This window comes from Phodopus roborovskii, unplaced genomic scaffold, assembly GCF_943737965.1.
Source record: "Phodopus roborovskii unplaced genomic scaffold, PHOROB, whole genome shotgun sequence".
Classification (NCBI taxonomy): Eukaryota; Metazoa; Chordata; class Mammalia; order Rodentia; family Cricetidae; genus Phodopus; species Phodopus roborovskii.
In genome coordinates, this window is record NW_026126636.1 from 14,076,442 (window position 1) to 14,216,630 (window position 140,189).

A 140,189-nucleotide genomic window follows, 5' to 3' on the forward strand; every position below is an offset into this window, starting at 1 on the left:
CAACATGTAGCTGAGTGTGACCTTGTATTTCTGATCCTCCTCCCTCCCCCTTGGATAGATCGCTGGGATTGCAGGCACGTCCCATGCCTGATGCTTCCTGCCACATGAAGTGCCGGGGATCTAACCCAGAACTCTGTGCACTCTAGGCAAGCGTTCTTCCAACTGGACAATATGACATTCTCAAGTCCCTCAAGTGGCTTCTCTCCGTGCCAGAGACATTAGGGTGTCAAGGGCATCCCGCCCTGCCGCCTGCGTCACCCTGAAGGCTCTCCCCGCGGCAGACCCTCTACCGGCTCCCTCCCTCATATCTGGAGGGGCCTGAAAGTAAAGTCCAGGCCACCTCACCTTCATGAAGGCCCGAGCCACCTCAACAGCTGCAAACGTGCAAATACAAGGTCAGACTGCAGCCACAACAGGAGCGGTTTACATTTCGTGGCTTAGTTTCCAGGAACACCTGCTATTGCAAGGAGGGGGGATGGTGGGATGGGGCGGGATGGAGGCGTTTTCCAGAACCCTTTACAATCTGCAGATGAACTCTTCCTGGCTTCCAAGACCAATCCACTCCCAGAAAGAGAAAGCTGACCAGGTTTTACAGCTTCTTCCTGTGTTATCGTTCCAGCGTTTTATCCTTGCCGAAGCCGGCCCTCCTCAAAGGCTTCTCATTTCCTTATTGAGGAGAAATGGCAAGTGCCAGACAGACAAGTGCTCAGGGTTGGTTCAGCCTGGAGCGGTTCGTTTTGTGTAGCCAGCCCGGGGATGGAACTCGGGTTGTTGGGGTTAGTGTCGAATGCCAGTCCCCAGTTCAATCTTTTATTTATTAACATTTAAAAAGGTTTATTTTTTTTTATTGAGCTATACATTTCCCCCCACTCTCTCCTCCCCTCTCCCTTTCCAAACTCCTTCCCACCCCCCATGCTCCCAATTTACTCAGGACATCTTTTTCCCCTTCCTGGGCGAATCCCTGTAAGTCTCTCTTAGGGTCCTCTTTGTTTCCTACGTTCTCTGGGGTTGTGGCCTATAGTCTGGTTGTCCTTTGCTTTATGTCTAATATCCACTTATGAGTTGTTTATTATTATTATTATTATTTTGGTTTTTTGAGACAGGGTTTCTCTGTATTGCTTTAGAGACTGTCCTGGCACTCACTCTGTAGACCAGGCTGGCCTTGAACTCACAGAGATCCACCTGCCTCTGCCTCCCGAGTGCTGGGACTAAAGGCGCCGTCACTGCCCAGCATTAAAGGGGAAGGAGGTGCACAACACAGTGTATACATGTCAGGAACAACTTGTGAGAGTCAGCTCTCTCCTTTTGCCATGTGGAGACTGAGCTAAGGCCATCAGGCTTGGTGGCAGGCACCTTTATCCAGTGAGCCATCTTTCTGCACGCCAGTGCGATCTGTCAGAGAAGAAAAAGAACTGTGTAGCCAGTGAGACCCCACCCAGTCCTTCTTACTGTCCGTTTTGAGCCTGAGTGGAAAGATCCCTCTGGGTCAGGGTTAACATGCAGATTCTGGGGGCTGTAGAAAAGGCTCAGAAGTTAGGCGTATTTGCTGCTTTTCCAGAGGATCTACATTCTGTTTCCAGGATCATGTTGGGGGTGGGGCTCACACAACCACCTGTTAACTCCAGCTCAAAGGGACTGGTGTCCTCTTCTAGCCTCTGTGGCCACATACAAAATGCCAGGAGGGCGCTCACACATAAATAAAAACAACGAAATATATATATTTAAATACAGGCCTGACTGGGTCAGTCTACGAGGGAATTCGGGACTCCACATTTCTCATGGGCTTTTGGGTGATATAGCTCATCCTAGGCCCTCACCTTGAGATAGGGACTCACACTCCCTCATGTGAAGAAGGAAAGATTAAAAAAAAAAATGTGTTTGCGGTTCCTGATGAGAGCTGAAAAATGGTTGCTAACTTTAGTAGTGATCATTTGCAAACCGCGCGCGCGTGTGCGTGTGCGTGTGTGTTGGTGGTGGGGTGGACCAGGGACCCTTACAGGGATCTTACTTCAGCAGCTGCAGCCCCCTCTGCTACTGACAGCCGTTCCCATCACTCTCTGGGAGAGGGCATCCCCCTGGAAGGGTGAAGGTTTGTGAAGGGCTCTCTGGTGGGGGCTGCCACTCAGACATCTATACCCAGGAATTCCCGTGAGCAGCATTCCACCTCAGAGGCAACCTGCCTGTTGCTTAACGTGGAGCCAGGTGACAGAAACCCAGGGAGGTGAAAGTAACTAAAGGCCGATATGGGTTTTTCCTGGGAGTTTGGAGACATGGCTTCGGAGAGAAGAATGAGAGAAGCCAGTAGGGTTTCCAGGAAGCCTTAGGGGCACCGGGGGTTTTTGGCTTGGGAAGGGCTGGGCCTTTCCCTGTCTGCTTCTTCTCCATACTCCCTGCCTTCTGTAGACAGGCTCTTCCTACAGGCTGAGCGACAAGGCTGCTCCCAGCTCCAGAGCTTGTCAACCTCAGTGACCTCAGGAGCCATACATAGACTTTCAACTCAGTTCCAGAGAATGCCAGGGAAGGCCACCGATTGGCCGCTTTGGGTCAGGTGACAGTTCCACACCCACCAGTTTTCGGTCTTTTCTCTGCTTAAATGTCACTTTCCTCTCATCCCGTCTTACTCAGTTTCATGGTTTTGATTGATTTCAAACACTTTATTAAAGTATGTCTATATATGTGTGCCCGTATGTGTGGGTTTGCGCATGTGAGTATAGGTACCTGCAGAGGCCGGAAGACTCAGATCTCCTCGAGCCGGAGTACAGGTGGTTGAGAGTTCAACCATATGTGGGTGCTGGGAACCAAACATGGGGAGCTCTGGAAGAGTAGCGAGCACTCTTAACCTCTGAGCCATCCTTCCAACCCCAGGATGTTATTTTTTGATCATGTACCCATCTTGGATTGGGGCTGGGACATGGCACCCATTCGCACACCGAGGTCTCTCTGGCTTTACCACCGCTTTCTCTCTCACGTGTAACATCTAGCAAAAACCAAAAAGAATGCCAGGCCGGTATATTTGTTTCCTAAGCGCCTGCCTTGACCTGGCAGTGACCTGTGGCATTTCTGCTCCATCTTACTTACTGGTGAGAACCAAGCACATGGTCACACTTAGATGCCTAGAGGAGAAGTGTAACCCTCGGGTGTGAAGAGACACTCCAGAAATAATCAGATGTAGTGGAAAGGAGGAGCCAGCCTTGGCAGCCACTGGGCCTCGTGTGGGAAACTGGCTGCTCTTCCAGAGGACTTGGGTCCAGTTCCCGGCACCCCACATGGCAGCTCACAAATGACTGTAAACAAATGCCTGTGATTCCAGTTCCAGGGGACCCTACACACATGGCAAAAACACCAATGCATATAAAATAAGACTAAATAAAAAAGGATTGATTGCCAAACTGGAGAGGTGGCTCGGTAGTTAAGAACACTTGGTCCAGCCAGGCGGTGGTGGTGCACACCTTTAACCCCAGCACTCCGGAGGCAGAGGCAGGTAGATCTCTGTGAGTTTGAGGCCAGCCTGGTCTACAGAGTGAGTTCCAGGACAGGTTCCAAAGCTACAGAGCAACCCTGCCTGGAAAAAAAAAAAAAAAAAAAAAAAAAAAAAAACAAAAAACCAAACCAAAACAACAAAAAGAACACTTGGTCCTCTTGCAGGGGACCTGGGTTTGGATCCCAGCATCCATGTTGGGCACGTTGTACTTGTAACTCCAGCTCCAAGGGAATCTAACGCCTCTGGCCTCTGAAGGCACCTGCACTCATGTGTACACACTGGCACACACATCGCTGCACACATACACACAGTTAAAAAAATGGAAACTTAAAAAGGATGGATGGCTGATTTGAGAAGCTCTAGAGCCACCTAGGAGACCCAAGCATACTGTGAAGGATTGTCTGGATTAGTTAATTGACACAGGACAATGCACTGTGGGTAGCAATAGTCCCCTGGCTGGAGTTTCTGGAGAGCTGAGCTCCAGCGGCTGTATCTGTCTATTTCCTGACTGTGGCTGCAATGACACGATGAACTGGATCTTTAAACCTCGACTTCACGTAAACCCTCCCTCCCTTAAGTGGCTTTGGTTTGGTATTCTGTTGCCACCAGTAACCATTACAGGAGCATCCTAGGATTGAAATTGGGAAGTGTCAAAAAGCACAAAACTCATGGCTCATGGAACTCAGGGACTTAGAAGATTCAGTTGCTAGGGCCAGGAAAAGGGCTCAGCTGGTGGCGTGTGCTTGCGGCCAAGCTTGACAACCTGGGTTAGACTCCACTCCCAGGACCCACATGATAGAAGAGGAGAACCAACTGACTCCTGCAAGTTGTTCTCTGACCTTATATGCACACTGTGGAATGTGCATGCAAGTGTGTGTGTGTGTGTGTGTGTGTGTGCGTGCGCGCACACACACACACACACACACACACACACACACACACACACACGGAAAAAGGAACAGGAACTAATCAGATACAATAAGTCACTTGAGGGATGGTTGGTTGAAGTTAGGGAGAGCCGGGCAGTGGCAGAATTGCACCCTTACTAGAGTAAAAGGAGATACGGTGTAGAGAGGTAAGAGACAGCCTGAGGTAGCCAGGGCTTTGCTCTTTGAAGTTGTTATTGGAGGGGGGCACAAAGCTGTTCCTCTCAGGGTTTCATGCTATCCTGCCCTCCGAGGCTCACCATGGGGGAAATATTTAACTTTCGTGTGACTCGGTTTAACATTCTGAGAATTCCTCTGCGTGGCCGAGGACTCGGGATGGGATGATAACTAACCGTGTTCACTGCTGCCAGCTTGCCTTTTATTTCTGTTAGCTTTGAGCCGGGGAGGAATAGTTAGTTATATTTACAGACCTCTGTTTACTCTTTAGCTTTGAGGCCATTTTAAAGCCCCCATGTCAGTTCACCTTTAGCCTTTCAATCAGTTACGAGTAGCTTGTGATCTTTATCACAAGCTGAAAGGTCCCAGCTGGTTTATCTTTAATCTAGCCATGGAAATCCAGCGCTTGAACATGGGTTTCAGGCACCTTGGAGATTTTTTCCATGATAGGGCTCAGCATGGGCCTCCTCCTGAATTTCCTTCTTCTCTACCCACCCTAACAGCCCGGCAGCGAGGGTTTGGGTGGTGCTACTGGCGCACATCTTGCTAAGGGACAGTTATGCTTTCCGTTCTCAGGTGTCATGTATCTTTTTGCCTTTAGGCGTTGTTTCTTTAGGCTGAACAGGATTTTCTCTGGTTCGGGAGGGGTTGTTTGAAAGACTTCCATCCCTCCCTCACTTAGTCCAAACACAGGCAGCACCGACGTCTGCTTTCGTGAAGCCAGTCACGGACCACGGATTATGAATGACATTCGTCTCAGAGACGCTAACATTGGCGTTTATGCTTCGAACTATGCCTTGAAAGCAGAAGCTGCAGAGGGGGTTCTTCCATTCCGTTTCTTCGTCACCATTATCCTCGAAGACCGTGATGGATCTCCCGCCTACGAGGCGGCGGCAGCCTTTCAGCCACAGGCTGAACACACTTAGAGGCACACTCTGCAGGTTCGAGCCCAGGCCCCCCGCCATTCTTGCTGTGCCACTTTAATAAGGTCACGCGAACTCTGGTCCTCTGCAAAACGCGGGGAGAGGAGGGGGGGGGAGCCGATCTCCAGATGAGGCCGTCCCCAAAGTGCAACCCTGAGTCCCGGTGTCTGGGGCCTGAGCTCTCCGGCGCCCCGGCGCCGAACGGGTTACGGCGATAGAGACGCCAGGAGGACCGGAGTGGCGGGAGCGTCCCCGCGGGCGGCTCTCCGCGCAGGCGCGAGTGGCGGCGAGGCTGGGGTTGGGGGCCCGCCCCGACGCCACCCGGAAGTGTGCGCCTAACGGGCCGAGCGCGGCCTTCGGCCTGGGAGGGGGCGGGGCCGGGGCCCCGTGGGAGCGCGGCGCCATAGAGCGGGGCGGAGGACCCGCGTCCTAGACGCATCCGGAAGTGGCGTCCCGAGGCGCCTCTCGGTGACCATAGAGCCGGGCGGGGGGACGGGGGGCGGGGGGTGAAGGGGCGGCGGCGGCGGCGGCCAGCAGGGGTCGCGGAGCTCGCCTGCCTAGAGCGGCGAGGAAGCGGCGGCGGCCCGGGCGGGGGAGGAGGAGAGGCCGAGGCCGAGGCGCGAGCGGAAGCGGCCGGGAAGGTCACTTCCGGCCTGGGCGCCCGTCCCCCTGACCCCAAGGGTCTGAGTCGCCGCCGCCGCCGCCAGCATCCGCGAGGCGGGCGACAGGAGGAAGAGTGCAGCGCGGTGGCCCCGGAGCCGAGGAGGTGAGGGCGGCCGCGGGCTCTGGGGTGGGAGGCCGGGGGGGGGGCGTGCGCCGAGGGGCCCGGGGGGCGCGCGTCGGGGCGGCCGGGCTTGGGACGGGGGCGGGCGGGCGGGCGGGCGGGCGCGGAGGCGCGCGTGCGCGGCGGTGGGGGGTGGGCGTGCGCGCGCCCGGGGGAGCGAGCTCGCGCGCGCGCCCGTGGGGGCCGCTGTGTGCGCGCGTGCGCGCGCGGGGAGGAGGAGGAGGAGGAGATGGTGGGGGGCGCTGGTGCCGCGCGTGCGAGTGCGCGACTCCGGCGGCTGCGCCCGCCCGCCGGGCACCTCCGCTGCGCGGGCCCGCCCCGGTCCGCACTCGCCGCGCCCGCCATGGGCTTGGGGTTCGGGTTGGGGTGGAAGAGGTGAGGCCTGATGGGGGAAGGGTCCCCGCCGCCGCCGCCGCCGCCTGGACCCGGCTGGCCGGAAACGGCGGCCCGGGGACCGTCCAGGCCTCGGTCCTCCCGTGTCCCCTCCTTCCCCATTCCAAGTCGGCCTGGTCCGTGGCCGCCCCGGGCGCCACGCGCTGCTTGCTGGTCCGTGGTCCGGCGGGTGACTACGGGGGTGCAGGCGGCGGGAGGCCCGCTCATCTGTTTAACCCCGCGCGTGCTGGCGGGCAGCAGGAAACGGGTCCCGGGACGGGAAGCGCCAGGCCAAGGTCAGCGCCGCGTGGGCCGTGCCTGGACAGTTAGGTCGCCTTCCTCCCTCCCCGAGGCGGACCCGGGGCTGTGTTCCGCGCCGAGCCCCGCCCCTCAACAGCCCTCCCCACCTCCACCCCCACCCCCAGCCTGCATCAGAGCAGGTCACTGGGTGACCCCCCCCCCCAAATCCCAGCACCCGCAGAGGTCAGTCGGGAAAGGGATCCGCAGATGCAAAAGCGAGTGTTCAGAGAGCGAACCGAAGCCTGTGTTAGTGCTACGCCGCGCCGGTGTTGGGCTCCAGGGTAGGAAGATGGACAAGGAACGAAGTAGGGTTGGAAAGCAGACGCTGAGACCTGACCCGGAACAGTTCAGGGGAATTGCTCAGCGCGTTATTAAAAAGGCAACGATCTGGTTTTGGTTTGTTTTCTTTTTCCCCCTCCTCTGTGTAGTTTGTGGTTTAGGCTCCCATGTTGGTCATTGTTAAGGTTCTAGTTGAGATCGGACCTCAGCTCTGCTGAAAGAAAGCTCAGTGGGCCCTAAGCCTCTTGGGTCGAGTGCAGCCAACCTTCCCTGCCTGCCCTTCTGGGGTTCCTGTGTGCTGTGCTGCCGCGGCCCACAGAACTTTCACATCTGATTCCGGATTTGCCTATCTCATATACCCTCCATCTGAGCTTGGGTGGGAAGGGCATATCTTCTGGCTAGGCCCGTGGTGAAGTTCAAGACTGAGTTGCAGCCACTGGGAATATTCCTCACGTAGAGCTCTCTAGCTCAAATCCTACATGAGCTTCCCAAGTTCTGCCACCATAGATAAGAAACTTCTCTTCCCATGGGGACACAATGGAGGTGATAGGAGTATCCTCCCCAGTGCAAGGAAAAGTTATCCAGGGGGTCTGTCCCTGAAGCCATCGTTCCTGAGTCTGGGCTCTTTTACAGTTAGTTCTGTGACCTTGGATGTGTCACTTCCCCTTTCCCAAGCTGTTTCCTCCTCTGTTTCTTAAGTGGGAAACATGGTTATAGTTCCCTGAGCAAGCCTAGTCTGTGAAGAGGACAGACACAGCCAGCCCCTAGCACATGGTATTGCTCTGGTGGGGTCACCTCGTGGGCCGGAGAGACATTCCCAAGGTTTCCATGGGCCAGGCCTGCTGGTGGGTGGCACTCGTCCACTTGACAAGGATCTTGTAATTCCTTTATGGAGTTGTTCAGGCCAAGGGAGAGGTGTGCCAAAGTGGCCGTGGGAGCTCTGGGGCCTGCGGGGAAGGGGCTGTGATGTCAGTGCAGGGGAGCTCTGGGGCCTGCAGGGAAGGGGCTGTGATGTCAGTGCAGGGGAGCTCTGGGGCCTGCAGGGAAGGGGCTGTGATGTCAGTGCAGTGGCATTAGCTGGTAGGTCTTGGACAAGGAGACCCTGGGGAGATGGTATGATGCCCAGCTCAAGGCCACCAACAACTATGTAGTCACTGATGGGCACCAATACCACTTGTGGGGGAGGGATGCCCAGATACACTTCACAAGCTTTCCAAAACCATGTTTGCATCCTCTGACTGACTAGGTCTGTATCCGGTGTTGGGCCTCCATATTCAGGAGAGAGTGCAAATTTGATGACTTGCTCTGAGAGCTTGGCAGTTACCTGGTGCTAAGTTCTCTGAGGCCCTGAGACAGAGGTGGTCACCTTGGTTTTGTCAAGAAAGGGCAGATCCTTGCTTGTGCTGGTGCTCAAGAGCCCTAGGCCCTAAAGTAGCTTCAGAATATAGTCTCTGTAAGGAGGCCAGAACTGTTGGAACAGTTCTTTTGGGTAAGGCTGGGTCTGGGATTACAGGCCTTTTCTTAGGTGCTGGCCATTGGGTTGGGGTTCCTGCTTCCCCATTCTGTGTGTAAACGGTCATACAGGCTTGCTAGTTGGAAGACTTTGGGACCTGATCTCTCACTGTAGGTGACCTGTAGCATAGTGGGGTAAACAGGTGACTTGTACTGGTGGCTGGGATGGGTGGTGAGAATTGAGACCGACGGGGGAGTCTGTCTGTCTCCACGCAGGAGTGCCTGCCCTGAAGTGGATAGTGCTGGGGTCTAGACATAGATACTCTCAGCCTCGGGGCCAGGCCGCTCAGAGCATTGCCTTGTGCCTGTGCAGGGTCAGTTGGTCAGGCCTGAGTATAGTTCCTGCCTCCTTTGAGGACTCAGCCTGCTGGACACTCCCTGTGATGTTAGGGGGTGGGAAACTCGTAGGAGGAGCTTTAGGGTTCAGCTAGGAATCTCCCAGAGGACTAGGGACTCAGCCGCAGGAACAGGCATTAATTGGGAGCAGTGCCAGTGTCCTGAGAGGAAGTGTGGCCGACCCAGATTTGACCCGAAGTTTGCTCTGTGGCTGTATGACATTATTAGCCACAGAGTTGTCTAGATCTTGTCTTTCTCTTCCATGAAACAGGTACAGCGGTTGAGTGTGCAGTGAATGCTTCCTTGCCTTGTCTGTGGGCATAAAGTGACTGTAGGTTTCTTGTTCAGTACCGGGCGTGTGTCATGGGCTGAGGAGATGAGGCACCTTTCCTCAGTCACATGGTTGGTCAGCGGTGGGGTAGCTTCTGACCCTGGCTGCTTGCCTGTAGGGATTGTCCTCTGGCCTCTCCCTGGCAGTTCAGGGGATCAGGATCCGAGCTTACGTGCTTAAAGCGCCGTGCACCCACGTCTGGGGGTTTAATCTGCACGTGGTGAATGTGATCTGCTCCTCTTGGCTGAGGAGGACAGCTGCAGCAGAGGGAAGGCTTCCCTAGGGAGAAGACTGTTGATGCTGGGCCTTGGCACTTGGTCATGCATGTTGCCTCAGCTGATCTAGGGAGGTGTAAGGCCAGGTAGTATCTGTACACCTACAGAACAGCCCAGCCCACAGGGTGGGTCTGAGATGCCTCATGAGTTTTTTTGACAGTCTATAATGCAAGATGGAGTTTTTAGGGTTTTAGGTTCACACAAAGTTGAGCAGGAGGCCGTTTCCTTATGCCCCTCCCACCAGTCCCAGGTTCCCCACGATGGTAACCCTCTTCCACCCCATCCCGGGTTCGCCTGCTGCTGTGGATAAACCTGAAAGACAGACGACGTGATTGCCCAGCTTGCACAGAAGATTCCTGAAGAGGGTTTGCTGTTGGCAGTTTTCACTTACAGGCTGGTGGTTAAGGGTGAGGTGCTCAGGAGTGACCCTGAAGATCTGCAGGCTCACTGAGACTGAGCACAGCTCACTGCTGGCTTGGCTTCTGCTTGTGACTGTGCTTGTCTAGGGAGGAGCAGGGTGCCCCTCAGGGACTACTCCAGCTGCCGGCCAGCTGTGTCACAGGTTTAAAGGGGATTGACAATCTAGAAGGCTCTTCTGGGATAGGTGGGGCCAGATCTTTCTCTGTCCTGACTATGTTTACTTCTCTTCCTTGACCATCAGGCCCTGCCAGCCCCGGTTGACAGTGTCTGTGCTCTGCTGAAGAGACTTGAGCCCACAGGAAGTGGATGTACTAGACCAGTTAGGAGGCAGAGGTGTCTCATCAGCTAAAACCCTGGAGGAAGTTCTGCCTGGCTCCATGCCATGTCTTAATACACCCTCAGATCTGGATGAGGGGCAGACAATGTTCTCAGATTGTGACTACCAAAACTGACCGGATGAGACAGAGTTGTCCGCAGGAGCTCACCCGTGAGCTCACCCCAGTGGTGACAGACAGTGGGAGGCATCCCCGGGATGGTCAGGCCTTGTCCCTAGGGCTAAAGAGATGAGGGCTTCGCTTTGGTCTGTGTTGGATTCAGGCCTTGGTTAGAGAGGAAGCTGAAGAACCTGGAATGAGGGGAGGGGCCGCCCACAGATAAGGGAAGCAGAGAGGTCACTACAGAACACCCTGGTGAAGGGTGGCTAGGACAGTGGGCTGACGGCTGTCTGCAGCATACTCTGGGATGGGAGGCACCTGGCTCACTTAGAGAGTGCCCGCAGGGAGCAGAAGCAGAAAGGTGACTGAAATAGGACAAAGCTGGCATGTGATAGGAGTGGGACCTGGGCACGGGGGGGGGGGGGCAGCTGGAGGATCTGGGGCAGGGTTCTCCAGACCAGACCTGGGGTTGACAGTGGGGTTGGGGCTCTGGAGGAGGATGGGAGTTTGCAGAGCCTGGGCCAGACTAGGGTCCTGTGGGGGCTGGGGTAGATTTCCATTTTGTGGCTAGTGCAGTGGTCTGTGTGATGGGGCTGTTTGAGTCGGGGCAGTGTTTCTTCCCTTTCCATGAGATGCACACGGCTCTCCCACGTGAAGCCCAGAATGTGGGGACCCTTTCCATAAGGTGCACACAGCTCTCCCACAGGAAGCCCACAGTTGCTGGCTTTCAGCTGCTCACTGCTTTGTGTGCATCAACACAAGGCATTTTGGAAAATTTCCTTGTTACAGTAAGAAGCTAACTCCTCGTGGTGACCTGTTATGCATCGTAATGTAAACATCTGATACGCAGGATATCTGATTTGCGGCCCCTGTGAAAAGGGTGGCTTGACTTCCAAGGGGTCAGGCCATAAGGGTTGAGAGCCGCTATTGTATGGGTTTGCTTATTTTAGGCGTCTTGTGTAGAGTTGAGCAGTATGTGCTTTCCTGAATTTGGTTTGCTTGACAAGCAGAGAGCCTTGGAGGTCAGCTTTGTTGTGCCTGTCAGTGCCTCAGTCTGATGGTGGCTAAGTGCCATGCTTCTTTTAATGGCCGTTTGTATTGGCTCTTTTTCTGTTCCGTTTTTTGAGAGGTTTTCTCTGTGTAGCTTTGGAGGCTGTCCTGAAAGTTGCTCTGTAGACCAGGCTGGCCTCAAACTCACAGAGATCCACCTGCCTCTGCCTCCCGAGTGCTGGGACTAAAGGCATGCGCCATCACCACCTGGCTGTATTGCCTTTTTGGCTTTTGTGAGGATATTCCCAGAACATTGACATCTAGAGATCCATGTAGCAGGAATTTTTCCCATGCACTGCTAGGGTGTAGACTGTTGTGGAATTGCTGGGCTGATGGTGATTGTTTGCTCAACCTTGAGGGCCTGCCAGGTGTTTTCCCAAGCAGGTGCACGGGTGCCCTCTCACCAGGCAAGCCTGGCATCCTCAGCAGCACCCCACAGTGGCCTGTGGGGTGGTGTGAAGTAGAGCCTCTTTGTGGCTGTGCTTGGATTTCCCCAGGGAAGCACATCCAGTGGCCCACTGACCATCTGGCTATCTTTGGAGAAAAGGGTAGTCAGACCCTTTGTGTAGTGCTGTGTGTGTGCAATGTGTGCAGATGCTTATGAGTGTGAGTACATGTAGAGGTTGACTTCAGTCACTTCCGTATCTATCTATCCATCCATCCATCCATCCATCCATCCATAACAGGGTTTCTCTATAGTCTTGGCTGTCCTGTCTTGGAACTAGCTCTCTAGACCAGGCTGCTCTCCAACTCAGAGATCCTCTTGTCTCTGCCTCCTAAGTGTTGGGATTAAAGGCTTATTTTGAAAGATTCATTTATTTAATGTGTATGTTCCTGTTTATATGTGCCATGTACATGCAAGTACTTGAGGCCATAAGAGCATTGGATCTTCTGAAGTTACCGGCAGTTGTGAACTGCCATGTGGGTGCTAAGAGCCAAACTCTGTAATCAGAGTAGCCAGGCTCCTGCTCACTGTCGTCTCTTCAGCCTCTCTACCTTGTTTGTTGAGGTGGTGGTCAGACTGAGCCTGGAGCCCACCCTTTTGGGTATCTGAGTGAGTTGGCATTGCAAGTTGCCCTTCCCAGATAGGCCTGGCTCTGCTTCCTGCAGCCGGGGTTACAGGTGTGGACTCTGGCATGTGCACTTACGCGGTCCTCACACTTGTGCAGCCTGGAGCCGGGGTTACAGGTGTGGACTCTGGCATGTGCACTTACGTGTCCTCACACTTGTCTGCTTCCTGCAGCCGGGGTTTCAGGTGTGGACTCTGGGCATGTGCACTTACGTGGTCCTCACACTTGTGCAGCCCGGAGCCATCTGCCTCAGCTTGTGTTGTATTTAGGTTGTTTGAACGGAGTAACTGGAATAGAGAGGGGTCTGGAGAGGCTGCATCCAGAACTGGGGTGCCAGTGAGGGGAGGTCCCCGGAAGCAGGCCCTGGGGTGGGTGGGTGGGTGGGGAGAGTAGAGGGAAAGAACAGGAGGCAGTGGTTTGGTTGGGCTTTTGAGAAAGGGGGAAATGATAGTGATGTTGGTATCCTTGCTGGTGACCCACGGATTCAGGGTGGGGATGCTTGAGACTCAGAAGTAGATGGGGGCACTTGGGTGACAGAATAGTCAGGGTGTATTTGCTAATGAAATAAGAGGACAGGTGGTTTGGAGATGACTGGCGGGTAAGGAGGGAGGTGCGTTGGGAAGAGGGAAGAAGCGTTTGAGAGAGAGGATGAGGGGCAGGAGGGGCTGCTACTGCACCCAGCCCCAGCAGGCAGCAGTCAAGGAGGAGATTGGCAGCAGAAGAAAGCAAGAGGATAATTGGTGGGCAGGCATCCAGAGTGGGTGGGTGGGGCCTAATAACAACAATAATAACAATAATTTGTCTGGGCTTAATAGCCCTGTCAGATCCATGTGCTAATTGGATTGCTTAAGGGCCCTGCTGGGAGTGGTGGGGGCTGAGGGGGTGCTCTTTCTTCTACCTCTGCAAGGTGGAGGTCAGAGCAGGCGAGCACCTGTGAGAGGCTGGAGGTGATGGCTGGGAAGGGAGAGGAGGAGAGGCCAGGGCGGACTGCACTTCCAGGGCTCCTGGTCAGAAGCTTCATGATGCTTGGGGTTTTCTTTTTTATTTCTTGGGAGGTGCTGGCTGGAGTCTGAACCTAGAGGATCAAACCTAGGGCCTCCGTCACACGCCAGGTGTAAGGCCTGTCACTCAGCAGCCTTGCATATCTTGAGTTTTCTTGTGTTCAGGTTGGGGCTCTTCTCCAGGGAGCTGGGTTTGTGGCTACTAAGATTCCCCTGGTTCCTCTGTGCCTCCCCTGCAGACCCAACATCCTACTCCCCAGCCTGTGAGATCTCAGGTGGGCTCCGCGGCTTAAGAGCTAGTTCAAGAGGGCCAGTCGCTGTCTTCATGAATGCTTGGAGGGGAAGAGGACTGGGTACCCTTCTTAAACCCTTTGTAAGAACCTGATTCATCTGCTCCAAGCTTGGTGCCATTGGGGGCTTCGCATAGCTCTGTAACACACCTGTCCTGCAAAGATACAGCCGAATCCTACTTTCTCAGGGTCACAGCATGTAGTTGTGGCAACATTTGGTTGGGTTGAGCTCCCAGGCTGGGATTTGCCAGGTGAAGAGAGGTGTGAGCCCCGGTCTGGTACCAGGCCTGCTTTCAGCTTGTTTTCCTGGGTCTGCACGAGCATGGTGTGCTGCTCTGGACAGATGCCTCCTAGACCACCCGGCAGGTCTGCTACCTAGAGGGCTCAGGAGTAAGAGGGCTGGGCAGGCAGGCAGGCAGGCACCTTTGAAGCTTGCTGAAGATCCCTCTTCCCCACAGATGAACTCTATGGAGATCTCTCTTCCCCACAGATAAACTCCAGCTCCTGTGTTGTGTGGCCTACTGCACCTGTCTGCCTTCCCTCCCACCTTGCCAGCAGGGTCCTGGGGCAAAACAAAAGACTGCACCAAGCAGGAGGGTCAGAGTGCCCTGCCTTCCTTCTTTACTCTAAATCTTTCCGGGCCTTTTGTGTGGGTGTGGAGGCCATGTGTTGATCGATGGCAAGTCTTTCCCAGTTGTTTCTTATTTTTAAAACTCTTTGAGCCTGGAGCTCCTCATCTTGCTGTACTGCCTGGCCTTGAGCAAGCCTCAGGAGTCCTTGTGTGTCCCCTTCTCCGGCACAGGGGGCACAGGGGGCCCTGCCATGTCCAGCTTTTACATGGGGCTGGAGCTTGAACTCCAGTCTTCATGCCTGTGTGGCAGGCCTCTACGGATTGAGCTGTCTGCCTCCTCAACCCTTTCCAGGGCAATTAATGTTTCGTTTCACCCATGGGACAGGAGCCAGCCCATCCTGTACCGCTCCTAGGCTCACCAGCGCTGTGGACTTGTGTGCTCCCTTGGTTCAGGGGAACTTGCTCACAGAACTTGGCTTCACAGACAAAGCTGCACATGGCCTGGAGCATGAGCGAGGCTGCGTCCTGCTGGCTGTGCTCCAACCCATGGCGCACCTGGGGCTCCCACAGTCCTTGGCTTTGCAAGCTAAGCTGTCCTTATTTTTGTATCTCTTGCTGTTTAACAGCAGGAGCCAACCAAACTCTTCCTATAGTTAGCCGGATATTAAATATTGTAGGCTTTTTGGATCTCAGTGCAAACCAAAACTGTCATTCATATAGGTGGCTAGGAACATACGATGTGACCATTTGAAGAGACACCATGGTGTCAGTGTCAGTAGGAGGACCTGGGCTCGCTGAGCAAAGCTTTTCCAGCCAGCACAGGTTAGCCTCTGCATCCTCGCCTCCCTGCCTACTCTCTTTGGGCTTTTGTCCCTTTGAGGGTTGTCTCCCTGCCTGGTTAGAATAGTAAGGCTTCCTGGCTTTCAGGAAGTAGCGGCTGTCCTCTGACTGCTGCAGACATTTTGCAGGGGTGAGGTGAGTAGAAAGCAGGCAGGCTTGCCCTGCCTCCCCTCCTTCCTGCAGGAAGTTGGCTGGAGCTGGGAATTCCCGGCTGCTGGCCTGAGCTCTGGGTGTCTTGTTTAAGTGAGCACAGTATGTCACTGGGCAGTAGCCATTTGCAGGGCAACCCTGTCTTTCCACCTCTTTGACCCCTGGCAGTGTTTGGGCAGTGCCCGTAGCTCCTCTCTTTTCTTTCCCTTAGGTGCTTGTAACTGTTTTTCCAATCATGGAGCATGCTCACTGTTTAGTCTTCATCGTATTAAAGTCACTTGTGCTGAAGGCATGCAGTTTTAAAGCACACAGTCGGGCGAGTTAATGTGTGCGGGGTGCAGCAGTCACTGCTGTCCAGTCCGAAGTGTTTTCTTCCCTCGTCAGGGAGCCCACACCTGGGCCACTTACACTCCAGTCCCAGCACTGCAGTCACTCGGCTGCTGCCCCCCATTCTCCCCCTCCCCATCTCCCCCTCCCCAACGGTTCCGCTGTGTAGCCCTGGCTGTCCTAGAACATGCTCTGTAGACCAGGCTGGCCTCAAACTTGAGATCCGCCTGCCTCTGCCTCCCGAGTGCTGGGGTTAAAGGCGTGCGCCACCGCCCAGCCCTAGTCTACCTCTTGTCTGTGGACTCGTCTAGAGACTTCCCCATGGAATCTGTGCTGTGTGGCCCTCCACTTAGTGACCTTGGTAGTTCATGAACACAGAATCCTATATTCCTGGGCTTATTGACCCCGAATTTGTTGATCTGGGGCAGTTGACACAAACCTGTTCCTGGTGATCTGGACTTTGGCCTTGGGCTTTGGGCGTAGTGACCTTTGGCATTTCATGCAACCATGTGGCCCTGGGCTGAATGGGCCCCTGACCTTGGAAGGCCCACGAACTTGGAGTCATAGGCTCAGGCCTGTTCCTTTCCCCAGTATTTGCCTTCTGCTTTGTAGCCGTCACACACAGCACTGCATGCCTGCTCACTTATGCTGTTGCACAGGTGTGTGTTTTCTTCTCTTGCGTGCGTGTATGCCAGGAAATGCAACTGTAGGGTTACCGGCATGCTGTTTGAGAAATGTGTTGTTTTCCAAAGCACTTTGCCAGTGTGCTTGCGAGGTCTCCTGGAGTTGCTGCTTGCTAGTTTCACTGTGAGACAAGATCTCCTGTAACCCAGGATACATCTGTAGCTGAGGCTGGCCTGGAACTTGGATCTCCCGCCTCCCCCTCTCAGGTACTGCTGCTAACACATGTGCACCCCACACCGAGTCCCTTTTTGGTGTCCATGATGTGCCACCCGGGCCTTGCAGGGTTAGGTCTGGTGGAGGGAGGCAGCTTTGTCCCTGTTAGAGTTTCCTATTATGTCCGAGAAATAAGCTGCCCTAGAGCAGATTAAGTAGAAGAAAGTCCAGGTGCCTTCTTGTGTGTGGGCGTCATGTGAAAGCCAGGCCCTGTGGGGCTTCTGTGCTGGTGACGGTCGGCAGCTGATGCTTGTGGAATGTGGATGGGGAGGCTTGTTTGTGCAGAAGTCCCTTGGCCTTGGCTCCTGTCCTTGATAAGGTGGTTTACTCCCCTGGGACACAGAGGGCATGCCTCAAGAGGAAGCTGTGCCCTGGCTTTCTGGAAGAAAATGGAGAGTCACTGTTGTCCTCACAGACCTTGGGCTGAAATTGTCCCCTGACTGGAGGTGTGTTCAGTGGGTGTCCGCCTTCACACCTGCCTGTTCTGATGTATAGTCAGAGGAGGGAAGAGACTCACTCACTTCTGTGAGCAGGGGGACCTATGGTGTTACAGCACCTCCCCTGTGACCCCCACTTCCACGCATGCGCACGCTGTCTGTGGAGCAGGTGCCTGTGGTTTGTGGCGTTCTGTCCATCCATGGGCTGATGGGTCCTCCCAGGTGTCCCAGCTAAAGCCTTGCTGTTCTTTCGAGAAGCATCTTCTGCGTTTTGGGTTTTCCTCTCCCAATGGCTTGTGGAGGGGGTCACCACCTGGGGCTCCTGTAAGCATGTGCACCCAGCTCTTGGGCCACAGCATGGCCACCTTGTGCTTGCTTATTGAGGGACTGCTGAGACCTGGCTCTAGTACCTGGGGCCCACTTGGGTCTTCTTGTCTGTTCGTGTGGTTCTCCATTGAGTTTTGTCTTTTAAGCCTTTCCTTGGCCCAGTTTCATTCACCTGTGTATTCATTGTCCTCTCGGGCACTAGGGCTGCGTGGTGCTGCTGTGGGTGGAGTTCCCGTGGGTACTGCTGTTTAGGCGTGGACACTGGGGACAGATTCACTTGGTGAGACGTGAAGAAGCACAAGGGTTGAGCAGGAGAAAGGCCAGGTGGGGTGGACAGGACTTCCGTGCGAGGGGACAGCTGCCATGGCGGCTATCACTTGCTTGGAGGCTCTCAGGAGCTGGGAAGAACACAGCTGAGGGGTCCCAGGTGGCTGTGCTGCTGGGGGACCTGTGGTTCAGGGTTGCTTGTGGAGCGGGCTTGTTCAGACCTGCCTGCAGTCGGGTAAGTTTGGGCAGCCCGTCAGCCCAGTGTTTGATATGGAGGCGCAGGCTCTCCGCCTCTGAAACCTCTTGTTGCTCTCACCTCCTGCCCCTGCCTTCGGCGCCCAGTTGTACGGGAGCATCATTGCCACAGTCTTACCAGGTGTCAGATTTTCATGGTCATGCATCCCCTTGCACCTCTGTTCTCCATCTTGCCCAAGAGGAAACTGAGTCACGGAGGTGGAGTTGCTCTGCTTCAATGCAGCAGGGCGGAGCTGGGCAGGGGTCTGGGGAGGTGGTGTGGTCTGTGTGGCTAATGCAGGGATGGGGGTTAAACAATCGAACCTCCTGAGTTAGGGGTACTACAGCTTTGGCCACTCCTCAGGCCAGACTCCTGCCTGCTGGGTGACGGTGCCTGCCATGGTGAGTCCTCTGCTCTGTTCAGTACCTGTAATTGCTGTTTTCCTGTGTTCTCTCTTCCTGCAGGGACCCAGGCATGGAGCTGCGGGAAGAAGCTTGGTCTCCGGGGCCGCTGGATTCTGAGGACCAGCAGATGGCTAGTCATGAGAACCCAGGTGAGGTGGCCTCAGAGGTTCCTCAGCCAGCCCCACTGCCTTTCCGCCAGGCCAGGGAAGCATCTTTTGTGACTCCGGGGGGCCTGCATTCCTGTCCCTTGTCCTCCAAGAGCCCCGCGCCCGCAGCTTAGAATGAGAGGCCGATGGTGCTCTGCTCCCCAAGGGTCCTTTTAACAGGACATCCTGATCCTTGGAGCCACGTTTTGCCTCATGTCTCCAGCTGGTGGCTGTTGAGCACCCCGTTTGTGCCCTATGCCCTGTTCTGGTTCCAGGAGCACTGTGAGTGCTCCTTTGCAGGTACTCCTCACATCAGGGGTGGACCCCCAAACCCAAGGCCCGGAAGTTGTAATGAATGAGTGAAGGGCTAGCAAGGGGATCTGTAGTCACGTGGTGAGCTCTGGGAAGGGTGGGCTGGATTAAATATGAAATCACTCACTTGAGTATTGGCACATGTGTTTTGTTTGTTAATAAAGTATCATTGGGTGGAACCAAACACCCGTGGGTTACATGGTACTTAGGTTTGTCTGGTAAGACCCATCCAGGCCCACCAATACCGTCACCCTCTCCCTGGTGACTGATACCTGTGCGATGACAAGAAAGCTCATGAGGAGGCACAGTGAGGGGTGTGTGTGTCCCCCGGGGTAGATGGAGTTAGTCCTCCATTTTAATAAACTGCTGCTTACAACCCCTTGCTTCAGTGTCCTTAGACTCTGCTGTCACGGCCCCAGGTCGCTTGTCCCGTCACCTCCACCTGCACACAGCCACGTGTCCGTCTGTGTGGGGTTACAATAAACGTTTGGCACAACCCTGACCAGATGAAGTACGTGCTGGCTGTCCTAGTGTTCTTTCTGCTGCTGTGATAAAATACCCCAACATGAATTACTCAGGGGACAGAGGGCGTATTCGAACTTTTAATTCCAGGTCACGGCCCATCGTGCTGTGAAGTCATAGGGGCAGGAGCTTGAGACAGCCAAGGCAGAGAGAAATAAATGCGTGCTTGCTTGCCTGCGCCCCGTCATCAGTGTAAGATTCCCTGGTCAGTGGCGCCCTCACCATGGGCTGGCTCTTCCCATGTCAGCTAACTGACAACAATCCCCTACAGACATGCCCACAGGACAGCACGGGGAGACAAGCCTTTATTAAGACTCTTCCAGCCTTTTCTGGATTATCAGGTTGACAGTTAAAGCTGGCCAGCTCGCTGACATCCCCTTCCCTGGGCTCTGCCTTGTTCCAGTGCTGGCCAGCGTGCGTATCAGAAACTTGACTAGCATCTGATGGTGGTCCTCAGCCCTGGCTCTGGTGTTGCCATATTCTGCTGAGTGGTTGCTCAGAGAGTAAGGCATTCCAGAGAATTAGATTGCAGGGTTTTAGAATTTCCTTTTTTCTTTTTTGACTCTTGCATATTTCTGGGAAGCCTGTCCAACCCAGAGAGGCTAGTGCTATTGCAGTGGATCCTGCCATCATTGCCGGCCTCCGTGGGTCATCTGGCTGTGTGCACAGAGCCTTGGAAGGTCAGGCTGCCTGTTGAGCCATTTTATTTTTGAAAGGATATGGGTGGGGGCTTGGGGAGATGGAATTGGGACGTAGGTTCAGCAGCTTGCCTAGGGGTGAGGCACAGAGGTGAGCTGGGTCTCCCTAGGGCTGAAGTAGTTTCACAGTCAGTTCTGATTACTTCAGAGATGGGCAGTGGTCAGGGCCAGAGAGATCCTTTCAGACTGTCTTGGTCCTTAGCTCAGCAACAGGATATCCAGAAAGAGAAGTAGAGTAGTCCCAGTTGGAAAGGACTTTGAGCTGGTGTGGTGGTCTCCCACTGGGTGATGGACGAGGCTCTGTCCTTCCTGTGGAACAGAGTACTTGTCCTGTCGGGCACCTGGGTCAGCCAGGAGGGCTTACTGCAAAACTGTGGAATGGCCCAAGAATGTTCCCAGGTCCCTGTGTAGGAATACAGCAATACATAGCCAACCCCCAAGCCCTTAGATCATACTGCCATGCCTACTAGCTCTAGCAGACGTTAGATGGGTAGGGGTGGGTTAGGGGAAAGAAGCAGGAGATGGCCAGGTTGCTTAGGTGTGCTGACAGTACTACATACACAAGCCACGTGATCGTAGAACTCTTACATGGGGCAAACTCAGCAAAGATTAGGAGTCAAAACCCAAACCATCCCAGAATGAAAAGACTAGAAGGAACTCAAATGAATAAGTTCCCAAAATATTGAGGGTCAAAAGCTAGAGATGACAGCAGTTAAGAGCTGGAGACACCTGTAACTCCAGCCCCAGAGGGTCTGATATTGGACTCCAGGCACCTGTACCCACAACACAGCCCCCTCAATAATACACACAAAATTATTTTTAAAAGCTGAAAACAGGATAATTGTAAGATGACAATGAATTATTTGTTTTTGGTTTTCCAAGACAGGGTTTCTCTTTAATGCTGCCTGTCTTGGAACTCTGTAGACCAAGCTGGCCTCAAGCTCAGACCCGCCTGCCTCTGCCTCCCGAGCACTGGGATTAAAGGCATGCACCACCATCTCCCAGCAAAAATGAGACTTGTAAAAGATTAAATTGGAGTTTAAGAATATTGAAGTTAGGCAGAGGCAGTGATATATGCTCAGATGGAATCTGTGACATATCCAAAGTAAAGGAATGGAACATAGGTAAAATTATAATTCATGGGCTGCAGAGGTGGCCCAGTGGCTAAGAGCACTTGGTGCTGTTGCTGAGGACCTGGGTTCTCTTCCCAGCACGCACATGGCAGCTCACAGTTGCCTGTAACTCCAGCTTCAGGGAATGCAGTACCTTCTTCTGGTCTCTCCATTACCCGTCCTCTTGTGGCATGCATTTACACAGTCGACATGCACACACAAACACAGATACATCCTAAAAACTAATTCAGTGGAAAGCTCCGAAATCGAGCTCTGTTAAGAGAACAAGTCATGAACACTGAGAGCAGCTATAAAGAGCTGGGGACCGTGGACTGGAGAGATGGTTCAGCGGTTAAGAGCACTGGCTGCTCTTCCACAGGACCCGGGTTCAATTCCAGCATTCACATGGCAACGCACAACTGTCTATAACCCTAAGATCTGACACTCGCACAGGGACGCACACAGGCAAAGCACCAACGCACATGAAAGCCAAGGGCCAGGATGGGCCGCAGTGGTAGCACGCTTGTTTTGCTTGCCCAGGGCTCTGCTTTTGATCCCATCTGTTGCAAAACCAAAAATCTAGCTTCCTGGCAGAAAGAATGAGTGGCTTATAAGGAAGAGTACAGGCGACTCTTAGACTCCTGCCAGAAGCATGTCAGCCCAGCAAAAGCATAGCTAGCAATCGTCGGGAGACGGGTGAGCCAAGGATTTGAAGGGTGCCAACAATGAACGACAGCCCAGTTGAGCCCCCCTCACCCGTGTGCCTCCCCTGTAAGTATGATGGTGATGGAGCTGTGGACCAATCCCGGTGACCAGAGAGAGGCAGAGGCTGAAGGTGGCAGTGAGCAGGGGCTGGCTTCAAGCACAGGACCGCTGGCCACCTAAGACACCTGCCTGTGAAAACGGAAAGCATCTCCTTGGGCGTTTAGCGTGGCTGCCCCCAGAAGGCAGCATGGGTCTGTGTGCTGATTCCGTTGTCACCCACGGCAACGCTGGGAGCTGTCCCAAGCAGGAGGTACTAAATAGTTTAAATAAAACTTTGAGTTGCTGAGAGTACATATGGCAGTTGCCAGTGTGCATTTATGAGTTTTTCTTTGAAAACAAACCCCAAACAGGCATGCCCTGCTTTTGCTCCCGAGTGCTGCTTTGGAGAGCTAACCGAGGTGGCTCTGGGGTAAGCAGCATGTGAAACAATGGGATGCTGTTGAGGGCACCTGGACCCAGCGCGAAGGACCACAGGCTCCAGGAGGCTCTCACTCTCTAGGGATGGGCAGTTTTAGCCTGAGTGAATTCAACATAAACTTGGTTTTTGCTGTGATCCTGGGGATCCAGTCTAGATTCTTGATGTTTTAGATAATGTTCCTGCCGCAGAGCTACATTCCCAGCCCTGTTCCTTCTTTTAATTGGACACAAGGTCTTATACTAAGTCGCCCGGATTGACCTTGGCCTCATAGCCCAGACAGGCCTTAGCCTACCAGGTGGCTGACCAGCCTGTAGTCCTGGTATTTGGCATGCTATTGGATAGGGAGAGTCATTTGGTCACTTTGGGGAAGAATAGAGAACCTACCTACACTTGGAAACTGGGCAGATGTCCTTAAGCAGTCACCTTAAGTGAGCCGAGCGCCACAGCTTGCCTCTGCTGTGTTGTTTTGAGCCCATTACAGCTGCTATCCCACAAACAGAATAGCTGCCCCTGCCATGTACGGTTGGTCCATGATCTGAGCCTTGTCCCAAGGCAATGCCAGGAGCCTTTCTTTCTCCCGGGAGAGGGCATGAGCTCATCTGGAGACTCTTTGGCAAGGCTGGGCCACAAAGGTGTGGACTATCAGTCCGCTGGTCCAGAGGTGGCTTGTGTAGCCAGCAGAGCCACATGGCCTTGCTGCTTTGTAATATTTTTAAATTTGATTGTGTGTGTGTGAGTGTCTGTATGCATGCATGTCTGTATGCCACGTGCTTGCGTGGTGCCTGTGAAGGTCAAGAGGATGTCAGTCCCTGGAACTGGAGTCACAGATGGTTTTGAGGCACCGTGTGAGTGCTGGGAATCGAACCTGAATTCTCTCTCTGCAAGGGCAGAAAGTGCTCTCAACACCCGAGCCAGCCCTGCTTTTCCTGAGACAATACAACTAGAGCAGCTGACTTCCTAAGCCGACCCTTCAGGCCCCTGCTGAGTTCCCACAGTACCACTTCCAAGCTGCCGCTGTGCAGCCCAGTCATCGCCTAAAAACACAGCTCCACCTTTAAGTAATTAGCCTTCCAGTCCCTAACAGTCTGCTTTTTTTCAAAGCAGGCACACTTAACTGAATGACCAGACCACTTGGCAAAAGGCGGAGCCTATGGAAGGAACACACCTGCCCAGAGTTCTCCTTGCCTGTTACTGCCTTAGCCAGTTCTTCCCACATTGCCCTTTAGCCAGTGATGGCCCTGAGTGGCGGTGGGTTCATTTCTACCCCATGCAGGGCTCTGTCCTGAGCTCTCAGACTTCTTGCTGAGTTCATTCAGACTCCATGCCATGACTTAATTCAAAGATGCCCATACACCGGCATTCCGAATCTTTTAACCTTAATGTTTTAATTGCATTTTGTGTGTGCATGGGAGGGGGTCGGGGCAAGCAGGCCACCGTGCACAGGTGGATGCCAGAGGAAAATTTGAGGGAGTTGGGGGTACAGTGATTGAATTCCGATTGTCGGGCATTCACTTGCTGAGCCATCTCCCAGGCCCCATTATGACACCTGAATACATAAGTGTCACTGTTTGCTTGTACGCACTTCCCCCCAAACCCTTGGCGCTGGCCCCTTCCCCCCTTAAATAGTCCCTCCAGCTTTCTTCTCTGTGTCCCAATACTCTTTCTCTTCCTGCTTACCTGCCCCTTGTAGACCTCTTCCTCCCCCAGTGTCCCACCCTCATCTCCCCCGCACGTGCGCACGCGCCCGTGAGTGTGTATACACGTGTCTGCCCACGCTGTGTGCCCATCCACTAGTATGCACAGGCCAGGGGCAGATGTAGATAGTTTTAGTGTATTGATCTTCACACAGACTCCAAAGCTGCTTGCTACTGCTAGGTTGCCTTGCCAGGCTTTTATATGGGTGCTGGGGATTTGAACTTGGAACCTCTTTCTTTCACAGCAAGTACTTCTACCCAGTGAGCCACACACCACCCAGCCCCATACACATGTTTACATCTAGCTTCTTTAATTTGAGGAAACTGGCTTGTTTCACTTAATAATCTCCAGTTCCATATATTTTCCTGTAAATTTCATTCTTTACCACAGAATACAATCGAATGGTATATATGCATGACATTTTCCTTATCCATTCTTCTGGGGAAGGGCTTCTAGGCTGGCTTCGATTTTTGTTTTTCAAGACAGGGGTTCTCTGTGTAACAGCTGTGGCTGTCCTGGAACTCCCTTTGTAGACCAGGCTGGCCTGTAGATCCGCCTGCCTCTGCCTCCGAAGTGCTGGGACTAAAGGCGTGTGTCGCCACCACCCAGCTTGGCTTCATTTCTTGACTACTGAGATTCGTATCTCTGCTTTACCCTCTTTGTGTTTGGGTTTCCAGTCTAATTGCCTTGAGCATGGAGAACCACCTGGCTGGGCTTGTGGCAATACAGCTGAAGCTGGGGAATAAAATGAAGCCTGGAGGTCTAGGGCTTCGGTGTAAGGGTCCCCTGGGCTGCTGTAAGATTGGGACTGCTGCATGTGTATTGGGCCAGTGACCATGGTGTGGCTGTTCTGTACCAAGTGGCCATGGCAGATCTTGGCTTGTCCAGTTTCTGGTTCCATCGCCGTGGACTGATACTTAAGTCCCTAGTACCTGGGACGAGGACCACTTCCTCACAGGAAGAAGTGTAGCCAGGACACAGAGCCCTGCAAGGTTCTTGTTCTTGATCAGAGAGTTTTCAGGTACTGAGGGGACTTGACGGACAGTTGCATTAATGTTAGAGGGAGAGAGATTGCTGTGAGCACACGGGAAGGTATTGGGGGAAAGGAAAGGGAGACAGGAATCACACTTCAATACAAGTTCTGCATTTTTAAATAGTGCTTGGGAGACAGGAGGAAGGCCAGGGCCCAGGGCCGTGGTCCTTGTAGTTGCTGGGGGTGCGCACAGGCCTCCTCCCAGGGTGGTGTAGGCATTGGGTGAAACAGCAGCTCTGCATCCATTGGGACCCAGGGAGGAGGAAGTGTTGAATCTTTGTATTTGTTTTGACCTTTCGGTCAGCTAAGAGTTGCTGTGTGTGTCCTGGAACTCAGGGTCCAGAAGGCTCCCTTGTCCTTCAGCTTTGGGCCCTGACAGAATGGCCTTGTTTACTCTCACCTGTCCCCAATTTGCTTGTGGGGCCAGTTTCAAGCCTCTGACCATAGCGTCAGCTTTGACCGGCCCCATATCAGCTGCCATGGCCTGTGAGCTTTACAGTCTGCTGAGTTTACTTTGGATCTGGCCCTTGAGGGCCAGCCCCTGAACATGAGCTTCAGGCTGATGGGATGGTTCTGGTCTTAACATTTGACAAAGGCCTCCTTTCGAATCCTACACACCACACCACACACCACACCACACACCACACCACACACCACAACACACACACACACACACACACACACACACATTCATACACTACCCCCCCCACACACAGAGATACACACACACAGACACATACTTACTCATACACAGACACACACACACACACACCCCTATGAGGCCCAGCTGTAGAGGTCCGCAGGCCGCATCTTATAATGAGGCTCCTGGAGCACATGAATATGGATTGTGTCTCTACCAAAGAGACGTACATTTTCTAACCTTGCCTTACTGTCTAGCCATGTGGCTGTGGGCTTTCACAAGGGATAAATGGGCCACTCACCACATTCGTCTCAGAAAGCTGACCTTGATAGTCATGTGTCCCATGGCAAAGGCCCCTTCCCACCCACCCAGCTCCCGTTATAAAGGAGCAGGTTGCACTGCAGCTGCCGGATGTGGGTTTGACAGGGCTCAAATGGGCCACAGTTACTCATTTGCCAGCGATAAATAAGATAGCGCATTTGAGCTGAGAGAGGAAGAGAGCGTCGTCCAGAGCGTCGTCCAGTGGGCAGTGAGAGCCTGGCTTTGAGAGGACACTTCAGGGTCCCACCCGAGTTGGTTGGCAGGGTGTACTGGTCTGGTGAGGCCCTGGCGTGTGATTCTGGGCCTGGGTTCTGTTGTAAAATGGGGAGGCTAGGCCCCTGGAGAACAGGAAAGTAGCCAGGCCTCAAGAGCAGGACAGGTCGGGCCTGGACAGGAGGCAGGCTTCCAGGGCAGGCTGGGTGCACCGGTAGAAAGACCCAGGGCTACCCTCCTGAGAGGTGGGTGTGGTTTTCAGTTTTCCAGAACAAGGCCCCTACACTGTCCTTGGTAGGCAGAGAAGAGAAGGGGGGTAGGGGTAATAAGAGGCCAGCTGTGCAGATAGTCAGGCTAGTGCATCTCCCAGGCTGGTCCCATCCCATTTGTCCAAATCGTTCCCGTTTCTATTTCCCACCCCACAGCTAGGGTTGCCCAAATGTGAGGCCATTACCTAGTCTGGAAGCCTTCTGAGACCTATCTTTCCAGCGGCGTTATGTCTGGCCTTTCCATCTCATCTCCGTTGGTTTTCAGGTGCCATTTGTGCTGGGTCCTCTCTTAGCATCCTTACGCTTGACCCTCCCTCTGTAGCTTTGGTTGGTAGACCTTTGTGGGGACCCCAGTAGCCTTAGGCATTGGCCATCCGGTCCACAGAAAGGCTAGCAGAAGCAAAGTCCCCTCTGAGGGAAGGGGAACAGGTCTTCGGGTTATGAACACAAAAATACTTAGGAAATACCCGGAGTGATCAGTGCCCTACGGGATAAGGGGTGCGGTCTGCGAGCTGGCACAACCCAGCTGTCCTTGGGTTGGAGGAACCCTGAAAGAATGAGCGGCTCGGGCCGCTCGCTAAACTGGAATCCATCGTGACCCGCACGTGGACAGTCGCTGTGGGCCTGCCACCTCTGACTTGCCTCCTCCTTCCCTCTTGCCTTGCAGTGGACATCCTCATCATGGATGACGACGACGTCCCCAGCTGGCCTCCGACCAAGCTGTCCCCACCCCAGCCCGCGCCTCCACCTGGGCCCCCGCCCCGGCCTCGGCCACCTGCACCCTACATCTGCAACGAGTGTGGCAAGAGCTTCAGCCACTGGTCAAAGCTGACGCGGCACCAGCGCACGCACACAGGCGAGCGGCCCAACGCCTGCAGCGACTGCGGCAAGACCTTCTCGCAGAGCTCGCACCTGGTGCAGCATCGGCGCATCCACACGGGCGAGAAGCCCTATGCCTGCTCCGAGTGCGGCAAGCGCTTCAGCTGGAGCTCCAACCTCATGCAGCACCAGCGCATCCACACGGGCGAGAAGCCCTACACCTGCCCCGACTGTGGCCGCAGCTTCACACAGAGCAAGAGCCTGGCCAAGCACCGGCGCTCGCACAGTGGCCTCAAGCCCTTCGTGTGCCCGCGTTGTGGCCGCGGCTTCAGTCAGCCCAAGAGCCTGGCGCGCCACCTCCGGCTGCACCCAGAGCTGTCAGGGCCCGGTGTGGCCGCCAAGGTGCTGGCGGCCAGCGTGCGGCGCGCCAAGGCTCCCGAGGAGGCGGCGGCGGCGGACGGCGAGATCGCCATCCCAGTGGGCGATGGCGAGGGAATCATCGTGGTGGGCGCACCGGGGGACGGTGCTGCAGCAGCCGCAGCTCTGGCCGGGGCAGGGCAGCGGGCAACGGGGCCACGGTCCCGGAGGGCGCCGGCGCCCAAGCCATACGTGTGCATGGAGTGCGGGAAGGGTTTTGGGCACGGGGCAGGGCTGCTGGCCCACCAGCGCGCACAGCACGGGGATGGGCTGGGGGCAGCCGGTGGCGAGGAGCCCGCACACATCTGCGTGGAGTGTGGCGAGGGCTTCGTGCAGGGTGCTGCACTGCGGAGACACAAGAAGGTCCACGCGGTTGGGGCTCCGTCGGTCTGCAGCAGCTGCGGACAGAGTTTCTATTGGGCTGGCGGAGAGGATGACGGCGAGGACCAGTCGGCCGGTGCACGGTGTGCCGAGTGTCGTGGTGGGGAGGCCCGGTAGGAAAGGGGGTGCCCGAGGGGTGGGCAGGGCCCCTCGGGCTCAGTGGGGACCATCAGCAAGCAAGACCACGAGGCTCGGAGAACTGGACCGAGAAGAGCAGTGGCCTCCTTCCTCAGTCCTCAGTGGTCCACGCTGCCCTGGGTGTGAGGGGGACCCGTGGCCATTGGAGCAGGTTCTCAGGACTGCCTCTCTGCTGACCCGCACCGGCCCTGTGTAGGTTCCCAGCCTGGGAGCCAGAGACAGTGTGTGAGAGAACTGTGTAGACCAATCGGCACAAGACCCTCAGTGGAGAGGCCATCCCCACTGCAGTGTGGGCCTCGGTGTCCTAAGGAATGGAGGGAATCCTGGCCTTGAGCATCAAGAGGGTCTTCCTTCCCGTCTAGAATTTTCTTTTAATCATACCTTTTGATCCCTCCCATTCATTGATTTTTCTGCCCCTTGGGTCCTTGTCCATTTTCTAGCCCAACTCGTTCCTCTCCCTCCTGGATTTGCAGTAGCAAAGGAGTGAAGAAGTAGCCTCCTGCTCCCAGCACGGTCTCATTGAGAGGACAGGGTCCTGTGTGTTCCCTGTCCTGACGGTGGAAGGGATGTGGAGGGCAATAAACGGCACCATTCAATTGTCCCAGTACTGCCTTGTTCTTGGGCTTGGGGTGGAGACGGGAAAGCGGTTAAATGGAAACCTTCCCACTTTGGTGAACACAAGTGGCCACGCTGGGCCCGGAGTGTCCTCACCCAGTTCCAGGAAACAGGCCTGCTAGCCGAGGAGCTCCCCGCTGACCTGGTGCAGGGTCCCTGAAGGAGGTCTGCTCTGCTGGGAAAGAGGTTCGGGCGCTGACATCTCCACGGATGGGCGCCGCTCCCAGAGGTCCTGCCTGTGTTGTGACTCACAAGCGGTGGCCACTGTTAGCCACATATCTGCATCTTCTGAGCCGGCTGTATCGTGGTGGCTGCTACTGTACAGTGGTGGGGATCTTGAAGGAGGAAGATGAACTAGGAGCAGATAGTGCCTCTGGGCCCAGCACCTGGATGAGGACAGGATGGATGGTGGCAGTTACCGCGTTTTATTGTGGTGCCGCTCAGTGCCTGTGCAACGCACCCCCCCCCCCCCACAACACTGTGGCTGCTGGATCAGAAGGGCCCTTCAGTGTGATGAGGTGTAGCCTCAGTTCAATGTCTCCTGTCCCCGGGACTTAGCCAGGGAGTACTTTCGGGCTAGTCTGGGAAGTGAGGGATGAACTGTAGCTTTTTTCCCAAGCATCCTAAGTAGTAGTGAGGCTTCTTGTTACCCGGTGTTGTGAAGACGTGTGAGTTCTGAGTGTGCCCATCTATCTGTGTGTATCTGTCCTGTCCCATCTGAAGGATGAGAAGGTCAAAAGTGAAGGTCACAGTGGGCAACTGGTAGACTAGAGCATGGCCGTCCTCTGGATGATGTATCCGTAGTTGAGGGTCAGGGAAACATTCAGGTGGCTTCTGCCGGCTTGGTGGGTCTCACTAGAATAGCATGTGTGGTAGTAGGTACTGTCCCAAAGGAGAGGTGGAGTTGTGTGGAGTGGTCCCAGGTTAGTAAAGATGGAAGAAATGTTGCTTAAAAACCCTTCAGTTCTTTCTGTGAAATGCTCACCTGGGACGTTGCTGGAGGCCAGAGACGAGGAGGGGAGATGCCATGTGCTTGTAGAGGTAAGCCCAAGCCTACGGCCAGGACACGAAGGAGCTGAAGGTCAGTTTCCACTCTGAATCTTATGGGCTGTGTTACTCTGGGCAGGTGAGCCAACCTCTCCAGTCCTTGATTGGCTCTTTCCTCTGTAGAAGGAAGTACTCGCCACTCCCTCATGATCTAAGCTAGATGCGTGGTCGGTCATGGGACTCTGCACCCCTCCCAAGCAGGAGCTGATGCCATGGTGAGGAGCTGGCGCTTTAATCCCGGCTCCTTGCTATCCATTTGGGCCTCAGGTACTTAATGTATCTCGGTTAATAAGAGAATTCACTGAGCCAGTGTGTCTATGCACTTAGGCCAGGGCTGTCTCATCCCCCCCCCCCCCCGCCCCGCCAGACCAACCCCAGTCTTGTGAGGCCCTGCATTGGGCGAAGAAAGGTGTGTCTCCCCTTGGGAGTCACCACCTAGTCCTCAGCCTGAGGTGCAGTTGTGCCGGTGGACAGGTGGGCAGACGGGAGGACAAACGAGGCTGGTCAGCCTTGTCAAGTTTGGGAACACAGGTGCTGACAGAGGAAGCGGCATCTACCATTTGGTGTTTGCTTTTGTGGGAGCCATGCCGTTCAGTAGTAGCTCTGCAGCCGTGATGCTATGCATTTCCCTAAGAAAAAATTTGCTTTTACATTTTTTTGCATGTGTATGCCTGTGCATGTGTGTGCACATGTGTGTGCCTGTGCATGTGTGTTATGTATGTGTTGCGTGTGCATGCATGCATATGCGTGTATGTACATGTGGGGGGGGCAAGTGAGAAGAGTCTGTGTTCTTCCCACCACACGAGTCCCAGGGACTGGAGCCTGCGACAGCCGGGCCGCCAGCGCCTTCACCCACTGAACCATCTACGCTGCCAGCCCTACAGCTCTACCTTCCATCTGGAGCTGCTCTTGCTGTCACATCCAGCATGTATACAGCCTGACCCCGACCCCTGTGCAAAGCAGAATACTCCCCCCACCCCCGATCCACAGCCCCAAACCCACACTCTCCCGAGTCGAGTCCTACCTGCTTGTATTTACTAAGCATGTGCTGCACACGAGGGGCTCAGCTGAGTTCCAGGATCACGGTGGTGACCCTGACAGCCACAGTCTGTGCCCTCCTGAAGCTTGTCCTCTGGGGTGAAGAGGGACGCACCAGCAAGGTGTGTTACAGTTGCTTAGAGAGCAGCCCGGCCCGAGGGAGTGTAGGAAAGACAGACATGAGAGAAAGGAAAGCCTCCTCGGCCTCCACCCATCCCGGAGTGCGGTGTGCATCCAGGAACATTCATGATGTACCTCTTTCCCAGTGTTCCTGGAGGGTGGCTTGAGGGAGGGAATATTGGTGTGTGGAGAAAGCTGGGTTCTGCACTCAAGTAACTTGGGGACATGCCAGATGCCCTGCCTCTGTGCTTGCGCTTCTCAGAAGACTTGAATACACACCCCTTCCCTGCCCAGACCTGTTCCCAGCTAGCGGTGAAGCCACAGTCTCTGCTGAGCAGGCTGTAAGGGGTGGGATGCTGCCGTCCAAGCGATGAAGGGGACCACAGGAGGAGGAGGAGGAGGAGCAGGAACAACTTGTTTGGGCATGAAACCTTCCATTCATACACACAGCATCTTGGGGCTGGTATGTTAATTCCACCACTATGTGATGCCTGAGCCCTGCCTGTCAGCACCATGGACAGGGCCCCAGCGCAGTCCACGGGAATCCTGGTCTCTTACCGACCATATGCCCCACTAGGAGAGCAGTCTCCCATTTTCCAGCAAAGGAAACAGAGGGCAGTGGAGGCCAAATGCTATGCCTGGGTTCTCCCAGGGGATGAAGGGCAGAAATTAATCATTTAGAATCTGAGTCACGAGTCATTTCTCTACTTCCCCCATGTGGGTTCTGGAGATCAAACTCGTTTCATCGGTCCTGGAGGTAGGCGCCTGCACTTGCTGAGCCATCAGTTTATTGGGCTGATGGGAGCTATGCTGGGGAATTTGGGCCTCCTTTACCAGCTTCTAGAGTCCTTATTCCATGCATCATCCTGGAACAATACTTAGTACAAAATAGTGCTTTTGAAAAAATTAGCACACAAAATTTATATGTGTGTGTGTGTGTGTGTGTGTGAGAGAGAGAGAGAGAGAGAGAGAGAGAGGGTCCATGTGGTGTCAGAGTGCAGGCTAACCTGGAGCCTGCTGTGTGCTTGAAGATAACCATCAACTGATTCTCTTAGCTCCTACCTCCCATTGCTGAGACAGCTGGGGAAAAATGTGTTTCTGGGGCCAGAGAGATGGCTCCGTGGTTAAAAGCCCTTCTTGCTCTTGCGGAGGACCTGGGCTCAGTTCCCAGCACCCACAGCAAGCAGCTCACAACTGCTTGTAACTCCAGCTCCAGGGTGTCAGATCCCCTACTGTGGTCTCTGCAGGCACCCAGACTCATGTGTGCACATATGTGAGCACACATACACTCACATGCGCACAGCACACACATGCATACTAATGACTTAAAAAATGTCTCACTATGACAAATATATTTGTACTTTGCTCATATCTGCCCCTCCCCTTGCCTCTCCTGTTAGTTCCTATGGTCCTATACATAGTCCCCTTCTGCTTCTACGCCATACAATCAGAAACACATCTGGTTTCTGCAGGTGGGAAAATGCACACTAGGGGGTTTAAAGAACTGCCCTTCCAGGGCCAGTGAGATGACTCAGTGGGTGACAGTTCCTGCCATGCAAGCCTGACCACCTGATTTTACTCCCTGGCGTTCACAAGGCGGAAGGAGAGAACTGATTCCTAAAAGGGGTCCCTTGACCTCTGCATGTGAGCCGCAGCATCATGCATGTGTCTATGCCCATGCCTATACACTCACACGCAGACATAACATTCCTAGTACTGTGAGCATGCCGTGCACACCATGCTTCATTTACACACCTGCCCCCAGCTAGCACCCATCCTCTGCTGTAATAGATTACCCTGTCCTCAGTATATGAACCATATATCTATCTCCCTTTTACCCCTTTGCCAACCTTCCCCCATTAATGGGGACACAACCGAGGGCCTTATGCACACACAGCAAGCACTCTGCACTGAGCTAGACCCCCAGCTCCCGTTGGTTTCCATCAACTGCACTCTGAGGGCACCCGCAAGCAGTCATGGTGGCTGCATACCCCGTATCTGTCTGTCCAGATGCTCAAGGTGACCAACAGTGTTGTGACTGACACTTCCCTAGCCTGAGGGGAACTACTACGCCCCCTTTTAATCCACCCAATCTCCTCACAGATCTCGTCACATTGACCAAATGTCTGGGTGTTACATACTGCAAACTTCCCCAGGCTGTGAGAGCCATTTTTGCACAGAAGACCAAATATGGCTAATGCTAATGGTTATCACCACAGAAATACTGCTTACTTCTGGAAAAACTTAAGACCAGCGTGGTCTACAGAGCGAGTCCCAGGACAGCCAGGGCTACACAGAGAAACCCTGTCTCAACACCCCCTGCCAAATGTGTGTGAATAGATGTGCTCACATTGCAGTGCACGTGTGTGGGTCAGAAGACAAGCTGGGGACTCAGATTCCTAAGACTCACGTGAGAGAGTGAGAACTAACTCAGGTTGCCTGTCTTGGTGACAAGTGCCTGTACCCACTGGACCTTCAAGACAGGGCATAGTGATTTAGTTCTGCTGTTCTAGAACTTACTATGTAGACTGGGCTCTCTCAAACCTGACTCCTTCCCCCCAAATAGTAGGGTCAAAGGCATGCGCTCTATGCCTGGCAACTTTTTTTTTTTTTTTAAATATAAGGAACAAGCCCAGAACATTCTCAGTCTGCTTGAATAGTGGGGCTACAAATAAAGCCATCTGAGGCACACAGAAGGTGGAGAATGATCCCTGGACACCCCAGAGATGACAATGGTGCTCAGAAGTAGATTTGCGGGTCTGAGTGATGGCTCTCCTACCCATGCCTCAACTTCCTTATCTGTAAGATGAGGAGAGGCACTTGTGTCTAAGGTGCTGGGAAGGTCTGTGGAGATATGAAGTGTATTCTATGCATCCCAGGAGACCAGCAGGGAAATGGTCTAGGCAGTCGTTCTCTACTGTGGGTCACAACCCCTTCACGATCGCATATCAAGTATTTCCAGTTTATGACGGTAGCAAAACTGCAGTTAAGTAGCAGCAACAAAACAGATTTATGGCCGGTGCACTGTATTAAAGGGTTACAGCGTCAGGAAGGTTGGACGTCACTGGTTTAGGAGAAGACTACTTCACTTTCCATATGTGGTATGCGCATGTCTGTGGGCACACTCGCCTGAGTGTGAATGAGCACATCGAGCCCCGAGGTTGATTTTTAGGAAATTATGATCCACTGCCCTCCCATCTTATTGAGACAGGCTCTCTCAGCCAAGCCTAGAGCACATGGATGTAGCCAGCTTTGCTAGGCAGCTTGCTCTGGGGGCCCCCTTGTCTCTGATTCTGGAGGCTGAGAAGGCTACCATGCCTAGCTTCGCAGATGCATGCCAAGAACTGGGTTCAGTGTTCTCCCTGGACATAACCCAAGGGCTAGAAGAGGGCACCAGATCTCGTTACAGATGTTTGTGAGCCACCACGGGTTGGTGGGAATTGAACCCAGGACCTCTGGAAGAGCAGCCAGTGCTCTTAAACTCTGAGCCATCTCTCCAGCCACCCCCCCCCCACACAGATGAAGAGTATTAATAGGCAGGGTGAAGGGAAGAGAAACAGGGATTACAGGCTTCCACTACTTACTAACCGCTATGCATGGGTTACGTGGTGCCGGGGATGAGACAGAGCTTCCTGCGTGCTAGGGGTAAGTGCTCTACCACTGAGCTTCATCCCAGCTCTTTTATGGTCAGGATATCTGCTCTATATTCTGGTAACAAAGAGCTACCTCACTTGGAGTGTGGGTGTGATGCGCCATCCTCCTCTTGAACCACTGGCCAGAAAAAAAAAAAAAAAAAAAAAAATCAACCCTTCCTCCCTTCAGTTGGTTTTGTCAGAACCGTTTTCTTCATCTCTCGGCACTGGAACTGCAAGCGTGTGCCCCACACACCCGGCTTTTTAAATATAGGTTCTGTGCCTCAAGTTCAGGTCCTCACGCTAGCACGCTAAGCCCTTTACCAACTGAGCCAGCTCCCCATCCCCACTGATCAACACAGCCACCTGATGCTTTTCCAAATGCTGAGTGTTTATTTTATTCCCGACACACCCTCGGAGGTGGGGCAAATGTTTCGGCAGGTAGGGAGGCGCCGGGGCCCCGAGGGCAGGGAGGGGGACTGGTGCCTTCAGTTTTTCCACCAGTTACGGTCATCTTCATCAAGGGAGTACCAGTTCCCATCAATCACCATGTGGGGCTTGACGAACTGAACTTTCTCCAGCTGCTTTCTCACCTGGGCATAATACTGCTGCTTCCACAGGCTGGGGAGAGAGGAAACGGTCTTGCTGGGGCCCATCTCTGACTGTTCTCCCCTCTTCCTCCTCAGATGGCCTGGAAGCCAAACCAAGGACTACAAATCTTTTTGAGGACTCTCAGTGAGAGTCGTGCATTTGCCATAGGTTAAAAGGGGGGGGGGGATAGGGGCTCCCAAGGCCTCCACTCCTAATGGAAGAGGGAATCACTTTTCTTTGGGGATGTAGCCACTGGTGGTTGCTCACTGCACCCCCCCCCAACCAGGATAACTCCACAGCAGTGGGAAGCAGTTTATTATTATTACTACTTTGGTTTTTTTGAGACTGGGTTTCTCTGTGGAGCCTTTGCTGTCCTGGAACTCACTCTGTAGACCAGGCTGTCCTCAACCTCACAGAGATCCACCTGCCTCTACCTCCCCAGTGCTGGGATTAAAGGTGTGTGCCACCACCGCCCAGCTGCAGTTGTTAATTTAAAAACTAAGACAAGCCTGGCATTGTGGCACATGCCTTTAATTCCAGCAGGTAGATTTCTGTGAGTTTGAGGCCAACCTGCTTCTAGGACAGCCAGGACTACACAGTGAGACCTTGTCTCAAACAAACAAAAACAAGGACACCCCAGCCGTCCTGGGGACTCCTACACCAGAGGTTAACCCTCCGGCCTCTGCATGTACAGACACACATAGGCATGTGAACTCCAGATGCACGTACATTCCTATACACAGGAACCCAGACATGCAAAAGTAAGTCGTAAATGCAAAGGAAATCTACCCTGTGCTGTCTTGTCCCAGGTTTGAGGCACAGTGACGGACTCGGTCAAGGCAAAGGCCTCACACCCCCCAGCTGAGGAGAGGGCTATTCTATACATTTAAATAGCTGCAGAGAAATCCCACTTTGTCCATGAAAGATCAGTTGGTGAAACCCCAAGTCTGACTATGTGGGAGTGGAGTGGTAGTGGTGTATGCATGTGGATGCATTGCATGTGTGTGTGTGTATGTGTCTTCATGTGTGTGTGAATGTGTGCTTTGTGTGTGCATGTGTATTGTGTGTTGGGTGTGAGTTGTATGAGTGTATCGTGTTTTGTGTGTGCATTGTGTCTTGTATGTATTACACAATGCACGCGTGCACACACACGCACACGCACGTAGAGGTCAGAGGTCAGCATCATTGCCTTTTGACTTTCTCTGTCACTCTTCACCCTGAGACAAACTCCCGAAACCCAGAGCTTGGGGACTGGCTGATCATGAATTCCAGGGTCTTCTGGTCTCTGTCTCCCTAGCACTAGGACAGCAGGTGTGTGTCCCACATCTGGCTTTCACATGGGTTCTAGAGAGTAGAAGTCTTAAACCCTCAGGCTTTACACACAGCCTTGTCCCCAGACTGCACCAAATGCCAAGGTCCTGCTCACCACTGGGTCCCCTCAAAGCCGTGCCTCGTGGCTCATTGCTGCAATTGGCTTTTTAATTTTCCTCCCACAGACATGGTTTCTCTGTGTAGCTCTGGCAATTCTGGAACTTGCTTTGTAGACCAGGTTGGCTCTGGAACTCAAGAGATCCGCCTGCCTCTGCTTACTGAGTGCTGGGATTAAAAGGTGTGCGCCACCAACACCCAGCCTGGAGGCAGGTTCTTACCCAGAATGTTATGAGGTAGGCTAGCCTGGCCTCAAATTTACAGCAATCTTCCTGCCTCTAGTTCCTCAGAGCCAGGACTACAAGCTCTATATCAACTTGCTCAGAACTTCAGCCAAACTGCTTTCTTGGATTATAAGTACGCTTGGGTAGGCAAAATGGCTCAGCGGATAAAGGACACTCAGCTGCAAGCCTGACAACCTGAATTTTGTCCCCAGGACCTACATGATGGAAAGAGAAAACTGGCTTTTTTTTTGGCAAGGTCTCTGACCTCCACATGAGCACTCCACACACGCGCACAAATAAACACTATTTAAAAATAAAAAAAGGAAGTGCGAGGTTGGAAAGATGGCTCAGAAGTTAAGAGCACTGGCTGCTCTTTCAGATTATCCTGAATTCAATTCCCAGCATCCGCATGGTGACTCCCGAGTGTCTATAATGAGATCTGGCGCCCTCTTCTGGCCCACAGTGCAAGTGCAGGCGTACAGCAGGCAGAACAGTGGATACATAATAAATTAAAAATAAGCAAACACTGAGTACGGGCTCAACTAAAAACAGACATGAACATGTCTGCATGCATGTATGTACACTATGTACATGTGCCCACAGTGGCCAGAAGAGAGCACTGGCCCATCAACACGAGTTTTAGGCTATTGTGGGCCGCCATGTCGGTTCTAGAACAGAACCCAGTTCCTCTGCAAGAGCAGCCAGTGCTTTCAAGTGTCAATCCATCTTTCCAGCCCCATTTTACTTTTGTCCCACTCCATTTAATCATAGTTGCTTGCACAAGTCAGGGTGTTATTTATCAGAACATGGCAACTCAGTGTCTAATGTTCAACACGTATGGCCAACTTGTCTCTTTTCGATTGAGTCTCTGTGGCTCGTGCCATCCTGAAACTCATTACGTCGTCAAAGATGGCCCCATATGTGTGGTAATCATCTTTGTTTTAGCTTTAGGGGTCAAGGTTATGGGTATGGGTCGCGACTATCTCTTAACCATTTTTGGGGTACATAAGCGGCATTATGCAAATGTATACTGAGGTGCAAACACTTCCGATATGCCATCCTCAGAAATTTCCCACCATCCCAAACTGAAAAATCTGTAGACATGATATGTGAACTCCAAATTTTCGTCTCCCCTTTAAATTATTTTGGCAGTGCTAGGTATGGAACCCGGGGCTTTTCAGGTGTTGAGAACGATGTCTACCGCCGAGTTACACCCCTCAGTCTCTTCCTTCAGCAACCTCTAGTCTTTCTGTCTCGAGTCAACATCTAGGAACCTCACATGAATGTTACACAGTATTTGTCTTTTGTGACTGACGAATGACTTCCCTTAAGGGAAAGTCCTTGTATCTAACCCAGTCGGGAGCGTGCATCAAAACTCCCTTTCTTGAAGAATGACACTATAAACCTGAGTGGACAAATTGTCTTGACTTTGTTCTTTTGAGACAGGGTCTCACTGTGTAATCTTGGCTGTACTGGAACTCTTGCCAACCGTCCTCAACCTGTGGGTCCCAACCCTTTTAGGATCCCATATCAGATATCCCGCGGAATGTCAGATGTTCACGTTATGATTCACAACAGCAGCAAAATTACACTTATGAAGCATCAGTGAAATAATTTTATGATTGCGGGACCACCTTAACACGAGGGACTGTATTTAATGGCCACAGCATGAGGAAGGTTGGGAACTCTTTAGATAAAAAGAGTTGCCGAGCCATGGATCTCAACTACTGTTCAGTTGTAGCGGCTTCTCCAAGTAACTTGTCAGTCACCTGAATGTCTCAGGGGATGATCGGTAGGGACTTACCCAATTATCCACAGATTAGAGGTAGGATGCAGGAATGCAGAACACAGCTTCAACATCCCCAATGTACTGAAGTCGTTCTTTAGCAGGTTTAGGCTGGTGAGGCTCGAGTTCCAAGAAAGGGCCAATGACAGCTCCTCACAGCAGTTAGAAGTCAACCCGCATGCCTCCAACCTACCCAGAGGTCCAAGGGAGAACTGGTCAGTTATGGGCCCTCCATTCAGCCCATAAGAGTTTCAACCCAGTCGGATGGTAGTGACGAATGCCTTTAATCCCAGCACTCAGGAGGCAGAGACAGGTGGATCTGAGTTTGAGGCTAGCCTGGCCTACAATGCTAGTTCCAAGACAGCCAGGGCCACACAGAGAAACCCTGTCTAGAAATCCCCCCCCCCAAAAAAACAAAGTGGTATTGCACCAGAGACTCAAACGACTGGGAAATGCATACAGAGGCAGGATGTTCAGACATGCACGTGACACCCAAGAAGCTGCATGGATACTGCTCTAGTGGGAGGGTCCTTAACCATGTCCAGATGGTCAGAGCTTAGCAGAGACTATGTATGACATATGAGATGAAGCCGAAAGCTTCATATGGTAAAGGGTTAGTGTTCTAGAAAAATGGGTAAGACTGGAGGTTTGAATTTTAAATGAGTTAAGTCAGACTTTGTTTTTCTATATTGGGTTTTCTCTGTAGCTTGGGAGCCTGTCCTGGAACTCGCTTTGTAGACCAGGCTAGCCTCGAACTCAGATCTGCCTGCCTCTGCCTTCCGAGTGCTGGATTAAAGGTGTGTACCGCCACCATCTGGCTTAAGTCAGACTTGGAAAGACAAATATTACATGTTTTCTCTTGTTCCTGGGGCCCAGATTGTAAGTAGATAAAGTCATATGCACCACTCAAGTAGAAGTGAGGTTGTCTAGGGACTGAAGAACATGAATGGGATGGGACCGGGAGAGGCGTGAGAGGGGAGATTCAGAGGTATGCCCTGGGGACTTGGTCAAAGTACATTATATATTTGCGTGAAAATGTCCCTGTGAAGGCCTGGCGGTGGTGGCACACACCTTTAATCCCAGCACTTGGGAGGCAGAGGCAGGAGGATCTCTGTGAGTTCGAGGCCAGCCTGGTCTACAGAGGAAGTTCCAGAACTGGCTCCAAAGCAATACAGAAAAACCCGTCTCGAAAAACCAAAAAAAAAAAAAGTGTCCCTGTGAAAGCCAGTACTATGTAGGATGAATATACAGCAATAAAAACCTTAGGGCTGTATTCCAAGAAGAGCAGCATGCCAGGGAATACCATTGACAAGAGACACAGCTCAGTGGTTAAAAGCCTCTGCTGCGCTTGCCGAGGACTGGGGTCTGGTTCCCAGCAGTCTCATTAGGTGGCTGACAACAGCCTGTAACTCTGGCTCCAGGAGATCTGAAGCTTTCCTTCTGGCTTTGGTGGGCACAAACATGCTTGTGAGGCAAAGAAAGACAAACCGGCACACACGCATGCATGTGCACATACGGTAAATTTTAAATATGAAGATTGGGCAACCGCGGAGCTACCCACTCCTGTAAATCCTCACACTCAAAAAGCTGAGTCAGGAAGAGCCTCAGATCCAGGCCACTTGGGCCGCACAGAAGAGAGTGCACCTCTAAGGAGAGAAAATGAAGCGGTAACGCAGGGTGCTCCGGTATTTAAAAAGTTACACCGATTTGTTTTGTGTTTGCATGCCTGCTCTTGGTACACATGCAGAGATCAAAGGACAATGTACTGCAGCTGGCAATCTCCTTCTACCATTTGAACCCCAGAGATGAGCTCGGGTTGCTGGGTAGCTTTACCCATATTCTAGGTTAAAAAAATTTAACTTCTATTTTTAGTTATTTGTTATCATATGTGTCTGTGGGTGTTTGAGTGTGCGTGTGCACCCACGTGTGTTACGACCTCACAGATCCTCACAATTTAGCCCAGTCTGATCCTCCCACTTCATCCTATTGGATGCCAGGCGGGAGCCGCCACATCTGGGTAGCACGGGGCTCTAACAGGCTTCCCAGGTGGGTGAGATACTAAGTCTTAAGGACCACTGCTGACTTAAGGACCACTGACTGCTTTGGGTTTCTTCTTCCTGCTAGAGCCTATCTGCTGCACCGCTGAGGTCACAGTAGTCTGTATCGCCACCGCCTAGTACCCAGCATCATGCCTACCGCAGAGAGGCAGCTCAATGAGTATCTGAAGGTTCTGCATGGATACACCCCGACACCCAGACCCATGACTCCCCTGAGGTCGCTGAGGTCACACCACCACCCTGATGCCATGCTCAGGCCCCTCCCACCATCTCCTCTGAGCTCAGCCCCTCAGAGAGGTGACCCCAGGAAATTACCCGAGCCTCCTCAGGGAGTTGCTGCTTCGCTTCAGTCCCTTGCACAGGGCTATGACTCCGCCGTCACCCAGGGCGTTGCTACCCAGGTCCAAGCTCTTCAAGTGTTGGTTCTTAGTGATCATAGAGGCCAGATCTGCACAGCAGTCCTCCGTGAGCTGGCAGTCCACCAGTCTGCAAGAGACACAGGACATCCATGGCTCCAGTGGGGAAGGACTATGGGGGGGGGATAACATCCGGAAGCATTCAGAGTAGCTGCTTTATTGTCTCCCACGAGATTGATTGCCTTGGGGTCACAGCAGGATGGTCACGAGGGGTGATCCTGAGTTTGATCCCCTGGAACCACATGGTCGAAGGTGAGAACTGACCCCTGCAAGTTGTCTTCTGACCTCCATGTGGGCATTGTTGCCCATAAACCCCCTCACTCATATATATATATGTGTGTGTATATATATGTGTGTGTGTGTGTGTGTGTGTGTATATAATTTAAAGAGACATGGTCTTTATTCTGTGATACATGTGTTGGTATGTATAGGTGGGTATGGGTATATTCACACCATGCATGACAGTGTGGAGTCCAGAGATGGACATCAGGTATTCTCTCTCTCTCTCTCTTGTTTTTTGAGACAGGGTTTCTCTGTGCAACATTCCTGGCTGTCCTGTAACTTGCTTTCAGTAGATCAGGCTGGCCTTGAACTCTCAGATCTGACAGCCTCTACCTCCCAAGACTGGGACTACCACTGCCTGGCCACGCCTCTATTTCTCTATGCCTCACACTTGTCATTCTTAGAGAGACTTGCTGTCCAGTGAGCCCCTGGGACCTGCTTGACTGCCTCCTCCTAGGTGTTGGGGTTGCAGGCAGGTGCAGGGACTTCTACATGAATTCTGCACATCTGAACGCAGGTCCCCATGTTTGCTGAGCAGGCGCTATATCCACAAAGTGTCTCTCCATCCCGACGGCCTTCCTATCTCTCCTCATGAATGGTGTGGAGTGGGTGGGGCGTTACTCTGGGAGAGAGATACCATGAACGGAAGGGGAAAATGCAGTGGGTATGGATGACTTGACGCACCTTTGGAAGAGTAACAATGTAACAGGCTGGGGGCGTGGCTCAGTGGTAGAGCCCCTGCCTAGAGTTCTCTATTGAGGGGCTGGAGGTGTGGCTCAGCGGCTCCATTCCTGGAGCACTAAAAACAAACGGAACCCAAACCAACAAAACAACAAACAACAAACAACAAGCAAAACCAACCAACCAAGCAACCAACCAAAAGCCAAACCAAATAATCTCTGCAGAAATGATCAGACTTTCAGGGATCAAGGGTGGCCCTGATGACATAATCCTGCCTCAGGGCTCTGTTCGGCCATTCCCTCCTCCATCTGACTGTCCACACACCGCTTCCCTCAGCAAGTGTGAGTCCCAGAAAGCCGAGCACTCAGCCCTAGAATCAGATTGGATTCTTGTGTCTCCTCGCCCGTTTGTCTCTCCCGCCTTCCAGAAACCTGGGTGGTAGAGATGACCTGCAGCCACCGCCGTCTACTCACTCCAGCTCTTGGAGGTGACAAGTGGGCTGCTTTATGGCGTCACACAGGAGCCTCATCCCGCCATCCTCCACGGGGTTCATGGTCAGGCTCAGGTGTGTCAGCTTCCTGTTGCTGAAGAGCATCAGTGCCAGGAAGCCATAGGCATCTCCTTTGAGGTTGCACTGGTTCAGTCTGCGGGGACACAAATGGGAAGACAGGGTGGGCACTGCGCACACACATAGCACACATGGCCTCGGGTGAGCGAATCCTCTCTGCCTCAGTTTACTCTTCTGTAGTATGGGGGCGCATATTTACACCGACCATTGCTCTCAGCCTCAAGCAGTAAAGAACTTGGCAGTAGGGAGCTGGAGAGATGGCTCAGAGGTTAAGAGCACTGGCTACTGTTCCGGAGGACCCGGGTTCAATTCCCAGCACCCACATGTCAGCTCACAACCCTCTGCAAGTTAAGTTCCAGCGAATGGAATAACTTCATGCAGGCAAAACCCTAATTCGAACAAAAGGACTTGGCAATTATTAGGATAATTATCAACACTGGGACACAGTGAAAGACAGTAGAACCCTGTAGAACCCTGACCAGGCAGCCAGAATGGCTGAGCAGGTAAAAGTGTTTGTGGTCAAGCCCGAGAACTTCAACCTGAGTTCATTCTCTGGGAACCACATGGTGGAAGAAGGCAACCGACTGCTACTTTTCCTACCACCCATATGCATGCAGAGGGTTTGTGTGTGTGTGTGTGTGTGTGTGTGTGTGTGTGTGTGTGTGTGTGTGTGTGAGAGAGAGAGAGAGAGAGAGAGAGAGAGAGGGTCCGGACCTCCCATGGCCTACCTCTTGACTCCTCTCTCCTACATCTCCCAGAATCCTATTAGTAACCCGTGAAATCAACACCAATGGCAGTGACGGGTCCCCTCTGACATGTGCACAGTCACAGGAGGTATTTCCATCTCCAGCCCTACGTTCTGTACCTGGCGGTACAGAACTGAACAAAATCGTCTTTTCGGTGTGTATTTAGGGTCACGTGTGTTGAGTTTTTGAGCTTTCTGGTGGCGACTCAGTTGTTAAAAAATGGCCTAGGCTGGACTGCAGGCTACTTCTGAGTCGGTAGAGAGCTTGCCTGCCTAGCATGCGTGAAGACTCCAAGTTTGATATAGCATTTACATTAAAAAACAAACACGAGGGGCTGGAGAGATGGGTCGAAGGGGAAAGTGTTGGCCCCGCAAGCTCAGGGACCTGAGTTCGGAACCCAGCTATGCACATAAATACAGGGGGTTTGGCTTGGCGACTCTCAGGGGACGGGAAACTGAGGCAGGAGATCCACTGAGCTGGCTGGCTAGCTCGTCTAGCTGAATTAGCAAGCTAGACCCTGCCTTCTTATAGTAGCCGGAGAGTTGATTGATCAAAGACACCGACGCAACCCTTGCCCTCCACTTGCGTGTGTACACATCTGTGCGCACACACACCTATGTGGGCACGTGCATACACACCCACACACACCCACACACCTATGTGGGAACGTGCACACGCGCGCGTGCACACACACACACATACACACACCCACACACACCTATGTGGGCACGTGCACACACACCCCAAAGATTACATGTAGATGAAGTCTTGAGGGCTGACGAGATGACAATGATATCTTAGGCAGCCAAGCCTAAGGATTTGAGTTCAATCCCAGGGACCCCGAGTTTCCTGTGTGGGTTGAGGCACTCATCCACACCCCCATAAAAATACATATTGATGTAATAAAAGCCTAGAATCATCTTACACACACACACACACACACACACACACACGTGTAGCAATAAGGAAATGGTATTTGTAACCACGAGGGCCCTAGGACCAGAGCCCTAAACATGCCGGGTGTGATGAGCCGAATAGAACATGTCCTATGGCTCTTGTTTGAACACTTGTCCCCAGTTGGGGGGGTCACTCTTTAGGGACACTGTGCAACCATTAAGAGTTAGAGCCTTGTTGGAGGAAGCATGTGACTGGCGGTGGGCTGTGCGCCTCACCTCACTTCCCGTCCTTTCCGCTTCCCGTGTGTGTAAAAACGTGCTCACGCCATCTTGTTTGTCCTCACTGTTGCCAAGTCTTCCCCTCCCCCACCATGCTGGACTCTGTCCCTCTGGAGCCATCAGCTAAACTAAACCCCTTTCTTCTTTTAAGTTGCTTTTTCGTCGGGGCGTGATCGTCCAGCAAACGGAAAAGGAGGTGTTCCTCGCACACACCATCGGCCTGGTCGACACCCGCACCATCCCCTTTTAGAACTGATAACCCATGGGGCCTAAAGGCTGTTGATGTCTCCCCCCCCCCCAGAGAACTGAGCCAGACTCACATCAGTCGCTGCAGTGCACAATCCGAGTCTCTCATGAACTGACACAGGTGTCTCACTTCTTCAGTCCGCAGGCTGTTGTTTGACAGGCACAGGTGCGTCAAGGTCCGATTGTAGAGAAGGGTCGAGGCCAGAACGTGGCAGCTGACAGGTGTGAGGTCACAGCTGTCCAGTCTGCAAAGAGCGAGCCACCAGTGAGGCCGGTTCTCATGTCCCCCTCCCCCACACTTGCGCACCTGCGGCTACCACAGCACTACTCACGACAGCTGAACCATGGAACTCAGGGATCCGCCCGCCTCTGCCTCCCCAAGTGCTGGGTTCAAAGGCGTGCGCCACCACTGCCTGGCCAGACTCAACACTTTTAAAAAGCACATTTTACTTATTATGTCCATGCATGGGGGCACAGAGTGTTAGCCAGAGCGCAACGGAAAGGAATTGGTTTACTCTTACCGCCTGGCTTCGAGGACCTAGGCTAAGATCACCATGGCTTGGTGGCAATCTCACCAGCCAGTCCAAGTTGTATGCAGATACATATAACTGTGTATGCATGAAAGTCATGAAAATAGAAATGAAGGTGTCCAGGACAATAAACGGGAACGGTGCGTTGAGGTATGGGCGAGGAAGGGAATATGGGTGTATGAGTATAAATGTGCTGAACAGACAGTAGACACATGTATGGTCTGGAGGGATGGCTCAATGGTTAAGAGAGCTTGCTGCTCTTCCAGAGGACCCGAGTTCAGGCCCTGGAACTATACTGGATGGCTCCCAACCACCTACAACTCCAGTTCCTCTGTCCCACTGTACAGATACCTACAGAATCAAGTACATCTAGAATATTCATGTACAAAACTCTGTCTTCATGTGTGAGGGCACATGTGTGCCGGGCTTGCATGTGGAAGTCCCGAGGGCAACTTGGTGACTGTCCATTCTCTCTTCTGCTGTGTGAATGGGGGAGGGGAGGGCTGGATTCAGGTTGCTAGGGACGGCAGTAAGCATCGATTACCTGCTGAGCCATGTCTTGCTGGCCTAGGTTTGGTCTTTGTTAATTCCCCCTCTCTCTGAACAATATAAATCCAAGGCAGGGGAGAAGTCCTTTGTGTGACAATAGATTTGACTGTGCAAGCTATGTGAATACATTTTGACATAACATTTGACAATGTGTAATCCATTTACTTCATACTTAGCCATAAAAAGGAAAGCTGCCAGAATCGAAAACAAAAGCTCTGTAGTCCCCCAAACTAACTGCATTAACATACCTAGAGTTCTTACGACGCCATAGATCAGATATTCAATATCACTAATTGGAGGGGAATGGGGTCTCTGCTCTGGGGGGGGAGCAGAGACCCCAATGGTGGATTGGACCAATGTCCAGCAACTATGTTGACATCACATGTGATTTCTTTTTTGCTTAGAGCCTGTGAGATTTTTATTTACGTGTCTATGTGTGTGGGTGCAGTGCCTGCAGAGGCCAGGAGAGGGCGATGGAGACCCTGAAGTTGGAGTTACAGGTGGTTGGTTGTGTACAATCTAATACGAGTGCTGGGAACCAAATCCAGGTCCTGTACGAGAGCAGCAAGTACTCTAAACTTCGGAGCCATCTTTCTAGCCTTGCCTCCGGCCTTTAAAGGGTGACACACTGTTTGGTCCTTGGTGCTGGCAGTCCTTTGAAGTCAACTAGAGCTGTGACAGGTGCCAGCACACAGTTCTGGGCAGCAGCCATGGACGCGTGTGATGTTCTGTTTTGCCAGCTGAGGATAGTTCTTCCAGGAATGAGTAACTTACCCTAAAACTGCCTCAGTGGTCATTCCAACAAGATCCGGACACTCTCATTACGATTTGAATAAGGGATTCCATAATTACTACCTTGTCCCTGTCCTCTCTAATGACAATTTGACCAGTTAACAACCCACCTTCTTTGGATCATTCACATAAGGGACACGGGACCACCCTACCCCAGGTTTCCATGTACGAGTCCGTCTACAAAACAACACTCTTCGACGGGTCCCTCAGTTGGCGCCTTTGTCTCCACAGGAGGCCAGGGCTGTCTGATTGGCATTTGGGATGGCATTCCGTTAGGACACCCTGCCTCTTTTTGGCGTGTGTTGTGTGCATGTATGCACATGTGGGAGTCTGTGGATGCACACGCGTGTGCGGATGGAAATATCTGTGCATGCATGCTTGCCGGGGCCCGAGGGTGACGCTGAGCACCTTGCTCGACCCCTCTCCGACTTAGATACGGAAGGAGAGTCTCTCACTGAGCCCGCCACAGCATACCAATTTGGCTAGCCCGGCAAGCCGGCTTGCTCTGCAGATCCCGTCTCTGCGTCTTTAGTGCCTATCTGGATATGGTAATACATGGCGGCTCTGGGGATCCAAACTCTGGTCCTCATGCTTGTCCTACATGCGCTTTACCCCAGGGTCCACCCGCCTAACACGTCTTCCTATTTCCTTGGTGTGTGTGTGTGTGTGTGTGTGTGTGTGTGTGTGTCTCATTATGGTGTTCAGGACCACCTAGACTTGCCATGACCCTTCTGTCTTAGCCTCCTGGGTGCTAGGATTACATCCTATATAACTACACCATGTGCCGACCCTGTTTGTGCTGTTTTGGGCTTGGCCAGGTAAGGAGGAAGTCGTTAGTCACTGGCTGAGTTGGTTATATCTAACCTCGGAGTCAAGTGTGAAGTAACCCACTTTCTTCATGTGGGGGTCGTGTTCCAAAGGAGCTCTGTCAGCACAGAGGTCCTGGGCCGACTCCCATTGGTCTCCCTTTCCACAGGAGGGGCTATGATCGAACGAACGGGCTTTCTCTGATGCCCCAAAGCCAGGGCTTTTCCATGAGGCCATGGGGCCCCACCCCATGCACATCTCAGACTCAGCACAGTCACAGAGTGGGAGGAAGCAAGACTCACATCAGCCTTTGCAGGACACACTTGGTGCTATTCAGGGAGTCACAGAGCCACCTCATGCTGTTTTCTACCACCCTGTTTCCCGCCAGGCTGAGACACTTTAGGCTGCTGGTTGAGAGAAGGAGGTTGGAGAGCATCACGTAACAGTCTGGGGTCAACCCGCAGGAGTCCAATCTGCAGAGACAGACAGCCAGAGACATTTTCTTCCCATCCCTCCTGGGTAACCCAGGGTGACGCACACGCTCGACTCAGCTCCTTGGGAACTGGAGGTGTGAGTACACCCAATAGTTTCCCCTTTCCTTTTAGTAGCCGGCCCACACTTTTAACCAGCACACCACACCCCCAAAGATACAACAGTTTGTCTATTGTTTGCTAAGTGACAGAAAAGTGCTGGGCTGGTGAGGATACTCAGGGATCGGGGGGCTTGCCACCAAGACTGAGACCGGTGTTTGATCCCAGGACCCACACAATGGGAAGAGAACCCATTCCCATGGGTTGTTCTGACCACACACACACACACACACGCGCGCGGACACACACGCGCACACGGACACACACATACACACGGACACACGCTCATGCATGCACTCACACACACGCAGTGGCATAAGCGTGTCAATGCACATGTGCACACACAAAGCTAGTCAACAAAATCCAACACAAAAGGATAAAGTTAACACCTCCTCAGCATGACTTGACAGACAGATGGCCCGCATCGGCTCTCACCGAGCAAGTTCGCTGTCTGACATACCCAAAGAAACTTCCCAAGGTTGCACGTGATGGCTTCTTTTCTTCTTGAGACAAGGCCTCACATAGCCCAGGTTGGCCTCAACATCGTTAAGTAAATAAATAGCCAAGGATGATCCCAAGCTCCGGCTTCTGCGGCCTTGAGCTCGGCTTTCAGGTTCAAGCACTATGCTTGGCTTTGTGCTGTGATGGGGGCACTCAAAGCGATACTTCCTAGACATTCTAGACATCTGCAGATGCCCCCTACACCACTCTGCCTGAAGACAGGCGCTTTCGAGGCAAACCAGGTCAGCCTCTGAAACTCACCATTTCCCCCCCCCCCCCCCCGACTCAGCCATCCAGGTACACACTGCCCTCCCCCGCATGCAATATTGCTTTCAATCTTTTTTATTTACTCAAGTGTGCATGAGGTCAGGGGACAACTCCTAGGGGTCATTTCTCTCTCTCCTGGGTCCTGGGGATCGAATTCAGGTCACCGGCTTTAGTGGCATCTCACCGGGTCATCTCACCGGTCAGGTCCCGTTTCGTAATCTTTACAAACACTGAATGTTCCACTGGGGTGCAGCATTTATGCCTCAAAAATCTACGATCTTTATGCTCCATTTGCCGGCACATGGCTCTCCCACTACCAATGACAGTGTAAGCCACATCAGCATGGCCACCTTCCTCCAGGACTTTGCCTTCTCCCTAATCCTCTTAATTTTTTTTTTTTGTGCAACTTTCTAGAAATTATTCCGGATTCTCAAGTACAAGCCACACAGTGATAATCATAACCGAGGCTCACCTCAGAGTTTCCAGGGAACAGTTTGGGTGTCTCAATGCTTCACAGGCTAACTTGATGTCTTCTTCCTTCATGAGAGTGTTCCCCAGGTGGAGGTATTTTAAGTTCCGATTGCTAATGAGGGTCATCCAGAGATACCGAAGACCGGAGGCTATCTCTGCATTCTTAAACCTGCGGAGAGGGGGAGGGGGGAGGGGGAGAGGGGGAGGGGGAGAGAGACAGGGAGGAGGAACAGAGTCACATCCCAATTCTTTCTCTTGTGTTGTGGGAGGTTTGTACACTGTGTGTGTGAAGATATATTACTGTGCTTGGTTTAATAAAGAGTTGAATGGCCACCAGCTAGTGTAGGAACCAATTCTTTGCTTCATTGATTCTTTTTATTGTTTTTATTGATGATGATGTTTCTATTTTATTGATTTCATCCCCGAGTTTCATTCTTTCCTTCAATTCATTCCTCCAGGTCCTTCTCCTCTGCCACCAAACTGCCTCTTCTAAAAGGGGATTACATATCAAGTTTCTTTCCCAAACTGATACTCTTGATAGATTTAGCAATTAGCTGTTCACAGATTCGTGCAATATCCACTAGCTCAAAGGCATCGGAGTGATTAGAGAGAGCTATGTAAATCGTGCGCCTTGACCTGTTTCCTCATAAGTCTTATTACCCAATGTCCTCTCTTATAGTCTTCCCTTACTAACCAACTCCTACACATCCCTCACAACCCACAGCAATTAAGGCTGCCTCAAACCTATGCACCCTCTTTAAGAGGTCTTCCAGCCCGCACCCGTCCTGTTCATGCATCTTTTACAGCGTTTATGCTCTCAGGACACATCTCCCCTCAGGTTTTATAGAGGAACCCTATCCTGCCAGGAGGGGTCACGGGCAGGAATTGCTCATAGCAGAGCGGGTGGCACTTACGTCACAGTCTGTACTTTACAGGCCGTGTTCCTCAGTTTCAGGCACAGTATCTTCATGGCCCATTCGTTCAGGATGCTGCTGCCCAAGTCCAGCTGCTTCAGTTTTGGGTGGGTGCCCAGGACAGAGCAGAATTCCTCCCACCGCTCTATGATGGGGGGCTTACCCTGCATCCTGGGTCAGCCAGGGAGGGGAAAAAAAAGGGTGGGGGGGGAGGGGATTGAACAGGCGGATCTGAACACCAGTGACTACCACAGCAGGGCAGCTGAGAAAAGAAAGCAAGCTCAGCCGCCTGGTGTGCGCTACAGGACGTCCAGTTTCGTCCCCCCCCCCCCCAAACACTTCAACATCCCCTGCGGGTATGCTAGCCTGATCAGGAGCCTTCAGCCCTCCCAGTCCCATGCTGACTTAAATTCTAGCGCCCCCAGTGGTAAAATGGCGCAGCTGTATCATTAAAAAATGATAAGCTTTTTATTTTTTAAAATTATGAGTGTGTGTCTCCGTGCATGCGTGGGAGCGCGTGTCTATGTGTGGGTAGCACATGTGTGTGCATGTGCCCGTGCGGGCCAGAAGGGATCATCAGATCTCTCTGGAGCTGGAATTAAGAGGCAATTATGAGCCACCCAATATGATGCCAGGCACCAAACTCAGGTCCTGTGGAGGAGCAGCAAGTGCTCTTGATTGCCGAGCCATCTCTCTGGCCCGGGTATTTTCTAAACTGTGGGGATAATATGATCATTCCATCTCCCGAAGAACAGCAACAACCTCAGAGCCCTCTCTCCAGCCTAGATGCTTTCGTCCATTAATCCATCCATCAATCTATCAGACTTTGGAAACACACCCCAAAGAAACTGCCAACCACCCGGAAATCTCAGTAGGAGAAGGCAAAGTCCGCCGGGGCCTGGCGCCAGCTGGAACGGAAGAGATTCCACACAGAGCAAACCATCTTGCTGCAGAGACTGGAGGCAAGACCATGAGTCAGTGGTGGGCAGGGGTCTCGCCTCCGTGAGAACTACTTAGATATAATGTCCCTGGACCATAATCCCCTGTATTTCACCCTGACTTCAGGAGCCAAAAGATGGGCCATCGGGAGAGGGCTCAATCCAGACCTACTGACCTTTGATATTTGTCCCCTTTTCCAATGTGGCCACTGTGAAAAAATCTCCCTTTTATGCGTTTTATTATTAGTATGGCTGTTCTGGTTGTCTTACTGGTGGAACCTAGCTTGACAGCTCTACCTCCTGAGCGCTGGGCTTGCAGGTGGGTACCACACCCCACCCAGTCTATGCAGTGCTGGGGATTGAACCCCTGGCTTCATTCATGCTAGGCAAGCAGTCTCCAGAGATGTAGCTACCAGCTGAGCTATATTCCCAGTGTGCAATTCAGTGCTTTAAAAGGGATTACCCAGGAGACATGGGTCAGGTCCCATTAGTAAGTGAATCATCCTTTAGAAGCAGTCTGGTACCCTGAATATTTCTGAACACCACCTCCAAGCCCAACACAACACCACACAAAATTTACTAATTGGCTTCGGAGGAAGCTCACGCCATACTCACTGCTGGGGGACAACAGGGCACAGCTCAGTGTTCATTTCCGCCGAGAAGATGTCTCTGACATCCACCCGGAGCGTCTTCAGGTTCTGACAGTGCTGGAGACAGTAGGAAGATACTACTAAGTCCATCCTCTGGTTAATCACAATCACCACTTCTTGGAAGCTCTTCAGAGACGAGCAGACGAAGTCTTCATCCTGAGACTCAAAGAGATAGTGGAAGGCATCCAGGACATCCGTCGGGCTGGTGGCATTGACCTGCCGACCTAGCACAAAGACCCAGCGCTGCAGCATCTGCTTCACAACAGGGGACAGGCGGCATCCGAGCAGAACCTCTAGGGTCCTCATCGTGTCCTTGTTCACGAGGCCGAATAAGAAACGCTTCATCCCGATGAGGTGACTGTTGAAGTCGGTTCGCTTCATCTCCGTGAGGCTCCTCAGGTTTTTAATGAAGGAAAAGCCCTGATTGCATTTCCCCAGCTCTTCCAAAACATAATGCAAGGCTGCACAGAAGTCCCGCAGGCTGAGGTGAAAGAAAGTGTAGCTCCGCTCGGCGCCGTGGTTGACCTGGAGGATGCCCATGTGGAAGAGGGCGGAGACCTCCGACTCCTTCAGGCCGTACATCTGCAGGTCGTCATCGGAGAACACAGACTTCTTGCCCCACACTCCCTCGGCCGCCATCCGGCACAAACCCATCAGGGTGCCTCGCTCTTCCTGGCTGAGGCAGCCACGGAAATGTTTTCTCGTGGTGAGCTGGTGGAACACCAAGGTGGTGTACAAACTGGTGAGAGTCTGGCAGACTGAGGCGTCTCTCTCTCCCAGCTTCTCCTGTATCTTCAAGGCTTCGTAGACCAGCGAGCAGACGGAGGGGACTTGACAGTGGTCAATGAGCTGGTGGTTATCTATCACGGAACGGATGATTTGCTTTCTCCGATGGTCATCAGAGATGTTCTCGAGGACTAGCTGAGTCCTCCTTGTTGCAGACAGCCCTTCAACCAGTATGTAGAGGGGGGACAGCACCATGGACTTGAGCTTTTCTAGGCCAGTGTCTCTGGTGGTGATCAGGAGAAAGGACTGGGGTAGGAGGGCCTTCTTCAGGAGGCTGTACAGCAGGACGTATATGGGCTGTTCATCCTCCCAATCTCCAGAGAGCCTCACATCCTCCTGCAGGTCAGCAGATTCCAGACTGTCAAAGTCATCCATGACAAACAAGAGCCTTTCGGGTTTGGACATGATCTCTGCCATTGGAACCTGGGAGTCTGGCCACTCCCAGGAAATCAACTGTGCCAAACTACTCTTCTGGGTCCATTTTATTTCTCGGAGAGAGAAGAAGAAGGCATAGGAAATGTCTTGGTAGACTTTATTCTTTGCCCAGCCCAGGACGACGCTTTTGGCCAAAGCCGACTTTCCAACTCCTGGCTTTCCATGTAAGACAACAGTGTGAGGGCGGAAGGCTCGCTTGTGAGGCTTAAAAGCCTCAGACAGCACTCGCATCTCTGGGTCGTCGTAGCACGCTTCCACACTTGTGCCCAGTTTCGATATCATGTGGGCCTTATAGACGTGCAGGCCACCTGGATGGTTTGAAGTCAGGTAAGAGAGCCAAAGGAAAACAGGATTTCAACAAAATCGCATTTTTTTAGTTGAAACCAACATTCATATCTGCAGGGATGAGTCCAACAGTGGCTGAAGCCATCTCAAAATAGAGGGGAGAAGCCATCTCAAAATAGAGGGGAGAAGCCATCTCAAAATAGAGGGGAGAAGCCATCTCAAAATAGAGGGGAGGGTTCTAAATCAGCATGGAGTAAAGAAGTGAATGGGAGTTTAAGGTGATGAATATACTCCTTGTCTCTAATTGTTCACTATTATCTGTACAATGAATCAGATTATGCCTCGCTCTCTTGCTGCAAGTCAGCCGGCTATGTCCCTGTCTTGAGACAAGACTCTCCTATTTGCTATTTGCGGTGACTTTGAACGTCTGGTCCTCCTGTCTCTGTGTCCCAACTGCTGGGATTACAGGTGTGTACATGTCCCCAGTCTCATCATGGGGACTGAACCCCATGGCTTTATGCATCCTACACAAGCACTCTACCAACTTCGTTACATCCATCCATCGTCTGGCTTATTCTGAGCAATGCCTTTCCTGGGTGATGGGATTGCAGGTACGCCAAGCCTCGCAATGGAATATCACAAGTCAGCACAAGGAATGAAAAAAAAAAGTACATCGGAGTTTTGCTCATTCAGTAAGAATGGATGGAACTGGCAATTGCCATGTTAGGTGAGATGCATGCGCCAGACCCAGAAAGACAATGCTTATCTTTTTCCTTTGTGTGTGTGTGCGTGTGCGTGCGTGCACGCGTGTGTGGTAAAACTGGAAAAGAGACCTTGAGAAGGGAAGAAGAGAGAAGAAGAAGGAGTGTAACAGTACACGTGACATGGCAGGGAAATGTGCACTGTTGGGGGAAGAGGACCAGAACCAAGGCCATGAAAAACAATGTGCCTGGGGATGTGGCTCAGCCGACCCAACGCTTGCCTAGCATGCGTGAAGCCACGGGTTCAATTCCTAGCTGTGGCCCCATAACACACCTGTAATTCCATCACTCCAGAGGTGGAGGCAGGAGGATTAAAATGTACAAGATCATCCTCAACGACACATAGAGTTTGAGGTCAGCCTGGAATGGGCAAGGCCCTGCCCCCTTGAGGGCCTATAGGCAGTTAATGGTGGTTGGGGCAAAGAGATCATCTTTCAATGCTGTATCTCTCACCCATGCTCTTTGGTGTTTAGAGACAGGGTTTCTCTGTAACTGCCATGGCTGTCCTGGAACTCGCTCTGTAGACCCGCCCGCCTGCCTCAGGAGTGCTGGGATTAAAGGTGTGCACCACCACTTCTTGCCACCCCCCCTTTTTAAAAGATTATTATGTATACACCATTCTGTCTGCATGCCAGAAGAGAGCACCAGATCTCACTGTAGATGGGTTGTGAGCCACCATGTGGTTGCTGGGAATTGAACTCTGGACCCTTGAAAAGCAGCCAGTGCTCTTAAACTCTGAGCCATCTCTCCAGCCCTCACCTAAGCTCTTGTATGCAACCCTGATCAAACACATTGGGTGGCTAACAGTCAAAGCAGAAGAAGGGCTAGGCGTATGAAAATATCATAGCAAAACCCATGACGTGTAACACATGGGAAAACCACTAAGGTAAAAACAATACAACAAAAATCCACCACTTCGTATGCAAATTCAAAACCAAATAAGACTTCTAATCTTGCCCAGTGTAGATTATTATTCTAAGCTGTGTTTACAATAACTCCAATAAGATTGTGCTTGTACCCCAGTTTGCAGGAATTATGGTTTATTTTGAACTTTTAATAAATGGCCACCCAACATAAATTGCCTTGAACTTGAATCACCCGGCTCTGTTCATGATGTTCACCCCGACACTCACAAGGCGGGTTCAGGGGGACGCGCCCGTGACACCAGGACCCCACCTCCTATCTGAATGCCATGTGCTGCTCTTGCGCAGCTTCTTTAGAGGTTGGCACAAATACATACTTTCTTCTCCTTGCTCACACGTCTCTGCGGCTGCATCTTTTTCCTCAGCTTGCAAGGCTTCTGTAAAAGAGGACAAAACCATCCAACATGATTATGCTTGTTGTTCAAAACGGATCATCATCTGTGTCTGCTGCCCCACCCGGGCTTAGGGCACACAGAGGAAGACGGGGCAGGAAGAAGGCAAGAGCTGGAGGGCGGGGAGAACTGAGAAATGCTGCGCCCTGCGCATGCGTGAAGTGCCGCGCCCTGCACATGACACTGATGCTGTATACATAAAGTCGTGCAGTTGCGGTCATCTGCACAAGACAGACAGTAAAAATCTCATCACATGTCAGCTAGGGGTGTCTGGAAGCTCTACTGATAGCCTAGGAAGTATCTGCATTTGGAGTCACTTTTGTTTGGGGGTGTGTCCTCTGGTTGCTTGTCCATGCTGTGTGTGTGTACACGCGTGGGCAGGTCTGTGTGCACATTCAAGTGCATGCATGAGGACCCGACATTGACTTTTGGTGTTTTTCTTAATCACTCTCATCCTTAATTGTTTTTTAAAATGTATCCAATCATCCATCTGCTGGTTTTTCAAGACATGGTTTCTCTGTATTGCTTTGGAGTCTGTTCTGGAACTTGCTCTGTAGACCAGGCTGGCCTAGAACTCACAGAGATCTATCTACCTCTACCTCTCAAGTGCTGGGATTAAAGGCATGCACCACCACCACCTGGTGAAGATATATTTATATTTTATGACTATTTGACCTGTATGCTATGCCTGTGTACTTTGTGCATGCTCTGCCTGCCGAGGCCAAATGAGGTCAGATCCCTTGGAATTGGAGTTACAGATGCTTACAAGCTGACATGGGGGTACTGAAGACTGAATCTGGGTTCTCTGGAGGTTGGCCAGTGCTCTGAAATGCTGAGCCCTCTCTCTGGTCCCTAATCATATTTTTGAAGAGTTTCTCATTAAATCTGATTCTCAGCAATGTGACTAGGCTGGCCGGCCAGCAAGCACCATGGACCCTCCTGTGTCTGCCTCCTCAGTGCTGGGATTACAGACACATACCCCTCCACCTGGCCTTTTAATATGGGTCCTGAGAATTGAACTCGGGTCCTTGCAGCAAACATTTTAGTGACTGAGCAATTTACCTCAAGACTCAACCTTATTAATATAGCTAGCTATACACTCAAACACAGATCAATGCAACTGAATGCAATCCATATCAAGAGCCCAGATGACCTCCAAGCAATTGTCAAAATGATTGCAAAGCTCATGGTAGAATCAACGGGACCAAGCATGGTCCCCAAATTTTGCAATTTAATGTAGAGTATCACATGTCTTGAAAGAAACAGCATTGAAGTCAGTGGCAGTTGAGGTATAAGGACAAGCACATAGGTTAGTTAAGTAGAACTGAGGAGCCCAAAATCACCCTCCCATACCTCTATCTAGACAGTTTAGTAGAATTGTGTGCACATGCATGTGGTATGTGGTTAAGGGAAGGTTATGTGTGTGCGTGCCCACGTGGGTGTCAGAGGTCAACCTTAGCTTTCTTTCCTCCTGAAACACTACCCTTTTAAAAAAAGAGGTCTTCAGTTGTTAATTGCATGTCTGCATGGGTACATGTGAGCGCTTGGGCCTGCAGAGACCAGAGGTGTTGAACCTCTTGGAGCTGGAGTTGCCAGTGGCTATGTGTTCCCTGATGTGTGCTGGGAAGCAAGCTCCAATCCTGTGTGCACACACACAAGAACTCAGGGGTCTACCCATGTAGTGGTGCACACCTTTAATCCCAGCACTTAGGAGGCAGAGACAAGTGGATCTCTGTGAGTTCAAGGCTAGCCTGGTCTACAGAGCTAGTTTCGGAACTGGCAGGACTACACAGAGAAACCCTGTCTTGACAAAACAAAAAACAAAAGAATTCAGGGGTCTAATCCTTTAGGTAAAACTATAGTAAACCATGTGGCTTTAAGTGTATCTGTGTTTCTACCCCACCCTGCCTGCAAACCTGGTGCCTGTTCCTCATCTGGCCCTTGGTCACTCTGGATTGGTTCTCTGTCTTCTTCCGGGTTACTCATTGAGCCTTCTGCAACAGAGAGGAAGAAAGGACGCTGCTAACAAGTCACACTCTAATTGCCGGGGATAAGAACATCCCATATCCAAACCACTGATGGGAATTAAAGCAAGCCTTGGCTCAGTTTATGCCCGGAGGAGTCTGTGTTAGGGTACCGTGGTGCCCTTCTCCCTCAGAAGCACAGTAAAGCAGCTGAGATAGTCAGGTAAGGACTATCCAATCTGGGGAGTCTAGGCAGGGGCTCTACCATTAAGCAACTCTTCATCGCCTCACTGGGGGATTCTAGGCAGGTGTAATACCAATGAGCCACACTCCAGCCCCTCACTGGGGGATTCTAGGCAGGGGCAATACCAATGAGCCACACCCAAGCCCCTCACTGGGGGATTCTCCACACACATGAACATTAACTCTGAGCTACATCCCAAGCTCTTTACTGGTGGAATCTAAACAAGCATTTCACAACTAAGCCACCTCTAACACCTTACTGATGAATTTTGGGCAAGTGTTCTACTCCCAGTGCTTGCCCTCCCCCCACTTTGAGGCAATATATAATTAAATATATAATTAATATAACTATATTACACATTTGAACTTTAAACTTGTGGTCCCCCTGCCCCAGCTTCGTCAGCTGGGATTATAAGCTTGAACCACTAAATCCTACAATTCCTACATTTTCTACAATCAGTTTATCTGCCCAGTTATGAAATTGTTTATTCTAAGTTTTAAGTCTGTAGCTGAGGAGAATTCATCTGATAAAATAATCTTTCTCATATCCCGAGGTAACCATGTAACCTAATCCAAGTTCAGTGATCACTATGGAAAAATCATCCAAGCAGCGTTCTCAACAACCAAACACCAGCCACTTTCTACACGATTCCCAGAAACCTTTGCAATGGTCTGCATACTGTCTCTAGGAGCTATGATTCTGAGAGATGGAACCCAAGATCCAGGATGGGAAGATGTGCAGATTCCTTTCAGTAATGTCAACTCTGGAGCCCATCCTGTCAACTTCAACCAATCTGTCCAAGGAGAGAAGATTCTACCTACTTCTCATCCCATATTTCCAGTTCAGGTGGGGCACTATGCAATTTTCTACCTGATGAAGATGCAATGAATTGCATTTCTGTGTGGTTCAGACTCACACAGAAGAGGTGGACCCAAAAGAATATCGGTGCTCCATTCCTATTAATATTTGTGACTGACAGCCAGTGATGGTGGCACATGCCTTTAATCCCAGTATGCTCTACTTGGGAGGCACAGGTGGATTTCTGTGAGTTTGAGTAGAGAAAGTTCCAGCACAGCCAGGCCAACACAGAGAAGCTCTGTTTAAAAAACAAAATAGATTTGGGGTGATCCAGGAATGGTAGTGCATACGTTTAATCCAAGACCCTGTAGTCCTGGAGGCAGAGGCAGGCAGATCTTTGAGTTCAAGGCCAGCCTGGTCTACAAGGCAAGTTTAAGACTTGGGGTGAGTCTTTCCCCCACCCCCTCCCTTAGCCTTTCCCCAGGTCTTATTTTTTTGCATTCTTGGCTTTCTTAGAGAGAATGACAACTTTCATCTCTTCAAAGACACAAACGGTTATGCCCTAGGAGACAGGTCATAGGGTAATACTCAAGAGAGAGGCTATGTGTTCCACATTGGTGGCATTATTCATGTCTAATCTTGGGAGCTCACATGTTATCAAGCCTGAGTCTTTTTCTTTCAGTAACTGCCTAAATATCCTGAGTTCTTTCTCATCTAGCTTCCTCAGAGATCACTGTTGTGTGTAGTTGTAGTAGAGGGTGGGTGATATGCTTTTCATCATAGGGCTCAGGCTTTGGTGGACAGTAGATTCCTTTGGTAACACAGTGTGCAATGTGGGAGGCTGGGCAGGCTCAGCAGAGGATCTTGAAAACTCCCAACTCAAATGACTGAACTCAGTCATATGAACAACCTTCTCCCATTCTTGGACACACCAAGCCAAACCCACCTCACAGCGACAGTTCTCTGCAGCTCTCACCCTTAGGCACCTGTGTGTCACTAGGATATAGAATCTGGGACACTTCAGCAGACGGATCCTCAGTTTCCTAAACAACATCCAGCGCAGACTACCATTTAACGTTCTGCCCTCTGAATGCTCTTGGTTGGAGAACTATACTCAAAAAAGTAACAAATATGATTCCAGGACCACTTTTTAGATCTGTTCCACTTGGTGCCCATTAATAACATGTAAAGTTTTGGCATTAAAAGTTAACTCTAATAAGGGGATTGATATGTAAAATAAGATTGCTTCTAAATTAAAAAAAAAAAAGTTAACTCTAGGGCTGGAGAGATGGCTCAGCAGTGAAAGGCTAGGCTCATAACCAAAAAGTAACTTTAGCCAGGCAGTGGTGGTACATGCCTTTAATCCTAGTACTTGGCAAGCAGAGGCAGACAGATCTCTATGAAGACCAGACTTGGCCTTGAGTTCACAGAGAGTTCCAGACCATCTAGGGCTGGGATATACTGAGGAACTCTGTCTCAAGAATGAAATAAGAATACAAAGGAACTCAAAGGCTAGCAAAATGACTCAGTGGATAATGATGCTTGTTGCTGTCACTGATGACCCAAGTTCGATTCATGGGACTTACTTATACAGTGGACAGAGACCTGATGCCTGGAAGTTGTCCTCTGACCTCCACACACATGCATATATAGAATAAAAATAAAACACTGAAAGTTATGTCCAACACGTGACCTAGATGTAGATAAGAAAACCCTAGTAAGATCAGCAATAAGACCATGGCTCAGAGGGTAAAGGCCATTTGTCACAGAAGCCTGGTGACTCGAGTTCGATCCCTGGAATCCATGTAAAAAGGCATGGAAGGACAGAGTCTATTCCACAAAAGTGTTCTGATCTTCACATATGCAACATGGCATGTGTACATACGCAGAAAAAATTAAAAATGCCAATCAAGGGGCAGTTTAAAACAGGCTAAGGATCTGAATAGAAATCCCTTCAAAGTAGTTACACAGATGGGCGGCCGTGAACACACGCAAATCCTGGTTATGTTGCCAGCCACCATGGGACACATTTGGTTCCTCATCAGGCACTAGCCCAATCTGTTTGATGGCTAAACAGTCTTACATTTCTTCTTATGAGTCTGCAATGTGGCCTTTGATGGCAGAACAATTTGGCAATCCTAAGATATGCCCTATTTTTGGGGCTAGAGAGATGGCTCAGCAGGTATGATCATTGGTTGCTCTTCCAAAGACCTGGGTTCAATTCCCAGCACCCACATGGCGGCTCACATCTGTTTGTAACTCAGGTTCTAGTGGACCTGACACCCCGATATAGACATAGAGGCAAAACACCAATGCACATAAAAAAATATCTCTTTTGGTTTTTGTCTGATACCTATAAAATTGGTTGTTTTGGCTAATCTGGTTTCCTACAACCCTTGTTTTGTGGCATAAACTAAACAATTGAAGAGATCTCATATAGAGAGTTTAAAGACTCAAGGGAAGATTGAAATTGCCCCCCCAGTCCCCTCTCACCCTAATCAGGATGGCAGTCACCCAGAAAAAGAATGACTAATGAAGATCCAGGGGAAGGGAGTCCTTATTCACTGCTGGTGGAAGCATAAATTGATGCAGCTACCTCAGAAATCTGTGTGAAGGTTCCTCCAAATATGCATATGCTGTATGATGTGTCACCATGACAGTAACTAAAGCCATCCCCAAGGCTGCGCCTCCTCTTTGGGAAATAGAAACCACAGCCCCGCCTCTTCTAGGCCATCATGAGCACCAAGTGAATTCATTCAAGTGGCCAACAGGAGGCCTGCTGCGAGGCGTCACAGACTATTTATCTTGAGACAGAATCTTTGTAATTTTAGCTGACCTAGAACTTGCTATGTAGACCAGACTGACCTTGAATTCAGATCTGCTGGTCTCTGCCTCCCAATCCAAGCATTGGGATTGAAGGTATACACTACCATGACTGGCTCATCACTTGGCTCTTGAATGATACTTGCTACTTAGAGATGACACCTGCTTCTTTCCTCAAAAACAATAAAAATGAGTTAATGATCCACTTAAGTTTGCAGGTATGAAGGGTGAGGTATGGGCCTTAAAACAACTACCTGGGTAACTTGGAAACAACCTAGATGTCCCTCAGCTGAAGAATGGATAAAGGAATGTGGTACATTTACACAATGAGTACTATTCAGCAGTAAACAAACTACTATTTGGGGCTGGAGAGATGGGTCAGAGATTAAAAGCACTGACCACCCTTCCAGAGGACACAGGTTCAATTCCCAGGATCCACATAGCAGCTAACAACTTTCTGTAACTCCAAGATCTGACAACTTCAAACAGACATACATGCAGACAAAACACCAATGGACATAAACTAAAATGAAATTTACTTAAAAAACAAACTACTTAGTATCTGAAATGCATGATGCAGGAGATAATAGAGTGCCTTTTTTTTTTAAAAAATAAGATTATGATATCACCAAAAAGGCCAAGAAATTTTGTGTTAGTGCTAGAGATGATTGGAGTCAGAGCCTCATGCATGCTAAGTACATAAAACCACATACAACTAGTAGGGATTGAAGCCAAGCCTCATGTGTGCTGTGCATATACAAGCACTAGAGATTGAAGCCAGGATGTCATGGCTATGCACACACTACCTACCGCCAGAAACCAAGGCATCATGCGTGACATGCACACACTACCAGAGACTGAAGCCAGGGTCCCATACATGCTAAGTACACTGAAGTCAGAGCCTCTTGCATGCTTTCTCTATACAACCGCTAGGGGTCATCAATGTCTGGGAAGCACAGAGATCGACAGAACCTGGAAAACATGAGCAGACAGCCGACAGTTTTGAGGAGCAGGAGTCATTTCGAGAGTCTTAAAGCTGGCCTGGAAGTTACAGAGATCCACCTGCCTCCACCTCCCTAATCTGGGGTTAAAGGAGTGTACCACCACTGTTGGGTTCAAATTTCTCCAACGGTAGGAACAGGACAAGCAAAACCAGAGGTTCTCAACCTGTGGCTCAGGAGCTCTCTTAGGGTCAAATGACCCTATCGCAGGGGTTACATATCACATGTCCTGAATGTCATATATTTCCATTACAATTCATAACAGTAGCAAAATTACAGTTCTGAAGTTGCAATCAAAACAGTTTTGTGGTTGGGAGTCACCACAGCAAGAGGAGTTAGCTGTATTAAAGGGTGCATCCTTAGGAGGGTTGAGAAACGCTGGCCAAAATGAATCCAATTCTCTCCCTCTTCATTCTAAAAATAACAATAAAATAATTAAAGGGCACTAATATGTAAAGCTCCCTTGGGTGGGGAAGGGGTGGGGGTCAGAAGGGCAGAGGCCGGTGGGGTGGCTCAGCAGGTAAAGGGTGCTTTTCACCAAGTCAGACGAACCGACTCTCATGGTGGAGAGAGAGGCCTTGGCAGTGTTGGTGCATGCCTTAATGCTGGTAGCTAGTACTGGGGAGGCAAGAGATTTCATACAGAGTAAGTTCCAGGATAGTCAGGAATGTTACACAGAGAAACCCTGTCTGCAAAAACAAACAAAAACAAGACAAAACAAAACAAAAAACCAAAAAAAAAAAAAAAAAAAAAAACTCCATAAGAAAACAAACAAAAAACAAACCAAATCACATAGAACTACAAACACCTGGACTAACCAACCAACTAAAGAGGCTCAATGACCTGGACTGGTAAACTTGAGACATAGGATGAAGAATACTTTTCATAGTCCTACTAATCCATAAAGGCACCCGGCTAGATCAATTTAGTACAATAAGCAGAAGATTGAGCAACTCAAACGACTGTAACTTCCAAGTGTCTTTAAAGTCATCATGGACAGAATTAAGGATTGTGGGGATGTGTATTTTTTGACACCAAGCCGAGAGTGTCTTCAGTGCTGTAATAAACATGGCTGTTGTGGTCCCTGGGAAGAGCATCCCCTACTTGAGTAGACAGGTACCACCCGGTTATAGGATTGGGCAATACAGATAACTTCTAAGTGCCAGCATCAGGACACCCAGCCTCATTAAAGCAGCAAAGACCATTTAGGACTTGATCAATGACACATGGGTTCGTTTAAGCCATTGGGAGGCTCTGCACCCTTGGAAGACACCCAGCTGTCAATCAGCAGAAACACCACGCCCAGCTGGGCAGCTTGCCTCTGGCCAGGATGCTCAGCACCTGCTAAGGGGCCTGGAAAATAGGATGGGCCAAGGATAGGGAGAGCCCTTGACACCCTTACGTCTGCTGCTTTCAAAGATGCACACTGAAAGGTGATCCCAACCTAACCATCATTTAAATAGAAGCTAACAGAAACAAATGCCCTTCACCGCGGCTTCTCCATAGCCAATGAGGGACACTCCTCCAAAGAACCGATAACCACCGAACATTGAAGTTTATGTGTTTGTCAAATGCTTGCTGAAGGTAGTAGTTCACACCTGTGATCCCAGGAACTTGGGGGTGGTGGGTTGATGGGGATGGCGGGTGGGTGCTCTGAGTTTTACAGTAAGATCTTTTCTTTAAAAGCCAAAACAAACCGATGAAATCAAAACAAAGACAAATGAAAACACAACAAACCCCTAGGAGGCTAGAAGACGTAGGCTTTTTCTAGGTATCTCTCTATAGGAAGAATGTTGACAAGGTTATTAAGAAAAAAAAAAAAAAGCTGGGTGTGGTGGCGCTCGCCTTTAATCTCCGCACTTGGGAGGCAGAGACAGGTGGATCTCTTCGAGTTCCACAGCCAGGTTAATCTACATAGAGACACACCAATCTCAAAAAAAATATTAGCATAGTTGAAATGGTTATATTTTTATTAAAAAATATGAAAACCAAAAAAGCTAAATAGGAACAACAAATCTCCCAACCATTGGGTGAATTCAGTCTGTGAAGTCTAAGCATTAAGCATTATATTCACTATATATATATATATATATATATATATACATATATATATATACATACATACATACATATATATATGTATCACCCCCTGCATTCCCTCTGAAGGGCCGAAGAAACAGGAGATCCTCGGGGAAATGCTTTAGCAGGGTGGAAGGCAAAGAATTCTACTTGTTAGAATGGTAGGACAGCAAAGTCTTCTCCCAGGAAGGGACTCTTTGCTGGCTTTTTGTTTGTTGTTTGCTTTTATTTTTTGCAGGAGAAGGATTTTCCAGTACCCCACTTAATTTCACATAAGCAAAATTTCACATTAGTAAAAAATAAAATTTTGCCCTTCATCCAGGGTTCACAACTTATGCGCTGAGAAGTCAAGTGATTTATATGACTTTATATCTTGGGTTAAAGAACATTCCAGATTTCTTAGTAGGTAAGGCTGGACGTCATCAACCACCCGGCCTCTCCTACCAGGACACACAGTTAAGAAAACAGATTCAGCTGAGACTCTTTTCTGGAAATCTGGGGAGGGATAGTGGTGGAGCGTGGAGGACTTCAAGCTGCCGAGGCGGCTTTCTGCAGAGTGAAAAGTCTAAAACCAAACCAAACCAAAACCAAAAACACCAAAAACCAAACAGCAGCAGCAGCAACAACAGCTTCTCTTTACCTTGCATTTCCACAACCATTCCTGCCTTCCCAGGCACACTCGTCCCCAAGTGGCAGGGATAATTTGATAGAAGCGGTGAAAGCTGCAGGGCTCAGCCGGTAAGGGTGCCTACGACCATGCCCGAGGACCTAAGCTTGACCCTCAGAACTCACATCGTGAGAGGGGAGAAGCGTGTCTCGCATGCTGTCCCCTGACCTCCACATGCGTGCATGCACATGGAAAATAAAGAATGCAGGGCTTCAAACCTCGTTTAGATTGGTTAACTCCCCACTTGCATGTTTTCTCACTTGGCAACCGCAACAGTCCTCCAGTTCATAGAGCACCCTCCCGGACCATAAGTCACAGTAACTCGTGAGCCCCCCAGTTAACCCAGCAACATCCCACACTCGCACAAAATGTGGCCCGGACATCATCTTGCTCCCAGCCAGCTGCATCCAGGTCTGGGAAGAGACAGAGCCCTCCCTAAGCGACCCCACCATCCAGGATTTTATGGAAAACAAACTTGGGGGGGATATTCTCTCCCCTCAGACAGCGGCGGGGTGGTGGTGGTGGGGGAGTGGGTCGTGCAAGTTAGCTGGCCTCAGAGAGGCAATGGCAACCCACAGACCCGGTTGGAATTAAGGTAGAAGTCACCCAGGAGCTTACCTTCAAGCACAGAGCCTACTTCCTGCAAACTGGCAACCACTGCAGGAGAGAAGCTCCACACCCGGGTGGGGTGGTGACAGCCTTTGAGGCGTCTCAGGCCAGCAGGTGCTTAATGCCCATTGGCTGCAAATTCTGACTGGCCTTTCCTGAGTAGACCCGGAACAGCTGTGCTGGAGGGCGAACATTTGCACCCTCCCACCTCTCACCCAGCAGCTGCTCAGGAGAAGGTTCATTTACCTCACCCACCCCACCCCACCCCTATTAGATTGGACTTTTATTATTTTTAAGATTTTAAAAAAATTATGTGTATGCATGGAGGCCAGAAGACGGCGTGGGATCCCTTGGGGTTGTAATAATTTGGGTGCTGAGGGGCCAAGCTTAAGTCCTCCTCTGCTAGACCCATGGCTCACGGCTCGTAACCACGGATCTATTTGTCCAGATGGAGACTCATTCTTACGAGCGAGCTGCAGAACCTGGGATATTCATAAACCCCACCTGGTGTTTCTGAGCAGCATATTTTCGGGGTCCTCGCCTTATTAAAAAACTGTAGCCTGGGAGTAGTGCTTAGCATTTATATTTTTAAAAAAATTTACTAGAAGCTGACATAATCCCGTGTATGTATGAAGAACAAAATGACATTAAGTATATTCGTCATGAGATGACTAATTAAGCTAAATATCATTTTTGAATACATATGTTCTGGGGGTGAATTTGACATTTATCTTTAGTAATTTTTGAAATCCTTTTTGGGTTGGCAGGGGTTTCAAGAAAAGGTTTCTCTGTGTAATCCCGGCTGTCCTGGAACTCACTTGGTAGACCTGGATTGTCTTGAATACAGGGACCTGCCTGCTTCTGCCTCCTGAGTCCTGGGATGTGTATGTTTGTGTATGTGTGCATACGTCTGTGTGTGTGTGTGTGTGTGTGTGTGTGTGTGTATACTTGAATATGCATGTACAGACCAGTGGTCAACTTTGGGTGTCATTCACCAGGTGCTGTTTATTTTATTTTATTCTTTTTTTCTTTTTTGAGACAGGGTTTCTCTGTATTGCTTTGAAGCCTGTCCTGGAACTAGCTCTGTAGACCAGGCTTGTCTTGAACTTACAGAGATCCGCCTGCCTCTGCCTCCTGAGTGCGGGGACTAAAGATGTGCACCACTAATGCCCAGCTGTTTATTTTTTTAAAGAATTTATTTACTTTTTATTTTATGTGTATGACTGTATTCTGCCTGCATGTATGTCTGTACTGTGTGTGTGTGTGTGTGTGCGCACACGTGCACGTGCAAGAGCATGGTTCTCAGGGAGGTCAGAAGAGGGCAGCAAATCCCCTGAAATTGGAGTCATGGGTTGCTGTGATCTGCCACATGGGTGATGGATCTGAAACCCTCTGCAAGAACAGTACAGTGAGTACTCTTAACCACTGAGCCATACTTCCATCCCCCAGTTTCTTTTAATGACAGCATCTCTGGCTGGTTTGGAGGACACAACCCCCTCCTTTTTAATTTGTGGGTTATGGGGCTTGAACTTGGGTCCTCTGGCTTGCACAGCGAGCACTATACAGGTTGACCCATTTCTAGGGACCCTACAATAGACTGTTCTTAGTTTTTAAAAATTTACATTTGATTAGCATGTTTTTGTTTGTGCACATGTATGTGAGTGTGTGCATGCATGCAGGTGAGTATGTATGTCAGAGGACAGTTTGTGGGATTTGATTCTCTCCTTCTACCATGTGAGACCCAGGGATTGAACTCAGGCCATCAGGTTTGACAGCAAGCACCTTTACCCATTAAGCCGTCTTGCCAGTCTGAATTATACCTGGATATGGTTGCTTCCTTGTGTAGCAGACCCCCTACTTGCTTGAAACATTCACCCTCTCCCTTCAAATTCCTTTCTCCCCAGCCTCTGCTAACTACACTTTGCTCTGAGTCCAACTGTCTTGGTGACATGCAGTGTTTGTCTTTCTGTACCTATCGTACATTGAGTATCACGTTTTCTATTAACAGTTCATCCATGTTGCTGCAAATAACAGGATTCCTTCCTTTGTAATGGCGGGTACTATTCTGGTATGCGCACGTACCGCGGTTTATTTATCCACCTGCCTGCTGGTGGATACTTAGGATAATGCCTCTTGTCTATTGTGACTAATGCTTCACTATTAGCATACAAGATATTGTAGTATATCATTACATCATGAAAACGTTTAATGTTTATTTATGTGTATATGTATGTGCCTGCACTAGCGTGTGCATACTATGTGAATGCAGGTGCCTATGGAAGCCGGAAGACGGTGTCAAACAAACACCAGAACTGGAGATAAAAGCGGTAGTGAGACTCCCAACTTGCACCCGGTCAAGAGTGGGAAATGCCCTTTACCCCTGAGTCACTACTCTGGCCCTCCCCATCCTTACCGAGCACAGTGCATTTTAGTAGATTCTCTCCTTCCCCTTTGCCACCCCACCCTGTTGTGAGAGGCCAATTATCTTGACTTAATCATTCCACACCGAATTTATAGAACATCACGATCGTGCTGTGCACACTGACCATAACGACATCTGATGTCTCTAATATGCTAATAGCAGTTTGACCGCAACACAGCAAATGAACTAAAAACAAACAAAAACCAATAAAAATAAGGAAAAAAACCCCACTTAAATTATTTAGCTAAAATTGTAAAAGCTTTCTGTATGTCCTTATGTGTTGTGCAGGGTCATGGGATGAGTGTATTGTGTGTTCTGGTTTGAGAAGGGGCTGGGGTTCCTGGAACCCACATAGGGTGTCTCACAATCACCTGGAACTCCAGCTCCCGGGGGAACGGGCCGCCACCTTCTGGCTTCTGTAGGCATTCGTGTATACAAACCCACACACTGACTACAAACTAGATTGATTTATAACAAGGAAGCCAGTTGGGCTGAGTGGTAGCATGCTAGCCTAGCATCCATGAAGCCTCAGGTTTGATCCCCAGCATCTCATAAAACCAGGCAAGGTAGGGCAGACCTGTAATCCCAGCACTTGGTTGATGGAAGGAAGGAGATCAGAAGTTGTTCAAGGCCAGCCTGGTCTAAGTGGACTCCTTTGACATGTTATTATTCATCCATTGGTTGGTTATGTGTGTGTGCATGCCATGCGTGCACATGGAGGTCAGAGGTCAACTTGATGGGAGTCATTTCTCTCCTTCCACTACGTGAATCCTGGGGATGGAACTCAGCTCATCAGGTGGTAAGCCCTTTGACCCACTGAGCCATCTTGCTGGCCCAGACACCTCTACTAAAAAAGCATAATTGCTAGTAGATCAGTGTCTATCCTGGTCATCACCAGAGAGGATTCCTCTGTCAGCTGATGAAGAGACCTTTGCCAAACATTAAGGAGAGAGAGAGACAGACAGAGAGAGAGACAGAGAGCGCCCAAATTGGAGATCTCCATGGGATCCCTGATGGAAGAGCTCAGGGGACCCCTTGGGATTGTAGGAGCCAGAGGGGTCAAGGACACCAGGAGAACATGGCCAATCAATTAAGCAGGGCTCATAGGGGCTCACAGAGACTGAAGCAGCAGTCTCTGAGCCTGCATGGATCTGTGCTAGGTCCTTTGCATATATGCTATGGTTGTTAGCTTGCTGATTTTTGCAGGACTCCTAACAGTAGGATGTGGGGTGTCTCTGACTCTTTTGCCTACTCTTGGGATCCTTTTCTTCCTACTCAATGGCCTCATCCAGTCTCAGTAAGTGTATGCGCCTACTCTTGCTATAACTTGTTCTGCCAGGTCAGGTTGCTCCTCCTGGGAGGCCTGCTCTTTTCTGAAGGGAGAGCAAGGGAGGGGGACTGAGGAGTAGAAGGAGAGGAAGCTGCAGTTAGGATGAGAGGAGAATTGGGAAAAAAAATGAAGGAAGAAAAATAACCGTACATCATTTTACTGTGGCCGTTCACGATCCAGGATCAACCCCTGGTGCCTGTCCCGGGATATATGGTACTAGATCTTATCTGTACATGTTCTTTATCTGTACACCAGTATGTAGGAAGGGTCCTCAAAGACTAGAAGTTACTCCATGATACAGCTGCACTACTTCTCAGCACATACCCACACCTGTGACCTTGGGCCTCAGGAGGCTGAGAGGCAGGAAGATGACGAGTTTGAGGCCAGGAGGCACTTTAACCTTCACTCCCCTGGCCCCACCTGCCCAGGCCCCTCCGCAGCCCCTCGATGGAGTTCAGCTGCCCTCAGTGGCGTGGATGCACAGGTGGATCCCACACAGTTATGCCTCACGTTCGTAGAAGCCCTCAGCCTCTGTGACTCTTATGTCCTGCGTCTCTCTGCGTGACACGGCTCTGCCTGTCTGTGTCTTCTGCTTTTTTTTGTCTTTCTCCCTATGTGTCTATGTCTCTGCCTCATGTGTGTCTTTGTCTCCTCATGTCTTCCCATTTTTTTTGTTGTTCTATATGTCTCTTTATCTCTGTCAGTCTCTATATGTCTCTGCCTGTGTAGCTCTGTATCTGTCTCTCTGTCCTTCTTAAACACAAAAGGTGTCACTTCCCTTGGGAATTTCCTATGGCAACCAGCTTTTAAACAAGGACCAGGTTCCTTCCTTCTGAGTGGTGCATGTTGCTGGGCAACCGGTTGAGGGACACTTGTCCATGCTGCATCACTGTAGAATTTAATTTAGTTCTCCCAGCACCCCAGGAGGCGAAACAGAGATTTCCCAACCCTCCTAACCCCTTGGTCCCAATTTAGCATCTGATTATAGTGACAGTCCCTAACTCAGAGGGGGCTGTGGAGGCCATGCCCGCACCAAGCTCCTGAACAAACTGGCCTGCTCCACACAAAGAAGGGCCTGCACATCAGCAGCTGCTTCCCATTTAAATTAGAAACAATTCATCCGGAGGGTCTTTGGATGTTTGCCTCCATGGCATCTTAAAGCATTAAGAGTTCCAGTCTTGTACGATCTTCAGACGGCCATCCTCTATCTCTGGGCCCTTTAGTCTTGTGTACACGTCCACCTTTTCATTAGACTTCTTCTTCCTGGGGAGGGCACAGAACAAGGCTTGGTATCTTACATTTAAGATTCCTTTGCAGTGACTACAGCCAGGATTTCTGCATCTTCTTAGAATCCCCCATGACAGCACCCCTTACCAGCAGGAAGTAGTTTGGAAAGAACGACGCCCAAATTCCCAAATATTGTCTATAAATGTTTGTTTTCATTTAAATGGACTTGGTTATAAAAAAAATTAAATAAATAAATAAAAAAAGATTCCTTTGCAGAGGGAGCAGGAGGAGAGCAGGGAAGGGGGACTGGGATTGGAATGTAAAAAAATAAGTTAATAAAGAAAATGTTAAAAGAAAATAAAAGGTTCCTTTGCAATCCCAGAAAAGCCAGGAAAACTCTAGTACAGAAAGTTGCCACGTAGGAGACCAACCTGAAGCTAGGACTTTAAACAAAGAGCAACCTGGCTCTGTCTTGACCATTGTAGTGATGCAAGCCTTTAAGCCTAGCACCCCCAGGAGGAAGGGGCTGGAGGATCTCTATGAATCTGAGGCCAGTCTGGTCTACATTAAGAAGCTATGTCAACAAACAAACAGTTCTGGGCCTGGAGTCCTGCGCTGTGACTCACCTGCTTGGGATACATAGTAAGCAGTCCCCATTCCTTCCCCCCATAGCCCTGGTGAAGCAGGGCTGACCTGAGTGGCCAGCAGAATAAAGCAGGTGTGTGGGGTATACATTGGAAGGGAGAAAGGTCTGTCGACACCTTCTGGCTCGTTGCCTACGTGTGTCCTATGAGGAAGTCTGTCTCTTTTCTAACTCCATATCTGTGTGTCTCTCTATGAATGGCTCTGCAGCTTTGGTCTCTGTATGTCTGTCTGCAAATGACGCTGTGTCTCTGTGTCTCTGCCTGTCCCCTATCTCTGTGCCACCCATTAGGTGTCTCTGTCTCCCTCTGTCTTTTTCTGTGTGTTGTATTTTATGTGTCTCTGTTCAGCTCTCTGCAGCTCTCTTCATTTCTGTGCATCTCTTTCTGTCTGTGTGTGCCCTTGTGAGTCTACACACGTGTCTCTCTCTGTCCCCATTTTTCTAGATGCATCTACACAGCCTCTGTATGCCTCGTCTCCATGTGGATGTCTCTCTGTGGATGAGACTTTTTCCCATGTATCTCTGTGTCCCTGTCTCCATGTTTGTCTCCCTGTGCATGTTTCTGTCTCTTCCCCATCCGTGCATCTTCCTCCACACATCTGTGCATCCTATCTCCACTTGCCTCCTTCTGTGTCTCTCTAGATGTCTGTCTTTCTATGTCTGCCTCCACATTTCTCTGTTAAACATGTTTTTCTCTTTGTCTCTTTGGTTCTGCGACTTTTGCATCTTTGTGTTTCTCTGCCTCGGTGTTTCTCCCTTGGTCTGTCTGTCTGTCTGTCTGCATGTCTCTCTGTGTCCACATGTCTGTCTCTCTATGTTCCTGGGCATCTCCCTTGTCATGCATTCTGGAAGGAACTTGCTAATGTCACGATGACACCTGCGCCCATAGCCACCCCTGGATGACAACATGCCAGTGTGCAGTGTCTCACATGCACATCCCCCCAAATATTCCTGAAATCTCATGGATGAAGAACCAACCCAAATTCTAAAAGCAGATGAGGTTATTCACAGTCACACGACTGGTGAGCAACATAAATAAAAATAATAATAAAAGTCTACAACTTGAGCCAGGCGTTGGTGGTGCACGCCTTTAATCCCAGCACTCGGGAGGCTGAGGCAGGTGGATCTCTGTGAGTTCGAGCCCAGCCTGGTCTGCAGAGTGAGTTTCAGGACAGCCTCCAAAGCTCAGAGAAACCCTGTCTCGAAAAACCTAGGGAAAAAAAAGCCTACAACTTGGAGAGGAATAAAGGGGAAGTGCATGTTGGTATTTGCCATATAACCCTGGCACTCAGGTGCCTGAGGCAGGGGGATGATGAGTTTGAAGCCAGCCAGGGCTAGATAGAAACAAAAGGGTCAAAAGCGTAAAATAAAATGAAGAAAGTAGAAAGGCAAGGATGGGAGGCAAAAACACAGCCATCAGGGTGACTCAGGTCCCTCTCCCGTCAGACCAGAGGCCGGTCCGAAAGGCACACGGAGGGGACTCCCGTGGTAACCCTCACTCCGCACAGGGAGCTTTGAGTTGTGTTTGTGCACAGGAAGCCTCCCAAGGTCTAAAGATACAGACCTTTAGAGTCAGTCGTCTAGAGAGCTCACTAGAGAACCGGAGAGAAGCAGGAGGTCCGAGGCTCTGCCTTCTTCAGCTGGCAGTGGGCACCTGCCTGTCTTGGAGCTCTCAGTTCATCCTAGGATTGGGAATTGGCCTCATGCCTGACCTGACATCAGAACAGGGTGACACACGGAACCCCTGGGTGTACGGGGACTCAGGGAGGCAGCTATATAGATCCCTGAGGGTATACCTCCCTGGGGATCCCGGCCACAGGTGAATTAAATGGATGGCATTAAACACTATTTTGTGACAAATTGGTATACCAGCTCTTTGCATTTTAAGGTTAAAAAAAAAAAAAAAAACCAAAACACTAAAGCTCTTCTCAGATGCTACAGACTCTCCAGTACTCTTCTTAGGAGACAAGGTTCTCATAGAACTTACAGAATGACATTTTCCATATTCCTATGGTACAAGAATGCCAGGCTCAAGGTCAGTATGCCATCGAGTCTGATGACATTCTTGCTCAGGTCCAAGTGCATCAGCTTCTTGTGGCTACGGAGCATGGATGCCATCGCATGGCAAGAGCTGGAGGTGAAGCTGCACTCTTCCAGCCTGCGGGACGGAAACAGACAGGGGAGAAAGAAATGTACATGCCCTGCTGCCTGAGGATTCAGCTCTCAGAGTGCACAGCCCCAGATCACACTACAGCCGAGCCACGATGCAAGTCCCTGGCAAGCTTCAGGCTCAGCGAGAGTTCTTGCCTACAGGGCTGGAGAGTTCGTTCAGTGGTTAAAAGCTCCAGAGAAAAATTGCTGTGTGTTGGAAATAATATGCCAGCATGTAAAAGGGGTGCTTATAGCTGCTTGCTACAGTCCCTTCTGAAGGGAGGAGGGGCTCACAAAGTCAGGTAAGAAACTGAAACTTGCAAGGCCCAGAAAGTCCCCCAAACTTACAAGACTCACAAGGTCCCTCCCTCTGCTTGTTATAAACAAATAACTGCTGAGGAGACTCTCCAGTGGGGTTGTCTACGAGTTGTGCATGCTGCTCTAGAAAAGAGTCTTTTAGGCGTGGTCTGCAATACTGGATAGCCGCCAGAAAGTATGTTGCTAACCACTTCAAGGTAAAACCAGACTCCTGAGTGGAAGGAACAATCTAGGAGGGCACCCTGAGAGAATGTAAAGTAGAAGTACACTGGCCTCACACGAGAAAATGAAGGAGACTCACTCTAGAATTAACACGTTGCAGTCCGCATTTGCCAGAGCATCACAGAGCAGGATGACCCCATTGTCCCCTAGCTTATTACAACTCAGGTCCAGACTTCTGAGGCTTTTATTGTTCTTGAGAGCTGATGCCATATATTCACAGCAAGCTGAAGTCAAAAAACACTGCCTTAGCCTGTAAGGAAACAACAGCCGGAACACGCTTGGACAGTAGTCACTGCTTCCATGTTTTTTGGCAAATATGATGCCTTTATTAACCTCTTAGAGAACATGGTAGGGGGAGAAAGGAAGGTCTGAAGATGGGGAGGAAATCTGTGGAAATGTAGAGAGACACAGAGACAGAGATGGAGACAGAGAGACAGACAGACAGGCACACACACATACACAGAGAGAGAGGAGAAGGAGGAGGAGGGGGAGGGGGGAGGGGAAGGCATTTGAGGGAGAGGGGGAGGCATTCTGGTCCACAGCATCAGTGTGACAGCAAGAGGACATTATCCCTAAGGCAGGAAGCCGGGTCTCACAGATCATTCTGCTCCGAGAGGCATAGCATTACTCAGAGCATAGGAGAGGGGGAGTTGAGCTCAACAGCTAGCATAGCAGGGAGTGTGAAGGTACCTGGAACCTGCAGCAGCTAGTCACATCCACAGACAAGGGCAGCGGCGGGGGGTGAGGGGGTGGGGGGAGGTAGAGAGATATGCATGTGTGTATTCAGCTTACTTTCTCAGAGAGGGAGGGAGGGAGAGGAAGGGAGAGAGGGAGGGAGAGAGGGAGAGAGGGAGAGAGAGAGGGAGAGAGAGGTGCATGCTTGTATCCAGCCCACTCTGCTTGCTTTCACAGTCCAGGACTGAAGCCAAGGGAATGGTGACGCCCACCTTCAGCCCGAGTCTCCCACACCAGTGAACACATTTGAGGCAATATCCCACAGACACGCTCCAAGGTGCACTCTCTGATCTAGAAAGTCACTCACTGAGAGTCTCTTCTCAGCTGCCTCCATTTTATAAAAAACTAAACTATCACGATGCTTATCCTATTGCACGAGAGAGTCTGTAATATAATCTCCCTGTCTTCCCCTCCCCACAGAGGCTCCAGGAAGAAAACACTTTTAGACTTACACCAGTCTCTGCAAAGGACACATTAAATATGCCAAAGCATTCCAGATGGGCTTCGACCCTGCATCCTTCAAGCTGTTCTCTGCCAGGCTCAGGTGGGTCAGCATCTTATTGTGCCTGAGAGAGAAGGCAATCCCTTCACAGTAGACCTCACTGAGGCCACAGTTCTCCAGCCTGTGAAGAGAAACACACAGACAAGGGACAGCTTGTATGCATGCATGCAAGTATATATGTATACATGTACACACACACACACATACACACACTAGAAATTTATTTATTTATTTGCATCCTGGCCAAAGTTTCCCCTCCCTGATGGGAGATGTAATTCTGTAAATATGTTTCTCTTATTGGTTAATGAATAAAGCACTGTTGGCCAATAGGAAAGGAAGATAGGAGGGACTAGGAGACAAGGAGGATTCAGGAAGTGGTAAGGAGAAGTCAAGATGGAAGACGGAGAGAGCAGAACGCCAGCGGCCTCTCTCTCCAGTAAGATGAGACCACATGGAAACACTTAGATGAATAGAAATGGGTTAATAATTAAGACAGAGCTAGCCGATAAGAAACTAGTACCTGGCCAACAGCATTATATCTAATACAGAGTCTCAGTGTGTTAATTGGGGCTGGCAAAAGATGCACATCCATGCAACAAAGACATCTGTACAGATATGTTCATAGCAGCATTATTTGTAATAGCCAGAACCTTAAAACAACCTAGACGCCCCTCAACTGAAGAATGGATAAAGAAGATGTGGCACATCTACACAATGGAATACTACTCAGCAGAAAAAACAATGAAACCTTGAAATCTGAAGGCAAATGGATGGAAATAGAAAAAAAAAAACCATCCCGACTGAGGTAACTCAGTCACAAAAAATGAACATGGTATGTACTCACTCACATGTGGATTTTAGACATACAGCAAAGGATCACCAGCAGACAGTCCACACTGTCAGAAAAGCTAGGAAACAAGGAGGACCCTAAGACCACCCCCCCCACAAGATCTCCAGAGCAAATTGGGAGCATGGGGGGAGGGGAGAGGGAGTTAGGAGAAAGAGAAGGGGAGAAAAGGAGGGGAGAGGAGGACATGAGGGAGCAGGAAGATTGGGTCAGGAAAGAATAGAGGAGAGCAAGAAAAGAAATACTATAATAGAGGAAGCCATTATAGGTTTAAAGAGAAACCTGGCACTTGGGAAATGTGCAGAGATCCACAAGGATGGCCCTAACAAACAATCAAACAATAGTGGGGAGGCTACCTTAAATGCCCTTCCCTGATAATGAGATTGATGACTAACTTATCCACCATCATAGAGCCTTCATCTAGTAGCTGATGGAAATAGAAGCAGACACCTACAGCTAAGCACTGAGTCAAACTCCTGCCATCCAGTTGCATAGAGGGAGGAGTGATGAGCAAAGGGGTCAAGACCAGGCTGGGGAAACCCACAGAGACAGCTGACCTGAACAAGAGGGAGCTCATGGACTCCCAGACTGATAGCTGGGAAACCAGCATTGGACCAACCCAGACCCCCTGAACATGGGTGTCAGTTAGAAGGCCTGGGCAGTCTAAGGGACCTCTGACAGTGGAACCAGGATGTATCCCTGGTGCATGAAAGGACTTTGGGAGCACATTCCCCATGGAGGGATACTTCCTTAGCCTAGAGACATGGGGGGAGGGCCTATGTCCTACCTTAAATGACTTGACAGATTTTGATGATCCCTCATGCGAGGCCTCACCCTCTCTGGGGAGTGGATGGGGGATGGGATGGAGTAGTCTGTGGGGGTAGGAGAGGGAACTGGGGTCGATATGTAAAATAAGAACAAATATTAAATAATAATAATAAAAAGACTACCTCCCCATGTATTAAGGCTGGGCAAGTGAGCCAGTATGAAGAGGAGTAGGATCCTAAAAGCATGTAATTTGGAGACAGCCCCTGTTCCCACTGTTAGGAATCCCATAAGAGGATAAGCTACACAACTGTCACATATATCCAGAGGGCCTAGGTCAGTCCCATAAGGCTCTCTGGTTGTGTGTCCAGTCTCTGTTGAGTACCTATGAGCCAAGGTTAGTTGATTCAGTGAGTTTTCTTGTGGTGTCCTTGACCCTTCTGGCTCCTACACTTGACAATGGGATAGGGTTAGTTGCTTCCTTCCTTCTTTCCTTCCTTCCTTCCTTCCTTCCTTCCTTCCTTCCTTCCTTCCTCTCTCTCTCTTTTGAGACAGGGTTTCTCTGTGTAGCTTTGGAGTCTGTCCTGGAACTTACTATGTAGACCAGGCTGGCCTCAAACTCACAGGTATCCACCTGCCTCTGTCTCCTGAGTGCTGGGATTAAAGGGTGTGTACCACCATTGCCCAGCTGCGTCCTTCCATTTTTAACTACTGGAATTTTGCCTCTTTGTGGAGGTAGCTTCTGATGTACTCTTTGTAAGCATTTGCTTAGTTTTATTTCATGCATATAAGTGTTTGCCTGCATGTGTGTCTATGTGCACCCCCTGGAACTGGAGTTATACATGGTTGTGAATCATCATGTAGGTCTGGGAACCAGGCTTGGGTCTTCTGGAAGAGCAGCCAGTGCTCTTGGCTGCTGAGCCCTCTCTCTGATTCCATCCTGACCCCATTATTCTGTCACCTTACCCTCTCTCTTACAAAGCTTGAAAGCCCTAAGAACTGGTGATAGAGCCATAAGAAGCTTTCTGCTTCTAGAAGGAGAGAGCAGGTTAAAGTGCTCCTCCCTCAGTATAACTAGCACACACACACACACACACACACACACCACAGACACTATACATCATACAGACAAGCACACACACACAAACACACATACAAATACAAACATACAAGCACACAAACACAGCCAACACACACACACACACACACACACACACACACACTCCAAGTTGTAGAAATGAATTATAACTGTCTCTTGTTGCTGGGTGGTGGTGGTGCATGCCTTTAATCTCCCAGTACTCAGGAGTCAGAAGCAGACAGATCTCTGTAAGTTCTAGGCCAGCCTGGTCTACAGAGTGAGTTCTAGGATAGGCTCCAAAGCTACACAGAAACCCTGTCATGAAGAGAGAGAGAGAGAGAGAGAGAGAGAGAGAGAGAGAAGAGTTAGAAGGACACCTCAAGTACATAAATAGGTATGGATATTAGGGATACCATAATGAACAGGAAGATTTTTGGGTCAATGAGATGGTTGGAAGGCAAGGCTCTTCTTGCTGCCAAACTTGCGCTGAGTTAGATTTTTGAACCAGTATTGTGTTGTGAGAGAACCAATTCTTTCAAGTTGTCCTCTGACCGCCACATATGTACCATGACATTCACAGGCATGAGCACACACATATACACATATAAATAAATAATTAAAAAATAAGATCATTTGGGGGAAACCCAAAAAGTATCAATTAAAAAAACACACGTAGTGTCATTTGCTGTTCAGCAGGTTGGCAAAACCCAAAAATCAGAGTCAGTTGAGAATTTCAAGTCCTGGGAACTCTGCTATGTATTACAGATAGGACTAGAGATAGGTATAGACAGCCTGAAAGACTGAAGACGAGCCCTACTCAACTCTGAAATTCTGCTCCTAAAATATCCATTTAAAGTGATGCATGTGTGAGTGGACTGTATATGTACACATACACAAGTACACGTATCATTAAAAATAAACTATTGACCATAAGAGGAAGCAGAGCAGATGGCACCGGCTGTGTAAAATGTAAGGCGATGAGAACTTGCATATCACCCTGCTTGAGGATTAAGTGTGTAACAATACTGCCGTGGAGTTAAAGGAATCCAGTCTGTTCAGCTGCATTCAAGAGGGTTGATATGAACAGCCAGGGGGAGAACACAGTAACAATAGTGTTCTGCTTTGTTCATTGGGTGGTGGACACATGGAGCTCATTGTCATGATACAGACTAGGGTATTAGGTATAAGTGTATACCTATCTTAGGGTTCCATTGCTGTGGAGAGACACCATGACCATGGCAACATTTACAAAGGAAAACATTTAACTGGGGCTAGCTTATAGTTCAGAGGTTTAGTCTATTATCACCGTAATGGCGGTGTGCAGGCAGACTTGGTGCTGGGGAAGGAGCTGAGAGCTCTACATCTTGACCTACAGGCAACCAGAAGTGAATTGAGCTTCAGAGACTTCAGTATCCAACCCCCAATGACATATCTCCTCGGACAAAGCCACACCTATTCCAACAAAGGCCACTTTCTAAAAGTGGGCCTGTGGGGACTAGTTTATTCAAACCACCACAATACCCTTAAAATTTGTTTAAAATTTTAAATCGTGCATGTGTGTCTGCTCGGGAGCATGCGCACATGAGTGCAGATGACCACACAGGCCAGAAAAGAATGTTGGATCTCCTGGAGATGGAATTGAAGGATGCTTTCAGCTACATGGGTAGCTGGGTGTTGATCTTGGGGCTTCTGTTAAGAGTAGCAAGTACTCTTAACTGCTGAGCCCTAATCCTAGGTAGATTTCCATTGCTTTGATAAAATCCTAAGACCAGAAGCAACTTGGGAAGGGAAGGACTTATTCCACCTTATAACTTAGAGCTCGACATCCAGGCAAGTCAGGTCAGGAATTCAAAGCAGATACCATGGGTGCTGCTTACTGGCTTGCTCCCTATGGCTTGCTCAGTCTGCTTTCTCATAGCCCCCAGGCCCACCTGTTCAGGGGTGAGCACAGTAGAATGGGCCCACTCCAATCAATCAATCAATCAATCAATCAATCAATCAATCAATCAATCAATCAATCACTAATCAGGAAAATATCCTGGAGACTTGCCTATGGGCCAGTCTGATGAAGGTATCTTCTCCATTAAGATTTCCTCTTCCAGGGCCTGGAGAGAGGTGGCTCAGCCATTAAGGGCATTGGCTGCTCTTCCAGAGGTCCTGAGTTCAATTCCCAGCAACCACATGGTAGCTTACAACCATCTATAATAAGACATGGTGCCCTCTTCTGGCTTGTAGGCATACATGCAGGTGGAACATTATATACACAATAAATACATCTTTTAAAAAAAGACAAGAAAACCCCAAAAACAAAAAAGGAAAAGAAAATTCCTTCATCCAGAGGAGCATTAATATTGAGCAAAGGGGACAAGACCATGTTGGGAAAACCCACAGAAGCAGCTGACCCAAGCAAGTGGGAGCTCACTGACTCCAGACTGACAGCTGGGGAACTTGCATAGGACCAAACTAGGCCCTCTTGAATGTGGGTGACTATTTATGGGGCCACTGGCAGTAGGACCTGCTATTTATTCCTCCCTAGTGCATGAGCTGACTTTTTGGAGCCCATTCCCTGTGGAGAGATACCTTGCTCAGCCTAGATACCGAGGGCCTTGGTCCTATCTTAAGTGATATGACAGACTGTTAACTCCCCAATGGGAGGTTCACCCTCTCGGAAGAGTGGATGGCAGGTAGGATGGGAGGGACAGGGAGGGAGGGAGAGGAACTGGGATTGGTATATAAAATAAAATATATAAATAATTAAAAAACTTCAAAAGAGGGAAATCAAGAGATCCCCTCTCCCCAGAGATGTTTGTGTCGAGTAGACGAAAGCAACCGGCACAGATAGATGTTATACATCTTGTGTCCCCTCACCGCGGTCACCCTTTCTCACTTTTCCTGGATGCTCATTTACACAGCTCTACAATCGCATCAGCCGTGTAAGACCCACGCTCTTAAATACGCGTGCCTTCTCCCATTATGGTGAAGGGTTTCCTCATGGGAGTCCTGAAGCCACCAAACGGTAAGGACAGGAAGAGAAGCCAACTTACGCCAGCTCCCTGACGTGACTCATTATCAGGTGGTTTATACCGGGCACATATAGGCGGCTTTTTCTCAGAAGCAGCGTCCTCAGCGGTGTACGCCTTTGACAATCTCTAGGGGTGGCCTTATGGTATTCCAACCTAGAGACATACATGGCAAGCCTTACTCCTGGGGTAAATGGTGCCCACAGAGGCCCTCCATTTTACCTCATATTCTATTTTTTTTTAAATAAGGATAATTGCAGGAGTTACTTCTAGCTTCTCAGCCATAAAGTTGAGGAGACACCAACCAATCAACCAACCAACCGACCAACCAACCAACCAAGCTTCCTGGAAGAGAACTCTCTAACGTGTTGAGTTGCCAGGAAGTTGTGCAGTGAGGTTTAAGCTGCCAGCTCTTGTGAGTCATCCCCTCTACCCTCCCCCTCCCCCGCCCCGGCCATGCTAGGGTGGCTTTCAGTGGTACAACTGGTTTTGAGTAGTCTATGCTCCTGTAAATAGCCCTTCACCTATACAACTCATTGGTCTCTAAGTTGGACTTTGGAGGTATCATTACTTCGGTGTGTTGTCAGTCCTGTATCTGGGGCGGGTGGATATTTGTTCCCATCTCTCCAGGAATAGTGTCGCAAAGCAGCGGGGTCAAGGAGGAAATGTACCCAAAGCATATTATATTCTATGTGAACATGTCCCTATTAAATCGAATCCATCACCTTGTACAATAAATACATGCCAGTAAGAGCTTAGAAAAAGAAACTGGAGGCTGGAGAGATGACACAGCACTGGCTGATCTCGCAAAGGACCTTCGTTCAGTTCCGAGCACCCACATGGTCCCTCACAACCATCTGTAACTGCAGTTCTAGGAAATCTGGCGCCCTCTTCTGGCCTCTATGGGCACTGCTGGCATGTGGTGCATATACATATATGTAGATAAAAATCCATACACACAAAATAAACAAATCTGAACATTAAAAAAAAATTCCTAAAAATATGCAAAACCCAAAAAGAACAACAAAGCGAACACATGATCTAACAATTCCGTTTCTGGGCGTTATCCAACGAAATTGTCATCAGTTTATACTGTTAAAGTTGAATAAAACTAACAGTAGCTGGGTGTAAGGAACCCTGGCTGGCACAGAGCACCTGACGCAACTGTTCATTCTGCAGAGACCACCCCCGCCCAAGTGCTGTCAGTAATTCCAGCCTCTGCCTTCACCTGACAGACTGCAGGGGACAGTGTCCATCTCAGTGTGATACACGGGATTTTGTGGCCTTACCTCCTAGTCTTATGCATTCTATTCTCAGATGTCAAAGATGCTGGTTTTCATTCAAAACATGGAATGAGTCCTCCTGCAACATTATGACTCACATGCCTCAAAGTAGAGGATGAAACAGCATCCCATTACCAAAGGCTTCAGTGATCTCTCTCTCTCTCTCTCTCTCTCTCTCTCTCTCTCTCTGTGTGTGTGTGTGTGTGTCTGTGTGAGGTCAGCTTTGGATGCCTTCCTCATTCACTCTCAACCTTACTTTCATAAAGATTTTCTTTTCATTAATGCATGAATGCGAGTGTGTGCATCTATGGGTGTGTGAACCGACTGTTTGCAGGTATCCAAGGAGACCATCAGGGGACATCTGCATTGCTATGCGGCTAGAGTTCCTGGCAGTTGTGACTCAAGTCACCCAATGTGGGTGCTAAGGACTGAACTTCAGTCCTCTGTAAGAGCAAGCACCTTTAACTACTGACCTATCTCTCCAGCCCTTCTAACTTTTTTTTTTTTGAGGCAGTGTCTTTCAATAGACCTAGAGTTCACTGGTTCTTGTAGACAGACTGGTCATCGAGCCCCGAGGATCTCTAGGATTATTTCTTTTAACGCGGGTGCCAGGGATTTGAACTCAGGTCTTTATACTTTTGCAACAGGCACATTACAGACAGATTTCTCCTCCTCAGCCCTCACCTCTACCATTTCTGCGGTCATCAGCCCCCAATAACACGATGACAGCCGATGAGACAGATGGGGTCTTGGGAGGTTAACAAGTGACTAGAGCATCATCTCTCAAGACCACACAAATGCAGTTGTGTCGGTGCCATGATTGAAAGCAATGAGTAGGAATGAATGAACAGCTTAGACAAAGCATATATGACTCTTCATGTGTCTGTTCTTATCTCTTCCTCCAATCTGTTCAGTGGAAGGACCTAGTATAAGTTTTTCAGTGAACACTGGGCATTTTCTCCTTGAGGTACATATGCAAATTGACTTACATTATCCCAGCAAAGCACCCAGCATCCTTTGTGTGTGTTTGTGTGAGTATGTGCATGTTGAGTGAGTGAGTGTTTGTGCTTGTGTTGAGTATGATGTTAGTGTGTGTGCATGTGTGTTGAGTATGTGTATGTGTTCCCGTGTGTGTGTGTTGAGTGAATGTCTGCATGTGTGTTGAGCATGTGTGTGTGCTGAGTGTGTGTATACTTATTCCCATGTGTTTTGTGTGTGTGTGTGTGTGTGTGCTTGTGTGTACATACATGCCCATGTGCAGATGCCCACAGAGGCCAGAAAGGGACATCTAATCCCTTGGTGCTGGAATGATAAGTTGTGAACTGCCAGGTATGGAACTGAACTCAGGTCTTTTGCAAGATCAGTACAAGCTCTTAACCACTGAGCCACCACTCCACCCCCCATTATGACCTTTTATGGGTAAGGGCACACTGATACCCATCAGAGTACATTAGCAGAAACCCAGTAACCCATCATGAAATGTGCCCCTTTGCACGCCTTCTGGCTCCCTAGTATGTGGTTTCACTTACCTCCGAACTCAGATTCACTTTCTGAGCACAGGAATCATCCTACTGAGAGCTGAACACAGCACACCCGTCAATAGTGAATGGGTGGAAAGTGTGGTATATTTCAGTACAACTGAATACGATTCAGCCTAGAAAAACAGTGACACCCGGGCTGGGGAGATATTCAGTGGGCAGAGCACTTGCTGCCCAAGTGTAAGACCCGAGTTCGGATCCCAGCACTTGAATCAAACACAGGGCACTTGCAATCCCAATGTTTCAGAGGAAGAAACAGGAGGATCTCAGGGGCTTTTGGCTAGTCAGCCGAGATGAATGGCTGAGCTCTATGTTCAGTAAGAGAGCCTGACTCAAGGAGGGAGGGACAATTAAAGTACCCAACATTGACTTCTGGCCTTCACGCTCACTATGCACACTAACACCTACAGCAACAACAACAACAACAAAAAATACGCACAAAAATGCCATAAAGAAACACATTTCAATTGTAAAGCATCGAGAGCCACTAAAATCAACGCAATTATTAAAAAAAAAAGTCTAAGGTGCGATACTTCTTGCACGTCAAGTGTGAAATGGAGGAACAAGGAAGTTAAATAGAAATGGATGTTTCCGTGGCTTTCCTTCCAGCTAGGAAGTGGTCACTGTCGTGTGGGATACACTTGTCTTTGCTACTTGTTGGGATTTGAATTTGAAACCCTATAGGTTCGTGTGCTTGAACACTTGATCTGTGGTTGGTGGTGCCCTTTGGTGAGGCCATGGAACCTACAGGATGTGGGGCCTCCCTGGAGGAAGTGGGTGTTGAGGTTTCATAGCTCAGACTCATTTCTTGTTCTCCTGTGTGTGTCTGTGTGTGTGTGTGTGTGTGTGTGTGTGTGTGTGTGTGAGTGTGTGTCTGAAACGGGAACCACCATCTTCCTGTTCCTACTGCCGTGTCCTTCCCGAGTGTTGCCAAGCCCTTCCCCAGCATGGTGGGCTCCATCTCTTTGGAACTGTGAGCTGAAATAAGCCCTTTCTCCCTTCAGATAAAACATGTCAGCATATTTTGTCATAGTAACAGAAAAGCAAGCAAATGTAGAAAACGGGACTCACCGTAGTTCTGGCTGCCTCAGGGCCTTGTTGAATATCTGCATGATTGGGGCTTCCAGGTGGCTGTCAGACACAGCCAGCATTTCCAAATTTTCAGTTGTTTCAAACACAGAGCAGATATCTTGCCACCAGTTGAAAACAATCTTATTCTCGTTCATTCTAAGTGAAAGGAAGATTTAAAAAAGGGGGGGGGCAGGGGTCCAAGATTGAGTTAAAAGTTGAATAAGGAGCCTGGGAACCCGCAGGCCACTCCAGCCAGGCAAGCAGGTAGGCTAACTGCAGACCTTCACCTCCCCTGCAGCTCCTCCTAAACCAGTCCCCCAGTCTTATCCCCAACTCTGCAGCAGACACCTCCCCAGGCTTCCCCTTCCCACTTCCTCCAAGCGTCCCTCCTCCCCGTTCATTGCTTTATCTCAGCCTCCAACTCCAACAGGCATTGTCAGGGAGCCCACAGGCCACTCTGGACAGCTGAGCTGGCGGGCTAACAAAATCTTCACCTCTCTCTCCATTCCTCCAAGTCCAATCCCCAGTCTCATCCCCAACCCTGTAGCACACCTTCTGCTGTGACCTCTCCTCACTCTCTGCCCCATTTCCAAGGGGCTAAGCAGATCCTGATAGGACACCCACTTTTCTCCCCTGCCTAGCCTAAACTCATTCCTAAGCGCCAGCTCCCGATACTGATAGCTAGAAATACGTTCTATCTGGGACCCCCACTGGCCACAAATATTCCAGAAGAGTTCCCTACCAAGCAAAACACAACCACCACCACAATCTCCTAAGAACCAGAGATGGCCCCAGAAACCAGGAACAAAACATCCACCAAATAAAGAGAAGAACGGATATCAGCACCTAGAATTACAATCCTCTCAACCCCAGACACCTTTATGCCAGTATAAAAACACAACAGTAACAACCAAGACAGTATGTCTTCACTAGACGCCAGCAACCATAGCTCAGCAAGCCCTGATTATTCCAATATAGTAAACGACCTTAAAAAAAAGCCTGTCTGAAAATAGAGGTCCTTAAAGGGGAAAAAAATAAATCCCTTAAATCTATAAAAACACACAGTGGAAGGAAATGAATAAAATAGTTCAAGGCCTGAAAATGGACGTAGAATCCATAAAAAGCCAAACTGAGGCAAATCTAAAGTAAAAATGTAGGAACTGCCAGGTGTTGGTGGCCTACACCTTTAATCCCAGCACTCAGGAGGTAGAGACAGGCAGATCTCTGTGAGTTCAAAGCCAGCCTCATCTATAGAGCTAGTTCCAGGACAGGCTCCAAATCTACAGAGAAACCCCATCTCAAAAAAAAAAACAAAACAAAACAAAACAAAACAAAAACAAAACAAACAAAAGAACACAGAATAGGCTGTACTAGAAAAGAAATTTCCTTTGGCACATAATAGAGAAAATAATATATTCCTTGACAAATTCAATTTAAACAATATTTATACAAATCCAGTCCTACAGAAGGCCCTGGAAGGAAAACTCCAAATTAAAGAGGTTAATTACACCCAAGAAAATAAAAGGAAAAAATAAACCAAGACCAAGGAATCAAATGAAGGGAAACACACACACACACACACACACACACACACACATACACACACCCAAAAATAAAAATAGGACTCAACAAATTCTTCTCATTGATCTCTCTCATTGTCAGTGGTCTCAATATCTTAACAAAAAGACACAGACCAACAGAATGGGTTAAAAGACATGACCCATCCTTTTGGCTGCATCCAAGAAACACACCTTAACACCAAAGACAGACATCACTTCAGGGTGGAATGATGGAAAAAGATATCCCAAAGAATTGGATCCAAGAAGGAAGTTGGTAGCCTTTGATTCCAGCACTCAGGGGGCAGAGGCAGGCAGATCTTTATGGGTTCTAACGCAGTCTGCCAGCTCAGTCTACAGAGGGATTTCCAGGACAGCAGGAACTACACAGAAAAACCCTGTCTTGGCAAATGGAAGAAGAGGAGGAGAAGAAAGAAGAGGAGGAGGAGGAGGAGGAGGAGGAGAAGAAAGCTGGTGTAGCCATTTTAATTGCTGACAAAATAAACTTCAAAACAGAATCAACCAGAATCAACTGGAGAGACAGTGTATACTTATCAGGAAAAAAAATCCAACAAGAGGACACTGTAATTCTTGACATCTATGCCCCAAACACAAGATCACCCCTCCCCATATACACTGTTTTCTTTAATAAAGGAAACACTACTATAGCTTAACTCACATACTGACTCTCACACACGGATAGTGGGAGACGTCAATATCGTACAGTCACCAATAGACAGGGTCATATAGACAAAATCCAAACAGAGAAATGTTGGAGCTAACAGACATTATAAAACCAAATGCACCTAACAGATATTTACAGAACATTTCACCCCAACACACAGAAAAATACCTTCTCTACCGCTTATGGAAATGTTTCCAAAATGGACAGTGTACTCAAACACAAGGCAAATCAGATACAAGAAAATTGAAATACTCCTCCTGTATCCATGGACTAAGGTGGTCTAGCAACAGCAGAAGCAACGGAAAGCTTACAAACTCATGGAAACTGAACAGCTCACCACCAAATGAAAATTCGATCAAGACAGGAATTAATAAAGAAGGGAAAGACTTCCTAAAATTGAATGAAGGTGAACATACAACACACTCACACTTATGGGACACAAGGAAGGCAGTTCTGAGATGCAAGGTCATAGGAAAAATGTCTATATTAAAAAATGGAGACATCTCATGTTAGCAACTTAACAGCACACCCAAAAGCTCTAGAACAAAAGGAAGAAAACATAATCAAAAGGAATGGATTGAAAGAAAGAATCAAACTCAGGGATGAAATCAATAAAATAGAAACATCATCAACAACAAAAACCAATGAAAAGAATCAATGAAACGAAGAACTGGTTCCTTGATTAAAATTGGTAAGATTGACAAACCTTAATCTAAATTGACTAAAAGGTACAGAAAGAAAACTCAAGTTAACAAAGTTAGATGTGAAAATGGGACCATAACAACAGATACCAAGGAAATCCATAGAATCATATTCTCCACCAAATGGGAAAATCCAAAAGAAATTTTCTCCATACATACAACTTACAAAAGTTAAGCCAAGTTCAGGTAAACAATTTAAATAGATCTATATCCCCTAGTGAAATAGAAGCACTCACTAATTATCCCAAACTCAACAAACCTAGGGATAGATTGTTTTAGAGCAGAACTCTAACAGAATTTTCAAGGAGAGTTAATGACAATATTCCTAACATTATTAAACATTATAGGAACAGAGGGAACACTGACAAATACATTTTATGAGGATACAGTTAAAACTTGATACCCAAACCGAATAAAGACCCAGCAAAGAGAATTACTGACTAATTTCCCTTATGAACATGTATGCAGAATTACTCAATAAAACACTCAAAAACTGAATCCAAGGACACATTAAAAATATCATTCACCCTGATCAAGTAGGCTTCATCTCAGATATACAGGGATGGTTCAACATATGAAAATCAGTAAATATAATCCAGCATATAAACAAACTGAAAGAAAAAAAATAACACATGATGATCTCATTAGATGCCGAGAAGCCTTTGACCAAATGCAACACCATTTCATGATAAAAAAAAAAAGTCTTAGAGAGATCAGGCACACAACAGACATGCCTAAACATAAAAAAGGCAATGTACAGCAAGCCTATAGTCAATATCAAATTAGATGGAGAGAAACTCAAAGCAATTCCACTAAAATCAGGGACCATATATGGTTGTTGACTCTCTCCACGTCTATTCAATACAACACTTAAAGCCTTAGTTAGAGCAATTAAGACAACTGAAGGAGATCAAGGGGATACACATTGGAAGGAAGAAGCCAAAGTATCTTTATTTGCAGATAATATGATAGTATACATCGTAAAAATTCCAGCATGGAACTTCTACAACTGATAAATACTTTCAGTAAAGTAGCCAGATACAAAACTACCTAAAAAACAAACAAACAAACCAGTAGCCCTCCTATGTACAAATGAGAAACAGTCTGAGAAAGAAATCAGGGAAACAACACCTTTCACAATATCTTCAGATACTATAAATATACTGGGGGTAACACTAACCAAATGAAAGATCTGTATGATACAAACACTGAAGAAAGAAATTGAAGAAGATATCAGAAGATGCAAACAGTTCCCATGTTCATGGATGGATAGGATTAACATAGTAAAAAATGGCCATCTTGGGCCACAGAGCCAGGAGGAAGAGCTCCAAAGTAGAGCTTAGACATGGCCTGGGGTCCTCACCAGCTAAGTGAAACTCATTTGGACACTGTTGCCAATCCCAAAAGAGGAAAGTGGCTCAGGTTCTGGGCCCGCGACACCTGCTTGTGCCGACTGACCTTGGCAGATTATGCCAACTTGGATCCAGTGGTGGTGAGGTCTGGACTGGTCAAGAAAGCCATGGCTAAGGCTGCTCAGCAGGAGGCTCTTTCTGGGGTGGGTGAGCTGTGTGACATAATGGACAGCAGTGATGAGATGGACATTCAGGAGGAAAGTACTCATGAAAGGTCGGTCTCCAGAGAAAAGAAGAGCAAGAGACTCGTGGATGGGAGTGCAGGAGAAGCTATGGGCATTTGGTTGTTGCTCGCTTCCTATATCCATCCCGAGGACACTGTGAATGTTTCCCTTATTTGTGAGGATGCTTGGACCATGACTTTTACTGCTGCCTTTTGGACCAAGTCATGCTGAAGGTGCGGCCACACAGAGCCAGCTTTTTCTCTGCAGTTGATTCCATAGCTGTTTGTGATTTGGCGTGAGTGAGGCCCGAGACGATGGTTATCTTTTCATTTTCATTACTTTGTTCCTTGGCAGGACCCTAGATTTGGACCTCTTGATATTTCTCTAAATCTTATGTTAGTGTAAAAAAAAAAAAAAGAACTGAAACAAAAAATAAAAACAAGAATGATGGCCACCTTGCCAAATGCAATTCCCATCACAATCTCAAAATAATTCTTCACTCAGTTTTAGAGGACAGTTTTTAGGTTCATATGGAAACACACACACACACACACACACACACACACACACACAGGAAACCAGGAAACTACAATAACCCTGAATAATAAAAATACCCCGGCAGGCATCACTAACTCCAGTTTCAAATTATACAGCATGGTGTTGATACAAAAGCAGACATAGCAGTCAACAGAATCAAATTGAACCTCCAGACAGAAACCCTATCTATGGACCCCTGAATTTTGATAAACAAGCCAGAAATACACAATGGAAAAAGTGGAGATGGAACCCATACCTGACACTGCTTCTGTGACCAATAACCAGAGACTAGATAGTCCAGAGACCTAAGATAAAACCAAATACTGCTGGTCTAAAGCAAACACAGTAGCAATAAAATGACTCCTAATGACACTCGGTTACACTCAAAGAGCAAAGGGGATGGAGGGCATCCATCCGGAGAACGAGGCCCTCTAACTCAACATGAGCAAAGCTCATAAGAACTCGCAGAGGCTGAGGCAGCATGCACAGGTCTGCACCACCCCTGAATACATGCTATGGCTTCCAGTTAGTGTTTTTGTGGGGTTCCTGAGTTTGTGAATGAATGGGTCTCTGTTTCTTGTATGTTCTCTTGGGTTCTCTCTTTATGTTGGTTTTGTCCAATTCCAACGTATTTCCCTTTCCCCCTCTTATTATACTATATTCCATTACAGCTTATTTTATTCTATTATCATCCCCTAGAAGCCTGTTTTTTTAGAGACAGAGAGGGGAGGCATCCAGATGGGAGGGGGCAGGGAGTAAATGGGAGTTGTATAGGGAAGAAAAATCACAATCAGGATATGACATGCGAGAGAAAAATCTATTTCTAATAATAGAAAAAAATGCATGAAAAAAATTGAGAAAGCATGTGGTTGGCATTTAGCATAGAAGAGTCAGGCCAGTTGTGGTGGCACACACCTTCAATGCCAGAATTCAGGAAACAGAGGCAGGTGGAGCATATGTATCATAATTTAAAAACTACCCAGGTGGCTGCATAGAGTGTCTCAGAGAAATTGCTGCTCTTATAAAAGAGCAAGGTTCGATTCCCAGGACCACTCATGTGTTGGTTGGCAACAATCTGTAACTCCAGTTCCGGGGGGACCCAGTGCCCTGTTCTGGCCTCTCTCTCTCTCTGTCTCTCTCTCTCACACACACACACTCACTCACACACACACACATACTCACTCACACACACAAACAGGCAGGCAAAAATGTCAACATGCATTAAATAAGACCTAAATGAAACAGATCAGTAACAAGAGTCAAAACACAATTGCTCCCCGAGTCCCCAGGAGGTAAGAACCCTAGAGAGAGGCAGGTTACGACCCCAAACTAAACACTCACCGAATGACATAGGAAGAGGAAGAATCGGCTGAGCTGTGCCAGAGATCCTTGTAGAAGTCTTCTGAGAGAGTCAGTTCTACTTTCTTCAAATCTCGACAGCACTGAAGGCAAAAGGCAGATGTCTGAAGGTCTTCCTGGTTCTCGATCTTCAGAGAAACTCCCTGACACCTCTCCAGCACACGCACTGCAAAGCTCTCCTCCCTGGTTTCGGTGAGACAGAGGAATAGCTGTGAGTGGTCATAGCCCTCACGGTCACTCACTTTTGTGGCCTTTAGTTTGTTAGCCAAGCATAACTTGCAGTTGAAGGATCTCTCCACAATGTTGACACATTGTTCGTTTAACAGACCAAAGAAGAAAAGCCCCATTTGAGCTGCACAGCTTTTTTTTTCTCTTGATACTTCGATCAGGTGCCAGATGTTCAAAAGGCTCAACGAGTGATAATACACCATTCTTTGGGGGAAAAAGAGGACATAAAACAAGGCACCAAAAAGTTCCTGGAAGGTAAACAAGGCAAATACATAACGATCTCCTTGGCCTTCTAGCTTTCGAAGAATGTTTGTATGAAGAAAGATGTCTATGGTGGTCTCATCCACCATGAAATACTGAAAGTCGCTCTTGTTAAACACACTCTTCAGGCCCCACATGCCCTGGGCAGCCAGATGGCACAAACCTTCCAGCTGATTTTGATAATGACCATGGGGAAATTTCTTAAATACATGTCGGAACAAATTACCCAGATACAAGACAAACACAGACGTTGCGTTTGGACAAGCCTTTGTGAGATCTACTACCATATTTTGTATTTGATTTTTCAGACAACAACATACCACCCAGCATACCACAGGGACCTGACACATGGACAAGAGAGTGGTGTTTCTCATGACAAAATCCACAGCTTGGTTGCTTGTCATTTTGCTTGTGAAATGCAACCTGAGATAGTTGAGTACTTCAGTTTTATTAAACCCGGTCAGGGTGGCATGGAACGGATGTTTGACTAAGAGTTTAATTCCATCCCAGGAGGTTGGTCTCACCATGATCAGGAGTGTGGCTTCTGGAAGCATTGTTTTGCTTAGCAAACTGCTTAGAAGAACAGACCCAGGCAACTTCTTGTTCCAGTCTTCCATCAGACCAGCTGGGTCTGTGATGAGGGGAAATGAGAGTTCCTCAAAGCCATCAAACATGAGCAGTAGTTGATCTGGACTGGATAAAATCTTAGACACGAGAGCCCGAGGCCTAAGCCTTTGGCCCTCAATCAACTCAGAGAAGCTGCGCTCTCCCGCCCAGGCCAGTTCTCGGCAATGGAAATAGAAAGCATACTTGAATTTGTGTGCATAGAACCTGTTGTATGCCCACATCACCATTATCATTCTGGCCAGGGTTGTTTTCCCAATACCAGGAATCCCGTGAATCACCACAGTTTTAGGCTGTGTGCCATGGGGCTTCCTGGGTAGAAAGAGACATTGCAAAATTGCCTCGTGTTTTTCCACCTGGACGTACAAGAAGTCTGCTTGGTTTCCAGGCCAGATGGTGTTGTCCCATACAGGGGTGGCCTCTTTTATCACACACTGTTTGTACTTCTGTATTTCATCTAGAATCATAAAGAAAAACAGAGAGCTCCTTTAGAGGTTTTCAGAGCACCAGTGGAAAACAAACGCACTTGCATAAATCCACTCCAATCTCCACTAGACATTTGCTTTCCCCTTGGAATCCATCTTCCCACTCACAAGCCCTTGAACCAGATTGCAAGTCACATAATACAGAGATACAGCCATGGGGATATTCATGACAGTGTTGTTCACTGACATTAGGGAACCACCCAAGCTAAGGCCTAGCTACAGCAGGCATCTTGATCCATTCTTCTATCCCTCACTGTCTAGAGATATCAGAAATAGGATTTTAGGGGGAAACTAAACCAAAACAAAACAAATTATGCTAATGTGTAACAGACTCTCTCAAATTGTACAAGGAAACTTGGACCCAGAGGGCAGTAAGAGCCAAAGGAAAGCATCCTATATTATAAATGCAGTCAGACTTCTACTTTCTATGGTTTCTGCAATGTGTTTTCAACCAGCTACCTATTGAAAACACTTTAAAAAACTGCATTTGTGTTGAACATGTACCTACGTTTAAAAATCATCGTTCTCCAAACAATTCAATATAACGACGATTTGCAGATCTGGCAAGATGGTTCAGTGGGGAAAGTTTCATGCATGATTCCCAGGAGAGAACTGACGCCAGAAAACTCTGTGTGTGTGTGTGTGTGTGTGTGTGTGTGTGTGTTTACACCTAAACATAAATAAAAGAAAACCCCAATTATTTGCTTATAAAATTTACGTTATTGTAGGTATCATATCGGACATCTAAAGCACATTCACTTCCTCCAGGGCCCAGAAATAATTGAGGAAGATGATGCAGAAAGATAGTAAGCACCAGAGGTAGTGAATATCTGTAGCAGGAAAGCATTTTCTGGATCTGACAGGGCCATTGTACTCAGGAACTCACAAAGCCCACGACAGCATGCATAGGGCCTGTACAAGATCAAGCCAACCAGAATCTCAGCATGGAAGTGGGAGGGCCTCATAAAATCCTACCCCTAGTCTAGAAGCTATTAGCAATTGATGGCTTCTAGTGGAGGGAGAACGGGCTTTCTTCAGGGTGTGGTCCCTGAGATGCTGCCTATACTCCAGTAGATGGCTCTTGTCTTAGGGTTTTATTGCTGTGACCATGGCAAGCCTTAAACGAAAACATTTAATTGAGGTGGTGGCTACGGTTTCAGAGGTTCAGTCCATCATCATCAGGATGGGGAGCAAGGCAGTGTGCAGCCAGATGTGGTGCTGAGCAGCTAAGAGTCCTACATCTTGATTCAGAGGCAACAAGGCAGTGGAGATTACCATCATGACGGGTGAAGCTTGAGGAAAGAGACCTCAAAGCCCGCCCCCACAGTGACAGTGACACACTTCCTATGGCCAGGCCACACCTCCTAGTAGTACCCTCTCTATGGGGGCACTTTCTTTCAAACCATCACAGCTCTACACCATTGCACATTTTGGAAGGGCTAAGTGTGCCCAGCGAGTGCGTGAAGTTAGGAGAGAACAGTGTCACGCGGTTTTGGGAACAATGGAGATAGACTTGATCAAAACACACTGTATGCACACATGGAATTCATGAGCAATGAGAAGAGAAACAACACGTTGGTGATTTGAAGTGCACAGGTGGGGTGCGTGTAGGTTGAATGCAAATACTGTATCATTGCATATACGAGACTTGAGCACCCATGCATTTTGATAAATTCCCCTAAGATATGGGGAACTACCTACACACTAGTTTTTCTTAACTAATTGTAGATTTTTTCCCCCCCAGCTAACGTGACCTTTGCTGTTCACGGAACTCAATTTGAGGAGTTTTTCTGGAAGCATCGGGAGATACACTCTCATGCCGGTGCTCTTTAAATTAGCTTTGGGTGAAGCTGGCTCCTGTGCAGGCAGGCCAGAGAGACTGCTCAAAACCGGGTTCTACAAAAGGCTGGCCCTTAAGGAAGACAGAAGAGCATCTTTTATGATGTTCCTAGATTTCCTGTATCCAGGTGGGTTGGAGGCTGGACTTCCTGTAGTCGCACAAATTCACAAACATTATTTTTGCCTAAAATCTGATGAGTAGAAGAGACACTATCCACCTTCATGTACAGCCTACCCGGCTTCTTGTTTCGAGTCTGTACCCCATTTTTACCCAACTGGCACAGTACCAGCACATACCACATTCTTCTTTCGTCAGAGTCAGTGTGTTTTTCCTTAGATGGAAGTCCAGTGGTGCCAAGGCAGGAAGAATGCCTGCAACAGACGAGAAAATGACTATCCCATCAGAATGAACTCCTCAGCACGGCCTAATGGACATTATACTGGCAAATTGTCATGTGCAACTTAAGGCGATTGAGAAGCTGGCTCTGAAGGTGGCCTCCCTGTCTCTATACTTCAGATCCAAGCATACACATACATACATACATACATACATACATACATACATACATATATATATATTCAAGTGTTCTCCATGACCCTTAATTTCTGGCGGTGAGAGTTTTTTTGTTCTAACTCCATGGCAGGAGGAGAATAAAACAAGTCAAGAATAAAAACATTATGTCCTCGAGAAGCGCTGGAAGGTGAATCATCTCCAACAGAGGTTTACTATTTATTCTACAATATAAAATTATCTATAGTGGGAAACAGAAGCCTGGAATTCAGTCATGGAGAAAAAGTACCACTCATGAACTGTGGCCGACTGTCTCAACATCTCCGGTAGGTTTCTACTGCATGCTGTAACTCCTAATTCGATGACATCAGCTCTATTGTTACTGTTTCTTGTGCTTGGAAGCCTCATCCAAGGGGGTTCTCTACTCTTCCAAGGACCTTCCTCGATCTCTGGAAGGCTAGCAGGCTGCCTTTTTCAGACATCTATATTTCCTAAGCACCTTAAATGCAATTTAAAGGTAGTTTTAAAAATGAGGTGGGGCTATTCGGGTCACAGCACAAGCGTGAAAGCCAGAAAACAACCTGAGATTCAGGGGTTTCTCCTCTGTGTGATTTTCAAGGCAGGGTTTCTCTCTCTCTCTCTCTCTGTCTCTCTCTCTCTCTCTCTCTCTCTCTCTCTCTCTCTCTCTGTCTCTCTGTCTCTCTGTATCTCTGTATCAGAACTGTAGCTCCAGGATGCTCCTGGCTAGCTGGCTTAGAAGCTATTGCCCAATTCTCCGATCTCTGCCACCCAAATTGCTGTAAGAATACCAGGATTTCAGATGTATACCACCACATTCAGCTTTTATAAAAACGCAGGTTCTGGAGGCCAAACTCAGGTTGTCAGGATCACACTGCAAGTGTATTTACCATGCCTGCAACCACTTTCTAGCACTGAAGACAGTCGTATACAACATTTTTAGTGTCCCCTGAACCATGTCCCCTCCATGAAGATAGTTTTTATGCAATGCTTTTAGTGTGCCTATATCTTTTTAATAATTTATTTATTCATTTAAATACATACATAAATAAATCATTTTATATTCCAACCACATTTCTCCCTCCCACACCTCCTCCTGCCCCCTCATCTCCCTTCTACAAGCCTACCTCCAGTCTACTCCTCCTCATGGGTAATGGCTCCCACGAGGAGTCAACAAAATCTGTGTGCCCATATCTTACCTACAGTACACCCCATGAGCTCAGACATGGGATTTCCCACTTGCGGAATAATCAGGTTCATGGCCCAAATGTTTGATAGTCTCAAGTGTTTCATATGGGTAACCTAACCTACGGTCAGTGAGATGGCTTGTGGGTAAAGGCATCCACATGGTGAAGGGCAAGGGCTGACCCCTGATGGCTGTCCGTTGACTACACTATGTACGGTGATGGCATGTGTTCACCCCTACACCCACATAAAATGAAATGTAATAAATATAACCAAAATGCACACATACATGCATGCACATATATGTGTACATATATGAATGTGCATACATTGTGCACAGTTACGTGTGTAACATGCACATATTCACAGTTTTTTTTTACTACTCACACTGTGTTAGCCAAGACCATGGGTCACCTGAGAAGTCAGAGTTAGACAGGGTCTCAACGTAGTGCTGGGTGTTCTGGAGCTTGCTACATCGACCAGGCTGGCCCCAAACTCACAGAGAGCCACCTGCCTATGATTCCCAGGTACTGGGATTTAAGATGTGTGCCACCACACTGAGCTTAGGAAGTCAGTTTCTTGTTACTATATTTTCATCAACATTGTACTGCATGTTGTCTTACATATATCATAATTAATCATAAGATTATCTTGCATAGTTCATAGTTAGAGGTATCTTATTCAGTATATTATTTGAATATATTTGCTTAACACATTATTTAAATGTTTTGTCAAATATATTCCATTTGATATACTGTATAGATATTGTTGATTCGTTAACATTGGACTCACAGACAACAATGTAAATAGTTTATTTGTAAGGGCAGAGTCTCATTGTTCTCAGGAACACTGGGCGATTATTTATCACTACATTCTGAACAATAAAATCAACTAAAGCACAAAGATGTGGTATAGCCTGGACTGGAGATGACGTTTGTATACAGGACAGGAGCTTAATGCACTTCCTTGCTTGAGCTCAGCTGGGAACTGTAGGTCAGCTTGCTTCTCTGCATACTTCTATGAATGACCTAGAATCTTTGCCTTTTGAGATAGGGTTAGGGAGAAACCTGGTACTGGGGAAATTCCTAGGGGTTTGATGAAAGAAGAATCTGGTATGTGCTGATACCGTGCCAGTTTGGTAAAAATGGGATATGGGTTGAAATTCACTGTGTAACCAAAGAGTATATTAAATTTCTCTTCTTGTTTCCACCCCCGCTAGAACTGGGATCACAGTTCTGCACCAACACATCTGGTATATGTGGTCCTAAGTTTGTGCATGCTATGCGGCACAAGCACTCTACCAACTGAAGTACATCCTACGTTTTCTGTTTATAGTCACAGACTATCTCTCATACATAGTATCTGGTTATAGCTCCTGAGATCTCCTGGATAAACAGAGGGTGGGAGGTGGTAGGGGATTGGGAGATGAGAACAGGGGAAAGGGATGGTCTAGTTGGGGAAGAGATGGTATGAGAGAGCAATGAAAGAGATATCTTGATAGAAGGAGATATTATGGAGTTAGGGAGAAACCTGGTACTAGGGAATTTCTTAGCAATCATCCTCTGCTAAGACTCCTAGCAACAGTGGAGAGGGTGCTAGACCTTGCCTCCCCCTGTAATTATATTGATGGCCTGCCCTAACTGTCATCATAGATCTTCATCCAGTACCTGATGGAAGCAAGATGTAGAGATCCGCAGTCAAGCATCAGGCTGAGCTCTGCGTGTCCAGTCGAAGAGAGGGAAGAGGGATTTTATGAGCAAGGATGGGGGACAAGATCATGACAGGGGAAACCCACAGAAACAGCAGGCCCAAACTCGTGGGAGTTCAAGGACTCTAGACTGACAGCTGGGGAGCCTGTATGGAACTGAACTAGGCCCTCTGCATGTGGGTGACGGTTTTGTAGCTTGGTTTGTTTGTGGGATCTCTGGCAGTGGGATCAAGATTTTTCCCTGGTGCATGAGCTGGTATTTTAGAGTCCATTCCATATGGTTGGATGCCTTGCTCAGTTTCCTGGTTCAGGAAACTGAGCAAGGCTTTTGCTCAGTTTGGGTTTGGTCCTGCTTCAGCTGAATTGGCCAGGCTTTGTTGACTCTCCATGGGAGACCTTACCCTTTCTGAGGAGTGAGTGGGATGGGTTAGGGGGAGATGGAGAGCAGCATGAGAAGAGAGAGGGAGAAAGAACTGTGGTTGGTATGTAAAACAAAGAAAATATTTAAAAAAAAGACAGAACCTAAGAATAATAGTGATAGAAGAAGTCAGCTCAAAGGCACAGAAAATATATTCAACAAAACCATAGAAGAATACTTTCCCAACCTAGAGAAGGACATGCCTGTGAAAGTACAAGATCTTACAGAACACCAAATAGACTGGATCAAAAAATAACTCCCCTCACCACATAATATTAAAAACAATAAACATTCAGAATAAAGAAAAAATATTAACAGCTGCAAAGGAGAAAGACTAGGTAACATTTAAAGGAAGACCTGTCAGAATTACATCTTTCTTTTCAATGGAAACAAAGCCAGAAAGTCCTGGAGAGATGTTATGCAGAAACTGAGGGACCATGGATGCCAGCCCAGACTACTATACCCAGCAAAGATTTCAATCACTATTGATGGAGAAAACAAAATGTTCTTTGATAAAACCAGATTTAAACAATATCTATCAACAAACAAGGCCCTACAGGAAATACTAGAAGGAAAATGCCAACCCAAGGAAGTCAGCTACAGCCACAAGAACACAGGCAATAGATGAGCTTACAGCAGTGAATCCCAAAGAAGGGAACTGAACATACAATGCCATCACCAACATTAAAAACAAAACTAACAGGAGCTAGCAATCACTGGTCATTAATATCCCTTAGTATAAATGGTCCCAACTCACCTCTAAAAAGACACAGTGGATACAAAAACAGAATCCATCCTTTTTCTACATACAAGAAACACCTCAACCTTACAGACAGACATTATCTCAGAGCAAAGGGTTGAAAAAATTTCCAATCAAATGGACCTAAGAAACAAGCTGGTATAGCTGTCCTAGTACCTAATAAAATAGACTTCAAACTAAAATCAATCAAAAAAGATAGAGAAGTGCGTTTTATATTCTTTACAGGAAAAATCAATCAAGAGGAAATCTCAATTCTAAACATCCATATTCCAAACACAAAGGCTCCCACATTTGTAAGAGAAACATTGCTAATACTTGAATTGCAAATTAAGCCCCACACACTAATAGTGGGAGACTTCAACACCCTGTTCTCACCACTGGACAGATTTGCCAGAAAGAAGCTTTTAACAGAGAAATAAGGGAACTAACAGATGTTATGACTCAAACTGGCTCTATAGACATCTGTAGAACATTCCACCCAAACACAAAAGAGCATACTTTCTTCTCTGCACCTCGTGGAACCTTCTAAAAAGTCGACCACATACTCAGTAACAAAGCAAACCTCAACAGACACACACACACACACAAAATTTGAATAACCCCATATAGCCTATCAGATTAAGTTAGAATCCAACAGCAACTGAAGTAGATGGCAAGAAATAGTCAATTTTAGGGCTGAAGTCATTAAACTAGAAATAAAGAAAGCAATACAAAGAATCCATGAGAAAAAGATCTGGTTGTTTGAGAAATTCAACAAAATAGACAAACCTTTATCCAAACTAACCAGAAGTCAGAGAGATAAATCCAAATTAACAAAATCAGAAATGAAAAGAGGGACATAACAGAGGAAATTCAGAGAATCATCAGGTCATACTACAAAAACCTATACTCCCCAAAATTGGGAAACTTCAAGGAGATGGCTATTTTTTTAGATAAGTGCCACATACCCAAATTAAATCAAGAACAAATAAACAACTTAAAATCACCCACAATTCCTAAGGAAACAGAAACAATAATCAATATTCCTCCAACCTTCCCCCCCACCAAAAAAGCCCAGGCCCAAATATGTTTGAGTGCTGAATTCTACCAGATATTCAAAGAAGAACTAATACCAATACTCAAATTATTCCACAAATAGAAGGAACATTGTCAAACTCTTTTTATGAGGCTACAGTTATCCTGATTTCCAAACCACACAAAGACACAACTAAGAAAGAATTACAGACCAATTTCCCTCATGAATATATGTAAAAATAATCAAATACTAGCAAACTGTATCCAAGAACACATCATAAAAACCATCTGCCATCATCTATTAGGATTCCTCCCAGAGATGTAGGGATGGTTCAACAGGCGAAAATCTGTCAATGTGATCCGCCGTATAAACAAACTGAAAGAAAAAGAAAACCACACGATCATCTCATTAGATGCTGAAAAACACCCCTTCATGATAAAGACCTCAGAGAGAATAGGGATACAAGGAACATACCTAAACGTAATTTAAGCAATATACAGTAACCCAATAGACAACATCAAATATAATGGAGAGAAACTCAAAGCAATCCCACTGAAATCAGGATCAAGTTAAGGCTGTCCACTGCATATATGTATTCAATATAGTACTTGAAGTTCTAACTAGAGCAATACAACAACAAAATGACTTCAAGGGGATACAAATTGGAAAAGAAGTCAAACTGTCTTTATTTGTTGATAAGATAGTTTGCCTTTCTATATACAGATGATAATAGGGCTGAGAAAGAAATCAGAGAAACATCACTCTTTACAATTGCTACAAATAACATAAAAATTCTTAGGGTAACGCTAACCAAATAAGTGAAAGACCTGTATGAGAAGAACTTAAAGTCTTTAAAGAAAGAAATTAAAGAAGATACCAGAAAATGGAAAGATCTCCCAAGCTCTTGGATAGGTAGGATCAACATAGTAAAAATGGCAATCTTACCAAAAGTAATCTACTGATTCAGTACAATCCACATCAAAATCCCAGCACAATTCTTCACAGACCTGGAATAATTCTTAAATTCATATGGAAAAATAAAAAAACAAACAAGATACATAAGCCACCCTGTGCAATAAAAGATGATCTGGGGTCATCATCATCCCTGACTTCAAGCTCTACTACAGAGCTATAGCAATGAAAACAGCTTGGTATTTGTATAAAAACAGACAGGTAGAACAATGGAATTGAATCAAAGACCCTGATATTAACCCACAAACCTACGAATACCTACTTTTTGAGAAAGAAGCTATAAAGTGGAGAAAAGGCATATTCTACAAATGGTGCTGGTGTAACTAGCTGTCACCATTTAGAAGAATGCAACTAGATCCATATCTATTGCCATGCACAAAACTCAAGTCCAAATGGACTAAAGACCTCAATATAAACCCATCCACACTGAACCTCATAGAAGAGGAAGTGGGAAATATCCTTGAATGCATTGGCACAGGAGACCACTACCTAAATATAACTCCAGTAGCACAGACTCTGAGAGCAAAACTTAATAAATGGGACTTTGTGAATGTAGATTTTGTAAAGCAAAACACATGTTTAACAAGACAAAATGGCTCCCTACAGAATGGGAAAAATTCTTCACTAACCTCACATCTGACAGAGGGCTGATATCCAAAATATACACAGAACTCAAGATACTACACATAAAACCACTGGATAATCCAATTAAAAAATTGGGTACAGATGCAAACAGAGAATTCTCAACAGAACAATCTGAAATGGCAGCTAGACACTTAAGGAAATGCTCAGTATCCTTGGTCATCAGGGAAATGCAAATCAAAACAACTATGAGATTCCATCTAACACAGATCAGAATGGCTAGGATCAAAAACAGCAATGACAAATTATGCTGGAGAGGATGTGGAGAAAGGGGAACACTCCTCCATTGCTCGTGGGGTGCTAACATGTACAGCCACTGTGGAAATCAGTATGGCGATTTCTAAGAAAATTAGGAATCAACCTACCTCACAACCCTGCAATACCACTCTTGGGCATATACCCAGAGGAGGCACACTCACATCACAAGGACATCTGCTCAATTATGTTTATAGCAACATTATTCATAATAGCCAGAACCTTGGAAACAGCCTAGATTCCCCTCAACAAAAGAATGGAATAAAAAAAAAAATGTGGTATATTTACACAGTGGAGTACTACTCAGTGGTAAGAAACAATAACATCCTAAAATTTGCAGGCAAATGGACAGAACTAGAAAAAAAATCCTGAGTTAGGTAACCCAGACCCACAAAGACAAATATAGTATGTACTCACTCATAAGGGGATACCAGACATAAAGCAACAGACACCCAGTCTACAGTCCACAACCCCTTCCAGAATCTTCTTCCAGAAGCAGATGCAGAAATCCACAACTAATCATTAGGCTGAGCTCCTGGAGTATAATCAAAGTGAGGGAGAAGCGATAATATGAACAAAGGAGTCAGGACCGTGATAGGGAAACCCACAGAATCAGCTGACCTGAGCTAGTGAGTGATCAACTGACTCTGGTCTGACAAATGGGGAACCTCCATAAGACTGAACTAGACTCCCTTAATATAGGTGACAATGGTGTGACTGGGACAATGTATGAGGCCATTGGCAGTGGGCCCAAGATCTAACTCTAATGCACAAACTGATTTAATGGATCCCATCCCATATGGAAAGATACCTTGCTCAACCTAGACACAGGGTGGGGGGGGAGTGCCTTGGTCCTGCCTCAAAGAGACGATGGGACAGACTTAGTGGATTTTCTAGGGGAGGCCTCACCCTCTTCCTAGGAGTTGAGGAGGGGAAGGGAGGTGGGAGGTGGGGAGGGTGGGGAGAGAAGGAAGAGAGAAGTGAGGGGGACTGGGATGTAAAAAATAAATTTAAAAAAATATATAATGTTTTTAAAAAAAGATAGAATATAGGGTATAGGGAGATGGCTCAGTGGTTAAGAGCCCTTCCTGCAGAGGATGCTGGTTCAGTTCCTAGCACCCACACTGGCTCCTCACAACTACATGTAACTCTAGGATCGGAAGAACACTTCTGGCCTGTGTGGGCACACGCACCAATGAAAAATAAAAGTTTTACAAATTTACAAATGCAGTAAAATAGATTTTGCCTTTGGAAGTTTGAGCCATTATCTTACTTCACTTTTTGATTTCTCTTGAATGTGAACAGTAAAGTCACAGGTAAGCCACTAATTAGTTTTGTTTTGTTTTTCAGGGCAGAATTTCACTGTGAAGCCCTGGCTGTTCTGGAACTCACTCTGTAGACCAGGACTCACAGAGATCTGCCTGTCTCTGCCTCCTGAGTGCTGGGATTAAAGGCGTGTGCCACCACCGCCTGGCCACTATTTAGTTCTTTAGCCCCCATAGCCCATCTATGTACTGTGTTATTATCACTTACCCATTAGCTCTTGCTGTACCAGCAAACTAATTCTTCTCTGGTTCATTCGGTTCAAGATTTCATGAGCCACACCCCAAGCTCGTACTCCAGGAAGGGAATCTATTAACAGATGAACCACCTCTGCCCAGCTGGCGCTGTCCACCTCCTCCCAGGTGATGCTGACAGAGTAGGGCAGGAAGTAGCAATTTATCAATATCCTCTTGAAGATTTGTAGCTCTCCATGGCTTAAGTAGCTCATGTACCTCATGATGGGAACACCATATTGGCAGTCAGCGGAGTGAGGGCGTGCCCAAGTTTGGATGGGAGATCTTTGACTCCCTTCACTCATTCTCATGCAAGATGAACAACAGCTGTCAGCGATTAGGTACAACTGAACAGGAGAGAATAAACAAGACCTGTGGAGACACTGCATGATCAGCGCTAGGGTCTTGACCATCCTAAAGTCATTATAACTTTAACATTTCACAAGATTTCCACAATAGTTTTTCATTCGTTTCCTTCCTTCCTTCCTTCCTTCCTTCCTTCCTTCCTTCCTTCCTTTTTGAGTCAGGGATTCTTTGTTAGTCTTGGCTGTTCTGGAACTAGCTCTGCAGAACAGGCTGGCCACAGACTCACAGAGATCCACCTGCCTCTGCCTCCTGAGTGCTGGGACTATTGGCATGCTCCACCACTGCCCAGTGTGTCTTCATTCGTTTTAAGTTTCACTTTGTTTCTCATGCTACAAGTGGATACCAAGGCCTTGCACATGCTAGCCAAGCCCTCCACTGTGCTATATCCCAATTTAAAAAGTATTTATTGTGGTTTTATGTTTCTGCTTGCATGTATGTGTGCCATGCCTGTGAAATGCCTAAAGAAGCCACAGTAGAGTCCATGGAACTGCACATACAGGCAGTTATGAACAGCCATGTAGGTGCAATGAACCGAACCCACGTCCTCTGCAAGGGCTGCAAGCATTCTTAAGTGCTGAGTCATCTCTACGGGTCCTAATCCTTTATTCTTAATTGTATGAAGAATGCTACTATTTTTTTTCAGCAAATACATTTATTTTGTTTACTTTTACAGTATAAGTATACATACTCATTGTATATAATCATGAATTTCTTTCTTTCTTTTTTATAATCATGAATTTCATTAGGACTTTTTGGATGGATTTCTCACATACAGTAACCTTTCCAGCTCCTTTATTACCATCTCATTCTTCTACATTCTTCCCAAATAATCTCCCTTTTGCTTTCACATGTGAAGTAGGTTTCATTTTCATTACTATTTTTTATTTGGCACACAAAATGAGTTTCATCATGACCTTCACATATGTGTACATCGTTGTTCTTAGCCCCTATTCAGCCAAACTCCTGCTCTTGTCCCCCAACAGTTTCCCAACTGTTTACTTCCTTCCCTCCAGTAACCTTCCTGCTTTAAGGTCATATACATATCTTGCTAGAGGCTTTTCCCATGAAGCTCTGGGTGGCCTTGAATTCATAACAATCCTCCTGCCCCAGTCTCCACAATGCTGAGACTATAGAGACATACCACCATGCCTGACATCATACATACCTTTAAATCTAGGTCCACACGTGAGAGGAAATGTGTACTCTTTGTGGAGTTTTTATGTCTTCCATTACCTTCTCCTGTTACATCATCCTCCATAATAGTCCCCTTCTCCTGTCATGCTAACTATGCTATGTGTTCTTCTTCATCTATCTACCCTCCTTTTTATCCATCTCGCATCTATCACCAACCATCCATAACCTACCATCTACATATCTACCATCTATCTCTATCATTTCTTTCTATCATCTGTTACGTATCCATCCATTTTCTGTAATCTATTGTCTGACATCTTCATCTAGCATTCATCTATTAAGTGTATCTATCCATCGTCTATTACCTACCTACCTATCATCAGCAATACGTTTAGAAAGAACATGTCACCTACCTATCCATTATCTATTTATTTATAATCTATCATTTACATATCTACTTATCACCCATCCGTTAGCTATATATCTATCTACCCACTTATTTCTCTATTTACTAATAATATATATCTGTCATCTGTTTCTATCATTTATTATTTATCTATCTACCTATATTTATTTATCAACTATTACTTGATCATTATCTATGTGTATAATCTATATCCAACTGTGCTCTATTCATCATCTGCTGATCTATTCATCATACGTCATCTATCTATCTAGATTCTGTGTATGTTAGAAAATGTGACGTTTGTGTTTCTGAGTCAGATTTATTTCACTTAACATTCAAAACCGTCTTGACTTTCCGGCAACAGCTGTGTGATTGAAGTAGCAGCTGAAGCCTGGCTAATGCACAAAGCTTGAGCCTCAGGGTGGGGGGGGGGGACTAATGCTCTCCTTAACTAAGGAGAGGTAGTATGTGCAAGGAGGTGGTGTGAAATCCAGCCTTTCTCTTTGCCTAACTCCCTTCCTGTCGAATAATATTTGAGTTTTCTTAACACATGTGCCTGTGGTTGAGCATGAGAGACGACAGCATCTTGTGGGTCTTTAGCAGTTTGCCAGCTTCGGCCAGTCTGTTGGTGCCTCGGTTCTCAGAACTGGAATTTGAGACATTTCCTCAAAAACTGAGCTATTTGGGGAGGTCAGTAGAGACTTTACCCATGAGAACTGTTGAGTTCAGGGCTGACTCCCCTGCCTGTGTGTTGCATTTTCAGTGGGGGTCAAATGGGTTGGGTAAACTCTCTGTCAGTAGAACTAAAACACTGAAATGATGGGAAAAAAATTAGAACACTCACCCTGAAATGGATCAGACTTCTAGGCTCCTTCTAGCAAGATATATCTTCCTAGGCAGATAAAACAAACCTTTTCTGGCTCTTTCCCAGTCCCTTACAGGTTCTGAGAGTTCAGGCCGATGGCAATCTCCCTTCCCATTGGCTGTGGCTGGCTCAGGCCCCTCTCGCACAGAGCAATGATTGGTAGTCAATTAGCATATCACACCCCACCCCCGCCAAGCCAACAGTCCTCAAGGCTTGCTCTTACAGGTGCTGCCAATATGAGGCAGGGCTTCTCTCCAAGCACTTAATGCAGCTGAACAAGCTGCACCAAGTTACCTATTTAGAGAACTCCATCTACCCCAGATGCACGCTTTACCCCAGCGGCTATCTTGAGGCATTCTCAAGTTGATCTTTCTTTACACAAAGCCCAACTGTACTGAGCGGAAGGAGAGCTTCACGGGGCTGGCAAGATGTAGCCATGGGTGAGGGCCCTGAGTTCAATCCCTGGAGCCCACACGGTGGAAGAGGGCACAGACTCCCGGAGGCTGTCCTCTGTTCTGCCCCCAAGTGAACACCGAGGCACAAAGGGCCCCCTCCGAATAAACAAGTGTAAAAGGACACACATACATTATTACCCTTTATAATACTTCTGCTTTTCTAACCTTTTCTGAAGTGCTGTTGAAATGCAAGGTTCAGTTGGGTGGGTGTGTAGGTATACATGGTAGTCATTTGGAGAAACCTGCCTTCCCTCCCTAGAAGTTCACCAAATGTTGACATTAAGGATAAAAGAGAAAACATTCTGTAAACCATAAAGGTTCCAGATCCTCCCACCCCCCCAAATTAAAAGGGACTTTAGGGTGGGTAAGAAGACGGGGTGGATCTGGAAGGGGTTAGGGAGGAGGTGAATATGATCAAACTGCATTATTTGAAATTCTGAAAGTACTAATAAAAGGAGGAAAAGGACAGTAACATTACTCAGCTGAAATACATGAACATGTGAAATACTGAAACGTATTTCTTGGCCAGGAATGGGAACCCATGCCTATGGCCTCAGAACTTGGGAGGTTGTCGAGTCAGGGAGGTCTTGGATTTTGGCCAGCGTGCCTTTGCTTCATGGCAAGACCCTCTCTCAAAGTAATACTTGGGCCAGAAAGATAGCTCATTGGTAGTGCTTGCTGGCCAAGCATTGATGACCCAAGTTTGATCCCCAGAACTCATATAAAACTTGTGAGTGTGTTGGGTCATTGCAATCCAAGAGTAGGGGAAGCAGAGCCATGCGGGTCTCTGCGGAGGGCTGGTCTGTGAGCCCAGGTGAATTCCAAGCCAGTGAGACCCTGCCTCAAGACAAACAAATGGCAGCTGCGGTTGCCTGCACAAGAATGGCACAAGCTGAAGCCAGTCAAAAGCCAGCACGGTGGGCGGGGGACAGGGCTCCATAAGCCTTATTCCTATCGATAAGGCTCTCTCAGAAGCTCTTGGTGACTGACAGCTGCTGACGGAGAGAGTTGCTTTCCTTTGGGAAAAGGGAGCTGTTGGTAAGTTGTTCATACCCGAGTGTACGGCTCTGCACTTATGCACACCTATACACACATGGTCGGCACTAATTGGACTCGGAGATTATTATTCCTAATCATTAAAGGACCTGAAGTTCTGAAGGGGCTGTCATCAACCTCTCTGTCATCCCAATGTCCCAGGTGAAGTTCAGTGCCTCTAATCAGCGCACTGCACCCATGCTCAGAGGCCAGAAGATGTTGGGAGGTTTCTCTTACCACTCTCCACCATTGTGCTGAGACAGGATCTCTCTCCAATCCCCAAGTCCACTGTTTCTGCTAGGCTGGATGGCCAGCGGGCTCCTGGGGAAGGGGCCCCAGCCCACCGGAGCTTGTGGCTCTGACAGGCCTTGCCCTTCTCCCCCATCCCCTCTGCCTTGCTAAAAGACCATCAGAATAATTCCTAAAGCTATCCGTCAAAGTCTAGTCCATTATTTGGCTGCTTCCTCCTCCCGAGGCTGACTGCCAAGGTCCAGCTGTGGAAGTATTGATGTCCAGCAATCAATACTTTTAGGCTCACCTAATTAACATGTCCAGTTAAAATTAAACACCTTGTCCTAACATGGAGTTTCCCTGTCTGCCTTTGTAATCTGCCATTTGTGTATGGGCCACATCTGTCTCCTCTCTATCCAGTCCTTTGTCCCTCTGGGATTTATCCCTGTATCCTCTGCCTTGTTCCCCTTACCCTCTCCTTTGTCCCCTTTCCGTTGTTTGTCTTACTTATTCCCAGCTCTCTGTCCCTCTGGGTCAAATAAATGTCTGGTCTTGGCGCGTCCTGAGCCAATCCTTCTCCTTTCCCATGGTTCGTCTCCACTCCCTGGCTCTGTACACCATGCATGCCATGCCCAGATTTTTATCTGAGTGCCACAGATTTGAACTCACATTCTCTCATTTTCACACCACGTGCTATTACCCACCACTCCCTGGTGCCTGGTCCCTTTTCTATTGACCTCTGACTTAGGGTGCAGGTGGGCAGGAACTTGTTGAAGAATGTTAACTGCTTCCTGCAGGGGTTGGTGTGGACATCCTATCAGGGCACCTGCCCATTCTTTCATTGCCCTCTGCCACTGCCATCCCCTAATATTCTATAATCTTTTCTTGTCTTGGAAGATGGGTAGTGCGTGTGTGTGTGTGTGTGTGTGTGTGTGTGTGTGTGTCTGTGTGTGTCTGTGTCTGTGCATGTCAAGTGTGATGCCCATAGTGACCAGAAGATGGCATCAGATCCTTGGAACTGGAGTTACAGGCAGTTGTGAGGCAGATTATGCCATCTTGGAGAGAATCTTCCTAAGACACCGGATGCAGAAGTGAGGTGTAAACAACAGGATTTTTAGGACAGGATTTTTCTAGGAAGTGAAACAAGAGTGTGTCCCAAGAGGAGCTGAAACCACTCCAGCCAGGAGGAATTCCTTAACATAGGAAGTGAATAACTCAAGATAGCTCCAGAAAGTCCCGCCAAGCCTGGCAACTTCCTGTTATCCACATACCATGTAGAACTGTCAGCTACCTCTCCAGCTTGATGTCTGCCCACATGCCGCCATTTCCCATTAGGACACTGGACTGGATCTCTAAACCGTAAGCCAGCCACCCCGTTGAAATGTTTTCCTTTATAAGAGTGGCCGTGGCCATGGTGTCTCTTCACAGCAATAGGAACTCTAAGATGCTGCTCTTACAGAGGATGTAAGTTCAGTTCCCAGCACCCATGTGAGACAGCTCATGGCTGCCTGTAACTCCAGCCCCATGGGATTAGACGCCTTCTTGTGGCCTTTGTAGGAACCTACACTCATGTGCACATACCCCTCTCCCCAAACACATACAACTAGGAAGGCACTTGCAAATAAGCAAACTGGAATATGTAGATCAAATTCAGCTGTCAGTCTGTTTTTGTAAATAATTTTTATTTCAACATGCAAATATTTGTATAAAAGTAAAACAAATCCTCTTTATGTATGCATTAACATTTGAGACTAGAAGCCAGTAGAATTGCTAATTGCCTAAATTATTATTTAACACAAAACACAAACAGCAACAGTTTCTATTATGTGAGTGAGTGTTGGGTATAGGCCCTCCTGCTAAAGATGTCTTACACATAGCCAATTGAAATTTCCTCCAACAACCTTCTAGGGTTCCACTATTGCCTATATATCCATTATGTCTCCAGTAATCCACCAACAGGCAAATCTCATTTTAAGAGATTTCTGAAGCATTTAAAGATAAAACGCTTTCTTGGGTGCTTAACACACCAGTGAGGGAAAATGTCATTATAACGCAGTGATTTCTAGCATGTAGGCCTTTGAATGCTCTGCAAATAAAAAGTCACATCTATCTGATGAAACATCTGGATGGGAAAGGCACAAAGAAATCCTATCTCACTGGAATTTTGTCAGTCTGTTAATTTTTGTATACAAGAGGGTCAAAAGAAAAACCCCATTCTTCTGGAGATGTCCACTCTCGTTTTCTGCTCCAGCTTACTCACTGCCTATGATGGCCAAGTGGGGATTTTTCTCCTCCTCAGCAATCAGAAGCCTCTGGGTTTCCTTATCAAAGTCGGTAATTTGCAGCCTGGAAAGACATACAAAATGGACAGCTCTCATTAATTCACTCTTGTAGGCTTTTCAACTTTTTAAAATTTATATGTGTGCCAGAACCTGCAGAGATGAGATGAGGTGAACTGTGTATGTGTGGCTATATTGCCATGTCAAAAGGTTGGACACCCCATAAGGTTTTGATTTTTCTAGAAAGGAATAGCGTAATAACAACTTAAAATGAACCTGATCTTGGGACCTGGGGAGTCAGCTCTCCCAGGAAAGTGTTTGCTATACAAACCCAAGGACCTGAGGTTAATCCTTAGCACTCACATAAAAAGCTGGGAACACACAAACACGCCTGTGGTCCAAGAAGCAAGGAAGCAGACTGGCAGGTTCCTAGGTCTTGGCAGCCTACCACCTTAACAGAACTGGTTAGCCCCATGTCCCAGTGGATGGCGTGGGGTCTCCATGCTCACATATGCACAATCCCCACACACCTGAAACCCAAACTCACCTATATACTTTCACAAAAGATACCTTGATCTATATAGGTTTGAAGACCAAGGGAGGGGGGAGAATAAATCACAAACATAAATGCTGAGGATTATAACAAAAGTACATATCATATTTATAAATATCTTATGCTGATATAAAGTAGTCTGAATATATTTATTTGATATATATTTGTATGTTTATATCACATGTTTACATGACAATATAAACCTTTATGCTCAATATCATTAATATAATATAAACTTTTACGTTCAAGCAGACCACCCTAGCTCATTTAGTCTATCTTAAATATTCTCCGGGCACCCACGTTAATCTCCAGATAGGCAAAAAAAAAAACAAAAAACAAAAACAAAACAAACAAACAAAAAAAAAAACCTTTGACATCACCCATCACAAAGCCCAGCTTATATTAAGACGTCGATTATCTCATGCAATGATCGCCTACCCTGATGAAAGAGGAAAATGAATGGCTGAAAGGGGATGCCTTCATATTGTGGAGCCGAACAACTCAAGTCAGGTCTGCCTGCATAAATGTTAAGTTATATCTACATTTATGTCGACGCGTTATTGCTTTAGTAATGATAGTAGCAAATTTCACCAGTTCTTGTCACTCACAAGTCACAGGACAAGGAGCAGCTTTACACTTAATCTACGACACCTGACACAACAGCCCCCAAGTGAGAGAACACTAGTTGAATTTGTTTTTGATTAGAATTTTTAAATTATTTTATGGCATCTCCTCCTCAGATACCAGTTAACTGCCCAGTCCCTCAGTAGGAGTAGGGGTGCAAGACAAGATATGTCTACTGCTGTAACAGGGGCATGGTTCTCATCGGAGTGACCAAACACCGTGTGTGTGTGTGTGTGTGTGTGTGTGTGTGTGTGTGTGTGTGTGTGTGTGTGAACATGCAGACGACAGAGGTCCATGTCAGGTATTACTCTTGACTTTTGAGATGGAGAGGCCTCTCAATTGGCCTGGAACTCAACAATTTGACCAGACAGGATGGTCACTGAGCATTAAGGATCCTCCTTCCTATTACTTCCTTCTCTAATACCGAGATTACGGGTGTAAAACCCATGGTTATTTTCATGTAGCCCCTGGTAAGAAAATCCGGTCTTCATGCCTGTGTGGCAAGCACTCTATACACTGAGTCATCACCCCAGATGCACATTTCAGATCTCAGTCTAACCCTCCTCAGCCCCACAGCTCTTCCCATTAAGAAACACAGAGGCCAGCTCACCCAAGTATATGCAGCGTACACCTGTGATGTTTCACAGCCTCACACAACATAAGCATCCCACGGCGGTCCAAGGCGTTCTGCCTCAGGCTGATTGCCCACAGGGTTTTATTCTGGCTAAAAATGGAAGCCAGGTCCTCACAACAGGCGCCAGTTAGCTCACAGCCTTCCAACCTGCAACAAAAAGAACAGTTCCACGTCACAGCTGAAGGCGGCATATAATGGGTGAGATGTAAGGTGGTCATTTAGCCGACACTCATTCCATACCCTCCATACCATCTCTTAAAAGCCCAGTGTCCATGGCATCACATCCCCTTCTCTGGCAGATGTGACCACACCTGCCCTTTCTCTATATCCACGTCTGTGGTGAATGAACTACTGTTCCACCAGATCTGCTATCCCAGCCCTTGAACCTGGGGTGAAACTGTAGCTGGCACTGGGTAATACAGTGAAGGGTTGGTGAGCTCTGAGACTACACCTCAGGACACCTTAATACCTTTTGCTTTTAACCCTTGAAGACTCCTTTTGCTATGAACTAAACTATGTCCCCTCAAAATGCATATGTTGAGGTGCGAAGCCCCTGTCTCCTGGGACTGGATTCTGGGACAGGACCTTTACAGAGGAAACTACGTTGCAATGAGGACAATAGGGTGGGATCTAATCTTGTACAACTGAAGCCTCAGGGAGAAGACAGCCATTTTCAGGTCAGTGAGGGGACTAGTCTTGGTCCCCTAAAGCCGCCCTGCTGAGGGCACAGCGTCATCTCACGTCTAGCCTCGGCAATAAATCTCTGCTGCAAGAGCCACTCGGTCTGTGTTTGTCACTGCAGACAAAACAGTTGCCACATCAGTTAGTCCAGACACATAAGTCAAAGAGACATGGGCTAGTCACACTAGTCATCTCCAGTGGACATCTATCCATGCATCCACCCAACCACCTATGCATGCAGCCACCATCCATCTATGTTCCCGCCTTGTAATAGCTACCTATCCTATACATGCTTCAGTCCATGAATACCATACATCTAAGCCTGCAGCCATCAATCAGCCATCTGTTTACCCACCTAACCACCCACCCAATCATCTATACACTAATACAGCCAAATATGCACCCATCCATATAATAACATTCCACCCCATGCATGTAACCGTCAATCATTCCCCCATCTATGCAGTCATTCATCTACCCATCTTGGCATCTATCTGCACATCCATGTATCCATCTTGGCATCCATCTGGGTATCCATGTATCTATGCTGTCCATCTATACATCCATGCATGCACCATTTGCTTATCCTGCCTCCATTCCCAACAGAGAGGCTGCCCCACATCACACGCTTCTGGATGATCATGTTTTATAAGTACGTCCAGTTGAGATAAGTTTTATAAGAATGCCCAGGCTCATTGCTTCCAGTCTTGAGGTTTTGAAGTGCCTTATTAATACAACCACTGCTAACACTATGCTGTCCCCACGGAGTTTTAATTTCTGTGTCTGCACGTTAATCTCCCACCTTTCATCACCCTCAAGGACACAGCTATGACCTTGATGACACCCACCCAATCATCTCTAAGTGGCAGTTGGGTTGTTTGATAGCATCACACAGAAGCTTCACTCCAGCGTCTTGAAGCTTATTTTTGGAAATCTGGAGGTTTTTCAGGTTCTGGTTGATGCTGAGGACTTCAGCCAGGTCTTGGCAGCCACTAGTGGTAATGAGACAATTTATCAAACTGCAAGAGACAAGTCATAATACACTGGTTACTCCTTGACCCAAAGAGGAGGTCTTACACAAGACTCAGTGATGCCCAAAACTGCAGAAAGCAATGAGCCCTTCGGATAACATCATCTCCTCAATGGTCCACAGAGGACAACAAAGAAACCCAGGCATACTAAGATTCTAACAGTGATGGGGCAGATCAAATACAACACATTGTAATAAACGTTAAAACGGGGCTGGAGAGATGGCTCGGAGGCTCAGAGCACACTGCTCTTGCAGAGGACCCAGGTTTGGATGCCTGAACCCATGTCAGGCAGCTCACAGCCACCTGTCACTCCAGTTCCAGGGGATCTGATTCCCTCTTCCAGCCTCCTTGGGTACTTTTACGCCCATGGCACACACATACATACACTCAGAAGTGCACACATAAAATGCAGTAAAGAAATCTTTTTAAAAGTTGGAATAAGGGGCTGGAGAGATGGCTCAGAGGTTAAGAGCACTGGCTGCTCTTCTAGAGGTCCTGAGTTCAATTCCCAGCAACCACATGGTGGCACACAATCACCTGTAATGAGATCCGGTGCCCTCTTCTGGCATGTGGGCAGACATGCAGGCAGAACACTATGCATAACTAATAAATAAATCTTGAATAAAGTAGAAGCTGGAACAATATTATATTAAATGATACTTTTGAGCAGGGATTGAGTATGGAAACGGAGCGGGTGTACTGACTATGGGTAACCCAAACCATGGATAAGGCGGGCCTGGGGGCGCCTACCGTGTGGCTTTCACGGTTCCTCCACACTCTGCATCAAGGGACGAAAGATGGCTGGCATTGGAGCCTTCGCCACCCACAGGGAAAGGTAGCTGACTAGGAACCCTTGCTGAAGCCTGCTGTTCCCTGAACCATCTTCCATCCACTTGTTTTTTATGAACCCTAAGGTGATGAGCTTGCTTCTGAGGGGCCCACTTCTGACTTCTCAAATTGTTATGCGAATCTAACAGCACTTAAAAAGAAAAAAGGTGAATTTGTGTGTGTGCCTGCCACATGTAAGCAGGTGCTCACAGTGGTCAGTGTAGATTGTTAGAGCTCCTGCAGCTGGAGTTACAGATGATTGTGAGCCTCAGGACGTAGGTGTTGGGAGCTGAACTTATTAAGTTCCATTCAAGAGAAGCAAGGGCTGTGAGCTCCCCCACATCTGCCCAGCTCTCACACAACTATTGAATCTGGGACAATATTTTGAGTGATGCTTTTCATCTCATAATCTTTTTCTTTTTCTTCTTCTTTTTTTTTTTTTTTTTTTTTTGGAAGCAGGGATTCTCTGTGTAGCCCTGGCTGCTCTGGAACCCACTTTGTAGACCATGCTAGCCTTGAACTCATAGAGATCTACCTGCCCCTGCTTCCTGAGTGCTGGGATTAAAGGTGTGTGCCACCACACCCAACTCCTATATTCTTAAGGTGTTTGCATTTTTGGCTTGTTGAAAGTCCCATTTGTCTTTTTCTTACTCTTCTTTATCTATTTTTTTTTTTTTTGAGATAGGTTCTCATTCTAGCCCAGATTGCCCTTGTACCCCCAGAGAGTCCCCTAAGACCATCTCCCGAGTGCTGTGGTTTCAGGTGTCACCATAAGGAACTCTGTGCTGTGGTTTCAGGTGTGGGTCACCATAAGGAACTCTGCATATTTTAGAAGTTTCTTTCCGAGTACAACAACCCAAATAAACCAGTATATTTCTACCAGTGTTTCATTAAAACCACATTTCATTTATGGAGAACCAACTTTTGAAATATGACTTCAGTATTTGAGCATGGATTTCCTTTTCTTCATTTACACTATTATTTGATAATATTGTACACAAAAGTCTCACCTATTGTGACAAACCTTATTTCTAGGTAATTACATTTCGGTAGTATAGACTGAATTCTGCTGGTTTACTTCATGTTGAAATACATACAGTATGTGGTGGCTGGAATGAGAACCGACCTCCAGGTCTCAGGTATTTCAACACCTGTTTTTCAGTCGGTGGCAGTGTTTGGGGTGATTAGGTGGCACACCTGTTTGGAGAAATTATCTGTATATTTTTTAGAATATATATATACATATATATGTATATATATATAAAATTCATTTATATCATATAAATAGAATAAGTGGTTTCTTCCTTTGTTGTTCCCTTAAGGGTGGGTTTAGAAATTCCTTGCCACACTCACCTGCCTAAAGAAACCATTAGCTCTTACTGGGTTTTCCAGGACTCTCTAGAACAGAAGGGACTGCAGGCAATCTTGTTTTGCGATAGAGTGGAAATTTCACCTTTATCATTAAATGTCTCATGTAGATTATTTTAGTCTGACATTTGGGGTTGAAGGTAGGACCTGGCGCATGGAAGGCAAACGCTGCCACTGGGCTATTACCCTGAGCCTCTTGTAACTTTTGCGTTGGAGATGGGGTTCACTAATACATTACAATTTTCTAGTCTACCCTTGAAATCTTCTCATGTCTCTTGTAATTTATGAGCCTCTCTCTCTCTCTCTCTCTCTCTCTCTCACTCTCTCTTATTTTTTGAGACAATGTTGTTCCATGGACCTTTGGAGCCTATCCTTGTAAATCACTCATAGTCCAGGATGACCTTGAACTCACACAGATCCACATGTCTCTGCATCCTGAGTGCTGGGATTAACGGTGTGTGCCAATACCGCCCAGCTCTAGATACTTTTAAAATATATTGTATCTGACATTTTTTCAGTGGTTTTTACTTTCTAAAAATAGCCAAAGTCATCATTAGAGGAAAAAATCCCCATGTTCCACTTTTGTGTTTTCATTCTGTTCCTCAATCCTTTGTAGGGAGGATAAAAATGGGACTGAGGTGCCACAACAGAGTAAGTAAAACTGTTCTCCCAAGTCCCGCATGAAAGCCATTTGATCCTGGGACACTAATCCACGTGGCATGGTCAGAATAACAACCACTCTAAATTACCCCAACACCTCTCAGTTTTATAACCTGAAATGAGAGAGGTCTGCCACCTCTCTCCCCATTACTGTTTATCCCTCCCACATTAACCAGTCCACACAGGGTTCTGGGTCCCCTCTGCCCTGTCTTATTCTATCTTTGGGGTTGCGATGTCTCCCTATAGGCTCACTGTTTAAACACTGGGTCTCCAGGTAGGGGCGCTGTTTGGGGAGGTTATGGGGGCTGTGGAATACTGGGGTCTCACAGTTGTTTGTGGGCCACTGGGTGTGGGCTTAAGGGTCCTATCAGTATCCCTGCTCTTGGTTCCACTCCATGCTTCCCAATCCACAAAGACGTGAAGGATTTTACACACCCCCGCCACCACCAGGACACTCTGCCGTGCTGTTTTTCTCCACCAGGAGAGATTAGAACATTCCATCCCATAACCTACAATGAACCCTGATTCCTTTAAGTCCCTTCTGTCCAGTATTTCATCACAATCACGGTGACAAGAAAAACTAAGAATACGACCTTCTATCCACAATTGGGGTCCAGGTTTCCACCTGATGATATTCATCTCCTAGCACCTGCTCCAAACATCTCAACCATCTCTTGGACACAAGTCATGATTCCTTTATTTCTCTCAGTCCCTTGTGTCTATATTCTGGGTGGCTGCCCACAATGTACCAAAACCTCGACACAGAGGTCAAGGTATCAAATTGTCCTTGGGAAAGGCTCACTAGGTACTTGAGGTGAGTAAGCCTAATCTCCATAATCTTGGTTACAGACAGATATTAAGGATCCCTAGGCAGGGCCTCCAATGTCAAGCTCAAAGAAATTTACCGTAATGTATTCAGGACACTTTCCGGGAGACTCAGAGCCTTGCAAAGAACCTTAAGTCCTTTGTCCTTCAGGTCATTGGAGCTGATGTCTAGGTGAGTCAGGGTTTTGTTCCGTTTAAGAACATCAGAAAGGTAATCCCAGCATTGCTCACTGAGGGAGCAGTTGGCCAACCTGTGGGAGGGAAAGTCAGGCATGTGAATGTGTGTGTGTGTAACATTTCCACAACTTTACACACAGTAACAAAACATTCAAACAAGACAAGGAACTCCTAGCTTAACATTTCTTCTGACTCATATCTGCTCTAGTATCGAAACTGAGTAAAATTCACTGACAATGCTTGTCTGGAAGACCTTACCTGATGCTAACCTGTACCTTTTACATTAGCAGTGCTTTGATCAACTGGTTTTAATGATACTTTTTATAATTACACGGTATTGTCATATAGACAACCACATCCATGTTGTCTTATATAATGAATAATATGAAAAATATGTGGTTTACTTTCATTTCTGTTGCTGTGACAAAAATAGCCTTACAAAAAGCAAATTTGGGAACTGTGGTGGCAGTGTACACCATTAATCTAAGAACTGGCGAGAAAGAAGCAGATGGATCTCTTTGAGTTTGAGGCCAGCCTGGCCTGCAGAACAAGTTCTAGGACAGGCTTCAAAACCACACAGAGAAACGCTGTCTGGAAAAAACAAAAAAAGAACATACAAACAAAAAACAAAACAAACAAAAAAAAAAAAACCAACTTTGGGGAGAGAGGCTCTTTTCACTATTCCAGATTGCAGTCCCTCATTACGGGAAGCCAAAGGGGGAGGGGCAGAAACTTTAAACAACTGGTAGCATCACATCCAGGGTCCAAAGCATGCCTGTTGCTCAGTTCATGTTTCCTACTCTTATGTAATTCAGGACCTGAACAGAGGGAATGGTGCTGCCCACAGTGGGCTGGGCCTTCTCCCATCAATGTACAGAATGAAGACAGTCCTTCACAGACAAGCTTGTGGACCTATTTCATCTAGACAGTTCTTCACTGAGACTTTTCTCAGGAGAGTCTACATTGTGCCAAGTTGACACTTAACACTATCCCAATAGGAAATAAATTTTAATCGCTTGGTCCCCTCCAAAGCACCAAGCCATCTGTCATTCTCCTCTATGTTCTATAGACCCTAACTCTCTTCCACGTTAGTCTACCCACCCTCTCTGTGCACAACTACAGGAAAGGCTCATTCAGCACAAAAAGAGTAAAGGGGCTCATGGGCATTCCACTATGACTGTGCAGGCTTAGAACCTACTCTGCATGCCAGAAACAAGTCACTGACAAAGGTCTGTGTGTCTGTTTAGGCACTGTAATCTAACCTAACACCTTTGGAAGTTTAGTGGATCTGTCTGTAAGAGTATGTGTGGGGAACCCGGGGAGGCCAGCAGAGTTGTTAGATTCCTTCAGTCCAGAGCTACAAGCGGTGGTTAAATTGCTTGACACAGGTGTTGGGAAACAAGCACATCTTCTGCAAGAGCAGTGTGTGCATTCTTAACCATGGAGCCATCTTCCCAAGTCCCTCAGCTTGTCTGCAGTCCTTAGGTTTAGGCTTGAAATTTCCTCCCTGGGACTCTTTCAATGGGCAGACGTTAGAGTTAATTACTTTCTGTGTGGTGTGATAGAATGCCTTGGTTACCGGACAGGGTTCCTACAAATCCCTCTTTCTGGTAAATGGGTAAGCACAGAAAAGATATGACGACTCAAGGATAAAGAATGTGGAACTGTCCAGGCACCCCATGGTGCAATCTAAGGCTAAGGAAAGAAAGCACAAAGGACACTGTCCTGGCCCCTTATGGGAGCAAACATCACTCTCACTCCACTCCTATGAAGAGCCACAGCTACCCACACAGCCACCCTTTCCCACAGGAGACTGTCTGTCCTTTGCAGCTTGGGAATAAGCAGTCTGCCCTGTCAAGATTAGCCTCTAGTTTCTCTTCTACCTTCCTTCTCTCTATGCTGCCTCAGGAATCTAGAGTCTGTGCTACATGTGCGCCCCGTGGAGGCCAGAGGCTGTTGCTGCTATCTTCCACAGTTGCTCCCTGCCCCGTTTTGACACTGGAGCTCACCAATATGGCCGACCCTGGAGCTTTAGGAGCCACCTATCTCCCCCCTCAGCTCTGGGAAACAGAGAGTGCACTGCTGTTGCAGGCATGGCAAGGACTCTTCCCCACCGAGGCGTTCCCCTCCTCCAGTTCCTCCCCAGCGCCCCTCCCCACCATGAGCACTTACACTAAGTTCTTCAGAACACAGTCTGGGTGGCACAAAGCCTTGCAGAGCAAGTGTATCCCTTTGTCCAAGCTGTTGCATGCGACATTAAGATGCGTCAGCTTCTTGCTGCTGATCAGGGTGCAGGCAAAGATCATGCAGTCATCGGGGGAAAGATGGGAGTCTTTCAATCTGCAGGGGAAAGAAGAATGTCACATTCCCCTCTGGCTTCCCAACATGTCCCCTTGCTCAGTGGAAAGGCTACCACAAATGCCCTTCCCTGGTAATGAGATCGATGACTAACTTATCCACCATCACGGAGCCCTCATCTAGTAGCTGATGGAAAACAAAAGCAGACACCCACAGCTAAACACTGAGCCGAATTGGAATCCAGATGCAGGGAGGGAGGACAAGACCAGGCTGCAGAAACCCACAGATATAGCTGACCTGAACAAGGAGGAGCTAACGGCCCCCACTTGATATCTGGGAATCCAGCATGGGACTGACTCAGACCTCCTGAACATGGGTCTCAGCCAGAAGGACTGGGCAGTCTAAGGGACCTCTGACAATGGAACCAGGATGTATCCCTGGTGCACGAAAGGACTTTGGGAGCACATTCCCCATGGAGGGATAACTGCCTTAATCAAGAGGCAGGAGGAAGGGCCTAGTCCCTACTCCAAATGACTCGACAGACTTTGATGACCCCTCCTGGTAGGTATCACCCTCCCTGTGGAGTGGGGGGGATGGGATGGGAGGGTGTTGTGGTGCATGTGAGGGTGAGAGAGAGGGAGGGAGAAGGAACTGGAATCAATATGTAAAATAAAAATAAATAAATATAAAAAAGAAAATATACCTATTGCAAACACAATATTGTTAGCCTTTTCCACAGCATTTGCAGGATGACTTGATAGCTGATGTTTAACCATAAGAGGACAACATAATTACATGGATTTCTTCCAAAATAAGATAAAATATCCCTTTGCTGTCACCATGAAGGTTTGGGACCTTTCAGAATTCAACACTGTTCTTAAAAAAAACAAAGATTATTTTTAATGTATATGAGTGTCTGTCTACATGTATGTATGTGCATCAGGCATGTGCTTGGTACCGACAGAGGCTGGAAGGGGCTGTCACATTCCCTAGAAGTAGAATTACCAGTGGTTGTAAGCCACTCATTCAGTGTGGATGCAGAGACTTAAACCTGGGTGTCACCATGAGCAGCAAGAACGCTTAACCACTGAGCATCTTTCCAACCCAGATTTTAAAAAGTACATTTATTTATTAGTATGTGTGTGTGTGTGTGTGTGTGTGTGTGTGTGTGTGTCTATGACTTGAATGCTCTTGAGTTAAAAGTTGTAATGTACACTATAATGGTAAAGTGTGATGTGCTGTTTAAGCTTGCTGAAACTGGAGTCTGGGAGTGAGGATGGTTTGCCTACCCCAGGATTCAGCATGTTTATTGCAAACACCCTCTAAGACTCCTTGTCCAGGGAAGGACTGACCCTTCTGGATCTATAACAGAGAACGGAGAGAGCACTCACACAGTGTAAAAGATCTGTGCTCCTGGGTATGGCTGACTTTAATCCAGTACTAACCAAGGTTATTATGACTACCCCATAACATGATAAAGGCCTGCCCTGCGGTAGGAAAGGAAGGCAGAAGGGGGAGGGGACTCAGGGTGGAGAGAATGCTCAATCATTCAAAAGCAAAAGCATGGCTATCATAGAACCATAGAGAACTCCAGTATCCAGGGCAGAAAATTAGCACGAAACTGTACACGACTAGATCTGTTATCTTCCATATTCATCCCCAACCCCTGTTCGGTCACTAGCCCCAAACAAGGACACCTCCAATACCACAGTCTTGCCCATCTGCGGATGTTATGTGTGAAGCACACGATATCCTCTTTAACCAAATTCACCCCACCAACAATATCTGAGATTTCTCTACATGTGCTCCATAGCCATAGGGTTTCTCATCTAGCTGACCGTCAGTCAGAACTGCAATTTTTCAGATCTCAACACCCGCCATGCACGGTTCAGCAAGCACCTATCTTCCAGCAAGTGGAGTCTTGCAACCAGCAAACGTACATTACAGCAAGCGAGAGTTCTCAGTTCTAAGGTATGTCAGAGCCCACAAAGGCGAACAGAAGCAATGGTGTCCTGGGTGGTTACACCTACCTAGGCCATTTCACATTCCACAGTCAGTTTAATTAAGCAATCTAAAGTAGATTACTTACTTTCTCTTTCATGTGTGAGCGTTTTGCCTGCATCTGTGCCTGCAGCACACGCATACCTGGTGCCTGCAGAGGCCAGGAGAAGGCATCAGATGCCCTGGAACTAGAGTTACAGATGGCTGTGAGCCACCACGTGGGTGCCGAGAACTGAACCCCCCGGGTCCTCTGGAAGAGCAACAAGTGCTCAGAACAGCCCAGAGTTTAAAGCTTTTAAAACTTACATGTACTTATTGTTTGTATGCGTGTGCACAGGACGCACATGGAGCAAAAGAGCAGAGCTCATGGAGGTCGGCTCTGTCCTTTCTCCATGCGGGTCCTGTGGACAGAACCCAGGTTGTAAGGTTGGCAGCGAGCGCCTTACCACATGGATCCATCCAACTGGCAGCTGTGATCAGTTTTTAAGGTGACTAAGTTTGCAGGTGACAGGTGGGTGCACAGATTTTAAACTGTAGTCCTCCTGTGATGGTTTTAAGTGTCAACTTGACACAATCCACAATCGCATCGAAAGGGAGTCTCCATGGGGGATTCCCTAGATGGGGATGACCTGTGGGCAATTTCTTGATGACATCAACTAAGGTGGCCAGACCTGTCCCCTGTGGGTGGCACCATTCCTCAGAAAGGAGGGTCCTGGACTGTGCATGAGCAGAGAAAGTTAGCTGACACGAGCGTGCACACAGGAATCTACTATTCTTTGTTCTTGACTGTGGACAGCATGTGGCTGTCTGCTCCGAGTTTCTACCACCCTGACCTCTGACAGTGCTGCCCCATGACCGGGAATTGTGGGGGACTTTTTGTTTTGTTTTGTTTTGCTTGTTTTTTAATCACAGCAAGATGGAGCATAAACCAGATGCCTGTTTTGATGGGAGCCAATGAGCTAGGCGAACAGAAAACTTACAGGAGCTTTTCTATGTTACACTCGTCCTGGTTCAGCATGTCGTACAACATTTTCATGTCACTGCGGGAGAGGGAAGTGAGGCTGAGGTCCAAGTGTCTCAGGCTCTGTTTCTGATTCAGCAGCTCAAAGAACAGGTGGTTGTTGCCCGAGAAGGACACGTTGTTTACCCTGCAGAACAATGAGATCCATCAGTTCCCACACAGCCCAAGCTCTAATCTTTGACCACGCCCTGTGTCCCTGTAGTGACTACTCTAATCCCCGTGACCCAGCCACACACCTCACTGGTTCTGAAACCAGTTGATTTTTCTCTTCCATGTGGAACTCTGAGAAATGTTTGGAGACAAGGCTGGCAGTCACAAGAGGGAGCTGCTAGCATCCAGTGAGAGGAGCTCACACAGGCTCTCATCCTACAATTTCCGGGACAGCCCTTGTGGAGATGGTCAGCGACAGACATCAGTGGTGCCAAGCTGGCCAGACTCCATGTTCTCTGAGAGGTGGTGGGGGCTTAGCCCGTTACTTCTGTGATGTGGCTGAATCGAGTCCACCTTTCACTTACTGTAATATATGAGGGTTACAGCTGGGATGCTGCAGATGAGTATACAACACTAAGAAGGCCGACTCATTGAGATAAGTGTCTTTCACCTGGAGGGTCTGCATTTGCTGACAGCTTGCAAGCACAGAGCACACATCTTGCCAACAGATGAGCAGCTTTTCCCTGAGAGGAGAAAGACGGATATTCCATTGTTGACATGTTAATTCAAGGGGCTGCAGAGATGGCTCATTTGTCCACAAAGAGGACCCTTGTTCAGTTCCCAGCCTTCACACTGTGGCTACAACCATCCACAATTCCAATTCCAGGGGGATGACACAGTGTCTTGGCCACCATGGGCACTGTACACACATGGCGTTCATGAATGAACATAGGCAAAACATTCCCACACACAAAATGAACATAAATGAATGGTAAAACCTGCCAGTGGTTTCACAGTCTATTCATTTACCAAACAGTTAAGACAAGCCATTCACTGCACACAAATGCAGCTGTAAACCGATTCCCTGACCAGAGCAAGGGTACTTAAGTTCATGATCACAGTTCACAGCCAGACACAGCACTCTGGTTATTACAATTGAGTGTGGAGGTACAGCTTATATCTATTGGGTAAAGGCAGGAGGTGTTTCTGAGAATCCTACACATTGGGAACCAGGTTTGTGTGGTGTGGTGATGTCTTGCTTGTACAAATAAAGCCTGCCTGAAGATCAGAGAACGGAGCTTAACCACAGAGGTGTGGAGGTCTGTACAGGCAGACAGGAGGTGGGGTAGTTGGCAGAGACAGAATATAAGCAGGGAGAAATAGGAATCCTCTCGTCTGCTGAGACAGAAGGAGGTAAGGTGTGCTGTGGCTTGCCTCTTCTCTCTGATCTCTCTTCCCTCCATATCTGACTCTGAGATTTTATTATCTAGGCCAATTGAGATTGCAGCCTGGGACTTTCACACGCGCTCCCTGCTCTCCCGGAAGGACAGACAACCAGGATGGTTTGGAGGGGCTGAGGTTGAGAAGACCTATCTCACAGATAACCTTGCTGGTTTTAGAATGAGAAGGAGGCAGGATGCCGGAGACGCCGGGTTAAAAGCTAGAGCAAGCATCTCCTGGGCCCAGGCTTGGCTGTGGCTACTTTCTTGGTGAATAATCTAATACAATATACTTGATTTCTCTACTCACTTTCCTAATCTCTAACAGGATAATCAAACTTTCCTTCTAACAGTTCTTACGCTGTGTGTGTGTGTGAGTATGTGTGTGTGTGTGTGTGCGTCTGTGTGCGTGTGCGTGCGTGTGTGTGTGCGCGTGTGTGTGTGCGTGTGTGTGTGTGTGTATGTGTGTGTGTGTGTGTGTGTGTGTGTGTGTGTGTGTGTGTGTGTGTGTGTGTGTGTGTGTATGTGTGTGTGTGTGTGTGAGTGTGTGCGTGTGCGTGCAGGCACCAGTTTTCCTACCATAGGGACTAAGGGATTAAATTTAGGTCATCACATTTGAGTATAGTTACCTTTAATTGTTGCTGAGCCATCTTGCCAGCCCACCTAATATGATTTCTGAGTATGAGTCAGTTAACATGTTTTTGCGTGTGCATGTTAGTGAGTGCCTGTGTGTGCTTATGTACTTTGATGTCTTTGCCTCCCCAGTGCTGGTAATATAGGAACATGCTACTTTGCATAGCGTTTTAAAAACTATGTGGCTCCTGGCAATGACTCAGTAGGTCTCGAACTTACTTGTGCAGTGACAGGGCCATCCCCTTGTTTGATAACATTTGACATTTTTTTTTTCTCCAAAACAAGGTTTCTCAATGTAACAGTACTAGATGTTCTGGAACTATCTCTGCAGACCAGGCTGAACTTGAACTCAGAGATCTGCCTGCCTCTGCCTCCCTAGTGCTGGGATTAAATGTGTTAGATGCCATTACCCAGCAACATTTAACTTTTGAAAAAGAGTTTGCAGTTAGGAGATGAAGAAAGTCTGAGGGGGTGGGGGGAAAAAGAGTCTGAGTGTGATGCTCGTATCTAGGAAAACACTCAGGATGCAGACCATCACACTTCATCCCCATAATATGGGGGGGGGGTTAATACCACTGCTGCTTGGATAATGAGGTCACTGTAACAAAGAATAAACTCCAGGGCTCCACAAGAGTCAACCAAGCCTACTCTACTCCTGCACAAGAATCAAAAGTTTGAGTCCAGCCTGGATTACACAGTCAACAGAAAGCTAGACCGTGTCTCAAAAAAAAAAATGTGCAGGGCCCCCAGTTCCTGGTGAAGAGCTAACACTTGGCACACATGAGGCCCTGAATTCCAACCCCAGGATGGAAACAAAAATAGACGAGAGATCACAAATTATACACATGTATGTGTTTTGAGACAGGACCTGACTCGTTAGACCAGACTAACCTGGAACCTACTATGTATGCAAACCAGACTAGTGTGAAATGCTCAGAAGTCCTCTTGCCTCAGTTTCCCCAGGGCTGGAGCTACTAGCGTGAGATATCTTATGTACGTGGCCCCGCTTGAGCAGTATTTTTGTTTTTTATTCTTTAGACAGTCTGTCTTGTCTATTCTAGCTTGCCATGCACTTGCTGTACAACCAAGGATGACCCTGAGTTTCTGATCAGGTTGGGGTTACAGGCATGTACCACTATGTGATACCGGGGAACAAATCCAGGGCCTGTGCAATACTACAGGCAATACTAAGCCAGCTGAGCCACTTCCTCAGACCCTGCGTATATAAGACAATACACCTGTCACTCTATAAATACACACAACTCACAATTAACAGAAAAAGCCAGGCACTGTGGCACATGCCTTTAACCCCAGGTCTCTGGATACAGGCAGATGGATATCTGAGTTCTAGACTTGCCACAGCTTCTTGTCTCAAAAAATTAAAAAAAAATCACTATATACACACTGTTCTACTTGCACATTTGCCTACATGCAACAGGACACCAGATCTCATTACAGATGGTTGTGAGCCACCATGTGGTTGCTGGGAATTGAACCCAGTACCTCTGGAGGAGGCAGCCAGTACTCTTAACCTCTGAGACATCTCTCCAGGCCCCCAAATAGCATATCTTTAAGACAGTCAATCCAAGGCTCAAAATGGAGCCTGTTGGGACCTGTCAGATCTACATGACCCCAACTGGATGGCATTCCCCTACATATGGAATTGGGGTGGGGGGATGGGAGGGGAGGGTTGTTAGAGTGCATGTGAGAGGGCAGAGAGGGTAAAAGGGAGGGAAGGAGGAAGGGAGGGCTGGGGAGAGGGAGGGAGGGAGAGAGGGAGGGAGGGAGAGGGAACTGGGATCAACATGTAAAATAAAAAATTAAAAAAAATGCTTTGACTCCAAAATTTAAGTTGAAGGACAAGTTACTGGGGAAAAGGATTTCTATTTTTGTTTCCACAGAAAATGAAAAGATGTGGATTCCTTCCAGACTAATGTGGTTTGATCATGCCAGACCACCTGAAACAGAGTACAAGCTGATCCTACATTCAAAACAGCTGGACAAAACAGCCTTACAGACTACAGCCAGGATATCTGAATCTTCTTCGAATCCCCCAAGACAGCACTCCTTACCAGCAGGAAGTAGTTTGGAAAGAACGACGCTCAAATTCCCAAATATTGTGTATAAATGTTTGTTTTCATTTAATTGGACTTTGTTATATAAAATTAAGTTAAAAAAATGGAGCCTGTTGGACTAGAGGCAGATCAGTGGTTAAGTTAAGAGTTGCTCATGTTTCTTGAGAATATGAATTTGGATCTCAGAACCCACACTTGGGCAGACTATAAATCACCTGTAATTACAGCTCCAGGGGATCTGATGCCCTCTCCTGGCCACTGAAGCCATCTCCATACAAGTGTATACCAACATGCAGTCACAGACACATGAAATAAAAATCTTAAAAAAAAAAACCAAAACAAAACAGAAGCTGTTGAAAAAAAATTTGTTTTTTCAAAGTACTACTTTCTTGTTAAATTTATTTTTAAAAATATGTTTAGTTGAAATCAAAATTTATCACTTTTCCTCTCTCATTGACATGCCTACCACTCACAAACTGATATCCTTTTCCTTTTATATGTATATATGTATGCCCAAGCACATATAACACATATGTATATACATACACACATGTACACATGCACATATGTACATATGCACACACATGTAGGCATGTGTATATGCACACATATACACATATACATATATGTATACATACATATATACATACATATACATGCACACACACACAACCTGCTGGGCCTGTTCCTGTAGTTTGTGTGTATGTGGTTTCTGGGCTGGACAATCAGCACTGGACAGCCAGTCAGGGCAAGTACTGAATTGGGATTCTATAGGAATCAAACTACACAGGGGAGGATTCCGAGGAGCCAGAGGAGAAAGACAGTGAATGGACTCACAGATAGCTGTGTTCTCGCTCTTCCTGCAGGATGTCTTGGGTTGAAAAGGATAGCGTCTTCAGGGTAGAACAGTACTTCAAGCAGTAGGAGGCCACAATCAGGTCAGAATAATCCTTGGCCACAAACTTGATCTGCTGCAGGAAGCTCATTGTCTGCATGACAAAAGCCTCGTCCTCCATCTCAAACAGACAGTAAAACAGCTTCATGTCATCGACTTGTTCCCGAAGCTCTTCGTCGGCACTGATCTTCTCCAGGCTCTCACACAACTTCTGCTTTACCTCCTGGGACAACTGGTAGCCAAAAAACATCTCTAGCTTCTCTTGTTCCGATTTGTGCAGAAGGCCAAAGATGAAACAGCCCACGAAAATCCACTGCACCCTGACTTTCTTTAGAAACGTGAGCAGCAGTGCCTCTATCCCCTGAACGTCTTTACTATGGTGGTCGCTGTGGCTCTTCACCAGGTAAAACATGGCGGCACAGAACTCCTGGACGGACGGGTGGAAGAACGTGTACATATTCTCGGAGTTCATGGCCTTCAGAAATATCCTCATGTTCAGCAGTGTGGAGATGTCTGAGGTGACAATCCCATTTTCCCCAAAGTCCTCCTGGTTAAATGCAAATTTGTCAGTCCAGATGCCCTCAGCAGCCAGGGAACACAACTTCAGAAGTAGGTTTTTGCCTTTTTTACTTGGATTTTGAGCACTTTTGGGAATGAACAAATTGAGGATAAAAGTGGTGTACACGGAGGTGGTACGTCGGCAGATGGAGGCCGGGTCTCCTCCCTTCTCTATCTCGTTTTTTAGACAAGTACCCACCAGCCAGCAGATTGCAGGGACCTGACATATATCAAACACCTGTTCATTTTCCCTTACCAACCTGAAGACTTCTTCCGCTGTGTTGTCATCTTGGAACAAGGTTTTGAAGCAGGTCTCCCTACTGCTCTCATTTAGTCCCATAATTACTCTCAACTCTGTGTAGTTTAACCTGCTCTTCAACTTCTCAAAAGTCTCTGGGGTAGCAGTGATAAGGAGAGAGGATTCTGGGAGTATCTTCCTCCTGAGCAAACTGCTCAGCAGTATATTCACTGGCCGCTTCTCCATCCAATTATCACACAGCTCCAATTCCGGTTCAGCCAAATCACAATTCAGCGCTTCTAAGCTGTCAATGATGAACAGGAGCTTCTCGGGTTCGGATACTATCTCCACTATGGGAGCTGAGGGGCTGGGCCACTCTCTGGAGATCAGGTCAGCCAGGCTCGCTGTCTTCAACTGCTTTATGTCATGGCAGCACAGGGAGAAGATGTAGGAGAATTTGTTCTGAAACACCTGGCCATCTGACCAGGCCAGCGTTAGCTTGGCCATCATCAGTGTCTTGCCGATCCCTGACACTCCTCTGAAGACCACTGTGTGTGGCTGCTTCTCAGTTGCCTTTGGTGTGAAAAGATACTCAAAGCTGCTGCATTCGTCCTGGGTGTACTTCTGAATCAGGTTATTCTGAAACAGGTCGTTGAACTTTCTGGACCAATCCTGGTACAGCTTCTTCTTCAAATGAGCTTGATACATCTTTGAGAGTCCTGAGCCAGTGAGCATGAGAGAAGAAAAAAATCCACAACACATCAAAGTTAATGATCTGACTTTGATATTTTAATTCTCAGGATGTAACCTTAAAAACATTTGTTTTTAATCATGGTGTGTGTGTGTTTGTGTGCATGCATGCGTGCGTGTGTGCATGCATGTGTGTATGTGTGTGTGTGTGTGTGTATGTGTGAGTGTGTGTTAGTGGGTTCTTGTGGAGGCCAGAGGTGTGAATCTCCTCTCCCCCTGGGAGCTGGAGTTACAGTTTTCCATAAGCCACCTCACATGGGTACTGGGAATTGAACTCGGGTCCTCTGCAGGAGCAGGGCATGCTCCTAACCACTGAGTCGTTCCTTCAGCCAGCTTACCATGTATGTTTTTAGGGATCTGTAAGCTGTAGGCCCAGAACAATGTTGGTTAATGTGAGATTTTCTCTGGCCCTTGAGCACAGCTTGCCTTTGTGTGTGTAATGAATGTCACTGTTAAACTGTCACACGCTATTTCAGAGGCTGGCACCAGAGCTGGGGTGTCCCCTCTTCCCACTTCAGGCCCTAACAAGTCGAGTGCCTTCTGTGGGTTCCTGTCTGGGAACAGACTGACACCTAACTCTGCAACAGGAAGGGAAGAGAATAACAGAGCTCGAGGGTAAAAACACCACGCACTGGAGAACGGCCAGAACGTGAACCCTTCCTAGCAATTATTGTGACTGCTTAGCCCATGATATACAAGTACCTGGAGTAGAGGAAACTGAGCCTGAACTAGAACCAGGGCAAACTCAGCCATGGAGCGACAACTCATTGGGAGCCCCAACTGACTCCAACTTTCCTAGCTGGGCGCTGGGTGCACAGAGAGCAGGGTTTGACCACATAACCTTCCTACCACTATTTGCTCTTTTCTAAATCAATTTTTTAAAAATTTATTTTACATACCAACCACAGCAATGCCTCCTTATTATCCTCCCATTCCTTCCCCCACCTCCTTCCTACCCCCCCACCCACTCATCAGAAAGGTGCAGGCCTCCCATGGGGAGGGGGGTCAACAGGGCATGGCCTATCAAGTTGAGGCAGGACCAAGCTCCTCCCCTCTGCATGCCATCAGAGGGCATTGGCTCCAAAAAGCCAGCTCAAGCATCAGGGACAGATCCTGGTCCCACTACTAGGAGCCCCACACACAGACCAAGATACACAATGTCACCATCCACGTGTAGAGGGTTAAGTTGGTCCCATGCAGGCTCCCCCAGCTGTCAGTCCTGACAGCTTGGGTAAGCTGTCTCTCTGGGTTTCCCCCATCAAATCTCATACAATCCTTCCTCCCTCTCTTCAGCTGGACTCCAGGAGCTTGGCCCAGTGCTTGGCTGTGGATCTCTGCATCTGCTTCCATCAGTTACTGGATAAAGACTCTCTGATGACAATTACAGTAGTCACCAATCTGAGTACAGTAGATGGCTAATCCAGGGACCCACTCCACTACTGCTAGGAGTCTTAGCTGGGGGTCACCCTGTGGGTTCCTGGGAGTTTCCCTGGCACCAGGTTTCTCCCTAAACCCATTATGGCACCCCTGTCATGGGATGGAGAGGGGGGGAATTTTTTCCGGCCTTTCCACCCGGGGGTTGCTCGAGAGGAGCTCCCTGCACGCTGCGCCCCTGATTGGGGCCCAGATGGCTGTCTTAAAGAGCCTTCCCAGTCTACTTGGATTGGATGTTTTGAGTGCCAAATTTAATGATGTGTTATTATTTACCCACCTACCTATCACCCATCTATCTATCTATCTATCTATCTATCTATCTATCTATCTATCATCTATGATCTACCTGTTATTTATTATTTTACTTTGAATTTCTATGTAATTAACGTAGTCGTTCAAAACCCAAATCATGGCATCATAGATAATTCCCTGTACCACACAGAACCATCTGATGCATGTAGCAGCTCTCCTCTAACAGCAGAAAGATCAACTAAGCATGGCAGATTGCATGGACCCTTATCTTGTCAACCTGTGCAGGATACACAGATGCACACACACTAAGAGAATATAATTGCACCCGATTGCCCCAACAGCACAAGACTGTAAAAAACTGTATTACTATCAGTAGAAGACTGGCATAATAGCAGTTACATAATTTCATCACATTATAATGTTCCAGATACTACACGCTGATGTTAAAGTTTAGAACAATGGGGCTGGGAGGGATGACTCAGCAGTTAAGAGCAGTGTCTCCTCTTGAAGACTACCTAAGAAAGGTTACAAGCACACACATCAGGTGCCTCACAATAGCCTATGACCCAGTTCCAGAGGGATCCAAGGCCTCTGCAGGCACTGCACTCATATATGTAAACCAACATACAGACCCACAGGTATCCATGCAATTTTAAAGATACAGTAAAAATGTTCAGAATATACAACTTCCCTGAGATATAGCATGGAAGCCAAAAGGAGTCTATCTAGGGCTCAAGAGGGAACTAGAGGGAGGGAGGAGAGGAGGAGAGTCCCAGGGAGGGAATGCTATTTACAAAGCACAATGATACACATATACACACACAGGAACATTTTATACTGAAATTTATTTGTATGCCGAGTGTAACAGTCTAAAGGGTGTTCAATATAAATTAAAGGACAGTTGGGTAATCGATGGAGTCTGAGGAAAAGCAAGGCCAACTGCATGTGTAAAATGTTTGCACTAAATTTACGAACTAAGAGATGGAATCTTAGGAGGTAAAGGCTCTTGACAATGAGCCGGACGACCTGAGTTTGGTCCCAGAGACCCAACTGTTAGAAGCAGAAATAACTATGAAAAGTTGTTCTCTGTTTGTGCACTATGGTATGCAAGTGTATTTGTGAACACACAAATGCTAACGTAAAAACCTCATAAGAAGCCAATAGGTGGATTTCTTATTGATTAGAAGTAGCTGAACAGAAGCTGGGCAGGGGTGGCACACACCTTTAATACCATTACTAGGGAGTGCAGAGGCAGCTGGATCTCTGTGAGTTGGAGGCCAGGCTGGTCTTCAAGTTCCAGAACAGGCTCTGAAGCTACACAGAGAAACCCTGTCTTGAAAAACTAAAAAGATATATCTGAAAAGGAAATGAAGGGAATGAGGACACTAGGAAACACAATGGAGCCTAAAGCACACACAGACTAAAAGATAAAGATATACACAAGACTTGGTATGATGCTTTAACACATTGGTGGGGCAAGAGATGGCTCAGTGGTTAAAACACCCAGAACACCTGGGTTCATTTCCAAGCATCCACAGGGAGACATTCACAGGACTGTCCAGTACCAGAAGACCTAAAACCGGAACCCCCCCCCCGGGCGGCCACATGGACCTCACATCCCGCCCTCTTCTGCCTCCAGGGCAGAGTACACACATGGTACACATACATACATCAGCCTCTTCATCCTCCAGGGCAGAGTACACACATGGTACACATACATACATACATGCAGGCACTCTCACATACACGGAAGGCAGTTACTAGCTGTTCTCATACACTTTGATCCTAAATTAAAGATATTTAATATATAGAAAGTACAGCACAGAGACATTTTTAAAACAACAAACAAAAGACTGAGGGATAAAGAACCTGATGTAGCCACAGACCTAAGATGATCAGTGAACTGAATCCGTGATACCTTGCACCAGGATAGATATGCATGTGACTCTTCAGACCACCTCGTTATGGAGCATGGCTTTTTTCATTATGCACGTTTGCTTATTAAAGATCAAAACAGGCCCAGCCAGGACAAAGACAGAGAACTCTGATTTCACACTGGATTACACAGTTGTACGAATACATGTGTGACAGGTGTGCGGGTGGGCAAGTGGGGGGAGGGGCACAGCACCCATGCACGTGCAGACCAGAGGCAAACGTTGGGTGTCTTCTTCAGGTGCTGATGCATGTGGGTGCTTTTGTCTGCATACATGCCTGTGTACCACATGCATGCAGTGCCCTCAGGAGACAGATGAAGGTGGCATTGGACTCCCCGACCTTGGGTTATATGAATAGCTGTGATGCACCACCTAGGTTTTAGAAACTGAGCCCAGGTCAGATGAAAGAGTAGCAGGTGTTCTTAACCACTGAGCAATCTCTCCAGCCCAGCCTCCACCTAATTTTTTGAGACAAGATTTATTTTCTTTTTGCAGCTGGCTTCGAGCATGCCATGCTGAAGGGCCAGCTTGCTACAGCGCCTGGTTTCTATGTGGTTTCTGAAGTCAGATTCTCATGTTTCCACAGACAGAGACATCTTCCTGCACCCCCAGGGGTTTGCTATTGCTGCCAGCCCAAATCCAGAGCTACCACTTCACTCTAGAGGTAAGTCTCCAGTCTCCACGAAAGAGTAAATTACCATGTCCTCGGTGCAAGTTTAACAATCTAGGTAAGTTAGGGCATGAAACCTTCATGCATTTGTCTACACAGACAAGAGCTAACATTTCTACATGAATCTGCCTCCTTCCTCAAGTGGACTAATGTCCACCACACCTGCTTGTCCTGTTGAAGTTGGGCATAAGAAGAGTTATCAAAACTATGACAGGAACCTCATGGCAAAGAAGCCTGGACCAACTCACCAGCAATCTCTCTTTCTGCCCTCTCCCTGAGATCCATCCTATCGATATTCTGGAAGATTCTGAAGGTCATATCCCAGGCTTTCTTGTGCTCATAATGCTTCACCAGCAAATTGGCAAGGTCTTCTCGTGACGCCTTCTTCACCTCAGTCCAAGGAATCTGCTGCAACCCATACTGCACCATCTCCTGCTTGAGGGCCTCCTTGAATTTCATGAACTCCTTCTTGTTTAGCTCTTCCAGGTACCACATAAGGCCAAAATCGGAAAAGAAAGACGCCATCCTGTCTTAAGGAAGAACAGACCGGTCTTCGGAGAGACAACCACCAGGAGGAAGAAACAGACGAGATCTGTGGGGAAATCAGGCAAGCAGCGGGTTATTTTAAAAGATGGCGTCAAGGGGCTGGGGAGGTGGGTGAGCTGGGGAAGTGTTTGCTGAGCAACTTGAAGGACCTGCGTTTGCATCCTGGGCACTTGTGTGAGAAGCAGGCTGTGGTGGCACAGCTCTAACTGCAGCACTGGAAAGGCAGAGAGAGGAGGAACCCTGGGGCCTGCTGGCCATCTGGTCTACCCAAATTCGGTGAGCTCCAGGTTTACTGAGGTCCTGGGTACCTACACAGGTGTGTTGGGCTGGGGAAGGGGTGCTCACAGCTGCTTGTAACTTTAGCTCCAGAGGATCTGGCACTCTCAACAGACTCTACAGGCATGTCACACAGGTGGTGCACATACATACACTCAGGCATATCCCTACTCATATATAAATCTTAGCAGAGTTACTGTCATCTCCAACTCTGGTGAAACCAGTGCAGTGCTAGTATATGGTACAGCATTTATGATGCCTGTATACATTTCCAGCTCTAGCCAGCTGTAAATGTAAACTGAGTTCAGTGACATGGGCTTGGAATCCCAACTACCTCTGAGGCTGTCAGGATAATTTCAAATGCAGGATCTGCAAACACAACTAAGTTAAGGCAAGCAACTTAGTGACACCCTGTCTCAAAATTAAAAGTAGGGCTGGAGAGGTGGCTCAGTGGTTAGCAGCACTGGCTGCTCTTCCAGAGGACAGGGGTTCAATTCCCAGCAGCACCTGGTGGCTTACCATGAGGGCAGGGGTGTAGCTCAGGGGTTAAGAGTGCCTGCTGAAGATGCAGGGATCCACAGCCAAGCTGAGCACCTGGAGTCCTCCTGAAGTAGAGGAGGAGGGATTGCATGAGCCAGGGGGTCAAGGGCATGATGGAGGAACACACAGAGACAGCTGACCTGAGCCCAATAGAGCTCATGGACTCTGCACCAACAGGGAGCTCTCTTCATGGGACCAACCTAGGCTCTCTGTTTGTGTGTGATAGTTGTGTAGCTTCGTCTGTTTGTAAGACTCCTTACAGTGAGATCAGGGAGGGCGTTTAGCTTGCTTTTGGGAATCTGTCCCCTTGCTGGATTCCTTGTCCAGCCTTTATGCAAGGGGAGGAGATCGGTCCTGCCTCAACTTGATGTGGCATGCTTTGTTCAAGCCCATTGGAGGCCTGCCCTTTCTGAGTGGAGATGGAGGAATGGATGGGGAGGAGGGTAGGTGGGAATGGGAGGTGAGCCTGGAGGAGAGGAGGGAGGGAAAACTTCAGTCTGTAGGTAAAATAAATGAAAATGTTAATTTAAAAAGAGAGTACCCGCTGACCCTGTCACTCCAGTTCTAAAGCACCCGGAACCTTCTTCTGGCCTCCATGGGCACCAGGCCGCACAGACAAAACACTCATACACATAAAATAATAAAGAAGACAGAAGCTTTAAAGTATATAAAAATGCAAAAGAGGGATGGTTTATTGGTCAGTGGCAAAGTGTGTAGTCTGTGCAACGTTCTAGGCTCAGTCGTCAGGGCCTCAAAACAAAACCCCAAACCAATACGAAACCAAACAACAACAGACCCCTAACCAAAAAGCAAAGTTAGTGATCCCACAGCTGTTCACATATGGGCAACATTAACTGTACTATTCGTGGCTTAAAATTTCATGTGCCAATGATATACTTTAAATGAAAAACAACAGGCCATCCAAAATCAGAAGAAAATTATAATGAATAAAATTGAGTGAGAGAGAGAGAGAGACTCAAAGTCAGTAGATTTTTTTTTGAGAACCCCCAACAGGTATAATTAAAAAAAAAAAAAAAGTCAGGCAGTGGTGGCGCACACCTTTAATCCCAGCACTCAGAAGTCAGTGGCCGGATGGTCTGAGTTTGAGGCAGGTCAGGGCTACAAAGTGAGACCCTGTCTCCAAACAATAAATAAACCAAGAAATCAATCAATAAATCAATAACAGGCAGGCATGAAATAAACAAAGGAAATGGGAATGATAAATGAATAAGAAGCATCATCCAGCTACCGGAAACCTCACCACATGCCCTGCAGGTATCAGGAGCAGAGGCCGTCACAATTCACAATCCAATCAAACGATGGTTTTTCTCCAGCATACAGGTACTTAGAACATAACACCCCTCACCTTATTTCTTTTTATTTAAAGGGTTTTTGGTTCCAGCTTTAGAGATCAGCCTCAATGCCTTGAGCACGCCAGGCAAGCTTCCTCACCATTAAGCTCAATCTTCAACCCCTGATGGAGAGGGTGAAGCCTAACTTTTAACAGGTGAAACAAATTCCTCCTGAAGACTCCAGCTTCCAACATGTTCATCAGTAAGCTGGGTCAAAACAGAGTCACTTTGTGCTACCCAGAATTTATTTTATACCCACACCTGCAAGCTCTTTCTCTCCCTCTCTCTCTTCCTCTCTCCCTCCCTCTCTCCCTCTCCTCCTCTCTCTCCCTATCTCTTTCTCTCTCCCTTCATTTTCTCCCTCCCTCTCTCTCTCTCTCTCTCCCTCTCCTCCTCTCTCTCCCTATCTCTTTCTCTCTCCCTTCATTTCTCTCCCTCCCTCCCTCCCTCCCTCTCTCTCTCTCTTCCTCCTCCCCCACTCACACACAGTCTTCTGAGACAGGATTTCCCTGCATAGCCCAGGCTGGCTTTGAACTCAGAGATCAGCCTGACTCTGCCTCCCTAGTGCTGGGATTAAAGGTGTGACCACCACTGCCAGGCCATCCTTCCTTCCCTTTTACCTCCACTATTTTATCTGGTTTTGGGTGCTGGGATCAAGGGCATACACCACAATGTCAGGCTAAAATAAGGTGTTTATGTTGGCCACGGTACGCTGCTACTGTTAGTTTTCCTGACATTGATATACTGTGGTTCTGGAAACCAGCATTTTTATTTTCAGAACATAAACCCTGAAGTATTTGTAGTGAATATCTGAGGTAGACTTTCATGGGTCTCTGTAACAAAATGATGTAAACTAAGTGGTTTAAAACTACAGGAATTCGGTTATACTGCTTCTACATGTGGGTTGATTGGTATTGTGCTTGCTTGGTCCTGTCCCATCCCCAGCAACACAGAAAATGAGGTGTGGTGCTGCACACCTGTAATCCCAGGACCTGGAGGGGGATGCAGGGGGCTAGAAATTCTGGGTTGTACCTTGACTACAGTGTGATTTGGGGGCTAGCCCACAGTGTTTGACACCCTATCTAAAAAACAAACAAAGAAACAAACAAACAAACAAAAAAAACCCCCACAACTCCAACAACAACAAAACCTGTAAGAATTGTATTGCCTCCCTTGTATGGGGCTTGAGCTTCCCAGTCAGGGTCAATGGGTTCACCCTCCCTCCCACAGGGAACCCCTGGTCTGTCTTCTGAGCTCCTGGTTAATTGAAAATTCATTATTTTCTCTTTCCTTGCAGCTCCTTAATTCCCATATCTGCCTTGATTATCGCATTGCGTTCTTCCTGTGGAGAGATGCAGTGAGTCTTCACATGGTACCCTTGGGACAGCTAATTGAACCCACAGCAACCCCTTTTTTTGGCCACTTTTTGAGATATTAGAAGTCAGATGTATTTGTTTAGCTCAGGAGCTACAAGTCAACATTCCAGCTAACAGTAAAGGCCAGCTTTTATTGATATGAAAAGGCAGTCTTTGCCCATGCTTTTTTTATAGTAACCAAAAGAAAGACAAGCAAGCAAACAAACCAAACCAAACAAACAAACAAAAAAACCCAACCTCTTTGAAAGATTAAACCATGCAATGGAACAAAGATCTCTCTGCCCTACCCGGGAACTCATGTGAACCAGTTAAATACAACGACTTGGTTTGTTCATACCCTCTGGCTTCTCTATGGGTTCTCCTCGGCCTCACTCGCATGAATGCAAATAATATAAAACCTCCACCCTCTAAATTCTCAGGAATGCAACCTGCAGGATGCCTGCACATGCCATTAATTTTCTTTTTGTATCTCGAAGGTGGTGACTATTGTGATGGCAGATGTGATGATGATGATGGTGATGATGAAGATGGTGATGATTGTGATGATGGTGATTATGATGAAGATGGTGATGAGGGTGATGAAGATTGTAGTGATGATGAAGATGGTGATGATGATTATGGTGATGATAACGGAGATGATGATGATAGTAATGATGATGGTGATGATGAAGATGGTGATGATGAAGGTGATGATGAAGGTGATGATGGTGATGATGATGAAGATGGTGGTGATGATTGTTGTTTGTCTGCATTATCATCACCATCTTTAAAGGCACTCCGTAGCCCAGGCTGTCCTTGGACTTGTAGTTCTCCTGGTTCAGCTTTCCAAGTAGCTGGGATGATGCAGCTGGCTCTTACATCGCCTTTGATAACCTTAAGAGTGTATGAGTGGGGCTGGAGGGATGGCTCAGCTGTTAAAGGCTAGGCTCACAACCAAAAATATAAGAGTGTATGAGCGTTCTTCTCATTTGAACACCTAAAAAATAATCATGTAAACATTTGTCTATTGATTCCTGATGCTTTTTTTTTCCTTTTGAGGCAGGGTCACCTGTCATCCAGGCAGCCTTTAGAGCTGCTGTGTAGTAAGCACTGGCCTACAAGTCCTGACCAACCTTTTCCTATTTCCAAGGCAACACAGGTCCATGCTTTACCAATCTGAGGTTTAGATGCATTAAATGGGCTTAAGTACTGAAGTATCCCTAAGATCTTGCTAGTGTTTGTAAAGAAAATTTGATTGGAGGTTCCTACAGGCCATGCATGTTTTTTTAAGATTGTAGTTCAAGGGAGAAGCCTGTTGTCAGTTGATATTATTGGTGGAGATATAACCTTTCAAGACTCTGAAGCTTGGGAGATGGCACATCCATAGCCTTTGTCACCAACTGTAAGGACATGAGTTTTATTTCCATTGTTCACATAGTGGAAGGGGAAAATCAGTTCCCAAGTATTTGGTTTTTGCCTCTACATGTGAGCCCTGGAAGCCTTGTGACCAATTACACATCAAAGACATGTAATAACATTTTTTCAACCTATTTCCTATTTTTCTTCTTTATCACTCAATGCTGGGGGGTAGATGCCAGAACCTCACAAAGAGCTGGACAAGTGCTCTGTCTATGAGCCTTACCTGGCCCTGCCTGGTTAAATTTGCATTTGATTTAGTTGTTAATTTAAATCACCAGTAGAATTCCAGAAAGCTGCCAGGGACTTGGCTCAGTAAACAAATGTCTTTCTGGAACTAGTAACAGGTCACATGGAGATTCTGTATTTCTACAGCTGGGAGTGGCTGGACCCTGGGAAGCAAACTGAAGCTTTCTTGGTGCTGATTAAATGTAGGTCAGTCCCTCACACAATAACCAGCCCTGTCTATTAAATACTCAGCCTAGGGGTAATATATGAACTGAAACTGAGCCACAATCAGGCCTATGCCTTTACCTCTTTGCAGGAAACTGGGGGCAACTCTGGGTTCATTGAGTTGTGGAACCAGAGTGAGGCTCTAGATAGCCACGGTAGATGGATAGTATCAGCATTGCTGAAA

General features: G+C 47.8%; 5 protein-coding genes across 6 annotated transcripts; 1 reads left to right on the forward strand and 4 right to left on the reverse strand.

The window, feature by feature from the left end:
- Positions 1-5,433: 5,433 nt before the first annotated feature.
- LOC127238490 (translation initiation factor IF-2-like) lies at positions 5,434-6,891 on the reverse strand. The gene is made up of 2 exons (XM_051207107.1): positions 6,590-6,891; positions 5,434-6,292 (listed from the first exon to the last, which is right to left on the reverse strand). The coding sequence occupies exons 1-2, from the start codon at positions 6,889-6,891 to the stop codon at positions 5,434-5,436; spliced, it is 1,161 nt and encodes a 386-aa protein (XP_051063064.1).
- Znf787 (zinc finger protein 787) lies at positions 6,033-28,916 on the forward strand. Of its 2 annotated transcripts, none has more exons than XM_051207784.1 (3): positions 6,033-6,273; positions 18,477-18,565; positions 27,228-28,916. In XM_051207784.1, exons 2-3 carry the CDS (start codon positions 18,487-18,489, stop codon positions 28,292-28,294), a joined length of 1,146 nt encoding a protein of 381 aa, XP_051063741.1. In that variant the 5' UTR covers positions 6,033-6,273; positions 18,477-18,486; the 3' UTR covers positions 28,295-28,916. The 2 variants fall into 2 exon arrangements, with proteins under 2 accessions (XP_051063741.1, XP_051063740.1); XM_051207783.1 differs by lacking the exon at positions 6,033-6,273 and adding an exon at positions 6,797-6,853.
- Positions 28,917-35,255: 6,339 nt separating this feature from the next.
- On the reverse strand, positions 35,256-57,544 carry Nlrp5 (NLR family pyrin domain containing 5). The gene is made up of 11 exons (XM_051207108.1): positions 57,475-57,544; positions 55,484-55,543; positions 51,942-53,505; positions 50,389-50,559; positions 49,476-49,643; positions 47,948-48,118; positions 45,042-45,212; positions 42,706-42,876; positions 41,169-41,339; positions 38,815-38,985; positions 35,256-35,388 (listed from the first exon to the last, which is right to left on the reverse strand). Exons 1-11 carry the CDS (start codon positions 57,542-57,544, stop codon positions 35,256-35,258), a joined length of 3,021 nt encoding a protein of 1,006 aa, XP_051063065.1.
- Positions 57,545-70,658: 13,114 nt separating this feature from the next.
- Positions 70,659-104,010, reverse strand: Nlrp8 (NLR family pyrin domain containing 8). Its single transcript, XM_051207109.1, has 8 exons — positions 103,764-104,010; positions 91,292-92,879; positions 84,896-85,051; positions 81,028-81,159; positions 75,244-75,414; positions 74,136-74,306; positions 73,353-73,523; positions 70,659-70,758 (listed from the first exon to the last, which is right to left on the reverse strand). The coding sequence occupies exons 1-8, from the start codon at positions 104,008-104,010 to the stop codon at positions 70,659-70,661; spliced, it is 2,736 nt and encodes a 911-aa protein (XP_051063066.1).
- Positions 104,011-110,530: 6,520 nt separating this feature from the next.
- Positions 110,531-134,592, reverse strand: LOC127238493 (NACHT, LRR and PYD domains-containing protein 4C). The gene is made up of 9 exons (XM_051207111.1): positions 134,316-134,592; positions 128,174-129,746; positions 123,774-123,932; positions 123,218-123,385; positions 120,111-120,278; positions 117,842-118,012; positions 113,898-114,068; positions 112,345-112,515; positions 110,531-110,624 (listed from the first exon to the last, which is right to left on the reverse strand). The coding sequence occupies exons 1-9, from the start codon at positions 134,590-134,592 to the stop codon at positions 110,531-110,533; spliced, it is 2,952 nt and encodes a 983-aa protein (XP_051063068.1).
- Between the last annotated feature and the right edge of the window lie 5,597 nt (positions 134,593-140,189).

Excerpts from the sequence above, each read along its gene's own strand:
- LOC127238490 (XM_051207107.1), bottom strand. The coding sequence starts at position 6,891 with ATGAGCGGGCCTCCCGCCGCCTGCACCCCCGTAGTCACCCGCCGGACC. Across the intron at positions 6,293-6,589 it reads GGCGGGCCCGCGCAGCGGAG|AGCCCGCGGCCGCCCTCACC; the intron begins GTGCCCGGCGGG and ends CTCCCACCCCAG.
- Znf787 (XM_051207784.1), top strand. The coding sequence starts at position 18,487 with ATGGAGCTGCGGGAAGAAGCTTGGTCTCCGGGGCCGCTGGATTCTGAG. Across the intron at positions 18,566-27,227 it reads GGCTAGTCATGAGAACCCAG|TGGACATCCTCATCATGGAT; the intron begins GTGAGGTGGCCT and ends CTTGCCTTGCAG.
- Nlrp5 (XM_051207108.1), bottom strand. The coding sequence starts at position 57,544 with ATGAGTAACCCGGAAGAAGACAGAGAACCAATCCAGAGTGACCAAGGG. Across the intron at positions 55,544-57,474 it reads AGATGAGGAACAGGCACCAG|AAGCCTTGCAAGCTGAGGAA; the intron begins GTTTGCAGGCAG and ends CCTCTTTTACAG. Across the intron at positions 53,506-55,483 it reads GTGTGAGCAAGGAGAAGAAA|GTGGCCTGCACGTCTATAAG; the intron begins GTATGTATTTGT and ends CAAACCATCCAG.
- Nlrp8 (XM_051207109.1), bottom strand. The coding sequence starts at position 104,010 with ATGAGGTACATGAGCTACTTAAGCCATGGAGAGCTACAAATCTTCAAG. Across the intron at positions 92,880-103,763 it reads GGTACAGCAAGAGCTAATGG|ATGAAATACAGAAGTACAAA; the intron begins GTAAGTGATAAT and ends TTATGATTCTAG. Across the intron at positions 85,052-91,291 it reads TCCTCTTCCTATGTCATTCG|AATGAACGAGAATAAGATTG; the intron begins GTGAGTGTTTAG and ends CCTTTCACTTAG.
- LOC127238493 (XM_051207111.1), bottom strand. The coding sequence starts at position 134,592 with ATGGCGTCTTTCTTTTCCGATTTTGGCCTTATGTGGTACCTGGAAGAG. Across the intron at positions 129,747-134,315 it reads GGCAGAAAGAGAGATTGCTG|GACTCTCAAAGATGTATCAA; the intron begins GTGAGTTGGTCC and ends TCACTGGCTCAG. Across the intron at positions 123,386-123,773 it reads TGTAACCCTCATATATTACA|GGTAAACAACGTGTCCTTCT; the intron begins GTAAGTGAAAGG and ends ATTGTTCTGCAG.